We start from the raw sequence: 144179 nt of genomic DNA, 5'->3' as shown, positions 1-144179 counted from the left end.
ACCACGAACACACAGGAAGTGACAAAGAACCCAGAAGGTGGAAATGATTCTGTCCGACGGAATCTTGCTTTTTCATTGATATCAACGATTCTACTGATAGTAGTCACCGTTGTGGTCGTTGTGGATCTTATCTTTCTCATCAAGCAGAGAAACTGTGGTCATCGGGCCAACAAGACTACAACAACCCAGAACATAAACACCCATGAAACGTCTCAAGAAACACAGGAAACGGGTTTTTAAAAGAAAATGAGAGATAAATTAAAACAACTACTTGTTTCTGACTCACGAATATTCATCACCTGGGGAATAATATCCAGCGTCCAGGAATCAAACGAGGCAACTGAGATTCCCAGAGAATGGAATTGAAAAATTTAGGAAATATCGAATGCATGGCACTTGTGAAAGACATTTTTAATGACATATATATCATTGTGATTTTTGAAGCATTTACACTTTAAAGGAAATTTATACTTTCATCACATGTAATCAGCACAATGGCTATGTGAATTTATGCAAAACAATTACCCGAGCAAATTTCTTTTGATACGCGATATAATGCTATTTTATGTGATTTATGGCACATTTTCACAAAAAGAACAAATTGTTTAGTTCAGATCTAACCTAGTTCAGTATAGTATACGTACGTATTTAAAGTATACATGATTATGTCTGTTGTTATATAATGTTAACTTGATTTCAGTAATTATTATAATCATGTAAATTTTCAACATGAGTTTTTATCAAGGTATCAAGCCTTCCCGCGATGTAATCAGGACGCACGGAATATTCTTTGAGTCGGGAGGGAAATATACTTTGATAGGGGAGGGAAACATACCTTGATAGGGGAGGGAAACATACTTTGATAGGGGAGGGAAACATACCTTGATAGGGGAGGGAAACATACCTTGATAGGGGAGGGAAACATACCTTGACCGGGGGAGGAAACGCTATGAATTACAACCGCCTGATATATATTTCCAAGGTTCCTAAATGGACAAGGTAAAGTATTGTATCAGATTATCAGTCAGACTTGAACTCAGTGAAACATGTACTAAACCTGAAAACAATAGCGGAAATGTATAATTGTTCATTACAAGAATCAGTTAGATATGTAAATTTAGTTGCTTTGGAATGATGGACTAGATGAGAATGAGACGTTTTGATCTGTCTACTACCGCACCTTGATCATATAATTATTTAATTATTCATGTCTCTGGTGGAATAATATGTCCATACATCGATGGTAGTTGGTATCCTTGGTCCCTGTTCATGATGAGTCTCCTCTGTCTGATGTAAGATGGTCAGAGAGGTTCAATAATGCTACGATAGAGTAAGAGCAGTTTAGCATCTACATTTATCATTTTGACAGCGCGCAACCGGCGAAGCACGTGTAAGCGCTGTTGGCACTTCATTTTGACAGATTAAGTATGATATGTAAATGAGAGTTATTGTCAAGGGTCAAACCAAGATATTTGTACGACACCACCTGTTCAACAGGCTCACCATTAATCACGATGGGGCTATCAGGCACCGCGTTTCGACGAAAGTCAATAGTCATCTCTTTAGTTTTAGACACATTCACTAGACCACGATACTAGACCCACAATTTTAAAAAGAGGAAAGACAAAGAAGTTACAAAAATATTATGCTCTTTAGACTATAAGTTTGTTACATAGAAAAGATTTGACATGGCTTTTAAAACTATGCTTTGTATGGTATTGCTTCACCGAGAGTGGGAGACTAATACCACATACAACCATCACGAATTACATTGTACAAATACATACGACAATAAAGTGGCATTATGAACTCAATTCTGAGCTCTCTGTGACTTCCAAAATAAAATGATCTAATTCAGTATATCTAATGACCATTGGGTTTGAGGACATGGTCACAAATTAGCGAGTAATGTGAGCAACAGACCAGTGATTGGCCAAGCCATTTTATCCACGTGACATTTATGGAACACATATTTACATAAATGTTACATTTCCCTTTGAGAGCGTGTTGGTAGTGTACCGTCGTACATTCAGTTGTCCCTGGCTTCTCGATGACTTTGGAGATAGACTGGTGAGAAAAATTGAAACCTTGTGATCTCTAAAATTGTATACATGTACCTTGAACTTGTAAAATAATTGTATTCGTCCACAAGGCAAGTCTACTTTGCGTGGCTCTAAAGCCTACGCGATTTCACTGACCATTGAGTTGTCGCTATCGTTTCTCTGTTTTGAATTCGAAGTGAGTTTGTTAGCCAGTTATTTCTTTAAGCAGTTTTAGTACATTTGCATACTACATGTAATACGTGTTCCAAAATCTGTATCGTACTCGCCTTTTTTTGGTAGACCGTTATCTCAATTTACTGACTTCTCCAATTGTCAATACTGACGAAAATTAACTGCATGTGTTTAGGGGCATCATTTAATAACCGCTTTATTCTGACGCACCTGTTTTGGTGCACAGCCATCTGTATGATGAACAAGTCAATTCGAGTTCACTTGATCGGTACATATTCTTTGTATAACTTTACTGCATGGCGGCCATATTTGTAGTAACGAATTGAATTGAATTGAAATTTAGTCCACCAGAAAATTAAGAACAAAAACAAAACATACATTCTACATGCTATGAAAGTAAAACAGAATTCTGGTGAGGGTCATGGGAAATAGTTCGCGAGGAACTAATCAAAGTCCACATGGCCCAAAAATAAACTAAAATTTAAGGCAGATTAGGGGTATGAGATATAACAACAAAAATACAGAATTGTGATGGAGATTTATGTCGGTGGCAAAATTATATTATTACCGTAATATACAGAATGTTCTCTCTTGTAGCATTGAAATGAAATGAATAGAAAAAAATAAAAAGCATACGTACAAAACTGAAATTATAGAGGCAAGTTAAAGAGTCAGGAAGATGTAGTCATCTCCTCCAAAAATACTGCTTTAGGTTCATCTTAAATATATTTTTTATGGGTCTTTCTTATTGAATTCAGGTGTGGGTAGCTGCTTACTATATTGACAAGTTTACTGTTGGAATCGGTAGGTTGTAATTGATTTTAGCTCGGGTCGGATAGCTATAGAACAACTGGTTAGTAATGTAATGGTCGAGAGTGTGTATACAGCGATCGTATTTTAGCTATTAGGTCAAAAGATGAACATGCAAGTTTGAAGTTTACAACGTTTATGGATATCAAAGATGTTGATTCTCTGATGTATTAAGCAAGGTGGGGACTTGCTGTCTACTTTTGAATAGAAGTTGTGAGAGCATGCGCAGTTACAATAATTGGAGCGTTGATTTAGGGGTTTATTTAATGTTCCGGGGTTTGTACTAAATTTAGTTTTGCGTGCAAACCCCAACACCCCAAACGTTCAAAAATGAAAAAAAAATAACATTGCTTGCAACTATTGTATCAACGTTTGAGACGTACGGTGTAAAAGTAATTATCTTGAGAATATTGTGTGCTTTATACATTGTCATTTAGGTTTTCAATAGAAATGAATACATTTTAGTGAACATGTGTTGCAGAGCAATGATATTGTATTCGAATAACGCAATCTCTGGATCTTGCACACATATATATTACACAATCGATGCACACACGTGTAAATAATGTACTCGTGAAATAAAGGGTTTGGACACACGGAGTGGTGTAATTATGACGATTGATATGGAACAGGAATTGTCCTGAAACGACATTTATCGAGGCAAAATGGGGCTAATTTATACAGGCTAGGATTTTCCACTACCAGTTGAAATTAAAGTGAAACATCTTTACGAGAGAAGTAGCCTTGGATAGTTGTCTTCTTTACCGGGTGAATGTGACTCCGTAAAATTCAACTTGCAGACGATCCTGCCATCCGAATCCATTGTCTCAAACCGTTATATGTATGCCAGATGTTAATACCTTTAATGTGAATTGCCACGGAAATTTAAGGGGTGAAAGTTCACGACACTTCGCCCTGGTTTTTTTCACCTCTTAATTACTCGCACAATATGCATAGTGAACCCACAAATAGTATTGTGACCGGTGGTGAATCGCCACCCACAATGCAGATGGAGCCAGTCCCATTCAGCCTCACTACCAGACTCGTGACGATCCTCCCTTAACTTTGTAAGGCGCACGAATGCCCTGAGCGGCGAAGCCGCGAGAAGCGAGGGACAAGTCCCTCTATTCTCACGGCTAAGCCGCTCGGTATACATAAAAAGATTAGGAATGATAGCCAAGAGTCTGGCAGCGAGACTAGTCCTCATTCAGATAAACTATGTTTCGCAATCATGCAAGATTTCGCAGTCTCGCGAGATTTCAGTTTTTATTGGCAAACCGATAAGAAAACGTCACAAATAAATAAATAAATAAATAAATATAAATACATCGGAACGAGGACTGTGCCAGACTACAATTGACACTAAGTTAATACTTGAGATAATTTGAATCAACATATATTGCTGCGCATGTCCGTAATACACGTTTGTCAATAACGTCCAAAATATAGAAACCCAGTGTCCATAGCTAGCTGACTAAGTTACGGTCGAATAACCCTACACGTTGTCTTTCTCGAACGTCTAAATGTATAGAATAATGTAGGAAACAATTATGTCAAAATTGAAATTTTTCACTCTACACAATCAATGAATGTGACACATGTATATGACATTATCCTACTTATTTTTTTTGTGTACGATTGACATAAAATTTTGCCAAACTACCATGACACAAGACGAGCTATAGTATGACCCAATAATAAAGTCAAAGACGACACGCGCCTAAATACAGTTTTTCACAGGCGAAGTCGAGGAAGTTCCCTTTGTCTGATGAAAAATAATACGGTGACCATATGGTTGTTTTTTTCTATTTGTTGGAGAAATATAGATAAAATTATCCTTCACAACGAGTTTGGCTAAAAATCCATGGTTAATGCTAGTAGATTTCGTCCAATTCTTTCTTTATAGATACAGGATTTTGAACGAAAAATTCAATTTATATACCCTCAAAATAACTTGAAACCAATAATGATGAAATTGTTTAAGTCTATCAGTGCAGGACAACAAAATGGAATGGAAAAAGTAAGAATAAACTGTGAATATAGTGAGAAAAAATATGCATGGTTTCAGAATGAAACATTTTATCAAATTTTAGATTTGGGTGATTTTTCTTTTCACATAATGAATGTCCTATAGACATGCAATATTTTCATTGGAATCTATTATTAGAATGAACCTAGCTGACCACCTGAAACTGGCAAACCATTCAGGATTGGCTCCAGGCTTCACCAATACTCGTTTATAACACCATTTTTAATATGGTTTATGGTTTGCCTCGCGCTTCATGCTCAATATTACACTCGCGACTTTGATTCAAGGGCGGTTTGTCGTCTGCTTTCTTCTTGCCTCTTCTCCGTCTTTCTATCGCTAGGAAATAACAATCTAAAACAACCACGACAGTTGCAATCAACAGTAAAAAAATGGACACTACCAAAAAAGGTAAATTGCGATACACTTGATTGACACTGCTGGAATCTTCCTCGCCATTTGTTTCTAAATCAAAAGTTGTCAAAGACGGCGATACTGCAGTGTACATAGAATTCGAAGGTGTATTCAGTATTGTGCTCGATGGTGGGGCATTTGGTGTTGATCCTTGCAACGTTGTTGAGGGTTGTCCTACGTTGGTTGTCGTTTCCGCCTGCGTTGTTTGTAAACGGTCTGTTCGTGTTGAATGACTTCCCACGTATGCGTCGATGGTTGATGTTAACTCCGTGGTCGTCACAGTGTTTGGTTGTGGCGATGTTGTTCCCGCAGTGGTGCTTGGTTCAACTCTTGTGGTCGTAGTGTGGGCGTTTGTAATCGTCGGACTGGCTAATCCAGGTTGTGATGTTATCTGTGACGTCATTTGAGGTATTACTGTAGTTTCCGGTGTTGTGGCAGTTTTATCTATATCAATGAGATCACAAATGGAGTTAGGTGTTTGTATTGACATGCTCAAAACAGTAAATACCATTTTCTAAAAGATAAAAACAACAACAACAAATGTACACAAAATGGAATTATCTGAGCAATCAAAATGCCAACATATTAGAATATATCATATTGCTGTTAAATAGTTAGAAGTTATTGCTAATGTTAGTCTGTCAGCTCTGCTGTTGCTCAAACATCATGAAGATTAAAATCTCACTGTTCGATTACTGTACTGGATCACTGTGTTGACGTACTTAGTTGACTCGTTGATACTATTCCCCATTTTTCTTTGGTCAGCCAAGGAAAATATGAATGGCCTAGTTGGCCTTGTCACTACGAGTCGTAAGGCGAGTAATGACAAGACCAGTAGGACAGGAGCATTTTCCCTGCTGAATGAAGAAAAAATATCGGGGAATGATATAATTATACCTCCGCGAGCATAACTTATGAACAATCGGGAAAAAATGTCGATTTTGAATATTTTGAACATTTTGTTTTGTAGAACGACAGTCATCTGAGAGTATAAATCCATATTTTATTTGAAGGTGTTCAACTTGGCTTGCGTAAGGTATACAACGCATTTTTGTTTTGTTTTCAACGATGGGGTAAAATGTCTTTATCTCAAGTTTGGAGTGAGTGAGTGCTGACAAAAATCTTGCCATCTCTCTAAGTTCTAATAAAAAAATTGCTTGGTTCCAGTTACCCAACCCATCTAGTTTTTCACGCCTACCCTTAACTTTTTTTTACGTATTCGTGAAAAAATAATAAAATCGCGAAAATAGTGAAGAAATAGTGGATGTGGAAACTGACATAAACTTAAAAAGACAATATAAAACTGTTCTTCCAATCTGTAATGGTTGTACATCTGATGAGAAGAAACCAATAACACAGAGACCATATGAAAAACAATGGAAAACATAACTACCTGAATTAGACACTCACATACGAAAAAATAATATAAAAACATAAAATAAAAACTCAACCTATTCTAAAATTGGGCGTAATCGGAAACACACAATTTTTTTTCGTTAGGCCTAATAAGTATATAAGATATATCCCATAATAATCTACCCGTTCGTATTATTGGGAGACCTCCTTATGCTTGTATAGTTTTCATGGCTCGGTGTGATAGGTCATGGGTAACGAGTCTGTACTTACCAGGAATTTTGCATATGTATGACATTGTCCCGAGGCAATCCGTAGCGACCCAGTCGAAGTCCTGTGTGTTATCCATAAGTGCACATCTCTCTGCTGTTGGTTCGGAAGGTGCCCAGCTTGTATAACCTGTGCTGCTTAAAAGTTGGTCATCAACCCATGTATAATTTCGTCCACCGGTACCTAAAGAATCATATAGTCCAACCCAAAAGTTATTCCCTGCAGTAGCGATGCTGGCCAGGAATGCTTGGTGACCAGCGTCCTCTATAACCGGAAAGTCACCGCCATCAGCCAGCTGCAGGCACATGATCCGAGACATGAAATAATCAAACACGCCTGGAGTGACAACCTCATAGCAGTGGGCACTGTATGCATACTGCCCTGCAGGACAGGAAGCTGGAAAAGTAGAATGTATGTGAAAGACAGCATGAGACGGGTAGGTAGGCGAGGCGAAATTAGCAGGCAGAGGTACAGATAAGCTTTAATAGTTATGATGAGATTAAAAATTATTCAGAGAGGCACGCATAAACAAACTGTCATATACGCAGATGAAAGACAACATTCTTCAAAAATCAAAGTTTCGATATCATATTTCAGCTGCTATCATTACAATTTTGCCCTCACTGTGGCTGTTTAAAAGTTTTTTCTGTATGAGGTATCTTGAACCAATAGTGAAGAAAAAGCGTATCCATAGATACATTGATTTGAGTATTTACAACATTTACAACAAAATTCTCAAACGGATGCCAGAAATCAATAAATGTAGCCCTTCAAATGACTTGATCTATATATAATTATATACAAGTTTTAACGTTGATTTGCAAAGTGCTGTGTACACATTTGCATAACAGAGTGGTTTGTTTCCTCCAGTGCCTCAGTAGTCTTTCGGGAGTATTCAAGCCAATTAAATACATGTATTGATTCATTTTGTGTATTTGACTAGTGATCAAGGAATGTATGTCCTAAACCAGTTACAAATAACAAAACTACCAAAGTCGTTCCATTCTTGCATAATTTATAGAAAAGTGTAGATTTCACAGATCATAAATGCGTAATTAATGCGTGTAATTTTAGTAATCCTCTTGTTAATTTAAGAGACCATATGGATGCCAATCAGCATTGATTTTTGATTTTTTTTCATTCACAAAACAACGAGACACTCAAACCAAAATTCAAAATATCCTATTTTTGGATCGTAACATAATAATAATGTTATATTGATAATGTTGATATTTATATATCGCTTCCCACTTTGTGCTCAAAGTACTTTACAATTATTACCCCTGGTATGGATCTATAGCGGCACACGGCAGCCCTTTACCCTGGAGAGCATACAGTCCATTCCAGCCTTTATAAGCGCATAGGATTTAATCATTCACATTGCAACCTCTATCCTACCAGGTCCTCAATTATACAGTCCCCCGACCCCAACTACTTTTTTACTGCCGACCTTTAACTTTTTTATGTATTTGAGAAGAAACACAACAAAATCGCGAAAACGTTGAAGTCCAACGAGAAATAGTGGATGCGGACACTGACATCACCTTAAAAAGACAATTATAAAACTGTTCATCCAATCTGTAATGGCTGTACATCTATCTGATGAGAAAAAACCAATAACACAGAGACCATATGGAAAACAACGGAAAACATAACTACCTGAAGTAGACACTCACACGTGACAATTTTTTTTTAAAATCTACCTACCCCACCTATTCTGAAATAGAGCTCAATCGGAACGACTTACTGGTTTTTTATTAGGCCTAAACAGGAATGCTTATTCAATAAGAAATGATGTTCTGGCATAATAGTCGGGTATACGTAAATTTGTGGGGGAAAAAACAACAAAAATTCAGTTTGCACGCTTTTTGTGTGTAGTTACGCACTTTGTTGCCTCAGATTATATGCTATGTAAATGCCAGAGTGTGTATTGCTTACTTGCATTTGAGGGGTTGTTACCAAAAGCGCCTAACGCTATTTCTATGATTCTTAAATTAAAAAAAATTATAATTTTGTTTATGTGTGACTTCTAATCTTACAAAGACCAAACCGTATTCTTAAACATAACAAAGCAATTGCAGAAAACGTGAATGGATCATGGTCAAAAGGGCCTAGTGAAAGAAGATGGACGAGGAGGTGTTTGTTTGTATGATTTTCAAAACAAATGACATATTTCTCAAAAGTTCCGACTATCATTTTCCGATAGTTTACTGTTTCTTCTTCGATCTCACCAAACATTGTCCTGGGTGAAGGCAGACAATGGAGGTATTTGATTTATTCATAAGGGCGTACTGACGAAATTCTTTTGGCCTTTTTCTCAAAATAGCATTTTCGTAGAACTTTAACCCCTTTAATTCAGTACACTGCGTCTGACTATACATCTGACCTTAATACGATACGATACGATACGATATCTCTCTTATTACCCGATCAAAAAGAAAAGAAAATGACATCACAAACGTAAATACAAAAGAAGTAAATCAATCAGCTCAGCTAACAGGAGTCAGAATATAGCGATGCTAATCGTGTCTGGAAACAGTAAAAAATGGTACAAGTTTAAGGTGTAAATAAATGAATATACGAAATGTAGCTCTACCCTCGATCCCCTCCTCTCGCCCCTTACACATCTCTGAGCAGCAAAATGAAAGCAAGACATATATTACATTAAAACTTTACACTGTTATACGGTTTACTCTTTCAATAAATCTTTACGTAATAATATGCTATGAACAGCTGTCTTCTCGGTTCATTTCGGTACACAGAGCCTCTTTTCAATCTTGTCAAGAAGCACTTAATTCATCATCATGCTTTTGCTGATGATAACCAACTTTATAAAGACACTAATCCGCATAAGATAAACCAAACTATTGAAGATATGTGGATGTGGATGACTGCAAATAAGCTTCAATTAAATGACTGTAAGACGGAAGTCATATTAATCTCATCTCCTAGACTTTCCACTAAACTTGCTCTTCCCCCTTCCATGCATGTCGGAAACTCAGACATACTTTTCAGTCCAAGTGTAAAAAATCTTGGAGTCACACTTGATTGCAATCTCAATATGGCCGAGCATGTGCAACGCACATGCAAGGCCGCCTACATTCAACTAAGACAAATCAGCTCTATTCGTCACTTTCTCACTTCTAGTGCCACTCAAACACTTGTCTCCACACTCATCCTGTCTCGCTTAGACTATTGTAATGCTCTTAACTTCTCTCTGGTTGTCCTAAACACCTCACTGACAGACTACAGCATGTACAAAATGCTGCAGCTCGGCTTGTCTTCAAAGCTAAAAAGTTCGATCATGTACAACCTCTTCTTCGAAAACTTCATTGGCTGCCTATCACTTCACGTATTCAATACAAAATTTCATCCATTTGTTTCAAGTCAGTTGTAGGTATTGGCCCACAATATCTCACGGATCTTCTACATCAATACATTCCTCGAAGACCACTTCGCTCGTCTTCTGATTCTCGTCTTCTCTGTGTTCCAAGGGTGTCAACCAAAACATTTGGTGAAAGATCCTTCTCTTACATTGGCCCTACTTCATGGAACCACCTCCCTTTTGATCTCCGCCATTCCAAATCTTTGTCAACCTTCAGACATTCTCTCAAAACTCACCTCTTCAACTGCTAATGACTGTTTTTCTTTCTCATTTTATTTAATACACATTGTACCTTGAATTCACATTTCCATTAACTATTTCTGTATCCACTCTTCCTCTGCGCTTCGAGCCGGCGGAGATGAGGCGCATTACAAATCATCTTATTATTATTATTTCTGGTGCCGTGTTGTATTGAATTCCATGTGCTTGCACCCATGTATGTCATTGATTGTTTACCATAATATGTTTTCCCAGAAGGTAAACATAAATTATCCTGTTCTTTTTGTTGTGTATTGTAGTCATAGTTTAACACATTGCAGTATTCATCAATAGAGTGTGGTAAATTAATGTGCAGCAAATCATGGACAAAGGTACTGACCAAAAACCTATACAGCTTATATACATCGAGAATTTCTAGCTTACTGAAAAGTGGTGAAGAGTGAGTACTAAACTGACTATGTGAGATTGCACAGTCATTTTTTTAGATAAGAAAATGCAACCCAAATAGGAATGAAAATTGTTTCCCAAAACTTCTAATCACAGACTTTCTAGATTTGACCATGGATGTATCACTATAATACATCCATGATTTTAACACAGTGAAAGGTAAACTTACCTCTAACAATTGGCGAAACCTGACACAGTAACAAGAGTAATCGAAGACATGACAGTTTCCCGTCAAATTCACAAATTCTTAGTAGACAGTGCATGATTCACTGAATCAGACCAACGCTTAGTTCTTCAACCAAAATGACTTCTGCTTCCACGCGACTAGGCGTATCACTGTAAATGACATTCTTAAAAATCGAATTAAACTTTAAAATTCAAATTATGATGCCATTTATCGACATTACTCTTTACATTTCCAATAAATGGTATTGACATTAATCTAGACGATTCCATTGTCATAAAGGGAGTGTCGACGGTCTCAATATCACTACTGGGGTAGCTATTTTGCATGTTAACCAGGGACGTCCGTGTACGGGTTTGTTTGTGCTGACACCTTTTAAATTTTACTTTCATTGTTTGACTTCATAAATCGTTCTGTACACAGTCTGTCATTCACTGAAGACTCAAATTTATATATGAAAAAAAACACCTGTAACTATAATTTTATCGTACCCACACAATTTCTTGAAGAGATCGATTAGTTGAAATGTAAGTTAGGAAATAATATCCTTAAGACAACATTATTGGGAAATTCGAGCCTCCAAAGTTATGTTACAACAATCAAACTAGCGGTAAAAAAAAAAAATTTGAGTGAATTAAATTTTAGTTCTTAAGGATAGGATCACTCAAAATGTCGCACAACTAAACATGCGCCTTGTATAAACACATCTGATTTACACAGAGAAATGGGGTAAAGATGACGGTGTGCAATAAAGGAAATTACATTTTTAAATACACAAGGCCTAAAAAATAGTTTGGTTCCGGTTACCAGACCCCACCAAGTTTTCACTGCCGAACCTTAACTCTTTTTTTTTACGTATTCGAGAAAAAGAAAAAAAAACGCGAAAATTGTGTGTAGTCGCGCGAGAATTTGTGGATGAGGAAACTGACATCGACTCTTAAAAAAAATATATATAGCTTTGCTTCCAATCAGTAATAGCTGTACATCTGATGAGAAGAAAACAGTAACACATAGACCATAATTGAAAACAATGGAAACATAACTATCTGGACAAGACATATACACATAAAAAAAAATTAAAAATATACCTACCCTACCTATTGGAACCTAATGAGGAAATGGAGAAGATTTTTTTCATATTTTCAATGAACATTTGTTCTTGTGCATTGAATTGAAAAGCTGCACATGCTGTCAAGATGGTGGTATACTTGTAGAATGTCTAAGATTCCATCGTGTCACAGTTACGATTTACCGTTAAGTGTTTTGTTATTCAGTGTTAGGTTTTTGTTTTAGTTATGTAACTTTCTGTCCTTGTACTTATGTAAATTTCTTTACCTTCATGAATTTCATTAGATAGTCAAATAGTTTTAGACAGGTGTACCGTGTCAGGTATAAAAAGCCCAACGTACAGGTCACCGGTACATTTATTTTTTGTGTAGCCAGCAAGGCAACAACCTACCTGTATCATTTCACTTCGTACTTCAGGTTAGTTATATTCTCTTTTCCCTTGTTTCCTAGTTTTGTGACATTCATTTTTTGTGTAGCCAGCAAGGCAACAACCTACCTGTATCATTTCACTTCGTACTTCAGCTCCTGTCCTTTTCGTTATGTGTACATGTGTTGTAATAAAGTTTATTTGAGTTTACACCTGCATCAACTGGTATGATATTTGGAGTGTGAGGCGGCAACCGTGACAATCGCTTACATTTCGTTTTTGATTATCAACCGTTGATGGCGCTTGTATTTGATAAGTCACTCAGGCTCACAGCGATAGCAATTTCGTCGTTACCTTCCGTGTCACGTATTCAGTTCACTTTTTGATAAGGCCTACAAAAAATAATTGTTTGGTTCCGGTTACCCGACCCCACCTAGTTTTTCACTGCCGGCCCTAAACTCTTTTTTTTTTTACTTTTCCGAGAAAAAAAAATAAAAATCGCAAAATTTTTTTTAGAATTGTCACGGGAAAAAGTGGATGGGGAAACTGACATCAACTTAAAAAGACACTCTAAAACAGTTCTTCCAATCTGTAATGGCTGTACATCTGATAGGAAGAAATAAATAACAAAGATAACATTTGGAAAAGAATGGAAAACCTGAACTAGACACTCACACATAAAAAAATATAATAAAATAAAATTTAAAAAAATCTACCTACCCCACCTATTCTAAAATTGAACGTAATCGGAACCACACAATTTCTTTTATTAGGCAACTACGTCATAAACTACTTCTCATATTAAGGGACACAATTTGAAGTTATTAGCTTTTTGCTCGCGTAAAAATATTTACACATAGTTAAATTTCGATTAATACAGACAAGTACAATGTTCATGTCCATGCCACATTATAAAGGTCTTCTGGCATTGTTAGAACAATTGATTGCATATAGCTTGGAAGTAGAGGGCGTAAGTTTCCAATACCTCTGTTTATACATCCCTGCATATAGTAAGGCTGGACACGAATATATGGCAGTACATTACGCCATCATGTAGTTTTTAAGTTATATATTTATACTAGGTTTGAGTTCTGTCAAGTGCGAGTGACTGTTTAGTGTGCTTCAGTAGATAGACTACTGCGAGTATCTTTTAAATATTGCATCAACAATTATGTCCAACAAAACGTATTAATGTAGCTGGTCCACCTTAAGATAGATTATTATTGAAATTGAAATTGAAATTTATTCCCACAAGAAATAAACATGCAGAAAAGAAATAAATGATAACATCCAAAAGGAAAACGATTTCAAGTTGTGGGTGAGAGACTAGAAAATAGTTTTCGGAAAACTAATCGAGTCTAGCCACTCAATTTCAAAAGCATCGAATTGCATATCATAAAAAAATGTTGTGACTGTAGTTGCTCAAATTAACACTGATTACAGAGTCAGAAAACAACTAACAACAATTGTTTGCATTAATAAGAAAATAGATAAACACACTACGGTGATACGAAATGTACATATCAACTGGAGCATAATGAAAACCCAAATAACTAATAATCTTAATATATACTTAGAATCCAGTGCTTATATTTTGATTTAAACCTAGCCCTGTTGGGGATATTTCTGATATCGATCGTTGGGTATTTTGTTCCACTAATATCATTCTTTTGTTATACTAATATGATTGTAAATATTTTGATGTGGAGAAGCAGTACTATATGCGTTTTCTTCTAATTCCTTGCATCCGTGCTTCCATATTAATTTGCGCATGCTCACAATCGTACAATCGCAAAGAACTGGAAAAAATGACTACGATACGCAAATTGACAACCAAGATAACGCCCACAACAGGAGTTAAGAGTAATCAGAAGCAGACTGTGCCACATTAAAGAAAAATGTATGGTATAATACTACGAGTTCGTATCGTTTCTATACATTGGAATATGATCAATAAATTTGTTTAAGTTTGACGGCAAAGAACGTTGACAAACTCCCTGCATCACTCTCGTTTTACAGACACACAAAAGAATCTTTTCTGGACAATGATATAATGATACTTGCGTAAGCATAACGTATGAACTATCGGTAAAAATAATAATGGCGGTTTTCAACATTTTCAATCCTGATTTCGAGTACTAATGCATACTACGAGGGAGGACGAACGGGGTATTAATCCTGCAATTGTTGTTCGAAGGCGTTCAATTTGTCTTGAGTGTGATAGAATGGTTATTGTAAGCATTCTGATTCACAGTTACATCATTCTGAAAAAAAATATGTTATCACTAAACGAGTAAGGACTCTTCCTACAAGTAGTTCGTGTTGTGTTTAATAATCTACAATATGACAATAGTCAATACCATCAGCTTGACGTATACGATGACTCGTTTACGTCACTTTGTAGGTCAACCTCATTTAATTTCCTCCATGAGTAATCCAAATCATCATGCTCACACAAAAACATGAAGTTATGTAATAACATTATCCTGGTTGGTAAAGTATCAAATACGTCGATTCTAATTGCTATACAGCGCACTGTGTAATTCGCTTTATAAGAAATAAAGATTGAGATTAAAATTTAAAAAAAAAAATTTTGAACCAAATATTTCCATCTGCATTACTATTCCCCTTGAAATATTTTGTAAGTTTTAGATTAAATGTTGACTTTTACTCGTATTCAGTCAGATTGGTAAACTTGAAGGAAAAATTATTTTACTTTGCAATGGCTGTACATCCAGGTTTCTCTTTTTATTTCTTTTTAATATGTTTACGTCTTTCCTTGGCAAGATAAACAAGTCCAAAATAACCACAGTTACAATGGTTATCAAACACAAAAGACCCATGAAGGCAAACTGCAACAAACGTCATCGAAATAGTTTTGAGGTCATTCTAATTATATCAGTTGGTAGCTTATTTGTATTGTAGGTAGGTATGGTCATAGATTGCTTTGTTGTCACAGTCGTCGTCGTCGTCGTTGAATGAAATAATGTAACTAACTGAAAACATATTTTAAAATATGCATTTCAGAATGTATGCATTTTATGAAACCTTAGATTGTTGGCGAGTTTACCCATTTTTGGCGATATTTAGCTTTTTAGGAAATACGATGACCCCCTTTTTTCATTTCACATTTAAATTAATTGTTATATATTCTATAGAGACGCAAATTTTTGTTTGGAATATGTGATTAGAATGAAACTATAACCTTAAAAGTTTCCGAATGTGACTCTCATTCTGATAACTTGATTTTTTTTCACACACCATAAACAATATTGCTTCACCTGTGGGTAAGTGTTTTTTCTGCTTCTGTACACACGATAAATCAAATTATGAATTATTGTTGTGTCCGTACCCAAAAATCAGCGCCCTCAACGGCGATCATGAGTTCAATCTGTTTCTGTACTGTTTATGGTTAATGTCGCCCACTGGTTAACATATACAATGTCTAAATATTGGTATTTTGAACAATTTTCAGGGAATATATTGTGGTTGTGTGATCGAAAAATTATACTCCTGTTACTACTAGTGCAGTTTCAATATGGTGACAGATTTCTTTCAGAAAAAATAAAGGTAAGTCTGATTTCCAACCTTTATCTGGTGTAATTATGCAGCACACAATATATTTGACATTATGGCTGTCTTGTGGCCATCGCTTCAAAGATTGATTGATTGATTGATTGATTGATTGATTGATTGATTGATTGATTGATTGATTGATTGATTGATTGATTGATTGATTGATTGATTGATTGATTGATTGATTGATTGATTGATTGATTGATTGATTGATTGATTGATTGATTGATTGATTGATTGATTGATTGATTGATTGATTGATTGATTGATTGATTGGTTGGTTGGTTGGTTGGTTGGTTGGTTGGTTGGTTGGTTGGTTGGTTGGTTGGTTGGTTGGTTGGTTGGTTGGTTGGTTGGTTGGTTGGTTGGTTGGTTGGTTGGTTGGTTGGTTGGTTGATTGGGAGAGAACAGACTATGTCATGTGATGCCACACTCTAGTGTGCCTCTCAGTAAAATACTACAGGGACCTTTTAAATGCACGAAAATATACATAAAAACTTGTATATGCACTCAGCTTACTTACTTGGTTGTGCTCTGAAATGCCTTCAGTCCGTGCCATGTGATAACGCCCTCTAGTGCTTACTTTAGTCCAAAGGTGACATTAGCAGGACCAATTAAATGTTGACAAATTGCATTTTCCTTCTATATGTGTAATTTGAAAATATTTTACTATACGATATGACGTGGTACTATATTCATTGTCATCATATGAAAAGAATTACATCTAGAATGTCATTCAGAAAATAAAGCTTGAAAATACCGTCTTTTTAATTAAGTGATAGCAAAGCTACTTATAACATATAATTTCACTTATACACGCACACACTCGTGCATTTCTTTGATAACAGAGAAGCTTTAAAAACGGATATATTTTGTATGAACTAACGAGGTTGAAGGATGCCTTCCATTGTACACGTGGAAAATGTAAAGTAGCACCTGACTTGTTGTCATGGCAACCGTACCGATCGAGTAACGTTCAACAGGTGGTTGTCGCGACATTGCCGCTCTGTGAGATTATCTAGAAAGCGGCGAATATATAAAAACTGGGATTTTGTAATAACTTGTGATAGAAGATAATCGACTGTTTCCCATGACAGCAAATAGTCCTCGGTTTTTATGTTTAGTGATTTTGTGACGAGTTTCAACTAGGACTTTATAGCGACACGCCCCTCTTTTCAAAACTTACTATCGACAATGAATATGTGAATAGTATTAGTGTAGACTAGCGCCGTGTGTGAGGGTAGTAGCTCGAGATTATCAGATGACACTGTCTCGTCTTGAGTAATTCTTGACGCTGATGGCGCACTCCGTCTCATGTGATGTGATGCTCGCTGAATGCATATGCATGAGTACGCATATCTATAGCTGGATGAAGTGCTTTCAGTTTGTGGGCTCTTAATACCCACCCAAAATTCCAACCACTATATTGAATGTTACTTATTCGCATGGCGTCAGCTTTCACTTCGGGAAAAGCCTGTTGTGAATCGTGGTGGTTAGAAAACAACGTTATGTAATATGCCTGGATAGCGTTTGATGAATTAAGTATGCCTCTCAGTAAAATATTACATCGACATTTTTAATATACACGAAAATATCGGCGCAGTTGGTTTAATTCTGTGTCTCATCGTAAAATCATGAAAACGATGGGTTGGTTTTTTTTTTTAAAAAACTTTAAAAAGTGAAAAAACAACGTGTTGATGTACATGTTGATGATACTTTAAATTCACAATTGTACTTTAACAGTCTGAATGAAATATAAATGACAATTAAAATTTAGAAGGAAACTTTTTTCTATGATCCTACCGTAGAGGGCGATTTTTATTTTTTGAATTTCGCCAGAATGAAGAAACGTTGGGTTGGGCGGGTCATAAACAACATATAATTAAGTAAGGCAGCCCCTATACCTCTTACAAAAATAGTAAGTAATCGTGTTAGGGAAACAAAGAAGAAGGGAAATTAACATTTATTTTGTTACACGCTACCTATATACCGATTATTTTCCATGGACTACAGTTTCCTATGTTTCTATTGTATCTGAACAGTAAACATCACGTTTTTGAATAACTTTAAATATGGTCGTTTTTATTACTGTAATGCGATATTTACATTGGAGAAAGGAAATAAGCATATATGCTGCGAGTTTCTACGCAGTTAACAATATTTTAATTAAATTCTGTTTTCTAATAACTTTCCAGAGTAACATATCCCCACCCAATCTGATTAAAATCTGATGTGGTGAAAGAAGCGGCTAGTCTAAGATTTCTTTACGTAAATCGTTTTAGTGTCGTTTTTATTTCTGGAACAAAAACAAACCACACAAAGCGATGGAACTAGGAGGTAAATAAAGACATCTAGCCGCTTTCACAATATCAGATTTTAATCGGATTGCATGTATCCCCAAGAACGTATCACGTAGCACGGTTTTCATCGTGAATGTTAATTAAAAGGCACTCTCCTATAGGTTTGCCGAGACTTGCGCCAGTTAGATGACTTACACAAGTGCTGCTGAAAGTAGTAGTTCATAAGATTTGATATTTCGCATAATTATTAATACGTTGTTTAATCTACATACATGGAACCAATAAGTGTAAGATATTTGATAGCTTATTAACATGTAAAACCAGACATGACATTACTTAAGGCACTCCTTGGATACAGATAACCCTAAATTGGTGTAATTATGCTGAAAATATTATTTGCAGTATATTCTTGTAAACTTTTATTTACGCGTCATACAGTCTACCACCCCTCTCCAGTCGACCCTCCCCCCCCCCCCTTCACAAAGTTGGCATGTACGGATGTTCTGTAAGTAAAGTAGTAACTAGTTAATTTATCAAATCACTTGCCTTAAAGTGACCATTTGGATGAATAATTACGTATTTATTTTGGATTTTTAATTTATGAAACGACTCTGCCATGTTTTCAACCTGAAAAAAACTATATGAAAAAGAATCGCCTAAGTCTGCGTTTGTATATCAATACATTTTTTTTTAATTAAAAAATTCACACCTTAAAAGTGAGTGAAATACTTGTTATTGTACGTACAATGACAAACATTTTACACATTTCAAAATCTTTTGCAACTGATTGAGTTACTAACAAGGACTTGGCCTATGTTGCTTCATTAGTTTTTCGAACAGAGATAAAGAATGAACTTCAAGTTACTTTGGTAATAAAATAATCCCAAAATAGATACATATTTTTCATACACTGGCAGAATAACTATCATGAAGCTTTACCCAGACACAAACTAAAAAATTGTTACATTTTGAATAGCGATCGATATTTTGCCATACACGCGTGACCGAAATCGACACTCACAGTAAGGCGACCTTTCTTACAGCAAAGTTTCCAACAAAAGTCATGAAAGTGGCGACACCTATAACTCCATTCAGTGTTTACACTATCTCGATAAGGCCAAATAGAAATGTGTGTTTCCGATAACCCGACCGACTCTAGTTAAAACCTCGAACCCCTTAACATCGGACCCTAAACATGTTTTTAAATATTTAAAACACACACACACACACACACACACACACACACACACACACACACACACACACACACACACACACACACACACACAAATATATATATATATTCTTTGCCTTCTTGACTTGAATGCACATCTGTTTTCCTTCCCCAGCGATGTCTGTACATATTTTCATCAACCCTTGGTGTATTCTGACTGAATTGTTATGTGTTTGGGTCGAAGTAACAGTTTTCAAAAATAAAAACGATAAAATAAAATACGATCCCGTCCTGCCTACCCTATGTTATCAAAAACAGACAATTATTGGTTTCGCTTTAGAGGCTGATCATATCCACATAAGTAAGGCACGCCCACGTGTATAAATCTACCTTATACAACGGCAACCATTTTTAGTTTTTGTCTATCTTATAGTGACGATAGAACGTTTTCTTAATATCAGTGTTTTAAAAACTGTCTCGAAGTTATGACTTCGGTTGTGCAGCTCTAGAACGTTCTTCCCTCTTTTTCTTCCTCTTTCTATCTCTTTTTCGTTTTTCGGCGACAATAATAATGCAGTCCAAAATCATAACGACTGTTGCTATGGAAACCAAAATACTTGTCAGTATCCAGGAAGGCAAGTTGCGACGAATTTGGGCGAAATTACTTGAATCTATACTGGCTGTTGATGATGGTGATGATGATGATGATGATAATGATGATGATGTTGTTGTTATTGTTGTTGTTGTTGTTGTTGTTGTTGATGTGGTTGAATCTTGAGTTTGAGTTAATGACGGTGTTGTAGTGCCGAGGTTCTCTGTGTCCGGTGAAGCTACACTTATCCCTGCGGTTGGAGAGACGTTTAATGTTGTTCCTCCTGCTTCCTGCGTTGAAACTTCTGTGGTCATTGTACTTGTTGATTTTTCTGTAGTTGTCACTCTAGTTGTTGGGTGTTCCGTGGTTGTTACTGAAGTCGTGGGTTGTTCTGTGGCTATGACTGCAGTTGTTTGCTGTTCTGTGGTTGCTACTGGGGTAGTTGAGAGATGTGTGGTCGTCTCCATGTTGGTTTGTGGTTGTACGGTTGTCATAATCGTTGTTGTTGGTCGCTGTGTAGTTGCCGATGTCGTCGTTGTTGGATGTGAAGTTGTCGCAGGAGCGATTGTTGTTGGCGAATATGTGGTTGTCGACACTGTTGTTGATTGAGCTTTTGTAGTTTTGGCAGCTGTTGCCACTGCTGTAGTTGTCCCAGCCCCTACACGTAATAAATATAGACATGCACTTAGTTTAACAAATGTACTCTACTGGCACAATGAAAACTTGAAGCTGACACATTAACAAATGAATCGAGAAAGTATGTAATCATCACTGTTCTTGTGGGGGAGTTTTAGACTTTCAACCAAAAACAAGTATCAGCAATCAAGAATGGTCATAAGAGATGTTCTTACCGGAGTCTGGGGTTCTGCAAATATAGGACTTACTAATGGTGCAGTCCGTGGTAACCCAGTCGAAGCCCTGTGTATTATCCATAAATGCGCAATCCTCTGGTCCAGGTTGAGAAGGTGCCCAGCTTGTATACCCGGTGTCTGCCAAAAGCTGCTCATCGACCCATGTGTATGGTGATGAACCGTCGGAATCAAAAAATCCAAGCCAAAAGTCATACTCTACAGTAGCTATACTGGCCAGGAAGGCTTGGTGATCAGGATCCTCAATAACTGGAAAATCACCTCCACCAGACACACACATCATTCGGGACATCATAAAATTATTCACCCCTTGTGTAACAACATTGTAGCAGTACCCACCGTACGCATGTTGCTCGACGGGACATTCTGAAATTTGACAAGCCACTTGAACTGTCAGTCGGTTGTACAGTAAAGCGTAAAGTTATAGTGCCGATATGATTTCAAACAAGTTGTTATATTTACATATAACGTTCTTTGTAACGGTCTCTGTATATTTTACAGTCAATTTCAAAATACCGTGCAGCTTTTCGGTTTTGATATAACCACGCAGAAACCAACAAGAGACTGCATATGCCACACTGCAATAGCAAAATCACACTTTTTGCTATAGTCTAAATGAAATAAACCATTGAAATGTATTGTAACTCCATGTAGACAATCGGGCGCCCATGTTTTCCTTAGTATCAAACACTCCATGAAGGGCGCCTAAAATGTCCTTTGCGGTGTTCATTTGATGTCTGTGTGTTGGCATGCCTATAGTTCATTTCACTTAGACAAAATATAACAAGAAACTGTACTCATTCAATCTTGCTATCTTAAAATGTAGCATGTCTAGTTTCTTATCGGTTTCTGCATGGTTGTATCGAACAGAAAAGCTGAACGGTATTGAGAAATTTGCTGTATATTATATTTGTCACAGCAGAGTTAAACACAATGCAAGAGTCTTGATAGCCACAACACCAGTACATCCGTCACCCAATGACTGTTTGATGCGTATGTTAAGTGTACAGTGTCACGTATTAAAGTGACCATACGGATGAGAATTGTGGATTTATTGTGGATTTTTAATTCATAAAACAACTCAACTATGTTTTCCTACTTTACAAGAACAACATGAATTAACACGTCACGTTCTTGTAACTCAATAAATTGCAGACAGTTACAGAAATGTGTAAAATGTTTGTTATTGTACGTATAATAACAAACATTTTTTTACACAATTTTTTTTTCAGCGTTTAGCAATTTATAGAGTTACAAACATAGACTTGGCCTCGGCTGTTTCAAAACATAGTAAACTTGTTTTATAAATTAAAAATACAAATTTAAAACCCACTAGTTATCCATATGGCCATATCAAGTGTATGTCTCTGACTATGTGTATTGTACACCTGCATATTCGTTTCCAATCATATTCAAGATTAGTTTCTGCCAATCAGAATTTCAATCACTTTCAATTACTACCAATCAGATCGTCTCCATATATTTTCTTATCACATGATCCACACAGTGAATTTCACAATACCGTTCAGCTTTTCTGTTTGATACAACCACACAGAAACCAACAAGAAACTGGATATGCTAAACTTTAAGATAGCAAGATCGAATGAGTACAGTTTCTTGCTACATTTTGTCTAAATGAAGTGAACTACACATACCACCATACAGACATCAAATGAACACCGTCCGTATGGAGTTGCAATACATTTGAATGGTTTATTTCATTTGACGAAATGTAGCAAAAAATGTGATCTTGCTATTGAAATGTGGCATATGCATTTTCTTGTTGGTTTCTGCGTGGTTGTATCCGGCAATCAGAAAAGCTGCACGCTTTGAAATTGACTGAAGGTAGGTTTTGGTAAAAATCCGATTTGTATAAATACTGTATTTTTTTTGGTGTTTTTGACATTTAGTTGAAAACATTTAATATATGCATGGCATTTCAGTGGATCGATATTGAAATATTGACATCTGTAGCAAATACTAAGGAAGGCACATATACCACAATATCTTTAAAAATGAAATGTAATTAAAGTCTCGATCATTAGAGACCGTTGAACATACATCTTGTGATTTTGATTGTCGGATTGAACAGATGCTGACTTCTATGCATTGTGAAATGAACATAGTATATGAATCGATATCAGTCAATGTAACACTACACAAAATCAATATTTAATTGGTAATGAAATGTACTAAATAATAAATACAGATCGATACATTTAATTTACATCGCGTGTAACGTTTGTGAAGCAAAACCTGTTAAAAATTAGACCATATGTAAATTACGAGAATATATTGATTTGTTAATACAGTATATGGACATGTATATTTAGTATGGACTTAGACAGAGCATATAAAGCCTGCCGCGTATCACTCTATACGTATATAATGATCCAACTATTCAATTTACAAGACAGAAATATAATAACTTCCAACGTCATTTTTCCATATTCACAAAAGATGGGCGATATTTGCAGTTGTTCACTCCGTAGTTAGATTTTGACTATTTCAATCGATGTGGTGTTTAGAAAATCACTGTTAAGATCAATATCCGTATGTTTGCCATTAAACTTGAAATTATGGTGTATTTAGTATATCGTTAAAATTTGACACAGAAATGACGATGGTCGTTATGGTACATGTTCTCGTGAACGTCAAAGATTTATGATAAATTATATTTAAACGTCGATCAATCAAAATATTCGAACGTCATTACTTGGTATACGTATAACCGAATTGCCTTGTCGCACGCACACGCCTTCCTCTTTAAAAATGACCTGATAGACTTTGATTGAAATATTCAACTTGATCCTGAGGCTAAATTTGTTTGAAAAATGACGAAATTTATATAAACAGCTAAATGTCAAATCGAAGTTTGGTATGATGAAATTGACTAAAAATCCCCACATCCAGCTAAAACTAACTAAATTTTAGCTACAAACATGTTTATCTTAAAATAATGAAAATTCTCTGGATCAGCATCATTTGACAGTTATGTTCTTAAATGATTTTTATATGTAATTAATGTAGCGTACATCATTTTCCACAGCAGAACTATTTTTTACGAAACTCGTGTAATAAAATTAATTTAAAAAATAGGTTGCAAATATTTTCTTTTTGAAAAAAGGCAGAATGAAAGGATAAGGAAAGGCAGAAAAGTAAATAAAGTGTACTTACCGCCGATGACATGTGAATATTGATAAAATAAAAGGCACAGTTGGAAATAAAATGAATTGCCACCGGGATTGAAAATTGACATGATGTCAACCACGAAGATGCTTCAGGTTGTGTGTTACGGTCTCCGTTAAAAAAATGACTTCTGTTCGCTGAGAAGGCTCCCTTTGAGTACCTTAAACCGGAACTTACTTGAATGTATGTTAGATTTAGACAAGGTTCTTTTCGCCAACGTTAACCGTTCTACATGTTTTGTCAAAACGTGATCTTCATCTTTAACACTCGGAATGTTATTTCCAACTGAACAAAAACTAAACATAACGAAACAACTTCGCAGAATATCACTGGAAGATTCCATTAGATGAAGAGGGGTGGCCGATTATGGCATTCCTCTGAACTATGCTTGCAGAGGATCGGCCTTGTCATTCTTTTTTACGATTCCTCGGATAGCCTTAAATTTGTTACAACTATTAATTGTATGTCTTGTACATATAAATTCATTGTATTGTCAATAAAAAAAATCCTCAATTATTGCAAGTTTTGAGATTTTACACAACAGTGCGAGAAATCGACTAGTAACATTTGCAGTGGCAATATGAGAAACTATATGATACAGTGCATTGCACGTTACCGTTCACTGACTGTTTGATACAACCATGCAGAAACCAATAAGCAAGATTTTTTGCTACATTTTAGTCCAAATGAAATAAACCATTTAGACGTACTGCAACAAGTACACGCAAACACGCTAGAGCCAATGTTTTTGGTGTTTTCCTTTTATGTTTGCATTGTGGTACAGTTCAACACATTTAGACAAAATGTAGCAAGAAACTGTATTCATTCAATCTTGCTATCCTAAAGTGTAGCATGTGCAGTTTTTCATCGGTTTCTGCATGGATGTGAGCCTTTTAACAGTGACCGGTAACGTTCTGTATTTTTAGCAACAGATCCTACAGTCCAATTCAACAAATTGCTATCGTCATGTTCAACGGTGATAGGTATTATTTTTGTCAGAAAAATAAGGTTCTTAATAATATTTCAGACATCTAACCGCAAGGGTGGAGGACAACGAAGTAAGCCACCTGCTAGCATTAGGATAATTGGTTAGCCTAGGATTAGAATTTAACTTCAACCTTTGTTACCACAGATCTAGACAGACAAACAGTGCTGCTACTGTCAAGCTGAAATCCTAAACAAGAAGTAAAGCCGGTATGTTACCATTCACTGGCTTTGTTTAATATACTAGTAACAACTGTGAAACCAACAAGAAAGTAGACATGCTACACTTTAAAAGCAAGATGGTAAATTAAATTTCTTGCTACATTTTGTTGAAATAATCTAAATTGTTTAAACTCAGATCACTCTGAGTTTAAAGATACTACAACTAGATACAGACACGCGGACACCAATGTTTTGATGGCTGCGCGCGTCTGATGTCTGCAAGGTGACACTGTTAGTACATTTTATTCAGACAAAATGTAGCCAGTAAACTGTATTCATCTAGGCTTGCTATCTTGAAGTGTGGCATGTGTAGTTTCGCTGTATCAAAACAAAGCAAGGGAGCGCTGACCTGAAACGCACGGTACTCGAATTTCTTATGTACACTACTCATTTATGTACCACATTGTAGTCGACGTTGAAAATACAATTCAAGTAAATGCGTTGTACCCTAAAGAATAACCATAAAGAAACAGGACAAACACTGGAAATTATTGGTGAATTGACGAAGTGGCAGCACATTAATTTGAATTCATGTATTTTGATTACTTCCTGTGTTACTATGGTAACAGATTAAGCGTATCATATGTTATAAAATTAGCTATTCATCTTAGACAAAATGAGAAACGGGGGAGAAAGAAACGGGGAAGGAAAAGATGAAAGAATCAAAATAATACGGAACTACATGTACTTAAATCTACGTCTATACGTTATTATGAGGTGTAATGTACGGTGAATACCGTTATTAACGTGAATGAAGCCTAGAAAGTTACTTGAACTCTCCAGATGAAGACACTGTATTGTGGTTTTTATCTTCTACCTGCTATACCTACCGTTTTATAGTACTACCGTTGCCTCGGTCTCTGTGTTTTATCGCTGCTGTGAATTGTGTTTTGCAGACGACTCTCTCGAGCCCCCACCAATTTTTAGATTAACAAAACTAAATGTCTAGCATTTACGAACAAATTGAAATTGAAATAAAAACTATATCTACATACACATTTACCGTGCATGTATGCAACTATCTAGATAGGTAGGTAGGTGGGTGGGTGGGTAGGTAGGTAGGTAGGTAGGTAGGTAGGTAGGTAGGTAGGTAGGTAGGTAGGTAGGTAGGGTGGATAGGCAGGTAAGTAGCTATAGGTAGGTGGATAGATAGGTAGGTATGTAGGAAGGAAGGTGGGAAGGTGTATTACAGTATGTAAAGGATCATATTAGCTAAGCAATTTATACTTATATTAGATGAAAATTCTTAAATAAAACCTCTATCAAATATTCTAGTGCACAATATTGATGTCGAAAAATACCCTTGATATATGTGTGGGGGGGGGGAGTTAGGTAAGTAAAGTGTTCACACGTATTTTTCTTTGTATTTTCGCTTTTCTTGTTTTCAAATTTAAGTGAGACATTTCCAATAAATGCTTAAGTGCAAAAGAAAGATGTATATTTGTTTTGTGCGACGACAGAAAGAATATACCCTTCTTGCATAAATGCTAAGAGAAATGATTGGCTTGCTAAAAGCCAGGTTAAGTGAAACAGTTTGTTTCTATTCTCTTCTATACGACCCCCTCTCCATGGAAGACGGATAGATATTTCTACAACGCTCTTGTTGACAACACGAATTCTGTGATTATTATTGTAACTAAGTTTATTACATTTTTTTCCATAAAACGACCATCTTTTATGATCAAGCCTGTGCTCGAATTTTAATAAAAGATGCTTTGCAAAATGCTCGGTGACTGTACAACATAATATAAAACCGTATATAATAGTATATTGATGATAAAAGTGGGTGAGGTAGACCTTCCTTTTGCTGCATTCATCTATGCAACAGATGAATAAATACGAATTCGCTAAGTCGATGCTATAATCAAACAAATCTCGAGCAGAATTGGGCCCTAGTGCAGATTACCTTGGGAAATGCCGCTCCCTGAAATAAAGTCATGATCATTTCCTGATTTTGCATCACTTGCATTACACACGATAGCCGAGAAAAACTAGGGTTAACGTTGAATCTGTTCCTTATTAATTGCTCACTGCCAATTCTTTATAGTGTACACACATTGCTTCATGGTAGATAAGCATATTCAACAGGTACATTAATATTCATGATCGTGTTATTTGAAGATAATAGATACTTAGGGACCGGACAGAATTTACGGCAGAGGGGGGGCCTGGGGAGAAATTGGGGGGGCCATGAAAAAAACGGGAGGCTTGAAGGGGGGGCCATGAAAATTCTCATGGTTTGAAAGGGGGGGCCGCGAAATATTTTGTCATTGAAAAAAATTAATATGTTAGAAAATTTAGCATTGCATGAGATAGCACTTGATATATATATATATATATATATATATATATATATATATATATATATATATATATATATATATATATATATATATATATATAGTTTTGGTAGTACTGGAACTCTTTCTTGGGTGTAACTCGGAGTTTCACGCATATTGCGATCATCAGACACTCATCATCATCAGAGTGTCTGATGATCGCAATATGCGTGAAACTCCGAGTTACACCCAAGAAAGAGTTCCAGTACTACCAAAACTATTACGCTCTGCCACTGCGGTATAGAGCACTGTCTTAGCAGATTGATACTCACCGAGTTATATATATATATATATATATATATATATATATATATATATATATATATATATATATATATATATATATATATATATATATATATATATATATATATATATATATATATATATATATATATATATATATATATATATATATATATATATATATACAGGTTTTGAAAATTTGAACCAAATTATATGCTATAGACCCTACAGAACTGTTTCGTGAGGTGCGTAGTCCTCACTCATCAGGGGTAGAATGGAATAACATAAAATTATTCCATTCTACCCCAATCTGATTAAAATCCGATGTAGATGTCGGCTAATCGTGCATTGCTATCTTACCATCGTTATTTAGCTTGAATTGACCTTCGTAGTAGATGTTTACGTTTTTAGCCTGATCGCCTCCTCTAAATAGAGGAGGCGATCAGGCTAAAAACGTAAACATCTACTACGAAGGTCAATTCAAGCTAAATAACGATGGTAAGATAGCAATGCACGATTAGCCGACATCTACATCGGATTTTAATCAGATTGATTCTACCCCTGATGAGTGAGGACTACGCACCTCACGAAACAGTTCTGTAGGGTCTATAGCATATAATTTGGTTCAAATTTTCAAAACCTGTATATAATTCGCTCTACTACCCGTATTGAGCACTTTTATGTGGTTTTATCTACATCCAGTCAATTATATATATATATATATATATATATATATATATATATATATATATATATATATATATATATATATATATATATATATATATATATAGGAAGTCAGTGGTAAGATTTGTCCGTAGTACAGTGCTCGATACGTCTGCACGCAGAGCGGATATATATATATATATATATATACTAGCATAGGACCTGATTTAGATAGGTGTTTTATTTCTTTCCTTGACACTATTCTTGAGTTTCACTCTCAGACTCACTAGAGTCTGAAGATGTGAGGCAAGACTTGTCTTTCTTTCTATCTAAAACCAGTGAAATTAAACTATTTCCCTCCTCAGAATCATCAAATGCATCTATCTGTACTAAATATTGTAAAGCATTTAGATGTCTGCGTGGTGTTAAGTGTTTTTTCATCAGTGACTTTGCACTAACTTTGGTAGTTGCCTTCTGGCCGTATATACTCATCTGATCACTGTACAGTGTATTGAATACAATTCTGAATTTGCTGTCCCCATCATGAAGTCACAAATGCCTGACACTATAGGTTTAAATATGTATGGTTTTGGAACTGAAAGCATATTGATTACATCTAAGTATTCCACAACATTCTGAATTTCTTTGCACTTTCATGAAGTCACAAATGTCTTACATTTACATGTGTATTGGTAATGCATTTGGTGTAGGAAAGTGAAAGCTATATTTGTCAGACCTCAGTGTGCATAAAATCCTTAGTTTGCTAGCACTTCATGACATCACAAATGTCTGACATTAGATAGTTATTGTGTTATGAGTATAAATAGATATTTGAATACACTATGTAGGTGATGTGATGTCCTTAGATACTCCCCACAAATGTCCCCACTACAGTTTTTCAGAAATCACGCATGTGAATGTGTGTTTACTCTGTGTCTGTGTTTCTGTGTATGTATCAGTGAATGACGGTTAAAACCACCACATCAAATGCCTAGGTATTAAGTGATGACTACGTATGGTGTCTAGTTGGGAAATAAACAAGATTATACCACATGTGTATGATTACATGTATGGTCAAAATGTTTTATTTTGTTTTGTTTTCTAAAAAACTTCCTCTACAACTACTAAGTTGTTTGGGCTGAAATAGTAACATAATAGTAGTACCAAAAGAAATATTACAGTTGTGCTACAGTAACAAAAAAAATTGTACTCTTTTTAGTTATTGTAGGGGGCAGGATATTGTGCACTTTTTTTCTTTTTTTTTTTTTTCTTTTTTTTTTTGGGGGGGGGGGGGCCATGAAATTTTTATACTTTTGAAAGGGGGGGCTGTGAAATTTTGGTCACAGTGGATGGGGGGGCCAGGAAAAAAAACAAGTCAGAGATAATTTCTCCCCAGGCCCCCCCCCCTGCCGTAAATTCTGTCCGGTCCCTTAGCCACAAGCGTGATGTAAAAAGATGTGATGATATAAAATCAACTCCAAAACCCATAGTTTACAAATATGGATACTACTAAATTTTTCCTGGGAGAAGCCGCGTTTTCCTCTAAAACGCATAACATACTCAGTGTCACCATGACAATATACCTCTATGGTGGCGCACAGACTGACAAGAATAGTGAAATAAAACTATGGTGTGTTATCTTACAGCCCTTTCATGTTAGTGTTCGCTGCCTCTGTTTGATACAACCACGCAGAAACCAATGAGTAACTGCAAAATGCTACACTTTAAGATATCAAGATTGAATGATGCAGTGGTCACAGTACTGGTATCGTACATAGTTGGAATGACTCCACAATCTAGTTCGTTATCGTTCTAGTGACCTATCTCTGATCTTTGGGTTTTGTTTCTCACATTGTGTCAGTAACTTGAAAAATCAACAACACAGACAACACTTTGAACTCTCTCACGTTGCCGACAGTTACTATACTGTCATTGTCATGACGACAAAATCTACACAAATCATCAGCTACTAGATCGCGATCGCTAACAACTCGTGTTGACTTTTTCATTCATACTAGTTTGTCGAGGATAACGTACATGTAATACGATATTGTGTGTATGTGTATGTGCGTGTGTGTCTGTGTCTGTCTGTTTGCGTGCGCGTGTCTGTGTCTGTGTATGTCTGTGTAAACTTTCATAAATTGTCATTGAGAACACTAGTCACATAAAATATTTGTTTGATTACCAGGGCTCTTGCTTTTTCTCTATCTATTTTTTGATTTCTTCTAATTCGGGGGGGGGGGGGAGTTATTACAAGGTTTGCAAGTCCGGTATTTTTTCATTTTTGCATCTTTTATGTCTTTCACCGATGAGAACAAAACAATCCACAATCATTACAACAGTTGCTATGGAAATCAAAACAGTCATCATTACCCAGGAAGGCAAACTACGTTTAACTTGACTGAAATATTGTGATTCTATTGCAGAATATGTGACTGGACTTTGTGTCGTGGTTGTAAGTGTTGCCTTTGTTGCTGGGCGTGTTGTTATTGGCCGTTGTGTCGCTGTTACTGTTTTAACATAATCTGTTGGTAATAGCGTACTTGTGGTCGATTGTTGAATGTTTTTCGAATTCAATGTCGTGTGTAGTTTTGAGACAGTTGGAGTTGATGTTTGCTCTGCCACGATTGTTGGTTCTATTTCATATAATGTCTCGGTTGTTTTTAGTAGACTAAGTATAGAAGTTACCAAGGTTGTTGGTGGTGGTAATCTGGAGGTTGTCTCTGTTATTGTTGGTAGTTCATCAGTGGTTGTCCCAGTTTTTGTTGGTAGTCCTGAGGTTGTCTCAGTTGTTGGTCTTCCAAAGGTTGTCCCAGGTATTGCTGGTAGTTCATCAGTGGTTGTCCCAGTTGTAATTAGTAGTTGAGAGGTTGTCTCACTTGTTGACAGTAGTTCAGTGGTTGTCCCAGTTGATGGTGGTAGTCCAGATGTCGTCTCAATTGTTGACGAATGTTTAGTGGTTGTACCAATTGGTAGCGCAGTGGTTGTCCCCGTACGCGTTGTAATTGGTAGTTGAGAGGTTGTCTCACTTGTTGACAGTAATTCAGTGGTTGTCCCAGTTGATGGTGGTAGTCCTGGTGTCGTCTCACTTGTTGACGATTGTTTATGTTTATACTCAGATGTTCTAGCAAGTGTTCTTGGATAATTTATCCATGTTGGATCCGATACCCTTATTATTTCCTGGGTTGGCAAACCACTTTCTATAATTATATGCATCAAAATATAAAAACGGTTTAACAAAATATATTTGAATAAATACACGGGCACGCAAACAGACACTGTTACAGAAGCACAGACAGAAACCGAGACAAGGGAAAGTAGACAGACAGACAGACAGACAGACAGACAGACAGACAGACAGACAGACAGACAGACAGACAGACAGACAGACAGACAGACAGACAGACAGACAGACAGACAGACAGACAGACCGCCCATCTTAAAAACAACAGATGAGGCATAATGGACGTACATGGGGTTGCTCATACTTTACAATGTAAGCTATAATTAATTCTTATAAGCAGCGGGTACTGAAATGGTACATACTGAATTCCGTTATCGTTTTGGATGGATAAATTAATGAAGGATACATTTTAAGACGTGATTTTAATGAGTTGGTCATTCTTACCTCGAAGAGGAAAGCTGCAAATGCTCCTCATTTTGACCGTACACTGCGTAGTAGCCCAGTTGTAGTTCTGTGAATGGTCCATGAAAGTGCATGGTAAATCTGCTGGTTCTTGGGGTGCCCAGCTTGTATAACGAGAGTCAGTAAGTAACTGATCGTCAACCCATATATACGAGCCAGCATATGCATACAAGCCAAGCCAATAGTTGTTCCCCTCTAGATCTGACGTTGTGCTTGCTATGTGTACAAGAAAGGCTTGGTGGTTGGCGTCTTCGATAACTGGGAAATCGCCACCGGCAGATGTACATTTCAATCGGGAAGAGAAATAATCAGCGCTGGAATTGACAACAATGTAGCAGGCCTCATCGTATTTGTGATTATTGCCATCGCATGCTGAAATGTTGTGGGAAAAAAAAGCAGTCTGTTAGCTCAGTCGTTAACGCAATTACAGGGAGTTTCTAGAATAAGCTAATAATAGTATAGACTCACTATATCTTTTTTCAAAGGTTGCATATTCACTACTTTTGGATCTCCACGTCTTAACCACATATCACCGATTTAGAAAATCACAAACCATTTCGGTAATAGCGCCCTCAGTTGATAAATATTGTTATTACTTTTGTTTTTATCTTATTGTGTTGATGGAACTTTCTAACAGCAGGTGTCTCTCTTCAGTTTCTGGCAACATAAACTAAAAGTAAATAGGTAGATAAAATATGTCTGGAGATGTGAATACACATTTACTGACAATAAAGGGGTTATTTCCTTTGACACGAAGTCTTTCTAAAATACCATCTAAATGCCATGGCCGTATAGCACGCAATGTTAACGTTTTTCTTATGAAATTAAGAAGAACCACCCTCTTGGAGAAGAGAATAGGGAACTTGCAAACCCGCCATATTGAATGTTGTATCATGGGAAATGTGATAATAAATACTAATGAATTAGTATTGTAAACGATACTTTTACATTGTTTGCAATCACGAATGATCAAGTCATAGTTGCCCTGACCATTGCGGGAGGTTAATTTTATCGGTAGCTCCAGATTATTAGGTATTACGATTACCACAGATAATCCCATAGTCCTTTGTGTCTGAGCATGCGCAGTCTGGATTGCAAGTTCAATATTGAATCACCCTTTTAATATAGATATGGATTCATTGTGTGTGTGTGTGTGTGTGTGTGTGTGTGTGTGTGTGTGTGTGTGTGTGTGTGTGTGTGTGTGTGTGTGTGTGTGTGTGAGTGAGTGTAAGCAAGCAAGCGCGTATGCGCATAACATTAAATCTATACTGGTATGTACTTAGGCTACCAGTTACAATCATTGAACATGCCCTATAGCTATACAACTAGAAAATCTTTTGCTTTGGTCGATATAATGACTTACTCGTAATATCATACATCCTGAATAGTATTGAATCACCTATAGGTAAATGTATTTGTGCAGCTTTATACATAACATGGTACAATAAACCAAATCAACAGTCCCTCGGGGTGGGGGTGGGGTGGGGTGGGGGTATATGCGATCATGTCACGTTTTCAACCAGTCCCTGTACTAATTATGGATACAATCGACCCCTAGTAACATGTACAGTGTCATTTATTGGTACAGTCATGTATTTTAACCATTACATTGTCTAATCGAAACAATAACAAGCCAGTGACACAACGAGGGCAGATTTAATAATTAGTTACACTAGGACACAGCGAAGCAGTTATACGTTAGCAGGCATCACTAGTATATAAACTATATTGACTTGTAATTAAGTTATATTCACTTTCTGCACAAAGCTGGCGTAATAATTCAACTGGTGTATGAGGTAGCGATTGATTTTTGCAGGAACAATTGGTTATAAGATAAAGTAATGCATGCGTTTACATACATACATACATACATACATACATACATACATACATACATACATACATCCGTCAATATTGTAATAGCCAAACATTATCAAATTTGACGTTCAAAAGTGCAGAATAATATATTGCATTATTGATGTTACGTCTCCGTAAATATGGTAAACGCAAACAGACGAGTCAATGTCGAATACAATTTCTTTAAGGATAATTACTAGAAATGACCAAAATGCACGAAAATCAATAAATCATCAACGCTTTTAAAATTAAGCAATTCCTAATGATACGAAGTTATCGATCAATTGATACACGTCGCTGAATAAGAATACATCACTGTTGCTTGGCAACATGGCGTGTATTGACATTTCCCTATAAGCTTATTGCTGTAGCCTACAACGTGACGAAGATATAATCCCCGGATGCAACCATTTCTACATCAGCTTTCATTTCTCCGTCTTGGATGGATAGACGTGATGTGATTTTCCAAACGATAAATAACTTGAAACATTATGTAAATTGATTGATATGACCAATGTAATCTTCATGTAATCTTTCCGATGCACATCCTTACTTATTTTGAAATCCATTACCATTTCGCAGCAGACATACTGTTGACATCAAGGTCTTGAACGGAAAACGATTTGCCAATTTTCAGAATGCATTATGTGCCGCACTGTTATCGGGTTCATTAACGTCCATTCACGTTGAAAGTTTGGCATTCTCGATGGTATATTATCTTGATATTGTAAACTCCGTTTAAATGAAATTCCGAATTACTATAGTATGTTGTGTGATTTTCAAAATCAGAACTACTGTAAACATTATGTGGTACCTGTTGTCAAAACTAATTCTCCGTGGAATTACTTCTTCACAATTTATTTCACTTGTTCAAGCCAGTAGTTGAGATCTGATTACCACTACCAATTTTCACATGGTATTATTTTTGTTATTTTTAGATAGTAAAGGTAATTGTAAGTAATAAATACTCTTTATACTGAATGTGAAATGTTTGATATGGTGCTATCATTACAGACGACACCTACATTTTTACCATCAGAAATTGGCCATCAAACATAAAATATGTCTGCGCCTGTCTGCCTCTGTGTCTGTCTCTTCCTCTGTCTGTCTGTCTGTCTGTCTGTCTGTCTGTCAGTGTCTGTCTGTCTCTCTCTCTCTCTCTATCTCTGTCTCATTCTCTGTCTGTCTCTGTTTCTGTCTGTCTGTCTGCCTGTCTGTCTGTCTGTCTGTCTCTTTCTCTCTCTCTGTCTCTGTCTCTCTGTTTCTGTCTGTCTGTCTGTCTGTCTGTCTGTCTGTCTGTCTGTCTGTCTGTCTGTCTGTCTCTCTCTCTCTCTCTCTCTCTCTCTCTCTCTCTCTCTCTCTCTCTCTCTCTCTCTCTCTCTCTCTCTCTCTCTCTCTCTCTCTCTCCATCCATTCATCCATCCCCCACCAGCAACAAACTGGTCAGTTTGTCATCTTGTTATGCGATTTTCGATAAAAAATCCAAAATGTACAATGTATACTGTTCGAATTTGTGACATACATTCAAAATATTAGATACAAACTGTTGGCTTAACAAACGTAGAAATAGTATCTTAGACTTTTTTTAAAATAACAAAGTCGGGAAATGAAAAAGAATCATATTTATACACTACTTACTACTGATGACAAATGAACGTTGCTGAAAACATATCAGAAAATATAACAGTCTTCGGACGGCGAAATAAATTAACGCTGTATTGTTCATTCTGACTTGGTCTTCTTGGCACAGATTTTTCATCCAAATAAGAACACGCTATACTGCGGTCTAGCTACGGAGTTCACTCTGACGAATCATCATTTGAACAATTGCTTCCGATTAAAATCTCTTGCAGTATTATTTCAAACAGCGATCCTTATTCTGAAAACTGGCATGTCCATATTTCAAACGGTGAAAAAACACTAAACAGGTGCGAAAGAACTTGGACTAACGAAGCTAGGTTATTCCATGCGACTAGGAGGGGTGTATTATCAATAGTTCAATTAGAACTGAAGTTGAAAATGTACTGAAAATGTAATTTGATTGACGAGGCTCTTCCACCTAATGACTTTTTAAACGTGGTCACCGCTACATTCAAGAATGAAATGTGAAATGGAATACTTCACGAACCTCTGCACCACCGCGAACCATATCTGGATTTACACTATTGCTACAGACTGTTAACGTGCTATATTTATTATATTCAAAACAAACCTGTTTCAGAGTCACGAGAATCATTAGTATAATTTCCTGTTCGTGAACGCGTATGAATAATTTTGTTATGAGGTTGAATTTTAAAATGTATTGGTTTGACTGAGACTAGACAAGTTTGATCGGTAGGAAAATGTTATGCTCTTATTTGCCAAATATGATCTCCCTTTACAGTTGAATAATAAAAAAATATCGACCTTATTTAATTAAAGAGTTGGTAAAAAGTCATCCACTTTTAAATTCGATAGCGATGACGGAGACTTCTAATGTTGAAATTTGTTTCATAGACAGCCTTAAGGTTATCCTGTTTGTATTCTCTTGCAGATGTACCCCTCTCTATGTATTTGTGATTCAGAAAATTGTGATACAAAGTTCTAAAAAAAATTCCAAGTGTGAAAAAACAGCTGTCTGGCAGAGCTAAAGCAAAAGTTGGTCCACATCACAAGAATAATCTTATGTAGTTCTTATGGCTCCACTAATAAGACACCACGAATGGAAGACCCTGGGATTGAATCTTCAGCCTTTAAATATGCAAATTCTAATTGATAACAAATGATACGTTTGTTACCAGTTAAGTTGGGGATTCAATCACACATTTTTGTTATTCGTTGAAAGGTGAATTTACACAACAAAGTGAAAGTACAACCTCCAATATTGAAACCGACAACACTTGGGGTTGTGACGTTCAAGTTCAATGGATCTATTTTTGGACTGTTTTTTGTTTTTGTTTGTTTTTGTTTTTTTAAGCAACAAACCAATTTATTGTGCCATTGTTAAGTTTCAAATGAAGCAGTACCAAACCGAACAAGAATTTACCGTAAAACGTATCCTTCCTTTCCTATGTCATTGCATATACGACGCACCAATTGTGAAAAATAAGGTGGTCTGCATATTACCAAACGAAAATAAAATATCCATCTGTTTAGAAATTATTTCTTCAACGATCGCAAGTTCATATGTAGGTTAAAGAGACCGTATACCTTTCCGGTTGTCAAGGTAACGAATATAGTGTGTCATTTGTTATGAAATTAATGAGCGAAAGACAAACATAGAATAGCCAGAGATGAAATGTAGGAGGTCGATATACTAAATTAACTTGATTAATTCTTCACTACCTACACTTACAACCATATCAATTTACATCGTAACGAGTTAATATATATATATTTACAGTACTTTTATTAAATGTGAATCTAGAACAGTCGTTGCCTTGGAATGTGTCAAAGAATATTCCTACGTCATAATTTGCTGCATTAGTCACAATGGTGTAATTGAAACTGTAGTTTTCATGCCTGGCGTTTAAAAGTTGGTACAATTGACTTGTGTTTACATTTTGTTTTAGTGCAGATGAATAGTAGTTCCTGGAATATAGCAAACAATAATTTCTTATCTCAAGTTGCATTCTAGCCCGAATGATTCGATAGTTGTTTCCGCTTATGTAATATGCCAGGGATTACATTAGCACTAGCAGGCCCTTCAGACTAGTGGTATCAAGCAAACACGTCATGCATTCGATTTGGCATAGGGCACTGTTTTGTAGTCAGCCTTCGGAAGGATGTCCATTTATTTTACTCTTTTAAAAATCTTTATTTGTCTTGAATGATAATTGTTGTTGTTGTTGTTGTTGTTGTTGTTGTTGTTGATGATGATGATGATGTTTTTGTTGTGTTGTGCTGTGCTGTGTTGTGTTGTGTTGTGTTGTGTTGTGTTGTGTTGTGTTGTGTTGTGTTGTGTTGTGTTGTTTCGTTTCGTTTCGTTTCGTTTCGTTTCGTTTCATTTCTTTTCCTTTACTTAAGTTTCATCTTGAAAATGAGTTCCTGTAGTAGGCCTAATGGGTTACGCCACCATTTTTAAATTACCGACTTAGGATTCAATTTGATTTAATAACAAGACGATATATATCACATGTAATAAAATATCAAAAAAATGTGCGAATATATTGGTCAGGGTTTATACTCGGGACGAACACAGCATAGTTTTTTTAACATTAAAAATAGTGACATCAAATGATGATTTACAATGGCAAAAGCGTTAGTGGCTACTGATGATTGAATAGTATGCGTATTAAAAAATAAATCAACTTGATAAAATACAACTGATCATGAGACCCCCAATTCCCCCTCCCAAGCCCCATCCCCCACACAACATCAGAAAGCTATCACACTTTCTGCATATCGTATCAAACAACCATTTAATTCAATATCCTACAGTACAGATATTTGGGTATTCTATTCACTTCAAGTACCACAGTTAACTCTAAAATGGAGACATGGCTTAGAACGCATACAAACAGTTGTCACTATGTAACGAAACCATATCCGGCTGACATTTAGTTATTTCTATCAGGTGTTGATTTATCTTGGCCCAGCGTCAGACAAATTTGAATGCTGTGCTGACTAAGTGATTTCGACAGACAATATGCATTGATTAGTAATAGCTACCTGTTTATTCTTTGAAGACAGAATTTTCAACATACACAGCGAATTTCGCAATACCGTTCAGCTTTTCTGTTTGATACAACCACGCAAGAAACTTGACATGCTACACTTTAAGATAACCAGATTGAATGAGTACAGTTCTTGCTACATTTTGTGTAAATGAAATGAACTACACATGACACCATACAGACATCAAATGAACACCGCAAAGGACATTTTACGCGCCCGTCATCGGGTGTTTGATACTAGGAAAAACATTGGCGCCCGACGTCTGCAAGGCATTGCAAAATACATTTAAATGGTTTATTTTATTTAAATTAAATGTAGCGATCGTGCTATTGAAGTGTGGTATATGCAGTTTCTTGTTGGTTTCTGCATGGTTGTATTAAACAGAAAAGCTGAACGGTATTGTGAAATTCACTGTATATCGTGTAGTGAGCGTACTGTAACTGAAGCTATTTTGTCACCATAGCTTTTTTCCTACTTTCGACTTAATGACGTTGTTTGTACTTGTGCTGAAGCAAACATCACCTAGTGATTGATCAAACTCAATCAGTGTCCTGCAAATACCTAAACTGTTGACAAATTTGTGCATAGTTAATAAGACTATTTATGGTTTGTATTGTTTACAGACGGGTATCATGTCTCAGCTTCTTAAGGATTGGACGGTTTCCTGGCAGTGAAGGTATTGTATATCTCTACATAGTAACATAGTTCCATTCTGACAGTTAGGCCCTCCCGGACCTCTGACGTCAGATCTGAATAGATTCCAGGTTGGGTGCACACACACAAACACACACACAATAATCCCAATATGAAGTACATGTATCAGCTTCTGGGCTGTATTTGATTCCTTTCCCTCCAAGTAAGTGTTTAAGTCTTCTTTCAAATGTTTAGATGGTTCCTGCAGTAACAATACTAGGTGGAAGTTCGTTCCAGGTGTTGTCTGATCAAAATGGGCAAAATAAATGAAAAGTAGTGAAATATTACACCTATAGGGGCTTTCATAGAGTTATCATTTTATTGCTGCATTCTCATGATCAAGAACACATTTCCCTTTTTCTCAAGTGACACCGAGTAAATGGCGGAGAATGTTTTTTCCCCAATTAGACAAGATCCATCATATAGTTTCCATAGTACTTCAATTACCATATCCATATATATTAAAAACACACATCAAAGTGTGCGGAAATATTGTAATTATAAAATTGCCAAGATATTTTGATTTTGACACATAGCAAGACATCCCGCATGGGCCATAAATAGACCATTGGGGATTCATTTTAAACCGATCATTGGTCAACAATGGTATTATTAATGTCAACAATAATGATTCGGTAAATTCATCTTTTTAATATCACTTTAATGAATAGAATAAAGGATAAAATCAGGATATTGTTCCATATTTTTTTAAATTTTGATAAACAGCTCATTTGAACATATGAAATTTATATTAAACATCTGATACCTATAATTGCATATATCTGCAACTCTAGAATTTATCAATATACATACTTTCGTAAGATTTCGCTATGATGTGATGCAAACATTCTCACAAGCTAGCGTTTTTTTGTGCTCTCACGGCCACAGAAACAGTACTCCTAGCAATACTTGTTATATCTATGGCATAAAAAGGCCTAGGATGTGAATAGGGAATTGTGGGTTATAGATTTCCATAACAGAGTAATTATTAAATTAAGCATTATATAGAATTGAATATATGTTATTATAATCAAAATTCCAACCTATTGTTTGTTAATTTGCTGTGGTTTTTATCCTCCTCCCCTCCCCCTCCTCTCTTGACATTTCACCCCTTCCTGATTTCTTCAACCCTCTCCTCTGAAAAACGTCGTCTTAAGTTTGTTTGCTGAACATGTTCTTTATGAAAAAATATAGTCATGGTGAAATTGACAGGTACTGAAATATCTCTCTCTCTCTCTCTCTCTCTCTCTCTCTCTCTCTCTCTCTCTCTCTCTCTCTCTCTCTCTCTCATAAGGCTTCATCAGTTGTGTTATGAATACAGTCGGTACTTGTGCTTAAGGCTGTATATAAAGTTGGTCTCAGAATCAGACAGTCTTGAATTCAGCCTCATATTCGAAAAATCACGATTACACCAGACGAAAGCAGTGAAACAAGAAATGATAATGTTGAAGAAATGTTCCCATCACACTCACTAGATCAGTAAGGGTATGTCTCAGTTTGGATGTGGAAAAAATACTTGAAAATCAAATAAAAGCTTGTCACCAATACATTTGAGAGAGGTCAAAGCTCAGCTGATGTGTTTGTTGGTAGGCACACTATAATTCTAATGAAATGATGCATCTTTATTGTGGCTGTTTAAAAAGATTTTAATCTTATTTTAAAAGTCTATGTAGAAGTAATATTTTACGATGGGTGAAAAGTGCAACATTTCCTGTAGTCTCTATGGTATTATTTCTTGTTTGACAGCTTTTGCTGGGTTAGACTGTAAGATACGTCGTGACGTTTCGCCCTCACCGGCCTCCTCTCTCACAGCCGATGTTTGAGGGCGCCCCGTCACAGCGTACCTTACAGACTATTGCTGGGTGACAACCTGATTTTCCGTATACGAGACTAGCTTCATCTTGGCCCCCAATGTGAATCTGATTCTGAAACTAACTTTATATATGTGTGCTAAGGGTTGCCCAAGTTGGGAAACAGGAACCGGAGACAGTTATCAACGATACTCAACTTTATTGACAAGCTAATATTTCATATTTCAAAAGTGTACCATAAAATGCACTAAATTATACACTCCACAGATGGGTGGATTCATAAATTAATTGTTAATAAGTATTTAAAATGATTACAAAACTATAATTTACAACAAAATTTGTTAATTTAAAATCAACAAATATATGTGTAATTTACATATTAGATTACCATGCATGCATTCATTCAATCCAGCATAGCTTTGGGTTTGTTTGTTTGGTTTTTCTTTACACTTACAGCATTTACACAAAAATAATAGTACGAACTCAAAATCTAGAAAATAAATGTTGAAATTTCAATATTTACGTTGAAAGAGAAGCACAGTTGCCATGACAATCCTATCGATTGACGACAAATGAGTGCCGATTCGGTATCAATCTTATCAAAATATGATGTGGAAGAGTTTCATCAGGGTTGTTATGTCACGATGTCTACATTTTCACTTGCAACAGTCCTCATCTTCTCTTCCCAACATCAGCCAAAACATGACTACACGTTTGACTGTCAATGATTCAGAATTCAAGAGTGAGGTGGTTGCCATGGAGATCTCACATCATAGATGGATCATGATATAGCACTCAAAATTTTAATAAGATTGTTACAGTGTCTGGAAGAAAGTAAATTTTATGTAAAAGATAAAACAAAGACCTTAGTAGTCTGTAAGGTACGCCATGAAGGGGAGCCCTCACACATCGCCCAAGGGCGGAACAACATGACATATTTTACAGACTAAGACTTTAGCCCTCTAAGTATATTCAATACCATTTAAGCAGATATTTTTTTTAAAGTATTTTTTTTTTATCTTTCAAGATGTGACGTTTTACTAGGAGGAGTCTTGCAACTGGGCAAAAACAGGTCACATGACCTAAGAGAAATGATGAGTATTGACAGATTGTTGGCAAAATGCCAATGATCATAGTACCATATGTTAACCAATCGAAATGTATTTTGTGATAAAGTGGGTGAGTATGAAACAATAGAGTATTCCATTTCATTTTTATCACCCTTCACAATTCTCACTCTACCTTGAGTTGTGCTGAACAAATTTAACATTTGAACTATTTCTTTGAATTTGTAAAGTAAATACTCTCATCAGTTCTCAAGTTATCATGGACATTCAAATATCCTTATGTGGTCACAGTGTTTCCAGAGCTTGGGTTGCCATGAAAACTGACACGTTTGCTTCCGTGCTACTACCAGTCACTGCATATATATATATACAAGAACTCCAAACAACTACTACATGGGCAAAAAGTCGTATTTTTTGGTAACTTGGTAGTTTTGAAAACCCAGAATTTCAGTGAACAGCAAAATGAGGTACCGGGTAGTATTATTCTAGGTGATAGACAAAGCTATTGTCAGTACTATACAATGGTCTATGTACAAAATCAAAAAAAAAATCAAATCAAAAAACACACAAAAATAGTATAACTGTGTACACTAAAAACTTCAGGATGTTTGGCAGTTAGAATATACTATATACAAAATTTGTTTGACGTCATGTGCTGTGACTTAAAAGATTTTCACACGATTTCAACTATTCAAAAGTCTACAAATTACATTGTACAATGCATACAATGCGACATTTCTATTTGTACATTTGAATAATTCTAAGAATAATTTAGAGTAAATGACTAAAATTGTAAGAACTTTTTCACTTTTTTTTCCTTCTTTTTGAAAAGCTTCATAGCACCAGGTTGAATAGTTCCACTAAAACTGACTTCAATTGAAGTAAACAGTTTGGTGTTTCGCTGAAAGTTGTGAGTATTAATTTCAAAATTTCACTGACAAGATTCCTTCATTCTAATTATAAGTGTCATGTTGTTTGAACTGTTTGTCCTCTTCGTATCACTTTCATAATTCAATTAGTATTGTATACATTGCAGTAAAATTTTGTCATTCCCTTTACATTCTCAAAAAAAGATTCAGTATGAACTGTCTATTCTTGCATGCTATGGCAATACACACACATACTGAATCAGTTCTGAGTCACTCAGTTATGGCAGCCATTTTGTTCACAATTATGGAGGCGACCATCTTGGATATTTGTGTAAACTGTTATCACCATGTCAAGCTCTAGATTCTTCAAATTCAAGCTCACAGGCTCAGCTGATGACAATATTGCAACATTTCGACTAAAAAAAGTCATCTGGCTAATCAGTTTCAGAATGACTGAATTTGTAAATACTAAAAATTATAGATATTTAATATTAATTCTAAAAATCGATCATTGAAGATGTCAACCTGCTCACAAGCTTTTGTTCAACTCACTGTTGCCGCACAAGGCCATCTACATGCTTAGTGTCCAGAAGATGAATTCCCACATTTCAAATTATCCAAAAAAGATAATATAGCGAATTTAAAGTATGTAAATATTTAGAAATGTATCCACAATTATTGCTAAATGATGAGGGGACAAATGATGAAATAGCATGTTCGACTTCGATGGTGTGAAGGTCATATGTAGAAAAAAATACAATACTTCCAAAGAACCAAATAAATTCAAGTTTATAGATGTGCAGGCTAAACTTTCACTTTCAATTGATCAGCAAGGGATCCTCTACATTTAAATAATGACCTGACCTGACCTATTTCTGTTCTCAACCAATCAGATTTCACACAAGTTTGTAATCTGCATACTGCAGTCTTTTAGTAAAGCCGTAACAGTCTTAGCACGAGATTGAAAGATATCGGAAGCTAAACAACAGCTTGCGAGCAGGTTATACTCAAACCTCCAAGTAAAATTTCATTTATCCTTATCAGTGTGTGCCAACAAACAACCCCAAGCTGAAGTTAAACTTGACATTCATTTGCACCAGAATCTTTCAAAAATTGACAGATTTTTCAACAATCCTGAGTGTCAAATAGATAAAGCTTATGATGTTTTGAAGTTGAGGAAAAGGTCATCACCATGGTGACAAAAATGTTTTAATTTGTTTTGTTTTTTCATTCACTAGTAAATTTCATATTTTCCTATTTATATAATATTGCACTGAACTACACAATAAAAATTGGAGAAACAAACATGGCAAGCACTCAGTTAGTAAATTCTTAATACCTTACTGATATCTTAAATTAGTTGTTCAAAACTGAGGCGTTTCATTTACCAACCAGATCACTATTTTGCATAAATATCTTTGTAATAAACATGCCAATGTATTATTGTCAATGACTGCATACAATAGACTGCATAGTTTCTTAAGAAAAACTTGTCACTTAGTAAATCAAGACTTCAGAAGAGAAAAAGATGTTGGGTGAAAACAACTAAAACTATACCTACGCTCATATTCTCCATTATCACAAATGCCATGAACATCTTTCACGGCTTCAGAACCCTCTAATTTGCTGACTTTGCACATGAAGTGTTCCTTATCCAAGGTTTGGAAGAGTCGGTTAAAAAGGAGAGTGAAAAATAAGTAGTAATATAGCTGTAAGACCATAAATTAAGAACTAGCGCCCTCTCACAAGACTACACAGCTTTTCAAGGAAATATTAAATTTTCCAACTTCAAGAAGTATATGAAGACCATCAGCTACATTACTGAACTGAGCTGTTGATGTTTTGATAAGATTTATGATCAACCACAGAGGGCACTGTTTATCCAAATGATAAAAATCCTTAATGCCACAGAGGGCGCTATTTATCAAAGGTCAAGATTCCTGACCACCACAGAGGGCGCTGTTCACCAAAAGGTCTATTTACCTTAAGTATCATAATTTGAATGCTTTAAGTTTACAAAAGGTACTGTTCACAAGTACAAGTGACTACTGCAAACGATTAAAATCTGTAATAATAAAAGTAAGAAGAGAGTTGCATATACACTGCAAAATTGAGAGATTTAGATAAGTATAAAGAACAGGCATCAAAAATCGATAAAATTAAATCAGTCTTGTTTGCTTAAATGTCTGTATAAACTCTGTACATAGCAGAAGACACACTTCCAATCTGGTTTGTTGCCCATCAGTAACATGTCCTCGGTATCTAGCAATGGCATAATGTCGGCTTCTTTTCTGAAAAATACACATAAATCGTTCCAGAGAAATTAAACATCTGACTAAAAAGTTCATTGGCTTTTGAATAACATCAATGCAACAAACTCCTCATATATACTAGGTATCTTCTGAATGGCTATTATTTGGCTTAGCAGTCAATATTCATCTTATGGGTCAATATCATACATATCTGATAATGTGAACACATCACAATACCATGCTATCCAGTGATTGGTTAAGGATAGGTCACATGGAAAAAAAATTAAAGTATAGTTTTCCATATATGGAATACGTTTTGCAAACTAGTGACATTTCCCCTCTCTCTCAATATATTCTCCCTCTCTCACAGTCACGCACTAATTACATATTTGATGACTTCTACTTACTCAGCTGTACGGAATGCCAGGTCAAAGTTGAATTTCTTATTTCTGGGATTCAGTTTGTTGTAGTCAAAGGAATCTGGGTAGTAATGATGAATGAGTGCACAGAAAGCCATACCATCTGACCAACTTCTGGAAAAATTTTCAACACTGCAATTCTGTAGGACAGAAAGATATTAATTTTTTAGCTAATAACGAAGCAATGTGGACAACAACCATATCCATACTGTCATTAATGTTGAGCATGGCATGTACATGGCATGTACATACAGATATACATGGACGAAGATGGAGATACGTACACACAGATAAATGTGAAGACAAGTGTAAACAGACAAACATACATGTCATGACTGAATAACCCCTTTCCATTTATAACCAGTGAGAGAATAGCATGAACAAGTAGAACTCGTTAGAAACATGGACAGTAAACAACTGAACTGGATTTACTAAACACTTGGTACAGCATGTTGGCCGTACAGAGACATGTAATTTATACTTTTAAAGCCATTTTTAGTTTATACATAACAGTTCACCTTAACAATCACATTTTAAGTTCCCCTCACATTTTATGAACACATATAAAGAAGTCATAAAACTATTCTTGTCAGACCATGAATTGTAATACACATCTCCGAGTTCCAACAAGCTGTACCAAACCAAACCAAACCAAACTGTTGCTGTTGTATCTCCTTACAATGGTTTTGGAAAAAAATGATCCTAAAGTGTATTGTTCTTAAACAATGCATACATTGTGTTATACATAAAAACCCACCTTTCATTTTCTTTTCCCCGACATGTGCACCCAAAGAAATAAATAGTAATTTCTTAATATCATGCTTGAGATTTCTCAACTACAATGGACAAAACACAACTTTCTTCTTTTGAAAATGTTAAGTTTCAAAAATGTTTCAAATTCGGCATAAAGTGTAAAATTTTTGGAAAACTTCGATACACACAAGTAATGGTAATGACAGGATAATGAACTTTGACCTAGCTTACCGTGTAACCTGCTGTTTTAATTTTAGCCCACTCCAATAACTGAGCTTTAATAGTATTTGCATTCTGTACCATCATGCGTCCACCACCACCCCGTCCAACACCGCCACCAAACGAAGGGCCTGTCTTTGCTTGGCCACCAAATTTATCCATGATTGCCGATCTTTTGTTTCTGGACGACATAGCATCCATCTTCTTCCTCTCAAACATGGCTTGTTGCCTAAAAAGTGGTATATCAACAAAGTATTTCCATTGAATTCAAAGAAATAACCAAGTGGTGAAGTAAAGAGTAGTTCCATATCCTGGTGAGTGATTCAATGACCTTTGACCTCTGCAACACTAAAAGTCTTAAAGTTCAAATACGCCCCAAATCATATACACCAAACACTTCAGCAATAATCCTTGCAAATATCAATCATTCTGCTGTGTTTACATGGCGCACACCATCTAATAAACCTTGCACAAATATCAATCAAACTGCTGTATTTACATGCAGTACAAAGCTGTGTTGACATGATGCACACCTTCAAAAAAAACTTTGCACACAGCTCAGTCACACTGTTGTTTACACAATGCACACATTCTAATAAACGTTGCACAAAGGTGTATCATTATCACACTGTTGTGTTTAAATGCTGCAAGCCTTCTCATATAATAAACCTTGCACAAAGATCCATCACACTTGCTGTATTTTCACGCAACATATCCATGCAGTGTTCTCATTCAGTCTCCTACCTTTTGGCAGCTTCATCTTTAAATGATTGAAGATCTGTACCACGTTTGGCTTCTCTGGCTCTCTTTTTGGCTTCCAATTCTTCCTCAAACTTTGACACTGAATTATAAAATATATGAAAAAGTTGCTTTCTGTCAGATGTAATTTCTGTTATGAGATGATAATGAAGTTTTCTGGTATCCTTTACACACGTATAATCACCCTGCGTAATAATAACCAGTTTTAATATAATGTTTATACATGTGCTTTGCATAATTTTTAATTTCATACCATTTTTTTTAAAGTTCCTTCATTAGGTCTTGATCTTGAATGATGTTAATACTGTTATAATGCCAGGAAAAACCCTCACACATGAGCTAAGTGAACACTGCTATCTGAATTAAATTAACTGGGCTAAAATTTGTTGTAGAAACCTTCCTGCCTTGCCTACGGTAAGTTTCTGAATACCACCTAGTACTGTACATGTAGTAAGACATTGGATCTGTGATTTGGGGAGGTTGCTCAATAAAGCCAAAAGGTTATGACAGTACCTCTGGACGAGTGTGCAGCCCATCCTGAGGTTTGGGCTAACACCCTCAGTGACAACCTTCAGTCACTTTAAAAGTAAGCAGCATAGCCCATGGCTCTAGCAACTAGACTAAATTTCCCCCTGGAAATGTTCTGAACCTGTGCTGTATGTGAGTTGACATAATTCAGTAGCCTTTACTTTGCAATTTTCTGTATACATATACGCACATTACAAGCAGTACTTAGATCACCTCACATCGGGCGTTTACATATATATGGGACTCTTGAAACAATTGACGTCATTTCAGGATAAAACACACAGATTAACACTTATTTTACTAACACCTTGCTAATAACAACCAAAAGTAAGATGTGTACATGTATATAAGTTGAGGCCATCTCTAGAGGGCTACTATTTGCACTACGCCATCGTCGTTGTTTCACTTTAGGAATAATCACAAAATTTTGATTGGTCAGAATTGTTATGGCCTTGGATTGTCACCGTTCTCTTTTTATGTTGTTCTTTGTTAATGTCTGTTTTGTCCTTGTCTTTTCCTTTACACAGGTCACTGTGGTTCTCCAGATAGTGGAGGAAATTCAGTTAACTGAACTGAACTGAACTACGGCTCTTGATGAGAAAAAAATATAACAAACTGCCTTTCACACAGAAGGACTTTTACTCTCTCTATTCTTTACTGTCTCAAAGATTTACAATGGTACTCACTTCTTCTGCCACTTCCTCCAGTGGTGGATGATGAGCTGCTCGATGAACTGACAGTTTTCACCGACATTAAACCACCACCACCATCTATCAACAAATAATAATATATACAGTTTTCTAAGCAAAAGTGACAAGTTTTTACTCTTTGAAACTGTTTTTATGATTGGAGGACAGGGCATGGATGATAAGTTTTACAATAAGAGTGAATCTAAAATATTTAGAAAAGTATTTACAAAAACTTGTTTTTCTTTCAAAAGTTTGTACTTGTAAATCTATATCAGAGCAATCTCTGGACTGTGATTTGGTGATGTATTATGAAAATTAATTCATTTTGAGGGGGTCAAATAAATTACCATACTTATCTGCAATAGCGCCCTTGTGCAAGCAAGGGCCAATTACTTTTGTTTTAGCTACCATTTTTACTTAATTTAAAGGTGCACAAACAATTTAGTAGCTTGTTTTGAAAACATTAGGTGTCAAAACTTAAAGTAGCAATAAAACATTTATTGAGAAAGCTTATACATAAAGAGGTAATTAAGTAATCAAATCACGTTTTCACAAGTGTTAGTTTTTAAATAAAGAAACCACCACAAATAAATACTGAAACAACACCAAAGTCTACCATTTCATTTTGGCATCCATTTTTGATTAAAACACAACAACTCAAAATAAAACATGTCACCAAAGATCGAATGATTATTAACAAAAAAATGTAAACTTTGTACTGCACTAAAATACTGAATGGATAAATCCTAGATTTCAACAACCTGAGTCCTCAGTTCCTCTTCAGGGGTGTGAAGCCGTGCGTTGTTTACGCATGCGTGACTTCAAAATATTGCCCCAAAAATGTGGTAAAGTGTTATCAGCCCGTGTCTTTGAATTATAGAAGTATTTTGGTGCAGTACAAAAGTTTATATTTATCTGTAACTATTAATCTGCACACATGAATCTGCACCATAATTGTATTTGTACAAGTTTTGTCAGGCAAGACACCCAATCATAAAATAGGAACACAATATCCGAGCCAATCGATAATCAGCAATTGATCCACAGCAAAGAACTTGTCAAGTCCAAATTCAACACATAATAGTGAATTATTTTTAAGTTATCATATTATTCTATACACGAACCCTTGATGACACTGGTCTGTTTTTTTGTGTATGTAGTCTGCCCTCACATGATCGCAAAATGCCATTATCCTACAACTCATCGATCAATCAGAATGGTCCAAATTGAGGCAGCCATTTTGAAATGGAAGGCCATTTAATGAATATTTCTATTATAGGCAATATGAAGTGAATTTCCATTTCAAGGTTAGCTATGTGGGGGTTTGCTACATACATTAAAATCAAGCCCATGTCTTTCCAGAATTTGCACAGAAATAAAATGTACATCCATTGATAATTCAAGATGCAATTAGCAATCTTTATAATACAACTCACCACACCAGAGTACAAGTGAATCAAACCACGTACTTTCAAATCTATGATTGAGTGAATTTTTTTTGTATGCGATTTTTTCACTCTCTTTTTAAAGTAATATTACCTGAGGAACTTATAACAGTCTTCTCTTCAACCATCCTAGATCTGGATCCGCTGTCTATGGATGAATCATGCATTACATGAACTTTTTTAGACTATCATGCACATCCACGTCAGTACATTAATACTATGAAACTCTCTCCTTGAGCTGGCATGTGGGGGTGGGGGTTGGGGGGAAGGAGGGAATGATTTGTATTAGGGTAGGAGTAAAATACACTGAAAGATTTGGATCATCCAAATGTACACATGCCTATGCTATATGATTAACACATTTCCAAAGTCACCATGAAAGTTCATTTCCAAAGTCACCATGAACTTCTTAAATTAAAAATTTTTGAGACAATTTTTCTGAAGGCATGCATTCTTGTGGAAAGGATATTCGGGCTCATCTCAAAAACAAAGTTAGCTACATGCAATATCAACATTAACAATATATACACAATATCCAATAAAACTTATGCAAACCTATTTTTATGAAAATGTGCTTAGGATTGAAATGAAATTACAGCTAAAACAGACAGTGTTTGCCAAAAAGACTTAACAAAACATTTATACATTATTTTATGAATCTTTGATCAAAGTTGATCATTTTGCAAGAATAGGTTGTTGTGTTACTCGATAGATGTGCCATGACAACACAACATTGATTGTTACTGATGGACATTTCAAAAGGTGAATGAATGTATAACCAGACCCTCTTCAGTCCCAATCCTGCTGTGGTCAGCAATACAAATATTCTTGTCTAGCCAACTTGCAAAAAGATCAACGTTGAACATTAAATGTATATGTTATGTTCTGTCATCCAGTCCCTGTATTAGCTGTAAAAGTATCGCTTGTTCTTTCAAAATAAAATGAAGAGCAATCCATGGTCACAATACGACAAAATTTTGTCCAACAAATTTGAGGAGCATACTGAAGGGTGAAATTGTTGAATTTCTTCCAGTCAGTTACTATTTATTGCATACACATTACCCATTCTACCTCAGGAACTACATGACGGGGTGGATAAATGCATGCCTGAAAAACAATCCACCTGGGGGAAAAAAAATTATTGACACAGACATAGAGGGCTCACATCTTAACTTCACAGAGTTAACGGGTACATACCTTTGCTTTCTGTAACAGTTGTTGTCTTCTGCATGGTAGTTCCTCCGTCCGTCTTCTTCTCTGTTGTCGTGGTAACTGATTTGGATGGAGTTGAATCTTTGGTGGTGCTTACTGTGGTGTTAGCATTCTTGTCTGTGTTGGCGGTGATGGTCTTATTGGTTGTGTTGTCATTTTTGTTTGTAGAGGACGTAGAAGTCGTAGTCGAAGAAGTCAGTGATGCTTTATTCGCAAGACCAGCACCCAATTTCTCTATGCGTCTCTTGTCTGCAGCTGCCATTCTCTCTTTTTTTTCAATCTCTCTTGCTCTCTCCCTTTCTGCCATTTTTCTGTCTCTTTCCTCTGTGAAAAAATGTAATAGTCAAACATAAACCATGTACACTTGTGAAATATTTGATGTCAGCTGTTTGTCCTCCAGGCATTGTTGTATTGACAGCAATGTGGTGTGTGCCTACAACTCATGAATCTATCGGTCTATACATTACTCAAATTTTGAACTTGTGCATTCAAGTCCTGGGTGCATGTTCCAGACTCGAAAAAAACAAAATTTTCAAAATATTTCAAAGCAGAACTTTGTTTGCCTTATCATAATGCCTATTTTTATTGTAAGGTTAATGGTCACTTCAAAAATTCTGTAAAAAGCTCTTTCAATAACATATTTTTATAAAAAAAAACCACAAATTTTAATTTCACGTAACATTCTCAGATGACGTTCAACGTATTTCATCGGTGACATTCTTCTGAAGACTGTGATAAGTACTATGTACCTGAAGAGCGCCCTCAGCAGTTACATTTGATGTATTTATTTTCTGGTGCTTTTTATACATGACAGACAACGTCTTTGGTCATTTCTTTGTAGTCGTGGGTCTGCTTCAAATTGAAGAGCGCCACCACTGTTCAATTCTGTCATACTTTTGCACCGTTTTTTGCAGGGAAAAGCAAGAATTCAAGCAGATCAACAGTTACTTATTTTATAAACATTACAGACCAAAATAAATATTACACCATAATTTTGGGTGTAAGTGCTTGAAATTCTTCAAGAGCTCCTTCCTGTCATAAAAAAAGTGTTCATTGGTGAATCACCAGCTTCAGAAATGTCACCAATGTGTCTCTAAATTTTATCAGTAATTCCTCCCCAGGGTGTTGAATATTGTACAGTTGTTGTCTGTGTTGTGTTGGGTTCTTCACTATTATTTGATATATCAGAGAATTTCTTGTTATTCACACAGTCCGAAAATTGTTGAGAAAACTTCCAATTTTTTTTTTTTGTTTCTTCAATTTCCTTTGAATATGAAAAGCAGGGTACATAGTTCCACTTTGAAAAGAGGGCCAATTTTATGGTGCAATTAACGTATCACTTTTAGCAAACTATTTTTTTTAGCATGTTCAACAGTTCACAGCCTGACACACTATCACACAGTCAGAAAATTATCAAGAAAATTTCCACTTATTTAGTTTCTTAAAATTTCTGTGAATATGACAGACAGGGTACACAGTTCCACTTTGACAAGAGGGACAATTTTATAGCACAATTTCTTTGTCAGTTTTAGGAAATAGGTTTTATATTGTTCAACAGTTCAACGCCTGATGCACTATTTCTAGGGTATACACACTTAACTAATTAGTTAAGACTAATTATTGAAAGAATTTGTATACGTTTTTTATATAAAAGTCAAAATGCAAACTGCTTACAGAAGTGTACAATTTGCCAAAGAATCAATCAATTTTCAAGTTGCACTCTTTGACTGCTGGTAAACTGTTTGCTGACATTTAGATTGACACTCGCCACAAAATATTCCTCAGATTGTTTATTAAAACAAAATGATATTCGTGGTATTTATATGCAGAACAAAAATCTTTATTAATATAATTTGGTCAAAGGTCAGATTTCAGTGGGTGAAAATATTTGCTACATAACAAAAACATCAACGGTCTGTAGTCAGAATAAATCGTAGTCTGGTTCTATTTGAACAAAAAAATTAATATTTTGAAATATTCTGAAATCTGACAACAGATTTTGATAATAGAAGACTGAAAACATTAATTTCAAGTCCTCTTCCAGATTCTGGCAAAGTTAACGAGATATTAGGAAACATGGACCAACTTCAGCCATCATTTTTTAAGTAGCATCAAATTTATATTGACTTATGCCTTGAATTAAGTGCAAAATCTCCTATCTATAGAGTTGACAGGTTTACATACGTGCCTTTTTTCTGAAATTCTGCCGTACCAAAAAATCATAATTATCGAATCATTCACGTTGGCACTATTAGCATATTACTAAGTTTCAACGACTGATAAGATAACACTTATGGTGAGAACCTGGGATTGAATCCCAGGCCTTTAACACACTAAATGAATATTCTATTCTAATAGGGATATCTGGCAATACATGATAAGAATCAATCCAACAAATAACAGTAGTGTTGAACTGAGCACTGATGTAAATAACACATAGTAAGACCTACCTCTCCGTTTCCTTCTCACATCTCTGAGTTGTGTTCTAATTTTCCTTCTCTCATCAAAATCTGTTGCTGCATCAAGCTGCCAAAATAAACCAAATATATTCCAACAAATCAGCCACAATGTTATAGACACAACTCACCAAAACATTTACAAACTTAACAACAACATTTCTATAATAAGGTGGGGGAAAATATAATTGTGTGTTTCCGATAACAAGACTCCAGAAAATAGGGTAGGTAGGTAGGTTGGAATTTTATTTTATTTTATTTTATTTTATTTTATTTTATTTCATTTTATTTTATGTTTACTTTTTTAATTGCTTCGCCCCAAAAATAAATGAAATATTGATCAGAATACTTTCTGTGACGCACTTTGATGAAATATGTACATACATCACTGGGTAAAGAAAACAAACATGCATGAAGGACAAGAAGACAAAGAATTTTGTATCTTTTTGTTTTAAATGTTTTAAAAAATGTTTAGCATTGGAAAGGCTTAAACTAGGGTCAGTCGGGTTATCGGAAACAAACACTATTTTTTATTTGAACTAATCTGTCAATATTTTGTGATTTTAACCAGTGAGGTCAGATTTAAAGGAGTTACTTTTGATAATATTGATGCCTTTCTGAGTGCTAAAATATCTGGTTTATAACTTCTTAAAAGCAAGAAATCACAACAATGCAAATATTTTTATTAACTTTCCTGACAATTTGAGTCCATTTTTTGATGTGTTAATGAAAATATTTTAAAAACAATTGAATTAAAATTTTTAGCAAAATTTGGAAATATTGTGTGGAATGCGCAAGTGAGTTTGTTGTGTCATGGGAGCTATATAGGAGATGTTTATATCACTAGAGTTATGCTGCAGTTTTTCATGATCACAAGGACTGGGCAACTTGACTTCTGGCGAAAATGAACACATTCAAGGCTTTGGAGAGATGGGGGGGGGGGGGGCTATTATGGTACTTTAGGACAAATTCATGATAAGCAATTGTTGTCTGCAAGGGAAAAGAACAATTTTTGGGGATTAAAAATCCAGTGAGTACTTTTAAAAATTATCTTCCATCTCATTTAATTTTTAGAGGTGTCTAGCATTGGGCATTGTAAGATAATATCTAGAGAGACCACAGACTGAAGGAATGTCCCTGGTAGTGCAGTCCACACACATACACACACACAAAACTCAAAGACCATTACAGATTCACATTCTTTACTGCCTACCATTTTCTCCAACTCTCCCTCATCTTCGATCTCTTCAATGGGTGTCGGTGCCATGTCACTGCTAGAGTCGCTGCTATTTACTTCCTTGTGCGGTTCCCCCTGGGACTGCTCCTTGGTTTCCCCTTGTCCTTGCCTTTGTTGCCTGTGTCTCTCGGTCTGTTCCAGAAAAAAATATGGACACACATTATTCAGCAGGAACTCAGAGAGAGAGAGAGAAAAAAACAACACAAGTCTGTCTCTTGATGCGTGAAGGCCTGCTTGAAATAGGCTGTGTGATAGAAGACCCATATGACACACGCAAAAATGTTATCAGGAATTTCTGCTATGAACGGGTCAGACTTATAAAGGGACAGTGACTTCCAGATATGTCTTTCTATGTTAATACGATGGCCTAGAAACTCAAACCATTCCAACATCATCAATTTTCAATAATTCTTTACTTTGAACCACTTCAATTAACTATTCATACACACATCAAAAAATTTCGGATTATCAATTTTTAGATATTTTGATCACAAAATATCTTGGCATTGAAGTCCTTGCAAATGAGGCTGAGATATCATGGTGGCCTCATTTCATTTTCAAACAACACCAGCACAGTCAGTCCAAACTGATTATAAATTTCAAATTTAAAAGAAATCAAAATATCTCCACACAAAACATCTGTTGTAAACAACGCCTGCCTGACATGAGTAGAAAATACATATCCAAATTGTTATCAAACATAAATTTATGTACATTTAACTTTTGTTTAGAATATTTACATGAAAAATCCATATTTTAAAGATAGAAAAATTCATCACTAAAATAAATGAATTGTTGAAAAACTTTAAGCAATTTGAAAAACATGTTTCAGATCCGACGAAGGAATTTCAAAAATGAAACTTTGATGGACTACACTTGGAGAGAGGCGGACTACTGATGAAATTCACTAACATAGAATAATCTAGGACAGTGTAGTATTCTATTCCATAGTTTCTGTTTTTCTTTGTTTTTACTTTGTTTTCATGAATTCAACAATTTAATATATTCTCTCAACTTCATTCTTATATGAAAATTATTGGTATTGATCTAGGAACTACTGAAAACTAACAAATTTGGGAGAAAAAATACAATGTTTTGAAACTTCAAGATGATTTGGATTTATACACTGTGATGTTCTCATTTTCACCAAATGCACAAAATACAATATTGCTGTTTTTCAATGGAGATTTTTACAACTTCAAATTTTACTTCAAACTAACATTCTTCAAAACGATGCACAAGTTGACATGAGACAAGCAAATGTCTGTAGGTAAGCAACAGAGTATGTTAATGTTTACTATTGCTAAGAGTACTGAGAGGTAAAATTTTATACTTTTGGTAGAAAAGCCAAAAATGAAGGAAAGAGATGCACTTTTATGAGTCATATACCAAAACATACAAAATCGTTGCCAAATGTTTCTGTGAAAATCATTGGAAACATTCTACTTTTTAACAAATAAATGCCACATAAAAGAAACTCTGGTGAAAGATATGAAGTGACAAAGACGAAAATACCTGAATGGGTATAGATAAAAAAAACTTACAGCGAACATGACAATTATTCAAATTACCTTGTTGTACTATAGGATAAGTATATGTTGCATACAACATGTACAAAATACATGTACAACTGACCCAACTGCCGACGCGACTCAAGCCACAATTCAAGTCTCAGTACAGTGATATAAATCTGTGTGCCCAAGTATTGCTGTCATGATCTTGAGTTACAAACTGACGGAAAAAACAAGACCTCAGTTTGGCAGACGACACCAATCCTTCGACCCCAACTCTTTACACCAAACTCAAACCAGTGAGCCAACCGTACCTCAACCAAACTTAGAGAACCATAGACACACACCACTATAACCCGAAAGTCGACCAACACAGCAGTGTAAAAAATTTCTTTGTGTGTTTACAATATAATACAACTAATTTTGGGAGGAGTGTTGGTTTATTCAATAGTTCACTAAACAAAGGTTAATGAATGACAGCAAGGAGTTTATGAGCACAAACAATTGAACATAGAAACCAAACAATAAAAGCAATCTGTACAGAATCCATTTACAGGTTAAAAGGGGAAACGCGCTAGATTCTTTACACGTTCTTATTTTCCCATCCAAACAAATTTATTTTTCTGAAATGATTGTATACATGACCGAGCATATGAAATTTCGTGATTTCCATGCAATGAAGTTTCCCACCATTGTTTTGCTATGCAGCGGAGCATGAAAATGCTAATGGGAAAATTGTTCTGCTAGAAGTTAAATTAATCTGCATACAGATTCATTTTTTTTCCGATTCCTTGCCCTTTTAAAACAATTTAGGGGACCGAAATCTGGGATTTGAAGTGCAAGTATATTATGTTTTTGTTCACTCAGAAGTATGAATACAGTGTAGATGCACGTTTGAAGCACTATCATTAAACTAACAACCGTGTTTGGTTTTTGCATGGCAGTTAAAAGCAAAGATGTCAAACTGGGACATGGCAATATTTAAAGAAATAACAGGTGACATCCATATACTGTAAATCGAGATATTTTCACCACGAGAAACTTTTGCAATTTCTCAGTCTTCAACTAGTTCTCAAAGACTAATTTTTTTACAAATTTCAGAGCCCGGTACACTGTTCATATACAACGAGATATTTTAGTCACAACTTAAGAGTTTCACATTTTTGTTTTTCAGCGAAAAAAAAAGTGAAAATAAATATTCAGCTAAAATTTCCAGTAATACATTTACTTGTAAAAACATCAAGTAACCTAAACGCTAGGTCGGTGACATCACTTCCTGTCCTGGTTGTCTCTGATTTGCACCACAACTGCATTGTTCTTTTACCAGACAGTCAGACCAAATAAGTGAAAGTGAACGTAATTTATTATCATTTTTTTAATGACCAGGACTTAAAATCTCGGACATGGTTCCCTTTAAAGATGTCCCCAAGCAGGTGCCAACATTTTGATTTGTGTGCACATTTCCCACAATACTTTGCAGTATTTTTGTCTGTGGGTGTCTGTCTTATATCAATTTTATGATATGATTTCAACAATCATCTTTAATTAAAATGATCAAAATATAAACAAAGAAGGTATTTCCTTCACATAGAAAACTATTCCACAGTAAAATTATCGGAAAAAACAGATACACCATTCCCACAAATAAAATTGAAATTCTCTACCGTTTATTGCCCACTGTCTACATTAATTTGTCAGACAAGATGTTTCTTTCGAATACATTTATATTCTGTCCCGTAAGATGCCAAACATTTTTGCATATTATACCACAAATTTTTCAGTCAATCAGAAATGTATCTAGTTTGTTTTACATCATTTGTACAAGTGGCACTACAACTTAATTTCATATCACAATTAACTGTTCAAATCTGTAAAATACAACATGTCAATATATCCGAGATACCAATTTACAAAGAGAAGCCTGAGTTGGGCTGAATAACGCGATGTATGGGCCTGAACAACACTCTAAAACTGATCAAGATCAGAAAGTTTGTAATTTCGAAAACTACAATGTGGTAAAAGATCGTCTTTATTGTATACAAGTTTTGAACACATCACATGGAATCACAGAATGGTCCTTTAATAAAGAAATTCATAACTAGCAAGGCTGCAGTATACTAATGTGGATCCCTTATTTCAATTATTTTGTTTACATTTAGGTTTAGCCTGGAAACCATTTCATCTCCTTTCCTAACATGATAGCATGAATTCCAGGATAATGTGGTTTTTGTTTATGTGATTAGGAAAACACTCCAGCGTAACTAAGCAAAGTGTGGTGTTATTTTCCCATGGATATGAGATTCTAGTCACACCTATAATAAACAGGTGTGAATTGACATCTAAGGGAGGTAGTTACGCTATAATTAAAGTTTACACAAAATTGTAGAATAATTTCTGGGCAGTAACTTCATAACCTACTTGCATATCATTTTCACTGTATTTTCCTCATTGCCATGCACTATTCTATGGTTATGAGTTACATTAAATTCAAACGATAGAATAGAAATTGATATTTTGTGGCGAGTAGCTACAAAGTTGCTTCAAAAAATAGATTCCAATATAATAAGGCCTAAAAAAATTGTTTAGTTCTACCTAGTTTTTCACAGCAACCCTAAACTTTTTTTTAACGTATTCAAGAAAAAAATAATAAAATCACAAAAAATTGTGAAGTATCGCTAGAAACAGTGAATGTGAAAACTGACATAAACTTAAAAAGACAATATAAAACTGTTCTTCCAATCTGTAATGGCTGTACATCTGTTGAAAAGAAACCAATAACACAGAGACCATATGGAAAACAATGGAAAACATAACTATCTGAACTAGACACTCAAAAATGAAAAAAAAAATATATATAAATATAAAATAAAAAATCTACCTACCCCATCTATTCTAAAATCATGATATATTATTAATCAAGTCCAAGGCACATACAAACAAAAAATAATATTCATAAATGAAGAAATTTCAGATTGCATTATTTTTTCCCAATATTTGAGAAGTGATAATTGGAATCTGCGAAGTGCTGCACGCTAGCTTGGAATAATTTGGTTCAAGTAAACCGATTGGTAATGATGATATCGTTTCACAAACTTATCAAATTGACTTTCTCATGAATGTAGATTTTAAGTTTCATAAACAGTTGTGGAGAGTTACATAATAAAGACTGTCTTGCTATGAATTTTTCTGTTGGAGGAAAGGGTGAATAATTCACCCGTGAATTGTACTCATGGAAAATGTTTGTATGTTTAAGCATTTGAATTTCAGTAATCATAGTGAAGTTACCTTTAATAGGCCTAACAAAAAGAATTGTGTGGTTCCGATAACGCTCATACAAATTACAATATCTGAAGCAGATTAAAGTTCAGTTCCCTTCTCTCTGATACCAAATCTGGTTTGTACATGTACCATATAGTAAACATAATCAAATATTAATAATAATAATAATAATGTTGGTTTTTATATATCACTTTCCCACTCTGTGCTCAAAGTGCTTTACAATTATTACCCCTGGCATGAATCTATAGTGGCACAGAAGCCCTTTACTTCATCAACTCCCTGGGGAGCATAGAATTCATTGCAGCTTCTATAGGATTAAATCATTCACACTGCAACCTCTATCCTACCAGGTCCCAAATTATACAGCTGGGTTGGCTAAGGCACAATCGTGGTTCAAATCTTGCCCAAGGAATTTTAGCCATTCAGAAACAAACAGGAGCGACGAGGCTCGAACCTGCAACCTGCAGATTCAAAGCCGGTACACTCTAACCATTCCAAGTTTTCACACTTTTTCTGTTTTATACATTGATGTATGTAAAGTTTACTAATAGCATCACATTAAAGGGGCACAGTCTGTAACTTTGGGATTCTTGAGGTTACTTTTGTTGTATCAAAATATCCAAACATAGATTATACATTGATGTATAGACAGTTTACTAATAGCAACACATTAAAGGGGCACCGTCTGTAACTTTTGGGATTCTTGAAGTTACATTTTTTTTGTATCAAAATATTCATACATAGATTATAAATTGATGTATGTAAAGTTTACTAATAGCAACACCATTAAAGTCTGTAACTTTGTAAATCTTGAGGTTACTTTTTTTGTATCAAAATATCCATACATACCGGTAGATTATATATTGATGTACAGATAGTTTACTAATAGCAAAACATTAAAGGGGCACAGTCTGTAACTTTTGTGATTCATGAGGTTACTGTTATTTCATATCAAAATAGATTATTCCATGTTCAATCATGTTTAGCAAGAGACAAGAGTTCTCACCAGGATTTGGATGTAATGTTATAATAATGACATTATGACATAATTTTTTGGTTACTAAAAATTCTGAAACACCATAATTCCAGATACTACTAAAGCATCTTTGTGCCGATTGAACCACTTATGTCAAACTGTGTCAATGTCAGTTTTCTCTTGAAGAAGTTTTAATAGTACATGTATGTACACTGTGTGTGTATGTATGTATGTATGTGTGTGTGTGTGTGTGTGTGTGTGTGTGTGTGTGTGTGCGTGTGCATGTGTGTGTGTGTGTGTGTATTTTGAACAACCACAGTACCCAAGTTATAGACTAAGCATTCTCGCAAGTCCAACAGTACATCATTATTTGCACTTGAAAACAAAAACATTGGACCAGTCTGAGCCAAGCTCAAATTCCCACCTTCCTCTCATACACAGCATTTCTGCATTCCTTGCTGTTTATCTCCGAATAACAGATATTTAGATGAAGGTCTTGCATCTTGAAAAGTGATTTGAAAATTAATATGTCACTTTATGAGATTGATATGTCCAATCCTTTACGTGGGTGCCTTGACCCTTAAGTCCCATTTCAGTGTCGCTAAATAAGCGTTGACAAACGCTAACAACAGGTGTCGTATATGATATGATTAATTCAGAACCTATCATAAAACATTACTTGATATGTTTTTTGTGTTGCAGGATTCCAGAATGGAGGACACATACTTTGGGAGACAGATTATTAGCTTGTTACAGATGTTCTTGTGTGACACACTATGTACAAACAATTCACATCTCCATTTATCAAGGGGCCCACCTAAACACTTCTTAACTGTTTTAATAGATTCCCTTGTGGCAGATCATACTGGTTTAGAAAACTTCCCTTCACAGTCCATAAAAATCCCAGTACTGATGTAAATAAAAGTTCACTTTTCATAGCAAATTACACCCTTATGCACTTCAACTTCTACTTATTCCTCAAACCTGATAAGAAAATTCTGCTTAAAATTGTTTCTTTTTTCAGAGTAAGTTGAGGACAGAGCTCTTGAGACTAGGACACACAAAGAAACCTGATCTAGAATTCTTATAGTTACATAATACTTTTGTCAACAATTCAAACTGAACAGAACCTTCCCAGAGGGACTACAGACTAAATACATTGACAAGAAGTAACAAACCACATGTAAATAAACAAACATGTCAATCAGCCGGGCCTTGATTTCACTGGCCACAAAATGTTGTCAAAATAAACACAAGATATATTATTACTTTAATTAATAAATCAAAATTACAGATATCATGCTTTTGTTCAATCTTCACAACTTGATGATGTCATGGTTTTTAAACAAAATGGTGATGACAGTGGTGGTGTTTGTGTTAGTGGTGGTGGGGATGATGATGATGGTGATGACGATGACGATGATGATGATGACACAAAATGGAAAATGATGACAAACTGGTGATGATGACGGCGACGGTGATAATGACGATGACAATGATCATGATGACTAAATGGTGATGATGACACAACAGTGAAAAGACGATGATGATGATGATGATGATGATGATGATGATGATGATGATGATGATGATGATGATGATGATGATGATGATGATGATGATGATGATGATGAGGAGGAGGAGGAGGAGGAGGAGGAGGAGGAGGAGGAGGAGAAGGAGGAGGACAATAAAGATGATAATACAATCATTATCAAAATTTGACTTGCCAGGCACAACATCCTAAAATTTAGCCATAGCCAATGAAGGAAGAAGTTTTACAAAATAAACATCATTAGAAAATAACTCATCTCAAACAATGACCAATACATCAACAAAAGTTTTGATGAAAAAAATAACTACTCAAGAGAATGTATAAAATGACCAACATTTCTCAATATAGTACAGCTGTTGAGGATTTTTTATATCTATGGAATTACAAATACTTAGAAGGACTTATACCACATCAACAGTATGTGTAATTGATGTACGAGAAGTGAGGATGAATATCATTAGTTACAATATTAATCAGGATCTTGATCGTCAGCCAAGTAAAACAACACAATGCTGTCAACCTCAAGCACAGTTTGTCCTTGCCTGAAGTAACCACATTTCAGATTTGTTTGTAGAGGAGGGTGATTTCGTTAGGAATTAATTGCCTTGAGTGATGATCTATCTGCTGAATGAGTTTAATTCTCTTGTTTCAGTGATTGTTGACAGATTTTTGTAATGATTAACTGTCGGCAGCTGCTGTGAGAGATAACTACATCAGATATGATACCTGATTTTCTACTTAACCCTCTTCCTGATCATCATCATCATCATCATCATCATCCATATTTCATCATTACCATGGCGACTACCAACATCACCTACCCCCTCCTCTTGCTCATTACCACCACCACCCCCACCATCTCCTCCTCCTCCTCATCATCATCATCATCATCATCATCATCATCACCACCACCACCACCACCACCACCACCAAATCATTAAATCATCATTCCCAATGTCACATCATTATCACCATCAGAGTTCTCATTGACATTAAAGTACCAGACAGAATTATGATTTTATTGTACTCATAAATTTAGAAGTCCTACAAAGATGATAGATCAATAAATCATAAAACAAATGTCTTGGTGCGCTGTGTCATGTCTGTAAGTCTATACAATGGTCGGCACGTTGTCAATGATCCGATGCCGATGATTTCTTTTTTGACAACAGTTGTACTGTAGGGAGTGATATTCGATAGACACATATTCTTGGCATTTTTTACAGTCTAAGACTCTATGAGTTACACAAAGCTAATACCCCTATCACTCATCTAGCCACTGTTACCAAACACCTAGCCACTGTTACCAAGCACAGACACACTCCCAGTGACCTCAAAACTAAGGAGACCTATACCCTACTGCAGTCTGGATACCAAGGTTGTCTCTAACTAAACCACTGTGAGTGGAGGTGTCAATCAAAATCATACCGGTATAGGAACTAGACTAATTCTACTGATAAACATACAGATTTATCATTCAAATACCTGACGAAAGAAATTATCGTTTAACAACACATGATGATATTTTGTAATCGATATACATTCTGGAAATGATTTGGTACTTTTTGATACACATATACTTAATATGTCTTACTGATGTGATATGCACTATTCTTACAGACCAGTGATTCATTCCCAGGTTCTCACATTAGTGTTATCTAGCCACGAGGATTACATAGGATTATTCTTTCATTCTGGACCAACTTTTGTATAACACTGCCAGATACATGTAACTGTTTTTCATACCTTTCTAATCCAAACTTGGCAAATAAGTTAAAACACAAGTTATACATGATACGACACGCATACATCTTTGTGTTCATGGACAGAAGTTAAAAAAAAAAAAAAAGGTGAAAATATTCGTCTAAGTTTACAAAACCTAAAACCATGGGCAAATATAAAAGTTCAATTGTCGGCTGGCTGTGTACATGACGGCGATATCTAGCTACATCAACCGTGCAACAAACTAGGCAATTAACTATGTATATATTGAGAAACTGGTAAGATTCTTTGCCTAAGGTCAAGCGTGTTAGTGACTTCTCTCAAAATAACTCAATGGTTGAGTAGAGTTGTCTTACAAAATCTTGTAAGTTATCACCGCAAAAGACTTCAAAACATGGAATGCGAGATTTCCCACTTTGTGAGGAGGAGACACAAGTTCTTCATACTTTAACCATGTCTGCCTGCCTGCCTTTTTTTTTATGATCGTGAGTTATTTTTCCAACTAAACACCAGACAGACATAAATTTAACTGTCAATTTTTTGTTTGAAACCACTTTTACTTGTAGATATCAAAACTCAAAGACATCCTCCTTTAAAACATAGTGCCAACTGTCTAAACAGAAAAATGGGGGAGGCAGCAGTTAATGAATTCTGGTTGGTAACCATGGAGTTATGTTTACGAAATTTAATGACCCTGAAAACAAATGCCACACATCAATTTGTGTAAAGTGAAATGGACACCGTCCCTAATCTTTAAGATACAGGGTGCTTGATATTAGCGAAATGGACATGATGTCATGGGTTTCCGTGGTGACCGCATACACCCTGATGATAGGATGGCTGATGTAAGCTGTTGCCATGGGTACTGATGTTACGGATAGACATGTGTATGATATGACAGAGTGCTAGTTCAACTACTGAATTAGGTCAGATCTAAATGTCGTCTGTTTGCAGGATTACATATTTGATATGAAATATAAGTATCACACATTTCACACTGGAGAAATTTCAGCAGTAGAATTCTGTATTTTTTTAATTTTTGCTTTTACTTTTTAAAATTATATAGACTTCTGATTTGGAACTTTTAATTTCCAAAAGTTAAAGTCTTTAGCTTTGTATTCATCAAGTGAATAAATTTTTAACACCTAATAAAGTTTTTAAAGAAAAAAAATCTAGTCGGACTTATTTCTACCTTTAGTAAACTTGTACTGATTTCTGTTATAGACTTAAATAGGACTTTGAGTGATGAAAAAGAATGTCTGCCACACTTGATGTGTTCAGCCATTTTCAAGATTTCCTTCAAAGGTATACAGGAAAATCTCTGTTGAGACATCATAAATAACTAAATTCACTTTTTTTGACAACAGAGTGTCAAGACAAATGATTGGTGTATTTGTGATGACATCACAATGTTTTCCCATATACCCTTGCAAGAAATGCCTAAAATGGCTGAACACATGACAAGTGCAGAAGATCTTCTTTACAAGATTTCAAAGTTGAGGAAGTTACCAAGGTCCTATTTTACCACCACCAAATACACACAAGTTGACAGCAGTAATCAAAACAAGTGTACTCAAGGCAGAAATAAGCCTGGCCGCCTGGACTTTTCCATTAAGTTGATAGCAGTAATCAATACAAGTGACAGCGTACTAAAGGTAGAAATAAGTCTGACTGGACTTTTCCTATAAGTTGATAGCAGTAATCAATACAAGTGTACTGAAGGCAGAAATAAGTCTGACGACTTTAAGTTGATGGCAGTAATCAATACAACAAGTGTACTAAAGACAGAAATACGTCTGACTGGACTTTTCCTTCATAATAAACAAATGATGGATGATGCAGAAGCAAAGAAATATTTTGAATTGATTGTGAGGCAAAATGAGATGACAATGTCAGACTACCGGGACAATAGATACCATGTAAATGAAAGATGAATACATATAGAGTTGAGAAGGGTAACCAATGATCTGTCATGTCAATCATGTTGGTAAAACTGTTTATGACATATCAGATACATTACATACAAATGGCAAGGTATCGCTATATTGTCATTAGTTTGAAACGTACATACATTCTATGTATCCAGCGTGAAAAGTGTACCAAATGACTCGAGCCAATAGTGCATCCAAAGACTCGTATCAACCATGCATCAAACCGTTCACACCATCGGTTGCCGGTTGCAAACGTTTCGCATCAACAGTATGTAAACGGCTCTTGCCAATGAGCAAACAGTTTGACACCAATGGTTACGAATGGCTCGTGCCAATGGTTGCAAAAAGTTTACAACAAATGGTCGCAAAGGGTTCACATCAACGGTTGCAAACAACTCATGCGAACAGTACATCATACGTCTCGCATCAACTGTACATCACACATCAAATGACTGACTTCAACAGTGCATTCACTTGTTTTGATTGGAATTTAGGAATTGACGGAACTCCACTAGTGGAATATATATCAAACTACCTTTTAACCTTTCTGGTACTGTATGATTCATATCAAAGAAATGTACGCTATTGAAATACCCTAGATAGCAACTGGCTGACATTTCAACACAGCATCTCCAATCTAACAAAATAAATAGACATCAACGAACGATAAATTTCATCACATTGAAGAAGTACTTCCTGGTGACAATTGCTCATAATTCGGGGTCAAAATTGTCTTATAAACTTTGAACTAACAACTTAGAATAGTGATATCTAGTTTTGCTGAGAGGCAATTCCATTTGTTACTGTTGTATAACAAACAAAGTAGTCTGAACAAACAAAGAAATCAAGGAAAGTGATTTCCGTGTGCGGATAATGTAAACCCTCGAGGGTACAGCTGAAATTGTTGATGTTTTACTGTTTTCACAATGTCTGTATGGACCCCTCCTCCTCCTCCTCTTATAACACCTCCTCTTGATTTCTCCACCCCTTTCTCTAACATCTCCATCCCTTAATTCCCTTTCTGATTGCTCAACCCATTCCGTAACATCTTCCTTTTCTTTTCTGATTGCTTCATCCCTTCTTCTGCTTTCTCCTTCCCTTCCCCTAACTTCTCCATCCCGTCCTCCTAACATCTCCATCCCTCCCCTCTCTGATTGTTTCACCCCCATCTTCTAACATCTCAACCCCTCACATCTCCATCCCATCACCTGACATTCCCACCCCTTCCCTTCCCTTCCTGATTTTTCCACTGCTTGATATTTCCATCTTTCTCCTCATACAAATATTATCTTGGCTTTGTAAACTGGGTATCTTTATAAAAATATAGCGGTAATGAAACAGTCCCATAACAGGGAGAAAATTGGAATGTTTTTCAACAGATCTGAAAGATATGGTACACACACATGCAAACAACATATTTTTCTTTCTTTCTAGATTTGCTAACGTTATACTTGGTATTGCATCCCAAATAAGCAATGACTTCGAATGTTTGGTTTCAAACGTCCTTCTTAGCTTGTCACGTACACGATTGCACAATGGTCCATACATTGACTTCATAAATAAATGCAAATTAATCCTTGCATACCTCTGCCTACAGGTCAGAACTCATATTGTCTAATTGCTGAAGTCGAATCTCACTATGCAGCCTTCGTGTGTTTACTTCAGAATCATACCTAACATTGCATCACACTGCAGCAACACAGCAGTTTAAATATAAGGATGATTCTTTGCATGACCGAAGGATAAAACGGAGTTAACTTACAGACAACCGCCATGATTTTGTCAAGGTAATCTACTCCAATATAGGAATTAGAAGTTATGCAGAACAAAATCTGACTAGATTTGTTCAATGCTACTTCACACAAACAAAGACATTTTTGTATATTTTGCATTCCAAACCATTAGAAACAACAGCCTTTGACCTCAGATATTGACCTTTGACCTGACTTCAAATGAACTTTTGACATTTCAGTCCTTTTTATCTATAAAATCTTCAGTAAGAGGATCATGCAGTCTTGCTGTATGTTTTCAAACCACATCAAATGCAATGGTGAGTTGGTCCGTGATGGTATGTCAGCATCACAGCAGATCTGCATGCAAATAATACGTCTGTACTGACATGACCATATTTATACTCTGCCTATCATTATATACACAACCACTTGCAATAACAATAAATCTCTGGTGACCCTGCAAATTGATAAGTGTGGCTCTTGATTAAAGGAGAGCTTCTCCTCTTCCACATAATCTTACCGATAAGAAGGACGTCAATAAACAAAAAAAGATTATGATACTACAGTCTCTTTCTGTCTGATTTCATTGGCATAGCCTTGAATTTGGTAATCTATATGACACCTTACACATGCGTATGATCATCTCCATCCACGTATAGGAAAAGTCATTATTCTAGCACAAAAATATGTGCTACCGCCAACTGTGTTCTTATAAACGTGATGGCTTTATCGTGTCCCCATGTGATTTTCGTTTCAGACTGGAGAGGTGGAGTTTGGTTCAATTAATGAACTAAACAATTGCAACTGCCTGTCAATTTGTGGTAGATTACCACTGACATGCATTGTTTACCCTTTGCCCAGTGGGAGTAGCACAGATTTTTGTGCTACAATAACGACTTTCCCTATACGTGAGTGGAAATGATCATAATAATTGTAATGCACTATATAGGAACTAGACTAGCAAGTGACATACATGTCAAAATGGGGAGAAAGGTGATATACATTTTGGCTATCCATTTCAAAATGGAGAGAAAGTTTCAAGTTTGCTATTACTCTGGGATACTATGAAATGCGATAGTTTAATTTTGAGATTATTTTCATTATTTTCACTGGTTTATATTTTGGCAACTCAGCACAAAATCTGGTAAACTTTTTCAAAGGGGGCTGTTTACTCCAATATCCTTATTCAGAGACCTGTATTAATTTCTAAACTTGGGTCTCCCTGTCACGTCTTCCAAAATATTTGGTTCCTAACTCTTCTATCCCTACATACGAATAGAAAGTCTATCAATCTAATTTACATAATAGGGTATAACAGAGCATAGTCTTACAAGTCCAAAAGTCACACTTAATTAGGTGTATAAAAGTTTAATTTGATATTTTACCCCATACCTATCATTTCACCAAGAAGTATCAGGTTGCAGCAACAGCAACTCTACTTGCGTTAATTGGTTGAGTTTAATTGGTTGAGTAATGTCACGTAATTGGACCAATTGCTGTCCAAATAATAGAACCCCATATGACATTGAAGGGTATATCACAATATATTATTGCTCAAAACTGGTTCAATTTGATGTCCTTTTTTTCACTTTTGAGCCAGTGAAATCAACCAAAATAAAACAAGCAAATATCCATTATTCTTTCTCCTTTTTCATATTTGACAAGCCTTCAGTCGAAGACATAGCCCCCTAACTTGTGTGTTGTATTGTGTAAGATGATTAGCGTTTTGGCAATTTTAAACACAGGGAAATGCTTTGTTGGACTTTCTAGGGCTGCAAATGTTTGTGGTGTTGGGTTTTCAGTGTAATTAGCAATAATATTTGGTCATCTCAAGTGCACAGCTGGAATGTAACCCTTTCTCCCTCTCCACCTTGAAAATGTTTAAGGTCAAAGGTCACAGTCTCATTAGCAAGCTCACCATTGATAATGTGAGGGTAGACACTTGAATGGTGTCCATAAGGTATCAGACGTTTGGAGATAACAGGCAAAATGTGCTTCTTATCACAAATATGGCTGCCATTTTGGTATACAGGTCAAGGTCATGAAATTAAGTGACTTACATATGCCTCACATGGCCAACCCAAGTAATGATTAAAAATATTATCACTTGAAATGCTTTATTCCGAAAGTTATGAAGAGAACCAAAATTTGGCTACTGAAGAAGACTTTCAGGGGTCAAAGGTCAATGTCTTAAAAGAAAGCTCATATTTGATAATATTAGTATTAAGTCTATAAAGTTATGATCCATATTGTGACATGTAACAACAAATATGGCCGACAGTTGGCAGACAAAATGTCCAAAAACACAACCACAGTCGAGTATACAGTCTGTTGCTCATAAAAATGTAAAGTAACAACACTTTCCAAGAGAAACTTTGCAGAAGATCCCTGACACTGACCAAATAGCCGATACCACCCTATTAAAGTATAATGCAATACAGAGCTTAATGCAATGAACAGTTTAGTCTAACTATATACAACCTCCTTCTAATGTTAAACAGAAGTGGACAGCACTTTTCAAGAGAAATATTCGAGACGGCTGTATATTTTCTTGAGTAGCGCAAGCACACAAATCATACCACACCACATAATGAGATACTGAACCTAAACACAGCCTGCTACTGCATGAACATCAAACACATAAATTGACTAAAAGTTCCTTCAGAAACTTTGGAGAACGTCCCTATATTGTCTTGAGTTGTCCAAACAGAGCATACTGCACCAAGCAATGAGGTAACTAGATACATAACAGCACAACAAGGTTGGTGGGTTACCTAATCTAAATAGCTGATAAAAACGTCACAAGCTAATCAAGATAGCATGCCATGGAATGGACAGACTGTTGTGGGGCGGCCTTCAAGGAAGTAACAGTAGAACCTAAGTAACTATGATACCCTTACTGACGGCCCTCACAGCTGTTTTCCTCTAATGGTTTTATATCAACACTATCTTTCATTTGGTGAAAGCTCTGTGGTTTGCTCTCTCGTATACATCCTACTCACATACAAAGAAGCATTTCCTGGAAGAGTCACAAATTTCCTCAATTCTAGGTAATTTTTGTCACTTTTAGTTAAAAGTTGGGTTTTGGCGCTTTGCTTGATCTGAACAATCAGACATATAAATCTTACTCTGAATCGCAGATCGAGAGTCATCATCAGTTTGTTTAGACAACATCTTCCACACGCATACTGTTGGTACAAGTGAGCTGTTTAAATATTCAATATAAATATTTACTTCATATGTTTCGAAAATAATTTCTTAGAAAATCAATATTGAAGATGCCTCTATCAATATCAACATCTGTGAAATGTCCTACAAATATCAGAAAGTGAAAAAACAAAATACCTACACATTAAGAAAAATATTTCTAAAATAGTTAGATAAGATAGTTTGGAAATAGAAACCATTTTGGGCAACGATCTTGACTCATACTGCCGTCAGGATCTGATCTGATTTCCTGTTGACGAATATCATAGCCTTGAAGAATACTGGATGACCAGCTGATATCTGAAACAAACAAACCCATCGTTGTACGTAGTCTGTGACGTCTATCCAAGCTGTCATTGACATTTATTATCATCTGGGTCCATGCTATTCTTCAAAGTTCACCCACCTAACAGGTTCCTCAAAAGTGAATTCATATTCAGCACCCATGTAGAACAACTATTGCTACTAATATGCTGAAAACCGATTTTTGAAACAAGAAAATTTTGCAATTTCAACATGTTCTAGTGCTGAGAGACGGTCACATTTATTGAGCCTGGTATATGGTGTTACATATATACAACAGATATTTTATACCAACAACAGAATTTTGCATATTTCATTCTCTACATTTACAATACTACGCTACACTCAAACAGCCCGTAGTCTGCAGAAAATGCAGTGACTTTGCGTGTCAGAAAATAAAGATGCTATCTGCGTGTAGACATTATGAAACAAGATCTAACCTACCTGCATTTCACCATTCATCACTCTTTTTCAGTGTAAACTTGTGCAATGTATCATAAATGTCTATAACCTAGAGCTGACCTCTCAGCAAAGTTAATCCTATGACTTTCTGAGTCCTTCTGTGCACCTCAACCACTACCTTAGTCTGCAAAATCTCACACCTTTACTACACCGCTAACTTAGCATGTCCTTGAAAAATTCATGACATCATCAAACTTTTTATTAGCCATTCATTAGAGTGGAAATGACTTTCAAGTCACCCATATCACACTGGTGTAATATTTGACAACAATGGCCTGGTAGGCAGCATCAAATGAAGTGTGGTAGATCTCCAAGTTTATTATTTTGTGTTTTATCCATTGTTTTGACTTCCCTGTCTATAAATACCCCCAATTGACTCCATAATGGTTTCCTGTTCTAAAACAACTATGGCTTTTTACAACCTTTATAATTGTAAACTAACTTTATAATGATGAAGGGTCGTGAAACAGTGGTCAGAAGTGAACTTTTAGAAAACAGATATTATTTGAATGAAAAACAAGGCATATGGAGAAGGTCTGCAAACTATAATCATGCGCTATAGTCGACAAGAAGCAGACTATAAGTTACCAGTTTCTGTACATTTTAATTTTCATGGCAGTAGCATTTTCTGATTTTTCTATTTCAGGTTTTTGTAAAGTTTCCAGAGATAAAGATCTTCTCAGGCAGAAGGAGGAACAAATCATCTTCTACCTTGGAACATCGGAACCAAAGGTTCCATTCATTTCCTATCATTTTATTTAGGGGGTTTTGTTCTGATCCGAATTACAGCTATATTGTTCTTTTTTCTACAATCCATTCTAATTCAAAATATCTATCACACACAGTTTTAGCAATGTGAGGATAGACTCTCTAAAGGTGTTAAAGTAGCCATATGGATGAAGACTGGGGTGTTTATTTTGGATTTTTAATTTATAAAACAATTTTGTCATGGCTTCCTACTTGAAAAATCAACCCTAAAACATATTTAAAGTCTTTGTTTGTAACTCAATACATTGCAAAAGATTAATAAATGTGTATAATAGTTTTCATTGTACTACATAATATATACTTATACACATTTTTCAGTTTTTTGCAATGTATTGAGTTACAAACACAGACATGGTCAATTTTCTTTCACATTGATTTTTCAAGTAGGAAGCCATGAGAAATTATAATTAAAAATCCAAAATAAATACCAAATCCTCATCCATATGGCCACTTTATTGATGAAATGTCAGCTATTTTTAAAGACATTTTCTTTGAATAAATGAGAATATATTGCTCATGGTTCCAAGAATCAATATGACAGTACAATATAGTTACTTTGGAACGATAAATTGGAAACGAATGCAACGTTTCGATCAGTCTATTACGGACCTTTATCACGCAATGATTTAATTATTCAGCGTTGATGTCTCTCTGGATTGGCAAAGTAAAGGAAGCAATCCACATCAGACAAAGGAGACCCATCATGAACAGGCACCTACGATACCAACTACCAGCAATTTATGGTCATATTATTTAATTCCGCCAGTCCAGAGTGAGAGACATCAATGGCTGAATAATTTAATCATTGCGTGATCAAGGTTAGTAGTAGATGAATCGAAATATCGCATTCGTTTTCCAATTTACCGTTCCAAAGTAACTATATTTGTACTGTCCTATTTTCTCTGTAAGTTTTTAGGACATACTCATTACAGCTGGTGACTCTCTACATATGTATTAAGAAGTTGGTGTAAAATAACAATTAAACAATGGAGTATTTTTGGTATATATGCAAATTGAGTACAGAGCAAAAATAGATTGGTTGAAAAACTTACAGGTATAGATATCACAAACAGACAATGGTGATGACTTTGATGACAAGTAATTACACATACAGATGTTTGGTCATGATACATTTGTATCTTTCATAGCTTGGTTTGTTTTTTTATTTATTTATTTATTCATTTATTTATTTATATATTTATCATTTAATGGATGACCAACAGGAGAAAGTCTCATTTACAGGCTCCTACAAAATGAAAAACTTGGTCACTGAATAAAATGCATCATATATATTTGCTCTTTTATGTGTTGACAATTTATCAGTACTTCCGGGTTAATAAAAATTGTTGCATTTTTATCTACCAATCAAAATTATGTCTTCAATTTTCAAAACATATCAAATTAAACTTGCCAAAAAACACTTTGAAGTCTTCAATTAGCAAATCATAAAAAAAAGTCCATGTCAAACGCAGTATTCATAGCCATGAGATTTGGCTATCTGGCTTGAAATTGTCTTTCATCAGTATGTCAAGTCAGATATCCAAGTCTACACGCAAACTTTTTCAGAAAGTTATTTCACAGGAAGACTTACTGAACACTGTAAAAAGTACTTGAGCAAGATGGTCATGTGACCTCATAAGGGTAGGAATGAACTGTTTATAAAACACAAAACAATGTACATGGCACAAAATATAATATTCACTTGTAAGGCCTTGGGAAAATGTTTACATCAGGAAAGATTTGCAAACCATACTAAAACAGTATGTGTATACTCTATCAGTGATCATATTATGATCTTTGTGATCTTCGTCATCCCAACCTCCAACCTCCGTTATAACTACACAAATGTTCAGAATGTCAATTTAATTCAAGCCTACATCTACCACACCATATTTGTATCTCCGGGCTCACCTTTCCTGATCCTGCTAATTTCCATGTCCACGTGATGGAATGCCAGACCTGAGAAATATGTTACCTTTCACGTTGTAGAATTAACACTGGGGACAAGAAACTGACAACTCTGTGTGAAAGTTATGACTAAGGTGTGTGTGTGTGAGTGGGTGAAATCTACATCACCCTACCTAAGAGTTGGCACAATGCCAATTTATTGATCTGTTCCATCTGAGTGATGGTCACCTTTATACAGCTACTAGCAATGCTTCCATATCTGACTTGGATATTTCAAAGACTCCATAAAACGCCGTAAAAAGATGGAAATGTACCAGCATGTGACATGACTCCCACACAGTGGGTACAGACATTGCTCTTGTATCTAACTATCTCTCTAATTTACAGTCTTGGATAAGGAATAATAAATGAGTTACTTTTTTGTCCCCGAGACTTCTTAGTTCCTGTTGATCTAAGAAAGTTTTTTTTTTTTTTTTTTTTTTTTTTTTGAATTTGAGAATTTTTCTTTAGAAACAGGTTTATCATTCTCATATTAAAGAGAAAAGTGTTATGTTAAAATGAATGAGCAGTGAAAACACCACCACCACCACCACCACCACCAACAACAACAACAACAACAACAACAACAACAAATTAGATGTAAACAAACGCGATATACATAAAACAAAAGATAATAAAACAACACAGTCAAATACTGACACAGTGGGAGATAAAACCTATGATATTAAAAGAGCAAATGGAGCACTTTGTGATCGAGGTTTTCCCAACATGCTTTTCCATGTAGTTTTCTAGGCTATCATATTTACATTATAATAAACTATAGCAATAACCTCCAGGTTACCATTAACAGACCCCCCTCCCACCCATCCCCTCCCCTCTTGGTTTGAAGAAGCTATAGCACAATCAGCAATAAATAAAACATGGCTAAGAAAATCCCTAGTAACAAAGACATATTGGATTGTGATGCCTGACGATGACCACCCAGACAGAACTTGTACAGGATTATAGATGTCACTATTATTTACTCTTCCAGTGTTTTTGCTCAGTAGGTACAACCTCCTCAGTTCCTGACCTTTCCAGGAATTCCACCAACAATCATGGATAAAGTTAAAGTTTGTTAATTTTAATACCAGGGTTCAAAAACCTTGAAAAAAAAGAGTTGCATTCTTAACTATTTCCTGGCACATCAACAAGACAATATTAGCACCATTTTATTAGCTTGATTAGTTTTTAACTACTTTCCTGGAGCTTTAACTTGATTTTAAGGACATCCCTTTATTAGCCTAATTAGTTTAACGACTTTCCCCATCATGAACTTTAAGGCCACTACACAGTTGAACACAGCAAGGGCTGTACATTTACACTTTACTGCAAATACCATAACTTCAAGTTGACTCAGTTCAAAAAAAAAAACATCTATGGTTTGCTGAATTTTGTGAAAATTCCACGGCAAAATTCCTTGCCTTATCCTTTGCTATAACTGTTTGTATAAACAGGGACGTACTGTGATCTTAGAAACCTAATGGGGATACATACATAGTCAGGATTTCAATTGACGTCTAATGACCCACCAAGGAACACTGGACTGAAATGATTACACTACCATTTCATCCGAGGATGGGTATTATAACTAATTTGCTTTGACATGTGTTACTAACAGGGCACAGATTTTGTGACGCAAAAAAACATAAATCCATCACTTTTGGCGTCTTGTTGTTAATTCCAGAAGCTGTTCCCTGAGTGAGAATGTTTATTGTTATTATTTTACATACAGGGAGAAAAAAGCATGGATGTTTAAAATGCTAGACACGGCTGTTCAAAAGTATGCTTAGAATTCAGTCATTTCTATCTACTGACCTTCACGATAGATGCTTTAAAAAGGCTGCAGGTCTCAAATCCACAAATGCTGATGTGTCTACAACCTCGGTGTGCAGATTTAAGATTGGAAAAATGTCCCGTTGAAAATATACTTGGGGGCACAGAACCGCACACAAATATAGCTGCTTCGAACCTTTCAGCTGATGGATAGTCCGAGCTCAGATAGAATTTCGGAACAGTTATGGAGAAGTGAAGCCTGCCGAGCGAACTGGAAGACAATGCAATCTGCCGACTGTGTGAGTTCAACCAACTGGTGAACACTTTTAACACCAATGCCTCGTTGACTAAAAGGCTAAGCTGGCCTCTCAATTCTTGACTAAAGCTGAGTTGTAGAACTGCTCAATATGTTGTTGTTATTGATAGTATATGACATATGGAGATCCAGGGGGATACACTCCTAGTTCTGTACATCTGATCAAACATAATCTCTGGCAATTAAATGTAATTATAGTATCCTCTTGATTTAGTGTCCCTGCATGGAAAATTGGGTCTATGTGGTGATTTCATCATCTTCAAAATTTAAAACATTTGTTGAGAGCATGAACACATCAAAATTGGAAAAAAATTATGAAAACATTTACTTTAAAAAAAATGTTTTCCTAAACAGGCAAAAGACTGATCAACATCACCTTGTTTGATAAATAATCCATTTTCCTTTATCAAAATAGTATCAAAGCTTCCACTTTGAAGGCCCCTCCCCTCCCCTAATAAAAAAATATTTATTAGTAGACAGAAAAATTAGGAATCTCAAGTCCATGTCTCCTAATTGGTTTATCATTACAAGTTCATTCTCATGACAAGTTCAGAAAAGTCTTATCATTTGAAATTATAGTGGGAATAAAAAGTCACATAGGAGTGCACCCCCTGGCTGTCACAATACAGATAATTTGCAATCCACTTGATGAGGGTAGGCCTCAGGACACAACACCATGACGTCAATCACAGATGATAGCTTTACTAAGTATCTATCGTGACAGTGGTTGATATCTGATCAGTTTGCACATCAGTACTGGGTCTAATATCCTTCAGTAGGGAATGTTCATCATCACAAGGCCACAAACCTTTAGAACGACACTGACATTTCTTACTGTCCTCAAGGACCTGTTTAAGAATCACTCAAAACTTGGCAAAAACAGAAAAATAAGAAGGTGCGATGTGAAAAGTTATTTCATTTTTGTTGTACATGTAGTTGGATGATGTGTATTCAACTTTGAATGTTAGCGTCATCTTGGTTACTTCCTATGATTTACCACAGTGCAGCTTTCAGAAAAGTAACAGCTCCCCCCCCCCCCCCCTCCTCCGCCGCCACCACTTTCCAAGATTCTAGACAGGGGTCATTATGTCCCCCTCCTGAAGAAGAAGCATTACGATTCAGAAAACAAAATGGTGGTATCTGTTGCTATGGTGACTGCCATTTTGATTTTAAAATCAGAAAAGTTGTTGGGGAAATTCAATTTATTACAACAGTATTGAGAAATCAAATGAGGACTTTAAATCGCGACATAAATGAAAACATTTATGACGACTGAACCTACTAGAAAAATTTTCAAATATTTTCCGACTTCTACAAATCTGCACATACATACATTCTACAGAATAGCTATGAATCCAAGCACACAGGTTAAGTCGTAATATATAGCATTTCTACATCAGCTGTTTGGTCGTCACTCAGAGCGCAACCCATTAATCTACCTTTTGTTGAGTTTATAATCCTGAACAACTGTGCCCATTAAAATATATTTTATGAATTATTTGTTATCCGAACTGGCGAACTTTTTTACTTTTCAAGAGCTGCGTCATGTCCTTTCACTTATTACTAAACTCTTAAGCCAAAATTTGCAGTGCTTTCCCACATCTAAGGAAAGTTTTACACACTTAAAACCAGATAACTACATTACGGGTGCTGACATTTCATAGAACAGCCCCCTCCAGTGGGAATGACGACAGTATTTGGAACCGGACTTGCATGTCAGGCTTGCAGGCCAACTGTCCAATTATGGTTACATAAAACATTATGGAAATTTTTCCATAATTCTTATGATCTTTGCCACCTCTGTGTGGATTTCACGTCTTGCATACCTGGCATTTGCATGTATCATCACGAAACACACGACATATTTTGAACGTTCACGCCATTCTTGCGACAATAGTGACACTTTGTTAAATATTACTCATCATGCCAAACACAGCTGAAAGATTGACACGATGGCATGGCGGTCTTTTTATGTTTTGTTTTGAGGGACTTTTGAAAATTACAGATCACCTCAGCTGGGCCTTTTAAACTTTCACTTTTAAACGTCAGCTACATGACATACATTATCTAAATGGCGACCTGCTATCTACAGTTATGCAGAGAATGCTCATCTTGTAGCAAACACTTTACCAGCCTCCCGTCAGATCAAGGGCCTGTTTTGACATTCGCAAAGAGCTAAGTCACTTGAGTGTGTAAAGATGTATCAAGTTCTGGTTGCTATATGATGACGCAATGTGTTAAGCTTGGCAATGTATTTGCATGATGACTTTGTTGGTCAGCTGGAATTTTTGGAAGCAAGAACTTCAAGCTGTACTTACAACTCCTACACTTCTCCAAGTAAGTCATTTTTTTTTGGCTTCATTCTGAATGCACTGACGATGTTAACATGAAAATTTTCTTTTTTCTTCACGAGTGTGAACAATTTGTTAGTATGTTCATAGTAGTAGAAATCGTCTTATTAGTTGTAAAAATCAACACTGTGCTTCCCTATGAACCATTTTTTTCCTTCATACAATTCTATCCTCATGAAATAATTTTTCCTTAAAATACTTTTATGCAATTCTGCAACTGCACACTATCGGAGTTTAGAGTGCTAAAAACTTCATGTCTAATAAGTAATATGCAGAAAGTGTTGATACAAGAGATGTAAAAAAAAATTAAGGTTGTGAGAAATTTTGTCTGAAATTGCAACCTGCTGGTTATTTTTACCTAATAGTTTTATCAAGGGACCACACTTGTTCAAAGCTCAAAAGAACAACAATTTATCATAAAAAGAATCCATAAACTTTATTGACGATTTAATATTCAGAAATACGATCCTCATAGTAAATTTAATGCCATCAAATACAAATGACTTTATGGAACTTTGAAGAAATATAAAATAAATTTTGTGTTTTTTACGCATAGTAAAATTTATAAATACTAAAGGTCGTTCACTAAAATGGCTTCTGTACAACTTTTCATTTAGGGTGGTGAGTAGTTAGTATCCAGGGTTCCCCACCAAAATGTTTGAACAAGGTAATTACGCTATGCAAGTTTTAGCAGATTTTCTCCTCTCTGCAGTGTTGCAAAGTCTCGGTAAACGCACAGCTATATACATCTCTTAACTGGAGTACTTGAGACTCTCTCAGACAACATACTTGTGAACAGCAAATATAAACCGATTTGCGCAAATTCACCTCTTAAAATGTTTTGACTAGATAATCATTTCAAAGCATTTTTAGCTGTGTGGTATGAAGGCATGTCCATATCAGCATATCACTCATGCATGAAATGTACAAGTTGGAAGGTCATGACCAAAAATACCACCTTGTTGCTAAATTTAGAATAGTAGAAAGCTAGAAAATAATTTAGTTAGATAAATTAAAGGAAGGCCTGAGGCCAGTCATTGAACTTTGCAATGTCGAGTTTGTTTCGAGAACTAAATTGAGCATTTAAAGTCCCAGTCACATCACAACATCACATGGAAATAGAATATCTCCAAAAACCAGCAAAATTACTAAACTTCCAAATAATATTTAACTTCTTACTTTTGTCCCCTTTTTCCTCTCAAATATATTCGTTTTAACTATTTTTAGACGCATGTACAAACAACACAGGTGTCACACATCAGAAAATCTATACCAACATTACAGAATATTATTCTATTTCGTGGTAAACCACAGAATAATTGTGGGTTTATGTTAACACATGGTTTTGAAATATAACTAAACACAGTTCGTGTACTGAATTTCTTCCCCTTTAACCTTTGGGTATAGTGGTGAAAGATAATAAATATATAACTAAATGATATTTTAATTACGATTTTGATAAGTTATTAAATTTATAGAGATCATTTTCAAATCAGTAATTTGATCTCATTTCATGACGCTATCATGTACGATATATAACCAACCCTATAAGAGTAACTAAACAATGTTTTGAGGTACTTTTGTTGTCTTTTTAAAAGAAATAAATGATTACCATGGAAATAAGAAAACAAGCAGGAATGACTAAATCAATACTCTACATGTGAACCAACCAACCAACCAACCAACTGATCAACTGACCAACAGACGAATTCCCACCTGACTGACTGACTGACTGACTGGCTGACTGACTGACTGACTGACTGACTGACTGGCTGGCTGACTGGCTGACTGACTGACTGACTGACTGACTGACTGACTGACTGGCTGACTAACTGACTGACTGACTGACTGACTGACTGACTGACTGACTGACTGACTGACTGACTGACTGACTGACTGACTGACTGACTGACCTACCGACCGACCGACAGACACACTGACCAAGTGCCAGACTAAAAGCCCAACTAACTAATTGACAGACCAACTGACTGACAAACTGTTCATCCATCCATCAAACCAACCAACCAACCAACCAACCAACCAACCAGTCAGTCATTCAGCTAACCAGTTGACCAACAAATCTACTCATTTAGCATTTCACATCTGTCCAATCCAAGTTACATTGCTCAAATGGGGTATGAACATTTTAAAAGTAGTTCACAAAAACAAATTTTCTATGAAAGCTCTTGTATATTATACAATCTGTATTTTCTAACACAAGTCTGGTATACAGTAATGTAATAAACTCTTAAATTAGAAGTATCAGTCCACATAGGACAAATTGCATCACTTGTCAGATGAGACAATAAACAAATTCTTCCACTGGAACGACAAACATGACAAATATACAGCAGTAAAAAACAAAACATGTTATCGCAATGTGTTAAGGCCATTCTGCAAGGCTACAGCAAAGGCAATGAACTGTTATCAGCAGTAGGTACTGCCACTCAAGGCATAGATACTGTAACAAACAAATTAGTCTGATAAAACAACTCCAACAAGTCAACAAATTAAAAATTGAGGAACTTGAAACCCAATTTGTAAACCTGAGATACTTAATACAAGTCAGTAGTGATACTGGCCATAATGATACTCCCGTTGCCATGGCTACAAAATGAAACAGGATACAATCTATCTTGATTGGTTGCAGAAGGGAAGTCCTTCCTGATGGAACTGGAGAAGTTTGTTTTCAAACACAGATCGAAAAACGCACGATGTTTTCAAAAATCCTAGAAGAACTGTTTTTGATTTTCAACTCAATTCACAGCTTTTTTCAGTGAAGAACTTTTTCTAATTTCTGATGACTTGGGGTCATTCACATTTGCTAAATCAAAGTTAACTTTAACTTTATACTGGGCACCAAAAAGGTCTTTGAGTTCCAATTTCCATCCATACACCAGCCTTTCTCAAAAAATAACGTATGGAAAACTTCTTTTTTTACTTGCAATTTAGTAGGAATACTCACTAACAAAAGTGCATAACGTGTTCAAGATCTACAGAAAATTATGAAAAATCTTGAGTATTTGGTTGAACTTTTATGCAAGAAAAAAAGGTAGAAAATGACTCATCTACTGTAACCTTTATTAACAGATGTGAGCACATTTGAAGTACACAAGATCTTAAACAAACAACAGCAAATCATTGCTGGTTTTGGGAGACAATTTTCCATCATTTCCACTACTGCATAGTCTGTTTACAAACTACAACTTCGTCGATTTCCCTACATGCGTCAATTTCATACCATTCATTCCAAATGTCTCTTATTAACTAATGACCATGAATATTGAAAAATAATCTCCACTTTCATTTTATGTTATGGGTTCCTACCGAGTTAATAGCCGACGATAACTATCAACCCAAATACTTGTTATGGCGGTACACAAAAAAAAATCCTTACTTCCTTTCTGGTTTTCCACACAATTAGAGACATCTTACTAATATTTTTTTCCCTAACTTTGTGGACTTTTATCATTCCACAGTTCTGATTTTGAAAAACTTCGCTAAAAATCCAATGTTGGTGCTAAGAGAAATCTTGTTTCTTGGTCAAGCTTGGACACTTCATTACTTCTTATCTTATGCCTGAGACTTGTAAATGTCAACACATTTTAATAGCATTTCATCATGGTGTGATCGAGTATGATGACAGGAGAAAACCTTGGCCAAGAATTTGAACGGCATAGAGTAAAGTAGTATTTGGAGTCAAGCTATTCACAGCTGGTACACAAATGACTATAGAAAATATGTCTATATCTCATGGGACTACTACATTGAATCATACAGACAGACTAAACATTGACCTCAGATTCAGGTCATTCTGTAGACTTAACCCATAGAGATGGTATAACATAGTGCAGAGTACAAATCCCTTTCTGATTTTGCTAGCCAGGTGTCAGGCTGATGTTAGAATGGAGCTAGCCTGGTGTTAACGTTGGACTAATACAGGCAGTAATTTACCAGTTGCTAACACATACTGGTGAGGTAGTAGAGCCAGCCTGGTGTTAGAAAGTAGCTCGCTTCATGTTAACAGAGCGCTGGTACGTCAAGGTATTAACCCTTCCAGTTGCTAACACATACTGGTGAGGTGTTAGCGCCAGCCTGGTGTTAGCACTGAACTAGCCTGGTCAAGACATTAACCCTTCTAGTTGCTAACACATAATGGTGAGGTGCTAGCGCCAGCCCACTGCTAAGGCTAAGCCAGCCAAATGCTAGCTTGGTACAAAACTCAGGCAGAAGTTATTCTACTGCTACACTGTGCTTGCATTTAGAAGATAACACACACCTATGTTTATACAGAATGTGACATGTATAAAAATAAGTGTGACACTGAACAACACCCTTTCAGTTGTCAAAAAGATGTAGCGACACAAATTTTCGAACTCGTGTCTGTGATACGTCATATGACACCAACAAATTTTTGATCAATTTTTTGATGCCTGGATTTCACAAATAGTTGAGAAAACAGAAAGATAAAATCGGTGTCTCTTACCTGTTTCTCTTCAACTTTCCCTAGATTGGTCTTATCTATCAACACCTCCACTTTCTTGTTCACTATCGCCTCCACTTTCTTATCAACTGTAACTCCCGCTTTCTTATTTGCCGTCCACTCCACCTTCTTGTTGACTGCAACATCTTCTTTCTTACTTATCTTGTCCTCCTTCTTCGGCAGGTCCTTCTCAGCTGGTTTAGTGTCTGGTTTGTCCTTGGCAGTGTTGACACCTAGAATGGAGGTTAGTAGTTACCTAATATACCATGCATGAGCCACTTAGAACCAAAAATATGGAATATATACTCTGGTCGTTCTACGTCACGACAACGTGCATCTATGTCACAACAACGTGTGGTACATTACTGGTTCTGTGTTCAAAGTGTTCAAAATTGATATTATCAAATTACCTAATTTTTCTTTGATAATACTGGCGCTGATATAATTATGTCATTCTACAATATTTTTCTTCACTCAGCTAAAATACTTGTGACCCAAGGGTTGTCACTACTCATCTAGCAACTCACAGTGACAAAGACCCCTTAAGTCACTCATAATTTTCTTGGCTGAAGGAAGACAAATATTGGGAATAACATATCATCAAAGTCCAGAAAGTTTTGTAGCAAGACATATTTTTCATTTTTTATGTGGGGGCCAGAAAAATTAATAAATATGTAATCATTATTATAATATCTTTATAACCATTATAAATATAAATATAAATACAATGTACCTGATTCAACAGCGCATGAATTTTGGTGTCAAAGAATAAGCTGTCGACCAAAACAATTTGTAAAAATGTTCCAGTATACAAAATATAATAAGGTTTTAAGTACCTTGCACAAGATAAACTTCAAATATTTGGCATATAATTTTTTACTGTCTCATGATATGACATGACAAAATAGAAATGACAAGCAGTGTTGGGAATGATGATTTTTTTTGCATTTTGTAGTATTTTGATAAGACTGTAAAATATGTCGTGTTGTTATGCCCTCACTGGCAACCGATGTGTGAGGGCGCCCTGTCACAGCGTACCTTACAGACTATTTTGATGTAGTGTGTTGATATTTAGATGAAAATAAGGATTGAGTCATAAACATCTACTTGATACAGTTACTTTTTACACCGTACCTTTCTTTGGCTGCTGTCCTCGAATACTTCTCTTTGATCCGGCAGCGCCATCCACGTCATCCTCACTATCACTAGAATCAGAAAACTCAACATCCCTACTAGAGGGCGCTCTTCTCCTTTGTCCAGCAGAGGAAATTGCTACAGTACTGTGACCAGGTTTACCATTGTCTTTAAAGTCAATTCCTGTTTTATTGTCTGTTGTTTCAAATTTCTTTGTGATGACACGCGTCTTGGTAGTGTAGGTATTTTGACCATGAGTCTTGACGACGGTTTCCTCCTCTTCCTCAGAAGTATAACACGAGGAGTAATCGTCAGTCATCTCCTTGGCAACAAGCGTCCGGGATAAATATGTCTTCTTTGGAATCAGCGGCACATCATCACTTGCACTGATTTGTGAGTTGTTACCATTTTTGGGTGTTGTTGCCAAGGTGATCATTGTTTTTGTGGTTTTCTTTACTCCAGTGTCTGTCTTCTGTTCATTCACTATCTCCTTTTCCACTCTCTCGCCTTCCATGGTTGGTTTTGAAAGCTTCATCACTGTTGTCGTTATCTTCGTGTTAGGATCAGGTCGGATTTCAACTACGTCTTCTCTCCACGTCTTAGGGATTACTTTTCTAGCTTCTACAAGAATGCATAATTAGTTTTAAAACATTTAATATCTTTTACATTGGTTTATTTCTTAAAGTGGCCATATGGATGAGAATAAGGTATCTATTTTGGATTTTTAATTTATAAAATAATTTTATCAATGCTGCCCATTTGAAAAAATCAATGTGAAAATAACATATACCAAGTCCTTATGCATATTGTTTACATACAGACATCAAGCTTGTGTTTACACATTACATCAATAGCTGGTAGACAGGTAATTCAACTTATTCAAAAATCTTACAATCAAATCACAAAATCAAATCATTTGTAAAAAAAGGTTGATTACTGCATGTAGCGAAAATAAATAGCCTTGGTATTTTCAAAGTAAATGATAAAGCTACATAGCAGGCGACAAGTACAAGTAAGTAACTACATATTACTCTGGTAATCAAGGTTTCATTTTACTACGATAGACACAAACTAAAAGTATTGCCACAACATGTTGATACAACAGTGATAAGCTATTGGATGGATGTTGGTTTAATTATAGTCTCAGTAGGGCAGCACCTCTGAAAACTAGTTTATTTAGAGTTCCATGAACTTGCAGTGTACTGTTTTGGGACTTCCAATGTTTACACTATCTTGATCACAGGGTGATTAGAATCACACAACAGAAGAACTGCTATCACCCACTAGTTTAAATCTACAACATTGAACAACAATAGTTTTAGTTTGTGTCTACCTTTAAGTAAACCAAACCCTCAATTACCAGAGGAATAGGACAGCAAGAAACGGGATACAAATAAAATGAAGCATTATACATTGCTACAAAGAAAAAAGATACTGTTGATAAAAAGCTGCATACCAGATAAGACAACTGAAATAAGAAACATGCACACAGAATATATACAGGGCAGACTGAAACTTATTAAAAGCAAATAAAAAAAGATACTAAATTTTCATCCAACCAAATAATTAATGGATGAAAACAACCGACATTTTGCGCCTTCAGTATTTGTGCAACATGCTTTTGTCAGAACAGCTTAAAGTTGACATTTTCAAGCATGTCTGTAGGCTGCAGGCATTTGGTGGGTAGCATACACATTACAGAGAGGTATGTGTGATACCTTTGCTGTCAACAGGAACAACTTCCAGACATCCTTCCTTAACTTTGTTGTCACATTTGCTGTCACATGTGTTGTCACATTTGCTGTCACGTGTGTTGTCACATTTGCTGTCACATTTGTTGTCACATTTGCTGTCACATTGAGGTTGATTATTTTGCATGTCCATGGTACGATTAGAAGTTTCCACTTCATCACTACACATGGATTGCTGCTCTGTAAATCACAATCACATACATGATAGAGGCAACTATTGAAAACAAGAGTTAATGTCTATCTTGACACTAGAGGGCAGTAGATAGCCTGAAAATGATGACCTACAGAGGGCAGTATATAGAAAAAATTCCTGTTTGATGGTGGTATTATGTGGGTCATGATAGACTGTAGGATTTGTTGTTGTCGTCTCTGTGTGCACAACAACAAATATTTCAGTTTAGGGACATGTGAGCAAGGTCATCTTGTCTACAACTATTATTTCTGCTTTCTGTTCCACATTTCTTTCCCGTTATGAGTTCCAACTCCAACTCATGACAAGTGTTCAATGTAAAAGAAATACTGTCTGAAATGTTAGTATTTTTCTGCACAATGAAATTACCACACGGTTTAAAATCTAAATACACGAAATTTCACCTACCTAATTCTTTTTTCTTCAACTCTCTTATCTTGGTTCGGATCTTCAGTCTCTCAACTGGATCTGGAGTTACCATCACCTGAAAGTTGAAATCAAATGATCTGATACTAAAGAAGGACATTTTGACACAAACGAAAACATGATATTTAATAAAACATCAGTGAAAGGTATACATGCATGTGGTCATCATAAAATATCATGTCTGACAGAATTTCATCATCTACTACCATACTATACATGTTAAACTATTTTGAATTTTTTGTACTTCATCTTCATGTTTCTCCGCCTCTCCTTTTCCTCCTCTCAATCCTCTTTTTATTGGATTCCTGGTAGCAAGCCCTTTCCCAGCTTCTCTACACAATTGGCATGTTCTCATACCCCCTCCCCCTAACTCCCGAATAACTTCCATCATGAAAGAAATGTGAACAAGTGATGTCAACAGTGCAGAAACTTGCTTATTCTTGTCAAAGAGGGCGCTGTTCCACAAAATATTAAGGGCGGGCAAAAAAATATTATTTTGATGTTAGAGCTGAAAATTTGGGTCGGTTGGGTTACTGAGAAACAGCAAAAAAGATAAGAGTTACCCACAGAATGAAAAGATAATAAATATCTTACGAAGTTTTCTAAGATTCCAATGTCGCTTATGTCTTCCCATGATCCTTCCATGGACACATCCTCATCATCGTCATCTTCTAGACTTGCAAGCCTTCGATTTTTATCTCCCTGCGTCAGCTGAACTTTAATGGCAGTTTTATTTGAGCTTTCAGTCTTTGGTTCTACTTTGGCGGCAGTAAGGTTCATCTTTACATTCTTAGACGCGGTGTCCACATTTTTACTCGCATCCCGGGAGAGATTCATAGTAATTGTCTTTCCCTTTTGAACAGTCACTCGTTCAGTGTCTGATTTTGTTGCAGCTTTACCAACATTACTGACAACAGTCCTGTTAGAAGCTGCATCACTTGGTTGCCTGGCAACCATTGTTGGCACATCAAACTTTTCCAATTTTGTCTTAGAATGTGTCTGTAGAATCACTTTTGGCACGGTCACTGGAGACTTAGCTACTCCCTGACCACTGCTGTCAAAATTTATCTCCATGGCAACCTGTCCATTTCTTTTCTCCAGTTCCTTGTTTTCGATTTGTACAGATGTTCCGGATGTATGGTTAGCACCTTTGGCAGATTCTTTGGTATCATCTTCCTGAGATGGTTTCTCTGTGAATTACAAGACAGAGTTGTTTCTCATATAGACTGTCTTTGTCTGTCTGTCTGTCTGTCTGTCTGTCTGTCTGTCTGGCTGTCTGTCTGTCTGTCTGGCTGTCTATCTCTCCTCTCTCTCTCTCTCTCTCTCTCTCTCTCTCGTCTGTCTGTCTGTCTGTCTGTCTGTCTGTCTGTCTGTGTCTGTCTGTCTGTCTGTCTGTCTGTCTGTCTGTCTGTGTGCGCCTCTCTCTCTCACTCCCTCCCTCCCTCCCTCCCACCCACCCTTACCCTTTCCTTACCTCCCTCCCCATTTTCACCCCACCTCTCTGTAAAATCACAATTTACCTCTATTCTTCTTTCTGATCTCTCTTAAGGCAGTTCTGATTTTCTTCCTCTGATCATAGTCTTCTGTTTCTTTCAGCTGTTTACCAAAGAAATCTTATAATTAGCATTTAACAAATCATTATACATGTATTGTATCATTGCACTGTATCCAGAAACTGTTTGCTTTTTACAATGCTGGATTTTTACTGGCTTCGCCAACACAATCACACAGTAGACAGGCTACCAGCACTGAATTGAAACCTGTGCTAAAGCAAAAACACAAACAAAAAGAATTGTTCCTGGTCACAACATTTTGTCTAAATTGGTGTGACGGCGCAAATTTTTTTTAATTATTATTTTATTCTCAACAAACCTGTCACTCAATCTACTATTTATGGCAGTTACTGTCCTTATTTTTCTTTTTTCTTTTTCTACATACTTTAGAGCAAGTATGTATGTGGGGCAGATGTCATTTTTTTGTTCATGATTGCTTCTGCAGTTGTCTTCATTGAAGTTAGGAGGGTTATTTTTGTGTCCCCCCCCCCCCCAGGTCTGCTGACTGTATGGGCTGAACAAACATGAAAAAAATGAGACCGACGCGAGGGTATTTAAGTGATGCACATGTTGACCAGAAAGAACTCTCTTTTTTTTGCCTAATGCTAAATCTACTGTTTATCTACTGATCAAGTACCCATGAATAACCGATATGAACCAGACAGTTGCAATCCACAGAGTCTACTATTTTTTGAGAACATCATTTTCGCAATGATGCAAAGTTTCATGGCCCACAGGCCACCCATGATTTCATTTTTATATTTAAAAATTGGTTTCAAAGACCACTGAAATTTTAAATTCTAAATAGATCAGCAAATTAAATATACCAGTCTACATTTTTTACTGACGAGTAAAGTCATGTTCTTGTCAAAAGTCATACTTACCATCTGCTTCAAGACTTCCTCATCGTTAATGTCCTCTATCTTAACTGTTTTTGTCGACGTTGTCTGTTTGATCTCGTCTTTTCCACTTTCCTTTTCCAGTGTCTTTTCAGTCTTTTTCTGAAAGTCGGTGCTGGAAGTGGATTCACTTTTGACTATCGTTGTCTTTGGTTCTCTCGGTGTAGACATTTCAGTTGTCGTTTGTTGAGTTGTGATTTGTGTCCGTGTTCTGCTGGACACTGGCAAATCCTGGTAGGATTCTGTGGCTTTGGCATTCTCTGAAATCACACCCCCCAAAAAAAAAGGACAAAAAATTTTTGATGATGAACACCCGAGACAGATTTCAATGCAGGCAAGTCTACAATTATCAAAGTATCCTGCTACTAGTTGTGGGAGTCTGAAAAATAACTAACATTTTCTGTCGTTTTTACTCCAAAATGTTTATCTAAATACATGACAAAGAGTGACCATATATGTCGCTTGTGTCTTAATTTGGTCTATAAATTTATATTGTGATGGCGCCCTCTCCAGGCCAAAGTGTGACAACTGTTTTCATGGCGATGTCCTTGGAACAAAACACACAAATCTGATCAAGTACTTTGGCAAACTACTTGACTTTACATGAATTGTCTTGATTCAGATTAATGGTACGATAATACGCTAAGCTAAGGACGATTCCTTCAAATATGAAGAGAGTTCTGTGTAAGATTACAGCATGAGTGACTACTTCAGTGGTTTTGAGTCTGATATCACAGATGCTCTCTGTTCTCCATTACTCTCTGCCACCCCCACCCCCCATTCAATCAATTATCATTATTTCCTAAAGACACACACACCTTCTTTTTTCCTTCTGAGCTCCCTGATGGCAGCCCTGATCTTCTTTCTTTCTTCGTAGACAGTGGTGTCTTTCAGCTGTGAAACAATTAAAAGACAACAAAACAAAAGAGCTACGTCATTTCATTGCTGTGTCTCATTTACAGCACAAAAGTTCACCATCACGAAGTGAATAGAAATTGATAATTACACTTCACCGTTAATGAACACTCGTGGGGATTTTCTCTTTTCAAGTTGGATTTACAGACTTTCACAGGTGCTGTACTTGGAATACTAATGAGCTAGCCGTAGCTGTCACTTCTGTCTGTGTGTGTGTGTGCTGAGTAAGGGAGTTTTGATTCGATTGTGTAGATGTGTGTGCTTTTCAGCAGACATTGTTGTACCTGGTACCACTCAAAAAGTGTACTATTTAAAATTGACATGAATCAGACAGCTCTCTTGACAGCTAACTTCAAGGTCAAATTATGGTCTTTAACAGGTGTGACTGAATCAAAAGCAGACAAGTTCATATGAAAAAGTTCAGTTTTTCAAAAAATTTCAAAATTTTGGCCTTCGACATGAATTACAAGTTAAGTCAGAAAGCTAGAAGTTAGCTTGAAAAAGTTCAAATTTTTCGAAGGGGAATAAAATTTGAGGTCAAATTTTGGTCTTGAAAAGGTACGACTGAATCAGACGTCAAACAGATTCAAATTTAGCTCCAAAAATGTTTAGATTTTCTATCAAATAATGAGATATTTTGGTCTTCCACAAATCTGACTGAGTCAGAAGTCAGATGCATACAAATTAGCTTCAAAAAGTTTAGATTTTTCTGTACAAAATAGAGGTCATATTTTATGACTGAAATTAGAAATCAGACTGACAAATGATCTTAAAAAACTTTGTAATTTTACTATATTAAAAGTTAACAAAATTTGATTCCATGAAAACAGTTCTCCAAACTTTTGGAGTATGAGTATACATGTAAATGAGTATATCAAGCTATTTATCCTTATTTTCATCTCCATATATCGGTTTAAAATCATAAAATCTGGCTCCATTTTTTATACAAAATGAGTTTTTTAATGTAATCCTTGGAAACAGAGGAAGATGGACCAGTGTTAGCTGAGAGACTTGGCTATCTGACTCGACACACTGGGGAGACAGTGAATAACATTTTCACATCAGTTAAGTCTTTGGGTTAAACCAGTGTTGGACTTCACTGGTCGTGATTTTCCCGTCAAGTTGGCGACTTGCCAGACCACACCGACCTGTTTTGTACAGAGTAGTGGAAATTCAATAAATGCATGGTTGTCAAAGGCATCATAAAACAGTTCTATAAAGTAATGGCTCTCATGTCCTAAATAGCGACTTGAAGAGACATTGATTTTTTGTTGTGGCAAGTAGGTAAAATACATTTACCATTTCATAGCTATTGTGTAGTGGGGTATGGTATGACTGGTAAAATATATGCCTAGCTCATACACACTGTGGTAGTCATAGTTTCTATGTTGTAGTAAGCACAAAATAAAGGCCTGCAGATCTTTATTTTATTTTTTTTTAATATATTTTTTTTCATATGTGAGTGTCTAGTTCAAGTAGTTAAAGTTTATCGTTCGTTTCCATACGGTCTCTGTGTTATTGGTTTCTTTTCATCAGATGTACAGCCATTACAGATTGGAAGAACAGTTTTATATTGTCTTTTAAAGTTGACATCAGTTTTCACATCCACTATTCCTTGCGAGACTTCACAATTTTCATGATTTTATTATTTTATTCTCAAATACGTACTAAAGGTTTAGGGTCGGCAGTGAAAAACTAGGCGGGGGTCGAGTAACCAGAACGAAACAATTTTTTTTACGCCTAATGGGTATTTATTTGGTGAAAGAACTCTCCTGTGTTTTTATACCTGACAAAAAATATTATGAAACGACATCGATTAATTTCATAGTTGTGATTGGATAAACTGTGAAAAGCTACAAAATGAGTGAAAAGTTTGTTATTGTACGTACATACAAACTTTTCACGCTTTCTTTTAATTGTTGCAATTTACAGAGTTACAAACACAGACTCTGTACATGTACATGTTGTGTCACATCAGTTTTTCAAGTATAAAAACATAGTAGAGTTCTTTCATCAATTAAAAATCCACAATAAATACCCATTCGTCATCCATATGGCCATTTTAAAGAATAAACAGTACATGTAGTTGTAAAGACAAGAAACATCTTGCTATACCCCCACCCCCACCCCCCGGTACTCCTTTCTAGAATTATTTGAATCATAAATAGAATCATCTCGAACATTTTGCAATGGAAGAATATCATGTCCTAAACTATTCAGTTAGGATTCAAAATGTCTCTCCATAAAAGTTACAAAATGAAGTATGGTCAATTTTCTGAAAACCAAAAAAAAATTGCTAAATGTTGTGATCTTTTCACTTTTTTTGTCATTATATAAATGGCATGGTTACAGCTCAAAACCCTACATGTTTGATTCCCAAGGTCATGTTCTGTTCACAATCAAAGGGGTTCTTTTAAAAGAGTAGAATTAGCCTATCTACATGTACAGTGACTCTGTTAGTTTGTTCTCTATTTCCTCTATCCATAGATAAAGAGCCAGTGTAATTCAGTTAGCAATCCAGAGAAAAAAACAGCCTGCAGCAGAATATACATGGTGAAAGACTATTAAACCTCGATTCAAAAATCACACACAAATTTTCACACCATCTGTATTTGCAGCACACGACACTGTATTGACACATTTACAGTATTGGTGTTACTACTAAGTGTGTACATGTACTTGTACATCTAACATTAAAGCTCTCCTGTGGTTCACAAAACAATCCGGCCATAAATTTTTACAGATTTGGCCTCCAGAAAGCACTCTAGTAAATCACTGACTGAGAAAGTCAGACATCTTTGACTTGCAATTCAAGATGTTACCCCATATAGGGGAACAATACATCATGTCATGTCATTAGAGTACTTAGATAAGTATGCGATACATCATAACATGTCATAAAAAGTTACAAAGATGGAAACTTCTCAAATGACAAAAATGAACAGGAAGAAGATTTGAAAAAGTTGAAAGCAGATGTTATCAGTACTCCTACTTGTTTGGTGGTGTTTCCAGTGTTTGCGGTAGATTGTTAATATAATTTTGACTTTCTATATAAGTCTACATGTCCATGTATGTTTGTTACCATGACTACGCTACCATTCAAACAATTACAATCATTTCCCCATGTATATCAGCTATATTTTACTACACTACCAGTTCTTGTATGCCTGAGAAATTTTCCGTATATCAAACTTGTGGTGATCGACTTCTCCTGGGTGTCAATTAAGAGTTATTATCATGTGATCGTTTTGTCTGTTTATGATGATGTATAATTTCAACGCACTGAGAACACACATTAGTAAAACAGTTTATCATTACTCAAAAACTCCTCTTTGTCCGCCATCTTGTTTATGTTATTTGTTGTGAGTTGCGCACATGTCCAGATTTTTCGTATCATTTCTACACCAGTATCTTACATATATCTTGTAAATGAGATCAATTTGTGAAATCTTGATTATTTTGGTCTTGTTATCTTTTGTTTATTTCTTAATCTCACCAACTTTGAGTTCAAAGTAGAGAGTACGATACGACATTGTCTTAGTTACCACTTTGAGGACCGCTCGGGGCTTGGTTTATTACAGGTTAAGTTCAATGTAATGACAAACTATTTCCACAATTTGTTGGCTGGTAAATAGTCAACATGGCCAACCACCTGATACAGACTGATAAAAAAACTTCCCCAACATATTTTGTTGGTAAACAGTCAACTTAGCCAACTACATGTACGTGTAGTTTGTACAGTCACCTGTTCAATATGAAATGTTATGTCAGCATATCAGTCAGAAAACTTGTTACAACTGTCGACATCAGACTGTTGAACAACCGGAAGAGAACGTTTTACAAACAGGGAAAGTAAACAAATGAACTTGGCACAGCATGTTGGAACAGCAGAGACTTGTGTTACAGACCATGGTTTGATAAGAACAGTTTTCAATGGCCTCTTTATGTGTACATGAAATGCCAGGGGAAATGGAAATTTGAAGTGAACTATTATGTAAAGAGGCCATACAACTAATCTTATCAAATGATGAAATGTAATACAAGTCTCTGTACTTCCAAAATACTGTGCCAAATGTTACTAATGCAATTCATTTGTTTACCTTCCCTGTTTGTAACAGGTTCCAGTCGTCCAAGTTCTGATGTCGGCAGGTGTAGAATAGAACTGAATAACACAATGCGTCTTACATGTAGTCTAATTGAAGAACGGCCATGACAGAACATACAACATTTTATCATTTAACTGTAACCTAATTTTAATTCTAAATCTGTTTAATCTCACCTATCTGACATCTAATCTTGTATCTTGTATCTCTCTAATCTATTGTCCACGTCTTTGTTGGTCCCTCTTTCATTAATTTCCAGAGAGTTAATTAACATTGTTGTAATTAAAAGCTTTGTTGTCCTAAAACAAGACACCCTCCGAATAAAATGGTGACATCACCAAGTACAGTTTTTTTCAACATCGGGTGTTTTACCCTGAAGCTGGACACTTTAAAAGTCATGCAAACAGCTTATTACTTTCACCAATTATTGAGTCATGCATCAAAGTGGCTTAGCAAGTTCTGTTGCTTATATAACTGACCGCAATAAATCTGATTAAGTCTTTCTACAGTCATGTAGATTTTGTGGCAACCCTTTACTATCGCAGCAAAGTGTGGAACGCTCCTAATTACATCCACGCGATTGAGTTCTCATTGTCAACACTCACAGTGACAAAATCGACAAAGCCAAGAAGAGTGTACACTTTTATAACCATACATGTAAATGTCGTACGTTCTATGTGCATTTTGAAGCATTTTACCTTGCACAGACAGGTAGATACGACTTTTTGTCTGTGCAACCTGATGTGGTGATTTCCCCTCGAAATAAATCACTGTCAACCCTCCCTTTAAACTTTTAAAGGCCGTCCATGGAAACATACCCATTTTGGTTTTCAGGCGGCCTATAATCGTACATTTTACAGATGACTGGTTTTGAATGCACGGTGTCTGTCTGTTTGCGACAACAATGGGTTGGGTTTGGGTCAATGAAGTGGAAACTATCATCTAGAGTGACCTTAGTTCGAAAACTCTTTTTACAGGTGTGTGTACTAACTGATTACCAGTACTTGTATCTGTAACTCAGGACACTTTGTTCCTCGTCAACTTTGCTGCCCGCCACTATAAATATCGCTGCTACTGGAACACTTTCTTGTGTTTGGTTTTCACACAATACACAATGGTTTCTCATGGCACACAATGCTTTTTAAAGACCAGAGTCTCAATCCCAGATTCTCAGATTAATTTAATCTTATCAATGGAGCCAGATGACCATTCTATTTGCTGTGGCCTTACTCTTTTCAACATGTCTGCCAGACAACTGTTCTTCACACCTAACATTAATCCACAGCAGTAGAGGGACTTTATTTAAAGGCCAAGCTTCAATCCCCGGCTCTCACATTACTGTTATCACATAAACAACAAACTTTATCTACTACGTAAAGCTCTGGTAGGCGACTATTTTTCACACTTTAATTATAATCCTAACCTAAACTTAACCTGAAATGGACATTTAAAGGGTAAGGTTTCAATCCCAGGTTCTCACATTAGTGTTATCTTATCAATGAAGCATTAAGGGGGATTACACAGGATAATACTATTGTTTTGACCTACTTTTAGTTAACGCCGCCAGACACCTTTTTTTTTACACCTAACTTCTAACGCTAACTTGAACCGGGCCTTTAAAAGTGCATGTGCACTCTGGGTCCACTGATCTGTAATCATTAGCTTGATCAGTATCTGACCTTCAATTTGTCAGATTAATATCACCAGAATAACAATAAAAGATTAGAGAGATACCAATAAAATACACAATCACCTGTACTCTTAACAAGTTTAGATAAGTTTGAAGTCATATCTTCAACAATCTGATAAGCTCAGTGTAAATAAATAAACATTTGCTTTTGAGGCCACTGCCTATCAACTTTGAATCGCTCAAACAATGATCTACATAAATTTGAACATGTATATAAAGTGAACATTTTCTACGTATAAATTGCACTAATACATGTCTTTGCCTTATACAAGTTATAGTCTGTCAGACTCAGAAATTGTCAAAACTTGTGTACGAATGTGCAAAATACATTCAAATTCAACTGTTATTTCATATTACTTTGTATCTTTGTGCAAAGTTTGAATGAAATTTAACACTCACATATCAACAGAAATGCTGGCAGTCTAATTGTTGGAGGTTGTATACCCCACTGCAAAACTACCGATCATGATGCCTCCCCCCCCCCCCTCTAATAACTAGTAAACCAAGAATTGATTAAGTCAAAAGAGGAGACATTTTTTGAGGGCTCTCTTTCCCCTTTAAACACAATGAACTATATACACAGTGTGATATTAAAGTGCATGTAGGTACAAAATCTACCTACCCAGGCATTTTACTAGGGTTCAATACCAAAATATAATGCAAGGTAAGGCAATTAACCTGTTCAAATTTTACCAGACCCCCCCCCCCCCCCTTCCCTTCATATTACACAGTTTCTAAACTCCAGTATAGTATTTAAATCATGCTGGTAATGATGCAACAATAACTATACCTTTACACATTTGAATCAAAGAATATTAAACTGATGCCAAATCCATACAACAAACAGAAAACTCGCTCCCATGTTGGTCTACATACATTGTAAACTAATCTATCTTCAGTCATCTTCACACATGTAACTTTATTCAAGACGGCCGATTACAAATTATATCACCATCTCATCGCAGTAAATTTGTCTACTAATTTTGGTGATGGTAGACAGCTTATTGACAGTTTAACAGACTCAGTATGTGCCAGCTTGTTAACAAAGTTGAAGGAATGTCGTAATTTTTCCATCTGCCCCTGTGATCAAAATACATCTAATAATATCAACCAAACCATAACTCATTGACCAATACTCCGAGTTGATGACATGTCCAAGCTAGTGTTTCTACGATTGTTTATGCAGATGTAGATATAGCCTACTTCGAATTTCTTCTCTGATTACATGTTATACCAGGCACTTTTGGTCTCCGTTGTCAACAATTTCATCGATAAATCTGGTGTAATTTTCTCTAAATACTTCTATGACTGTTATATGGATATGAACATAATACATACATATAGTCTAGATACTTTGGAGTTCGTCTCTGATTACACTAATACCAGGCACTTTCTGAATACAGTTTCCATTGTCAACAACTTCCTTATAATCCTACCCAAAATAGTCTGCATAAATGTTGTAATTTTCTCTAAATAATTCTATGATTCTTTTGGCATATGTACATATAAATATAGCCTAGATACTTTGTAGCTCCTCTCTGATTACACGTTGTACCAGGCACTTTCTAATACAGTTTCCATTATGAACAACTTCCACTATGTTATCACAAATAACTAATCTGCGTAAATTTTCTCTAAGTACCTGATACTGTTTCTATGATTGTTTTATGCATAATGTACATACATGTATACATAATAGCCTACTTTCTAGTTCTTCTCTGTTACATTTTATAACCAGGCACCAATGGTTTCCAGTGTTTACTATGATGTACTTCCTCTATCATATACCATAATATGTGAATAGTTTTAGCTTTATATGCATAAAATGATATGCATTTATGGCTTTGAACTGCCAGTATCTGATTGGTCAACATTGCATTTTTTTTAACATTATCACTCTGTGGAAGATTTTCAGCACACAACTGAACCTCAATTGAATTTGATTGAAGATTAATTTGGAACCATTTTCGTGCCTCACTGACAAGCCCTGGTGTCAACTCATAAAGCCTGTCCATACTACAATATCTGATCCGGATCCAATCTGACTTACCTGTCCATACTTGTGATTAATTTGTATCTAATTTGAATTAACTGATCCGGATCGAAGCCTACTCTGGGTGGTCATTTCAATCCGCATCGAATCAGATCGCGATCAGTTAGGCCTGGTGTGGACAGGCACGTACTCGAGTGAATTAGTTTTTGATATTAAGTCATCCAAATCAAAGCTAGTACATATGTACAGGTATGCTAATTCAAATCGAATCCATCTTTCAATTTTTTAGTGTGGATGGAAAGTGGCTTCGATGCAGATTTAAGTGATCGGGATCAGTTTAATTTGGATTAGATCTGGATCAAATGTGGACAGGGCTATTTTCAGTGTGTCAGAAGTATAGTTTGGACTGATCCTAGTTCATTTCCATTGAACAACCTTGTATATATATGTGGGTTAATTTTCTCTATGTAATACATAAAGCAATGACAGTTTGACCAAGCCTGCCTACAGGGGAAACATTTACTGACAGATATACACATACAAGTATAACCATTGGTCATGTCATTGTATGAAGATATCAGTTGTGTTACTTGGCCCAGAGACTTGTCTTGATTTCTCTACCTCAAGAAGTTTGGTGCAGTGGACTCCTTGAGATATTGAGAACAAGACAAGTCTGTGTCGGCTTTGTGATATTACTCTATTAACACTAATGTGCTGAATTTTAAGACAAAACTGGAAATTTTTTATATTATTTATCAAAAGTCATTATTAATATCAATATTATCAAAAATACCATGCAAAATCAGTGTACCAGTAAGTGTCACAGGTTGAAAGTTATCTTTTGTAATTAGTTCAATTGGAGGTGAAGTTATCAGTAAACATGTGGCTCATCGATCAACCTCCCATGAACCTACTTGAAAAATGTCACAGACAGGACTTACATAAGCAACTCTAGGAGACAGGTTGTGTTCGGTATCCAAAGACTTGGCTCATGGCTGTGACACAGTGACATTGATAAAGTAGCAGACGACAAAAGCTACCTTCTTCTTTTCAAATCCCAAGAAGTTTAATTTTTTTTTAACTTTCATAACTTCATTTTGAACTCTGTACTTGTATGGTCATTCTCAGGCTTGTTCAGAATCTTCAACAAATACAAAACGTTTGCTAAATCATCATAAATGAGTGTAATGCGGTTAAACTAAGCATACAGCCACCAACCACAAAGCACACACACACTGTCTACTAAAAACCACTGAAGGTCAGTTAGCTATTCAGAAACAAGCTGTCATGGGCTCAAAATTGAGGTCACAAAACTGATAAATCGCTTCAAAGGACAATGTTTACTTGGGGGGGATATAAATTTAAGCTCAGGACTTTTGAGTTGCATACACAAATTTGTAACCTTGGAACTTAGCTAAATGGTCAGTGGGACCATGAAATTCTCTTTTGTGGACGATACAGGTGATCTACAACTTTTGGAAATGACATGCCCTTGACTCCAGTTAAAGTACCCTATCAATTCAAGTAAATCCATCATTCTGACAAATTTACAATGTCGTGTTGGGGAAGTGTTTAAGTCCAAAAACACATCAAGGGTATTGATGTTCATCTTGCTACTACTACCTAGGCTGAGCTGGTGTGATTGTTTTGATGTAAAGAATTTATCACAGTAATGTCGTATTTAAATACTACCGGACATTCTATGACCTGTGTATCCTGTAATGAATTTCAAAATGTAAATAGATTCTAATCATGTGTAGTTTATGGTTGGCAAATAGTTGGAGTGAACGGCTCGTAATCTGCACACTGTTGATTGTGGTGGAAGCAATGATTACAAAAGTAGAGGTACTGGCTAATGAACAGTCTGGATACCAACGTGGTGGAGGTGTAAATCATAACAATACTGTATAGGAACTAGACTAGCTAATGAACTGCACATTTCTGGTTTGAGCGTATCCACCAGTGTGCCCTCTATGCCAATGTGCTACTGATGCACACAATTTCTAGTGACGCGATAAATTTAGTGTCTCCGTAGTATCTCTTACTATGTGGAGACTCACAAGAAATGCCAGTGTTTATCATTTTGACTCACAGCAACAAAATTTGACTATCATTAGAAGGCACACTACTATTAGTTTCGAATTGGCTGGTGTCCTATTGAAGCAAGATCTGAACCATATTCATGGCCTCGGTTAACCCAGCTGTATAAATGGGGACCTGGTAGGACAGAGATTGTTACTTCAAGGACCCAATACACTAATACTTACAGTACAATGTATGGTTGTATGCTCCTAATGGGGTTAAATCAAGTCTTCACGGTTGTGGCACTACAGGTCTGTTCCAGGTTTAATAATTGAAGTGCTTTGAGCACTTGTGGGAAAATACTACATAAAAAACGTACATTGTATCATTATCGTACAACACACAGGCAACTGTTTATCTTGGATTGATAAATCAAGGCAACATGTGGCCAACAGAGATTTTGGTCAAGTGAACCTACATCTATAGTGTGAACCTCAGTATGCCAATGTACATATTCCCACCACCCTGTGATCTCCATTCTATTCACTCACTTTACAATGTACCCACATCCTGTTATCATCAGTACTCAGTACTTGAACAATAAAAATTTGCAGCTAACCATCATTGAACACTTACAGGTCAAAACTAAGTGTCCTTTGAACGATAATGTATGAGAAAATAGACACAGATAATTCATGCTAACCACTGCCACCATACAAGCCTTCTCCTGTACTATAATCTGACCCTACATGTACTACATATGAACTCTACTATAAACATACACTACTTGGAAATCAGGTCAGATGGGGTTAAATTATTGACTATAAAAAATAGCTAATTCTGAACAACTTCTTCCAAAGTGTCTTCTTTTTTACCTGAATAAGAACCCACATTTGTATGTTAGCTTTGACATCTGAATTCAATATTTGACTTTATATCAATGAAGCCAGACAGATAATGGGATCAAAGTCTTACTGCCTGCTGTGTCATTACCATTGGGCAAATGGCTGGCATGAACTTACAAAGTCAAAGTAAACGTTACCAAGCACAGATCCTAAACTAGTACATTACATTACCCACTTTTTTATTTAGTTTGTTTGTTTGTGTTTTGTTTCTTACCAGTTTATAAACATTCAGCCAGGAAGTATTAGAATCTGATATCAGAATGTGACCACAGTTTTATTGTAGTGGTCCGAAGAATTACACGGTGCTAATCTTGGACATCAAAAAACACGACAACACCTACCAGTTTTGTAAGTACGTCTTCATCATTTATATCTTCTAATTTCGTCTTTGGGTGCTCCTCTTTTTCTTCTTCCAAGGCTTTTTGTCTCTCTTCCTCCGCTTGCATTCGCCTCCTGTATCTAGTCTTGTGTACCCTATCATCATCACCCCCGCCTTCTCCATCATTGTCAATGTTGCCATGGTGATGGGATCTGGATACTGTGGTTTCAACATGGAGGTGTCTGGACCCTCCGTCGATAGTTGAGCTAAAGGTAGCTTTGGGTTTCTCATATTCTGTTAGATTGTTGTTGTTGTTGTTATTGGTTCTTGTATTTTTCAACCCTCGGATTGCCGATCGGATTTTTCTTCTTTCACTGTAATCAGTGGTATTATCAAGCTGTGGACAGAACAAAAAAGAAGAAAGTAATCAATCGTGAAAAATTCACAAAATCCAATAATTATGAATGTCAACGAATAATTTAAAATGATATTTTCACATTTTATACTCAATTCTAGATGTGGTGAGCAAATGTTAAGAATCCAAACAGTTTTGGGGAATATGGGGTTTATGGTGATGGACAGGTGGGCAAAAGGGGAGGGGGAAGGGGAGGGGAGGAGGAAAGAGGAGGAGGAGAAGCTTTAACCTGTCAGTCTGTCTGTCTGTCTGTCTGTCTGTCTGTCTGCACACATGCATGAATGCATACATTGTACATGTATGTACGTGACTGGTAGATGTACATGTATGTGTCTCCACCGCATTGTTGTTTTCCCAACCTACATCTGTGCACCATTTTATTACATTTTTTATGACCTTAATATTATATCAATTCACTGGCATTAATATTAATCCCTTTTATTAGATATCAATTTTTTTATTAATTCATATTTTGATGACATCAATGCAAGGTTCACTGAGTTCCTCCACACTACATATAAATGTAAATTGTATCAAAATGACTCACAACTGTCTAAATATTCATTGTTTCCGCTTACATAATATGTATGCTTCAACCCTTGAGTACCCAGTGGTTTACATAATACGCTTCAACCCTTGAGTACCCAGTGGTTTACATAATACGCTTCAACCCTTGAGTACCCAGTGGTTTACATAATACGCTTCAACCCTTGAGTACCCAGTGGTTTACACAATACGCTTCAACCCTTGAGTACCCAGTGGTTTACATAATACGCTTCAACCCTTGAGTACCCAGTGGTTTACATAATACGCTTCAACCCTTGAGTACCCAGTGGTTTACATAATACGCTTCAACCCTGGAGTACCCAGTGGTTTACATAATATGCTTCAACCCTTGAGTACCCAGCAGTTATTACATAGACTTCAAAACAACTGGAGCTTTCAGCCTAGAGACTAGTTCAAAGGTGAAATTCAAAAATCATTTCTCTGTCAAAATAATCGACAATTATCATTGTGAAAGTCATAAAAACTGTTACCACAAAATGGTATGTGTTTTTCTTTTAATGAACACGATTCTGAACACTGATACATAGAATGATGTCCCTAAACTTCCTGTATCCAACCACAGACCTTCAGCCACCATCCATAAACAGCAGCCAGGCCCTTTGCTGTGGTTATAATATGTTTAGACTAGCTTCAGCTGGTTCTAATTATGAAGTGACCTCAAATGCCACCTAAGTACACACCAGTAGTATACAGTATAGATCTGTCTGTTTGTAGTATACAGTGAATCCTATTACAAAACCATGTTAATATAATAATCTATACATGTATATTAAATGGAAGTGGTGAGCAGACATATCTTTATTATTATATGCTTGATAACACAATTGATGTATAGCTACATGGGGCTAGGTCACTATAGTTGCCATGGTAACCACACGATGCAAATTCCATTGCGCTATTATTAAAAACATCATATTGGGTTCTGTAGATATTTTTACAAAGAGCTGGCTGGTATCAGCTTTATAAGGCTTTTCAGTTACTATCCATTGTAATTTGTTATCATAACAATTAGGGTGCATGTATAGTTACTGCCATTAATACATAATTTTATAGATGCAACTGGTTGCTTGAACGTTAACTGCACACCTTTAGAAGCAAGAAATGTGGTCATTTACTTTTTTTCTATTCTGACAGAATTTAGTATACAAATTATACAGCAAATATACAATTATTGCATGTGCCTAGGTATCTGGTAATAACACTGAAGCTGGAGTAAACTTAAAACCAAAAATTCAAAACTAGGAAATTTTGGCTTCAAAAATGGATGAGGTCACTAGAAAAGCATTTAAAAAAATGACAGTTATTATATTAATCTTGTAATAAAACTGAAATTTGAATGCGAGTAACTCAGTTTGAAATTTAATAATAAAAATTTATGTATTTAATTCTTTTCTTTTTTATTAAAATTGAATGACACACATTTCTCTTATAATTGTAATAATTTTCTGAAATTCTAGTAAAACATGAAGCTAAGACTACTACACAAATATACAATACCCTGCCATGTAATTATACAAATTGACACATTCACCCCACCATATGTTTGAATTTATTTTATTTTTTTAAATATTTACAAATCACACATTGTACACATACATGTACAGGGCATAAGGTTTAATTGATATTGGATGAGAACGTATTACAAATATTAGCTGTGTTGCCATGGTAATCAGGGTATTATTTGTCGGACTACGTGATGCCCTGTCACCTGTTTCACACAGCTGGACAAAATGTTGATGTACACACATTAGATGGTAGTAGTACATGTACATGTATGACGATATTTTGTAACACTGATGTAGCCTTCAAAAACTTGCAGGTACCAGTTCCTTACCAACCATTGTTTTAATTAACTAATTAAAAACCTGATTCATAAATATATTAATTATTCAGTGGCAAATACTAGTCTGTATGATATACCTGTATTTTTATAAATTGTTCTATAAATTCGTTCCATTTTGAGCAAACAGAGACAATTGAGATTTTCGTGCATAATTTTAGATGGTATCCAAAAAATGGACCTATTTATATAATGTTAACAGATACCTACAAAAATGATTTTAGTTTGAATGGATCTGTTTTGTACCCCTAAATACAATTATTTCAAAAAAAAGTCAAATTGAGAAATGGAAGAATTTTTGCTATTATAGTAAATGTATGGCATTAAAAATTAGTAAATAAAGTAAAGTGTCGGCAAAGAACTATTTTTTACTCACTACATACTGGTTTTGTATGCATAGCACTACATACTACTACTACATACAGATTTGAAATTGGTTGTGCTGTTTGAAACATTGTTAATTTTGGCCGATGTAGTTAGAAGGAGGGGGGGGGGGGGGGGTCTGAGGCCTACAATATGTACATTTATAACTTTTTATAAGAATTTAGTTTTTATCCTATATTGAACTGTTGATCTCACCCCTAAACACTCATAATATTCCACTTTCAACATAACCTTGAAAATTTCAAGGTTATAGTAATCACTTTCCATCCTTATCATTAATTCAACACTTTATTAATAATAAATTGTAAGTAGCACATCACACTTGTACACCTGTATTTTCACAAAATTGCTTTTACAGAATTCTTTCCACAAACATTTGATCAGAATTACAAAGTCACAAATTAGGTTTTGTTGTTTTCATATTCATCGGTCTGATGGAAAAACAAACATACAGTAATAAACTATACAGAATAAATCAATCAGTTTTACACTCATGTCACTACAGAAAATATCGTTTTCTTACCCCTACATTTGTACTTCCCCCATTCTTACTCTTTCTTGTATCTGGTTTACCTTTCCGATGAAAGTTGAAAGTTTACAACCGCAAAAATTTGTTGGTTTTTTTTTTACAAAAAAAAGTCCCGGTTTGGTTTACAAATGTTTACAATATTTGTTTTCAGAGTTGAGTTGTCGTAAGGTCGTTGAACCTATTACAACTCTTGAAGTGTCTGGCTGCAGAACATGACCAGACTACTAATTCCTAAATCCTTGAAATCTGATCCAGAAAATCCACAGTGTAAAGTTTGTATCACAGTAAATCCCCTCTACACTTTAGTGTGTCATGGACACATTTTCTATTCTTTACTGACCCTGTAAGATGTAGAAAAAATGTCAAAAGCCTAGCCTCTTATTGTGTTTGACGCCCGTAAGTATATCCTGCAAACAGAGCCCCTATTTCAATGCTACTTTTATCTAAGAAACCCTTTATTGCACGCTCTGTCATAGCATTACATTAGATTTGATTGTTAAGAGCTACCGACAGCTCAGAGCACAGTGCTTTTACGTAGTTCAATGTACAATGGGGAAGTACGCCTTTGCTGAACATGTCAGCGGGTGTCAGCATAAATGGGCGAGAGAGGTAACTGTCCATTAAATGAAAGTAAATTTAATTTGACGCTGGAATGAATGAACGAACCAGAGATGTTTTTTCTCAGTGCCTATAATGTGAGCAATGAAATATGAGCAAAGACAATTTCAGAGCTCTAACAGATTCACATATATCAAAAGTATTTTTGAACAGTCTAGTCCTACATGTAGTTGTGGATGTTACACTAATTGGCACCAATATTTCGGAACGCACATTTTCAAAATTTGTCAATTGTCCACAAAAAAGACATTTCTAAAAGTAATTAATTTCTTACTTAGACTGTACCCAATGTTTATATACATGTACATGTATGTACATCGTTCACTATTATTAAAATTCACAACTCTATTTTGAGTGCACTGACCCGTAACATGTCAATATGGGATCTAGGCCGGGTTCACAGCACAAATACTACAAAGTACAAAATGTACAAAGGGAGTTACTTGGCCTGGTTCATTGCACGTACACCATTGTATGTATAAATGTCAATCTAGATGTGTGATGTATGCAGGAGCTGCTGCTACAGGTTCACAGTATACATCATGTATTATACATACTGTATGTACACTAGTGGGTTTGTTTGACCGACATGTACATGTAGATGTCTCTAGCTCATACATTTTTGTACATGTATACAGCTCACACATGTACATGTAGTGCTATTATAAGGGGTTTATGGGATCTAGTCCTGGTTCATGATGGTATGGGGGTTCATGCAATCTGGACCTGGTCATGGTACTTTAGAGGGTTTGTGGGATCTGGACCTGGTTCGATTAGGGAGTTTAATGGATCTGGACCAGATTCATGGCACTATGGGAGGTTTATGGGTTCTGGACCTGGTTCATGGTATTTTGGTGGGTTGATGGAAGCTCAGCCCGTCTCATGGCTCTACAATAATAACTGCAGGACCTATCATATTTACCACATGCACTGCAGTATGTGTGTGTGTGTGGCATTTTGGTCAGGTTGAAGGGGTCATTACAGTACAAGTGGTTTGTTGAAGGAATCTACTACGTGTTGGCTAATTCTTCCTTACCCCACAAAACAAAAAGGTCTTTATTGGGACACTGATCCAGATCTTTGCCAATACTAAAACTAATATCAAAATCTCTGAACTCAAAATTTTTTAATTCTTAATAGTGCTTCTTTTGAAAAGAAACAATATCCTGAATTTGTGTTTTGACAAATGTGATGGTGATGTTGTACAATGTACTACACACTTAGACCTGCTGAAGACAGAGTGTAATTTTGGGGGCTCAATTACGACACACAGTCCATAATAGGAGGAGGAATGAGACAAATTGCAGAATAGAGTCATATGACTTTACATGTACATGTATGCCATTCTGTAAGCTGGACTTTAAAACCCTTTTCCTGCAATGGCTCCCATTCACCAAGTGGCCGACCAAGGTGGTAATATTCATATCTATTTTCATACCCTTCAGATAGTCCCACTCAAATGCCGTTACGCAGGCCCAAGAGTTTTCAATGAACACTTAGTTAAAATTTTGTTCTCTTTCTTTTCATTCTAAATACTATACATGAAAATGAGCCCATCAATGTGTAAGTTTTCATTTACAATGTACTCCACTGACTAAACTTTCAAAACAGATTGCCATAAAAACAAGGAGAGGATGGATTATAAGAAAAAAATATTTTATTAATTTACAGCCGATTTCAAAATACCATTCACCGACTCTGTTTGATTCAATCACGCAAACATCAATAAGAAACTACACATGCTACACTTTAAGATAGCAAGATTGAATGAATACCGAGTTTCTTGCAACATTTTGTCTAAATGAAATGAACTTATGTGCCACATACCATGCAGAAATCAAATGTAGGCATCAAAACATTGGTGCCCATGTGTCTACGTCTTGTTGCAGTAAGTTGGTCTAAATCGTTGATTTCATTTCATTCAGACTAAATGTAACAATAAATTGCAACCTTGCTACATTGTATTTAAAAATCAATGTAAGTGTAGCATGATCTCTGTATGGCTGTTATCAAACAGAGAAGCTGAATGGTATTTTGAAATCCACTGTACATGTATGTCTTTTATCTAAACCAAAAGATGATGTTACATGTACAGATATTGTTTCAAAGAAAAGGCAGAGTTTCATTCTATTCTAATGATAGATATATATTCTTATTTACTGTGGGAAAGTGTTGAGTTCAAGGTGACAAACTCTTTATCAGTTTCATGATATTTGATACAGAAATTTTGAAATACTTGTGTGTGTAGGGGGAGATAAAGAATCAGAAAATGCTTTTCTTGCGCAAATTTTCTTGAAATATTTGGACTAGTCTAGGAACTGGTCATAACATGTCACATAAACAACACATATACACAACTTTTAGGGTAGGGCAAATGAAATAAGGCAAAGTAACGGACTACACATTTTCAAAATGCCATGAATTTTGCACAAATGGTTTGAATCCATCAACCAAACAAATAGCCTGACAGGAAAGTAGAACGACCTAGCCTTCATTTCCTTTGTATAACTATACATAATACAACATTTCTATACTTTTCTCATGGGACAACTCTCATGCTGTGTATTTGTACATTAATACTGGTAATCATTGCAATCACTCCCACATCAAAAGAGATGTGTACACTGCACTGAATGGCTTATGAAAACTGTACACTCTACAACATGGAGGTTGTGATGACAAACATGAGTTTGGTGATAGACAGGTCCTTTCTCATTGTATGTCTCTAGACTATATTTGTACTTGACAAATACATGATGATCATAGCAAAGTACATTGGTCTGGTCTACATTTTACATGCATGTACTGCAAGTTGGGTATTACAACAACTGACATCAGACCCTTGATGAACAGAACCAGTTACAAACAGTGAAAGTAAACAACTGAATATATTGGGTTATACTAACACTTGACACAACATCTTGGATGTACAGCGACTTGTATTACATTCCATCATCTGACAAGAACAGTTGTATGGCCTCTTTAATACATAATAGTTCAAGTTCACAAACAAATTTCCAGTTCCCCTGGCATTTCATGTACACATAAAGAGGCCATTAAATGTTCTTATCAAACCATGAATTGTAATACAAGTCTCTGCTGTTCAAACATGCTGTGCCAAGTGTTATTAATCCAATTTATTTGTTTACTTTCCTTGTTTGTAACACTGATTCCGTTCATGAATGGTCTGATGTCTGCAGTTGTAACTTGTCAGCCTGTGGTTGGGTTGAATCTGTAACTCAAATCTGTGTATACTACTGAAATAGCGGCTCAATAATTACCTATTTCAAGTCACAGATTCAGCCAATAAATAGTCAAATTATTATATATTATACGGGTAATCTAGCTATTAATCCAAGCACAGAAATTTGTAATGAAATTATCAAATCTTAGAGATGATTAATTTCCACTGTGATTGTGAATGCCATATATTGTGCTTTATTTACTTGCAGCTGACTATATACACGCCAGTGAAGAAGTAATATGTCTGTGTGTGGAGGGTGTGGGTGTGGGGTGGGGGTGGGGATGCTGGGGGTCAGGGGCACTTGTTCTACTTTAAGTAACACAATTGTACTGCTATAATCTCACAGAACAGCATGGATATGATGCTGATATCTTGAAGTTCTGCTCCAGGTCACTCAGTATATACATGTATTTATGACAGGATGGCATTGATTGACATGACCTACATGTACTGCTTTTACTATTTTTTTTTTGATCTCTGTTTTCCTTTTAAGTTCAATGATTTGTACATGGCCATCTGTTAAAGAATTGGCTGCAATCAGCATTTAGCTTCTAATATCGCATATACAAGTCTTCAGGGGCAAACTTATCCGGCTTGAATCAGCCAAACAAGGCAATACACACAGGCTGTTTTACAACCAAAGTTATAGACCTCATGATAACCTTTGGAAATAAACAAAGGAAATCGACGAGGTTTGAAAATTGCGTAGAAATCAATAATCAGGTTGTTGACCATTAACCAAAGGAAATGAAAAACTTTGGCAGGAAACACTTACATCAAATATTAAAACGTTGAAGAGAAACTAAAGGTCTTTCAACTCTAAAGATCTTAATCAACGTTACAAGAAACACGACAGAGGTTTTTAGCATCTGCAGATTCATGCTCGATGGTGTCAGGAACAAATATTTCATCTCCAAGACAAATACCATACTTCCTTGATACTTCCTTGACGCGTACAAATTACGTTTCTCTAATTATCGACATATTTCCGCTATTATCCATTTCTTGATATCAAATTGGCGTATTCTCGTTAATTATCATCATCAATCTGAAACACTGAACACAAAATGAACTCAATGCCAGAATGCATTACCTGTATGCAATTAACTTGGCAAAACGTACATTGCAAACCTGTGTATTAATACAATGATAAATCGACCTAGAAATATTTTAATTGAATAAATGAACTTTCATGTGCAAATTACACACATGATTTACAGGGTCCATTATACTTGATACAGTCTAGACGATGAATTCCATTACTAATTTTACAAAGTAATCATATTATATTTCCAAACGAATCCGCAATTTGAAATACAAATAATAATTTATTATCAAATAACGAAGCTTGAGTCACATTCCAACACGTACATTAATGATAACTGATGAAACATAGAAAGTTTACATCTGTATTACTGGCATCGGTTTAATGGATAGATTTGACACCCACATGTGAATTGCATTTTGAAAGAGCAGTTGAAGAGATGGAAGGCAAAAAGAGGAATTTAAGAGAGCTGGCGTTCTCATTAAAAGGTACTGACAAGTTATTTACACGCCGTAAGGTTATGTTAACTTCATACTTTACTATTTTATGTTGCCATTCAACAGATGGACTTCAAATTTTTTGTAACTAAAGAAGTGACATTCCGTTGCTACTTGGATACCTGTCTACATTAGATTGTCTCACAGATACGTGGATCGGTTACAGATATATTTCCCATCAACTTACTGTGTGGCAAAGCCTTGTGTACTTTTATATTTACATTTGTATTCTCCAAAAGGTGAAAGATTCTCTAAATGCCAGGTGTACTTTCAGGCTCATGTCACTTTTGAGTTCAGATTTAGGTGTGAAAATCAGTTGTTTAGCAGAGTTATGTATTAGAAAAAGTTGGTTCTGAACTAAAGAATGATCCTATCAACCATTATGGCTCCACTGATAACACAGCAGGATGTGAGAGTCTGGGAATGAATTCTGGGCCTTTAAGAATCATTGCATGTTAATGTACATGTACATGTATAAAATGATGACAAAATTCACACTGCTTTGAATAATTACAAGTTGGGTAATGATGGACTCTCCATTTAGAATCACATAAATGTACATCTTTTCATGACTGTTATGCAGCATTAAAACTTAAAACTGATTCTCACATATTTATGTCCATAATTTTTTCAGTAAACTGAATAAACACAAAGGTTTTTTTTTATGACCATGTTTGTGTTTTTCATCCACAATACTACTGGCTTTATTGCAAGGATGTCAACAGTAATGATTATTTTTACATTGTTTACCAGTTTTCTTTAAAATCCAGAAACATTTCAGATATGAAGATCAAAGACTGAAATCAAATATAACTTAAAACTAAATGTATACATGTACATGTAGATGTATGATGCTTACAAATTACAATGTTAAATATTTAGTGTAAGTTTGGCAAAAAGGAAGTGCTCTATAACTTGGTTCATGGCCACGTTTTTAACACTTTACTTGATGCCATTTAACACTTGGCATTTACTTTCCCCAGTTGACTTTGCAGCATACTTGGCTATACAAAATGTAGGTATTGGAACGGAATCAGAATTCACCTCGAGGGGAAATACAAAGTACATAGCCAATAATCATACATACACACCTGGCGTATATGCATACGTGTTCAACCTCACGAAATATACAAATTCTTGTCTCCCATTCTGGATTCAGAGACAAACATATGGTTCATAAACAATGCATTTGTCATCTTCAGTACCCACAGCTGATCTGACCCGATAATCCAAATGTAATCATAAAATCAAGAGGTGTAGAACAAAATGGACTCAGGTGTGAATAAAGTTGCGACACTCCAGGGCAAGCCTCAACTAAAGTTTATCTCAGTCTTCAGTGACATCAAAGTCCATAGCTATTTGATTTATTGTTAAATCAACAACTGGCTCAAAGTCATTTACTAACAGATAGAGTAAAGACCTCCACAATGGACTCTGACAAGGTAAACATGACTACAGTCTGATTTCATGTGTGAATTCCTCTATGGATGGATGGATGGATGGATGGATGGATGGATGGATGGACTGAGGTACGTGTATTAGGAAACGAATAAATGAAGTGATGGATTGATTGAGTTCACGATGTGACATCTCTAGTACTGGTTGAATGGATTGAAGGTTTATATGGATGAATGCTACCACCACCACGACTAACCCATGCATGACAATAACATCAATATTACTAAAAATTATATCAATGGTGTAAAAATTAGAATATAATGATACAGAAAATTTGTTAGTAATTCTATAACTTATAGTATAATTTTATGTGCATCATTTTTTCACCAATTTGTAAGTTTGGGAGCAGGTGGTTTAGTGGAGTGATTTTATTAAAGTACAGGGTAAACAACATTTCACAGTTGATGTTACCAGCCCAGGGCACATTATACAATCATTGGTGTGTGAACTTGTAGCCTACAACCATGTCAATTTCAAGACATTGTAGGCCCATTTAAAAGACACTTGTAGCCTGGAACTATGCCTATTTCAAGACACTTGTAGCCTGGGACCAGGTCCATTTCAAGGCACTTGTATGTGTAGCCTGAAACTGTGTCCATTTCAAGACATTTGTGTAGCTTGTAACCAGGTCCATTTCAACACACTTGTAGCATAGAACTGTGTCCATTTCAACACTTGTAGCATGGAACCAGGTCCATTTCAAGACACTTGTAGCATGGAACCAGGTTCATCTCAAGACTCTTAGGAACTGTGTCCATTTCAAGACACTTGTATCCTTAACCAGGTCCATTTCAAGACACTTCAAGTCTTTCCAGTAAAGCATGGCTAGATAACAAGTACATGTATACGCCATGAACAATTAACAAACATTGTCAGTACCAATCATCCACACACACTACACGACAGAAGTGATATATCCCACATTTCACGGTAGAACCATTCCAATACCCCTATTAAAGGATCTTCCACCTACATTTTGTACTTTGATTAAACTGTTATTTTCATCAGCCCCCCCCCCTTCTCTCTCTCTCCACACTACTCTATAACCTTAACACTGTATTCTAAACTGGTGTATGCAGAAATCACCAGACTGTACTTCTCCAACACAATCAAGAAGTCAAATTACAATCGTAGTATTTCTGATCCAATTCAACTTTACCACTGGACGTGTGACTCATCCGATTCTAATCCCCAACACAGAGTGATTTATTTTACAACTTAATACATGTACTTAAGGAAATGGCTCAACTTTATATAATGTATGACTTGCATGTAATTGTCATATTCTCGTCCTGAACAGCGTGTTATTCATAATAATCAATATACAGTTTGTCTGATTCTTGTCTTCAATAGAGTACGTACTGTCAGTTCTCTTGACTCCTAGCTGTTTTCAATAGGGTTATACAACGGTTAAGAATTTAAAGTACAGTGACTTGACACGGAAATTCGGTGAAAAGTACAATAGTCCCCAACACAAAACACGTATTCCTGACTTCATCCTGACAGCATGAGTGTAGTGAAACTAGACGACATCACAAACTCTAAATTCAAATGTTATTCTTAGGCTTTACTGACCTGGCCACCCTGCCAGGCACTGCAACCTGATGCTACTCAAAGCCTTAATCAAGAATATCTCATTCTCTCTTTACAACCTCTTAAAATAAATCCCATGATATTTTTTTTTTTTTTTAAATTTAAGGTCATATTTAAGGGTTAAGTACCGACAGTAGACTTGGTTTCCATAGCAACAGACATCACCCTTGAGATGAAGATGTAGTAACCGATGGGACAGATGTAGACTTGGATTCTATAGCAACAGACATAACTATTGAGGTGAAGATGTAACTGATATGACAGTTGATACATGTAGACATGGTTTCCATAGCAACATTATCATAGGGATGATGAAAGGGATGACATAGATGGAGACATGGTTTCCATAGCAACAGACATCATGAAGATTTCCATGCAAGTGCATGTAAGCACTCTTATTTTCTACTTTTTTTGACTCAATGGTAACCATGACAACTTAGAACTTGATAAATTGAGTTTTGCATTTTAAGAAGCTTGAATTGGTTATTTTCAAAACATGTTATTTTCTATTATTATTATTATTATTATTATTATTTTGACTATTCCCTTTTATTTAGAATCTCGTAAATTCAGTCCGTAAATGTCATACGGCAGCACATTTGCTCTTTGATCATGACTGAATATTGTCTCTGTTTTTCTATGAAATGAACATGACTATAGTCAACATATTTTTTCTTTGATCATGGCCGGATATCATCATTTTTTTTCTGTGAAATCACAATGAGTAGAAAATTGACCACGGAAAAACCTGCCCATTGAGCAGTGGATCGTCAACAACAGCATCTCGAGTACGGTATGTGATGACAGTTTCATACTGAAGAACCCCTTGATGATGTGTATTTAAAATATGTGGTGTAAACCGAACTGGCTAATCTGTTCACATTCCATGCCCTAGTCACTGACAAAGCCTGGCTCATTTTGTATAAAAGTGAACCCATGCATGTATACAAACATGGAAACATTCCCAAGAATTTTAATGCATGGATTACTTTGTATGCCAACTTTCCAGAGACTACAAAACTTTGCTGGTTCTAAACTCACATTGTGGTGTGTGTGTGTGTCTTTGTGTGTACTTTGTTCCCATCTAAAAATGTGTCACCTCCCTCAATTCTGGACCTATTAACAGACAAAAGAGTATGTGGCACAGAGACGTGGATATGTGGCTTGACAGTGTCGATCACCAGTATGTTGAGTCAGCTGATAGCAAACCAAAGTCTAGAGCCATGCAGGGGTTTCTGAAGTCTCTATATAAATGGAGAGATTCCAATTACTTTATTAAACACTTTCAAGAACCTATTGATATTTGTATCCCCTTAGTATTATGACTATCATGCAGTTGGGTTGTATGGATTAAATCAGTTTCACTAGCGACAATGCTATCCATGGCATCAAATCTCAAGATCTCTCTTTAGTCTAGTGCTATCCATGGCATCAAATCTCAAGATCTCTCTTTAGTCTAGTGCTATCCATGGCATCAAATCTCAAGATCTCTCTTTAGTCTAGCGCTATCTGTGGTATCAAATCTCAAGATCTCTCTTTAGTCTAGTGCTATCCATGGCATCAAATCTCTGTAGTCGAGTGCTATCCATGGCATCAAATCTCAAGATCTCTCTTTAGTCTAGTGCTATCCTGGCATCAAATCTCAAGATCTCTCTCTAGTCTAGTGCTATCCTGGCATCAAATCTCAAGATCTCTCTCTAGTCTAGTGCTATCCTGGCATCAAATCTCAAGATCTCTCTCTAGTCTAGTGCTATCCATGGCATCAAATCTCAAGATCTCTCTTTAGTCTAGTGCTATCCTGGCATCAAATCTCAAGATCTCTCTTTAGTCTAGTGCTATCCTGGCATCAAATCTCAAGATCTCTCTTTAGTCTAGTGCTATCCTGGCATCAAATCTCAAGATCTCTCTTTAGTCTAGTGCTATCCTGGCATCAAATCTCAAGATCTCTCTTTAGTCTAGTGCTATCCTGGCATCAAATCTCAAGATCTCTCTTTAGTCTAGTGCTATCCATGGCATCAAATCTCAAGATCTTTCTTTAGTCTAGTGCTATCCATGGCATCAAATCTCAAGATCTCTCTTTAGTCTAGTGCTAACTGTGGTATCAAATCTCAAGATCTCTCTTTAGTCTAGTGCTATCTGTGGTATCAAATCTCAAGATCTCTCTTTAGTCTAGTGCTATCTGTGGCATCAAATCTCAAGCTCTCTCTCTTTAGTCTAGTGCTATCCATGGCATCAAATCTCAAGATCTCTCTTTAGTCTAGTGCTATCTGTGTCATCAAATCTCAAGATCTCTGAGTTAAAGAGATAACTTGATACCAAGATTAGATCTAGACTACATGTAGGTCTTTCGTTCAGGACCAACTTTTTCTATTCATCTGTAGCTTTGCCAGACAGTTTATATTCATACCCAAATCCTAACCCTAATCTTAACTTAAATAATTGGGCTGTATGTAAACACCATACACTTTTACTTTTAGGGTCAGTGTACTATTACAAAAAATTCACTGGTTCTGAGTTACATCACCACGCAACTATACAGCACAACAACTGTGCCAATTTAGGTGACACTGTGTCCCTAGCAGGACACAATATCAAATAGGACATACATGTCCCTTGTTTTTGAATCGGTTTGGGTTTTATAATACAACAGCACGCACATCCTCTTCAGTCAGTCCCCAGCAACTAAGCATAACATGCGATATCTATACTTTCAGACTTACATCACAAGTTTATTGATGACTGACATAGTATGGCACACTGCTGGAAAGTAAATTTCACTTTTCAAACATCAGTTGTTTGAGGCTGGGTAATTTCAAAATTCTCTTTCAAGAGTAGATAGCTACATAATTCATTGTGACTCCCCTCTAGCTAGCCCAGGGATATGTTTGGTTTTATTATCTCAAGAAACACAGAGTACATGTAACACCAAGATTGTAAGTCTCAGCACTGACAATCCTCTATCTTATTTTACACCTCAGCTTATTCAAAATATTTCCCGTTTCCATTTCCCCTTTTCCCTCTGACCAGACAAGTTGTGCTAAAATTGCAAGTGGCAAGACCACTCTTATATAAATGTATTACAATCAAAACCTTCTCCAATAGTAACATACAGCTGTGGACATCCAAGTGTGTGAATACCCTGGTGTAACTAGTCAGACTAAAATTGACTGTATAAGGTACATGTTTATTTCAGTCAGTACATGAGACAAGTGATATTCTTAAAATCATAAACATACTAAGTCTGTTCAGTCCGCACCCAACTGGGTCACAACGGTTACACTTGTAATCAAATCTGAGTCAACTAGCTTTTTTTTTGTAGATGTTCAATGTACCAGACTTAACACATACAAATGTACTCAGCACAGCACCTTGCAGTCAGTCAGTCACAAAAGGGGAGAATCACATCTTTGCATCTTCTTTCGACGCAAAGTGAATAGTCATATATACGAACAATATAGACAAATAAGAGTGTAGACAGAAGGTGGATTTTATATACATAGATTCGTAGACCGATCATTTCCCATGAGACATCGCCTACAATGTAGTTGCGTATGTAGCTGTCATGACGATCTAATGGAGACTGAGGTGCTTTCACTAGCCATTCATCCTCATGAGACTTGTGCATACACAGATCTTTCATCAACAACCACATCAAAAGATACTTCACACCCACAACACTACTCAATCCACAGGAGATTAACAACAACCTTACTTCTTAATCAAAATACTATTAAAGATTTTTGGCTCACTAAGCAACCATGACACTACTGTACATGACATATATGGGACCCCTATTTGTACTTGGGTAACACATTTCTTTATGCACTTGACTCTTGTCCTTGGCATCACGAGACCATTCAAGCCTTCTGAGAAGGATAGGAAGTAGCACATTTCATAATCTTAACCCATAATGCAATGCATTCCTTGCCACATTTTGACAACAGGAACACATCACAATTCTGAATACACAAGTGGGAATATTCTCAATAATTTTTCACTTTCTGGGCAAAAACATTTTGTAATATGAACCCTAGTCCAGACACTTGTCTTGGTTACTATCTCAAGAAGCTCTTGGTGGATAGGGAGCTTCTTGAAACAGTAACAATCTAACACCATGACAAGTCTCGAGGCAAATATGAATCCACAATCCACACATATTCATTCTAAAGACTTGAAATATTTTATAATATTACACCACTTATTTGATCAAATTTTGTTTATAAATGAAATGATGACTTGCATCACTTACTATATAGCTTCTACATAGGTATATCATCTGAGCTATAATATGAAAAGGTAAATTGAATAACAAAACAGCTCATTTGCATATATTACCTGAGCTGTAATATCATGAATATGACAATGTAAATAGTATAACAAGACAGCTCATTTGCATATATTATCTGAGTGGTAATATGACAATGTAAATTGAATAACAAAACAGCTCATTTGCATATACTATGAGCTGTAATATGACAATGTACACTGAATAACAAAACAGCTCATTTGCATATACTGAGCTGTAATATGACTGTAAATTGAATAACAAAACAGTTCATTTGCATATACTATCTGAGCTGTAATATGACAATGTAAATTGAATAACAAAACAGCTCATTTGCATTTGAAATTAATTTCTACAAATGAATATACTGCACACTTTTAACAAGTTGCAAACATTGACCTACAGTTTGCAAGAAGCCCCTGAAATTGAAAATCTGAAGTTCATTTATTTCAGGGGCTTCTTTAAGCAAACTGCAGGTCGATGTTTGCAAGATAAAATATCATGCAACTCTTAAATCCATCATAATTAGTGAAGAATCATTCTAAACACCCAAAGAAAAGTATGAAGTTTGTCAAACTTGCAAATAAAGGATCATTCAAAGCTACATAGGTGACCTCCCAATCTTGTAAAAGAAAACACACAATGCAAAGCTCTAAAAAATACGATGTATCTTATCTTGAAATGGATTCGTGTAATTTACTTCATGAAATTGATATTCACCCTGATTCTAGGTACAGTACTTAAATTATGATTGATATCAAAATTGAGACATGAAGTGGTGATAAATATCAGAAATAAATCAATATAAATCCTATCTTGTCTGATTATCCCATAACACCAGGATGGGGCCAATTAATAAAATTGATAAAATCAATCTAAGCATCAGAAAATGTATCCAGTGTCACATGAGATTCCCAAAAGAGAAAAATCTTTATTTTGTTGTTAGTGTTTCCAATAGTAACAGTATGTATAAGTGTGTATACGCGCATATATATATATATATATATATATATATATATATATATATATATATATATATATATATATATATATATATATATATATATATATATATATATATATATATATATATATATATATATATATATATATATATATATATATATATATATATAGTTTTGGTAGTACTGGAACTCTTTCTTGGGTGTAACTCGGAGTTTCACGCATATTGCGATCATCAGACACTCGAGTGTCTGATGATCGCAATATGCGTGAAACTCCGAGTTATACCCAAGAAAGAGTTCCAGTACTACCAAAACTATTACGCTCTGCCACTGCGGTATAGAGCACTGTCTTAGCAGATTGATACTCACCGAGTTATATATATATATATATATATATATATATATATATATATATATATATATATATATATAAAGGTAGACGATCTGCAAGATATAGAATTACTAAAATTATACATCATACATGTACATATTCATATATAAATATTTACAATTCCACCAAGAATAGTTCTCAACAAAACAGCCCCTATCCATTACCTTAATTGTATACTTTGCTTGCACACATAACACCAGACAAAAACAAACTGATTTCTTTGCAAAAGGACTGTATTGTTGTCCCATATCGGTAACGTTGTACAGGACAAAAAAAAATAAGGACATCTTCATTGATCGCTCAAACTAAACATTTCAATTCAGATTGCTCAACAGGCGTGAAGGTATATCTATTGATACGTACGAATACCGAGCATTCTTCCTGTGTATGTGCGCTTCAAACTTCAAAGATATAAGGTGTAAAACCATACAGGTGATTTATCACTACAAATATTTACTTACATTGAATCAATGAAACTATCCATGCAATTGTCTTTTTTTTTTATACGTGCACATATTCCGATAATTTGTCCAGGAACCAAAATATAATGCAAATATAGGGGGGTATTCATACACATTTGTACATGCAGATTGAATACTTCTTTTGCAGAGTGGTACAGTGTATGCTAATATTTAAAAGGCCAGCAGGGAAACGTCGCAAGTACAAAGCATAATTATTGCAAGATCACGCTTTGTTGTGTAATTATGTGTTTTAACAGCAGCATAAATACATAAAACGTACCAAAGTTCCCCTGGCACGTTTACATTGGGATTCCCCTATGAAGCCATCATTAGATGCATCAGAAAACCATACCTGTATAGCCTTGAATCAAGGAGAAGGGGGATTTTTTTTTTTTTTTTTTTTTATTTTGATGGGGAAAATACCGAATTCAAAACTTTCATTCGCATGGATTCCTGGTTAGAAACCATAAAATTTATCAATTTTAACCTCTACATTTCAGAGTTTCTGAAGTACAATTCACCTTACAACTTTTCCACAGTTTAAATCCAATGTTTGAATCACACAGTATCATATTACAACTGTGTTATCAGTGGACCCATTCTTTTCTTCAGGACAAAATTTTCTATAGCTCTCTCAGACAACTGACAAAATTTTAATCTTGATTTGACATTGAAGCAGTATATAGCTTAAAAAATTTATGGTGACTAGATAATTAGTCTAGTGGTATATATCCTTTATCAAATCTAAAGATCTCTCTGTTTTTTTATAAGATGATTTGATATCACGTTGCCATCCAGACTACAACTAGATATTTATTCAATAATGGCTGACATCAAAAGTTATCAACACTGTCCTTGGTACTAACTAACATACAGAAATGTCCCTGAAATAAATTGTAATTTTGCCGAATACAGATTTTACTTGACCTGGCCTATTAAACCAGAGGGCCTACCCGTATTAAGTCATTGTTATCGATGAAAAGCATCAGTTCAAACCATCCAGCAGTCCACTCTATAATGGTCTATTCTGTGCTTTTGTAGGACTATTTGCCTACTTCACTTTGAAGTGGGGGAAAAGCATGTACATAATGAATTAGCACAGAGAGGGCACAGTAATTATAACCTCACACTAAGATGGGGGGTTAATTGTTGGCATTTAGATTTTCACTAAAAATTAAAATTTGTTATCATTTCCAATTCCTTACATTATGTCATGCATATAACTGATTTGAGTAAAATTAGGTGTTCATGTAGAATGTATAAACACTAAATGTTTGAAATAGGAAAGGGTCTGGAGAGATGGAGACATTAAATTGTCACTCATATATAACAACACAGCTCAGGCCAAGTATGATTGCACAAGTTGAGGGATCACTGCACTCTGTGTTTTGTTTATCATGTCACTTCTCAGTGACAGTACATGTATCATCCCCCTAGATAGTTCTGGTGTTTTTATGCTGAAGTCAGTGTCTGTGACAACATAGTTACAATGTTGACTTGACAATGCCCTCTTTCTCCTGACCTTTGACCTTTGACCTAAAAACCTTTACTATTGGACTTATATGTGTATGTCTATCCCATACATTTACAAAACGTACATCAAACATGGAGTGCTTACAGTATATTTGTTTTGAAAAGTACATGGGGTACCAGATATACAAATATGTTTAGTTGAAAATTAACTTCACTATTTGTGTGGAAACACCTTAGTTCTACATTTGAAATGTATCTCAGTGTCACTGTGATTAAAGTCTCAATACTGATTGAAGAATAATCATGTTGCCATGACAACAAGTTGGGTATATAAACGTGCAATTAACATTACCTTGAATCATAGTTTTGGATATTACGTTAAATGTCACAGACAATGAACATGTTTCACATGAGGCATATTTGAAAACTAGACAACGGATGAAAACTATTTTTTGTTTTTTGACTCGTAGGATGCAGTTTATTGAGAATGAAGCCGGCCACTAAATGCATGGATGAAAGGTGAAATATTGAAAGTGGACTATATGTAAGATGTGACAGTAAGCCTTCACTGTTTTCTTTATTTGTGCTTGTTTTGCACTTTATACATTTATATAAAATGTATTTATTTTTTGGACTATATATATATATATCTGTGTGTGTGTGTGTGTGTGTGTGTGTGTGTGTGTGTGTTTATTGATCTACTTTTTTTTGTCACATTTCAGTAAAATGTATATTTCATGCTTTGAAAATTACATACACGTACAGTACAGTAGTATAGAGAACTTAAATAACGAATGCATGTGATATAAATAGTCACGTCCCTATGGATTGCATGGGTCTGATGAAAACTAAAACGATTCATCACTTACTTTCACTGTACAAATGTATGTACAAAATATACAAATGTACTTTGTCCTAAATCTAATAAAGTAAACATTATTCTCAGGACCTTTTTACGGAGAGTGGCAACAGAAATGAAATTTACGATGAAACTGACAGCACTGCACAATGTTTGGAAAGATGGATGTATAATACACAAGTACAGGGAATAAATTAGAGAGTTGATAGTCTGGACTTTAAACAGCTCTAAGCTCTTACATTTCGACGTATATTTCAATATGTTTTTATTTACCGTGTACATTACATATACTATTACACTACTTCACTAACAGTCTGTATGTTAGTAATAACACAAAAAGTAAATTTATAATCATATTTGGAGTGTGTTGTCAGTATTTATTGTAATTATTTTCATCATTCATCTTTTGATTTTGATTTTTTTTAAATTTGCATGCTTTCCTTAATTATTAGCAATTATATATATTATCAATACATGTCTGTCTGTCTGTCTGTCTATCTGTCTGTCTGTCTATGCATGCATGCATATATTATATCATATGTATGACTGGACATTACAGCTAATTAGTATGATGGATTGGGCGTACTGAGGCAGCTCAGCAAAGCCTGAGTGAACGTTTTGGCCAGAAACACTTAACTGTTTATTCTATACATTTATATATATATATATATATATAGTCTTAGTCTGGGATGCCAGAGTGGAGATGTAAATTGTAACAATATCGTATAGGAACTAGACTACATGTAATATAGTCTGTGTAAAGTTCATGTTAACACTATTCATTCCTGTAATTTTTTTCCAAATAATACAAAATTATTTAAAATATATATTTTAAATCTATAAAATCTATAAAATATAAAATCAGATGCACTTGGGTGGGTGCTGACCCTGTCTTTTGAGATAGTTTTAAAAATTGTCAAAATAATTTTTTAACTGCACTTAGGAACATGGTGATGAAGCAGACAATATAATTATACTGGGAGACAGGCACCACATACATGTATCATAAGAGACTCAGCCAGTGTGTTTACAATCATTGTGTGTTAAATATACAGGCACAACACATGATCCTGTTTTTATGCAGACAGGCACAGTTATAAATAACTTGTAAAATTACCACTATTGTTATGAGCCTTCACCAGCTGGTTTCCAATAACAACATTAATCACATGACAGTTTTAATAATTTCAGATCTTTTGTTGTTTTCTTAATTATAATATCACATGCTAAAATTGCATCATATTACGTACGTTACCTAGATTGTTGAAGTTGGGGTACTTTTACATTTTTGATTAAACTGCTGGTAAAATAATGAGAAATATTGCTCTCATTACACTGAAAAGTAGATGACAATAACAATGAGCAGTTTGAACCAGTTTCACCTTGCACTGGAAATATTAAGCTGAGTCAGCTGTTTGTTGACAATCATGGTGTGCATTGTGTGTGTGTGTGTGTGTGTGTGTGTGTGTGTGTGTGTGTGGGTGTGTGTGTGTGTGTGTGTGTGTGTGTGTGTGTGTGTGTGTGTGTGTGTGTGTGTGTGTGTGTGTTTGTTTGTCAGTGGTCAGGCAAAGGTCTATACTGAGAATGATCTATGCATTGCTGCAGGCATATTAACAACACCTGCTAGGCAATTTAGAACTACTTAGGATATTGAGTCCTCTAAGAGGATTTCTGGTATCACTATATCAGCAGAGATCTCAACTAGAGATTACAAACAATACTTTACCTCAGTATATCTCAAACCACAACAGTATTGTAGAATTTGTAGTGGTCAGAGCCTAAACCTGGGTTTGCCACTTTATAACAAACTTGAAGATTATCAGTCCCACCACCCCTCAACCTTGATGCATTCTTCCCAGTATACATTTCCTCATTCCTGTTTAAGAGCGCCAGGGTTTCCGATTTTTCCACAAGGCCAGACAAAACTTTTGATTACAGAAACTTGCAAAAAAAATGTCTTCATACCCCAAATACTATCTGATATGAACATATGAAACATGCAATCCGTAGAGATTAAAGCGGAATTTGTGAAAGTTCTAAATTTACATTTTGGTAGCTTACCAAAGATTTGATAAATCTGGTAAAACGATTAGCAGTGTTTCGCAAATCATAATTCATCTGAAACTGGAGAAAACTAATGGCAAAGTTGATATTTGTTTCCTGTCACTGGTGCCTGCCAAAAATGACTGTCTAAGCTATTCCACATGTCTTCAAATATCCTGAGCATGTGTATCAGATAAACTTTTATAACCTACAACATGCTTACAAGTTACAGTAACTTCGCTCGGTTTTTGTACTTTTTTTCCAGATGCCACAGACACTGTATCATTCAGTCTGGTATCAACAGTACATACACATACATGTATGGTAAGTATGGATAGAACTTATTGTAATATCCCCCACCCCCTACCCCACCCCCACTCCGCACTTCCGAGAGGCTGAAAACACAGGCCTTGTATGAGTGCAGTCAACTACCAATTCTTGCTGTATCAGACCATTTTGTACAGTTAGACTTACAATGGGGTTTAATATACTGTTTTAAATATGAAATATGCACCAACTTTTTTTTCTGGAAATGCAACTTCCTTGAAAGCATGCCACAACTGGGTTTAATATACTGTTTTAAATATGAAATATGCACCAACTTTTTTTTCTGGAAATGCAACTTCCTTGAAAGCATGCCACAACTTGTGATGGGAACAACTTTACGCAATATATTTACGTAATGAGTTACTAGACTGTTCACTTCACATTTGAGATAAATAGTGTAGTAACTTGTCTTGATCTTACTACATGTATCTCAAGAAGCTCTCTAGATAAACACCAAGACAAGTCTCGGGGATAAAATGTGATATCCACTCTACTTTGGGGAGGGGGGAGGCGAGACAAATACAAAATTTGAGCCTTACAGGCTTGTACATGTAAAACTGTCAATCACATTGCATCTTTCTGACAACTTTCGAAACGGATATACTGCACAGATAAAATATATGAAATTTGAAGAAAACGGCCTTGGTGGGCTACATTTAAAGATAGGCGAGACGACTCCATTGTTCACCTCAATAACCTCCAAGGCATAGTACACAGCCTAGCAAAGATACACATACTGGTGATAGGGTCCAATAACTCTATCCTCCATCCCAGCAAACCATGGACCCTGGGGAGCTGGCAAACTAACTCATACGACAATACGTCACAAAAATAAATCATACTCAAACAATCGGCCTTGATAAATAAACCTGACTTTTTACAATTTCAAACCCTGAGATATCAGTAACTCACCCAGCAATGTAAATACATTGGGTCAACTGGGTGACAGTTAAAATATACTTTGGCTGTTATCATCAACTCTGTCAACATTCATTACTAATGTGTTCTTTTGATAAAGATCCTTCCATCATTCCACAGTTGTTACACCTGTGTATTTGGACTTTATGAAAGGTGACCCTTGGTCTAAAAAACAAACACAAAATCCTTTTAAAATGGTCAAGGCACTGACATTGGGGGTGTCAATAAAACTATAAATCCAGAGAGTCAACTCTGCACCTTTTCAGTGTACTAGATACTCTTAGCATTTTTGCATTCTTGCGACTTGCTCCTTCATTTGCCCTAAGAAATTCCTCAAATACATCCTTAGAAAGTAACAACACTGGTGTCAGTAAGTCTTTCAAAATAAATAAATACAAAATGTATAATGTCAAGCTCTGGAATTTTCTTGTCATGGGAAGATTGTAGGGGGAGTATCAAAAATCTAGAACTATTTTTGATAATTGATGGGCTGAAGACATCTTTACAATTGACAAGTATGTAACCTGTGTAACAACGAATCTCAGGTTTACTCTGGATAATGTCTTATCAAATTATATTTTGAGATTTATGTTCATCTAAAAATTCCAACAATTTTGAAAATGCAATTGACAGTTTTTTATCATTCAGTGAGTTACATGCTAAAGAGTTTATCCAATATTATTTTTGAAAGACGAGTTTCATGCCTGATATATCATCTCAACGGATGGTTGAAGACGAGTCATTCAAACAATTCAATAAAGTCGTCTGCGCACAAAACAATTGATAAACACAGACAAGCATTACTATGTTCTTCTATAACTGTTAGACTATTGTTCCTCCCCCTTCAGCGTGCAAATGGTAACAATACTGTATAGGAACTAGACGGGGACTGTCTTTAACTGCATTGCATCCATCGGAAAAATCAACAAATCATACATGCATAAAACCAGACTTGTACCAAGGTACTTTTACTAAAAAATTGACAATGTGGTGAGTTATTTCTTCACTTTTTTAACAGCAGTGGGGAAAGTCAAGGCTCAGCCATTGACAGATCATGGAATCTCACTCTATTCATCCGTCTCCCCTTCAGGCATGTTGAGTCAAAAAATGGTCAGCAGTGCAAGTAAAAATTGATAAAAAAATAGGTAACTTCTGATCAGAAATGGTCTACACTGAAAACTTTATATTTCTCATGCGAATAAAAAATTGTTTAGCAGATTGCTGCAATACAAGTAAAAAAAATTCAAAAGGGATAATTTATTGTCCGAAACAATCTCCACTGAAAATGTTACATTTTCTATCTTTTTATTCTTTCTCTTGAACAGGTACATGTTGGGTTCATAGACTTGTACAGGATGGTGACAACATGTAATGTGTGTACCCTCCACAATAGGAGTATAAACAACTGCTGTGTGTGCTGTGTCTACAAGGACAGGGTTTCGGAGTGATTTACTCTGCAGCTGAACTCAGCATGTATAGGATGTATTTAGTTCTTTCACCTTGACTTGATATGTTGACTATCACCGCTACAAAAAAAACAACCTCCTTGACAAATGGTGTAGATGAATCACAGGAACACTCATTGATGCAGTGCAGTCTTACAAATCACCTGTACTTGTATTCACCAACATACATGTGTAAATTGCTTTTATATATATATATATTGGGTCTCAGACTCCAACACCGCCCCTGGAGCAAAGGGTCTCTGTTGCTGCATAAAAGTAAACATTGCTATAAAAAAACTGACAACCCACTCTAGAGTGATTGAATGACTTCTCTGCCTAAAGGGCACGAAATAATTATCCTACAACCAACCTATTGAGGTAAAAACCAGTCTTTCGTAGACAGCAATACTTAGAGACTACAATGTATAAAGACCTTATAAATGTTCAGACCATATTAATCAAATGTATCTAACATAAATAGGTTTTCAAATATTAGTTTCTTCTGTAATTCAAAAGTCTTTAAAGAAGTGAAAAGGCCATTAATTCGTTTTTTATAGGTTGCTTGTAAAAAGACACCATGAGATTAACAACAATAAAAGTTTATGTTTTTTGACACAAACACACTCATTCTTTTTTCCCCTTTTTTTTGAAAGCCATGCTACAAATGCCTGTAACTTTGGTCGTAAGTTAAACTACCTATTCATACGAGTATCAATAACTTTTTCAATAAAAGTTGCAATGGATGGTAAAATTGTGAAATTACTATTATCATCGAAACTGCACCCTGCCTAAAAATTGCAGTACATGATTGGTCAGATTTCTTTAGAAAGTGTGGAAAACAAGAGGACTTTGTTTGTGGGTTATTGGAAATTGATCAGTGGCTTGAACCGTACATTTTAATTGAAAGGTAAATATACTGGCACTGCTTTCCCTTGAATTGTAATGCAGCGTCATATCACTTTGGAGCTTTAATAGCGTAATCTCTTTACGTTTTCAACGACAGTATAACGATTTTTTCACCTTTATTGTTATTATTATTGCGGAGTTCTAATAAAATCAATCTTCGTAAAACATGCGTTGGTGATAAATTACTGGAAAAGAGATGTAAACGGGGCTAAGGCAACATTTGTAATTCTGTGTCAGAGCTCTCAGTTCTGTGTCTTCCCTCCTAAACTTCTGTGATCATTCCATCATTACACCGTCAAAATGTGCGTTTTTCCCGCGATATGAAAATTTCCTTCAGTCACATCAACTCCTGATTGGTGCATAACTCGTTGTTATTATACATGGGGAAATGTGTCCAAATTCACGATATCGGCGAATATTTTTCATCGCAAACACGACCTGCACGCTCGTGTAATACTCTATACATAATACAGCAAGATGTCGAACGGGACGACATGGTCTCTTGTATATAGTGTCTTGTCTTGTCAGATTGGACGGACGTACCGTACGTACTTACACGCATACGTTCAACACTACACTTTGCTGCTGCCTGGTGGTGTAATGTTGTTGTCCCGAGTACGTCGACAATACTATCCCTTCTCATTCACACTAATAACTACCTAAACTTGTCGCTTATTATGTTTGTCCGTGTTAACATGAGCGAATTGGAGGAGTGGTTCATTCACACGCAAGTGTCCGTGAACATTTCGCTCATGAAGTTACGTTTACGTTGTTTGCAAAGCCTATCATTACAACTCGGAACAACGTGCACAGCCGGACTAGCCGCGCTGCTTGCAATGACAACTAAAAACAACCGTTGAAACTCACCAGTTTTCGGAGCGTCTGCTCGTCCTTTCCAGCATACACATCCATACTGTACAAGACAGATGCAAGACGGGGTCTTCAAGTATGATATCACGGACAACTTCACCGGCATTTGATCCAGAGACTTCACTGTAGAATGAACACAACCACTAGCACGATGGCCCTTCTAGTCTAAACACTCACTGCTGTGCATGATAGTACAATCCAGTCAGCCGACAGGAAGTTATAAGGGGCGGGACTTCACGCTAAATGGTTTGTTGTATTCTGGTCAATGGGGGCGATCGATTCAATGCACGTATTCGTGAAAACAGGAAAATACCTGACCCCTTTCCTTCGATTTTCTCATTAACAGTCTTGACATGTAAACGGTATTCACACGTTGGAAATGCAGGTGTTTGCTCCTGCTCACAAGGCCAATTGACGCAATCCCTCCTTATATTGTCCGAGACGCGATTATCTCTCAAGCATGTAACTCTCCCTCCACTCCAATAGTTTAATCTTTAAGAAGTCAATCAAAACTTTCGCCCTCTTGAAAAACGGATAAGATCCGATATACCACCACCTTTTTGACCTTCTAACTTTTAGGACTTTTTCCAAATATCGATAAAAACGTAAACTATTCGTCTACACACGAATTATAAATCAAGCCGTGTTGTCACGTATACAGAAGTATCATACACACAGTAGTCGGACGATGGCAAAATTTGGCCCAAATATGATCTTGATCGCGTACAAGTTTGCGTTAACCCCATGACCCCAAAGTCGTCTGACACATGTATTTTCTTCACGAAAGTGGATGTTGTAACTTGTAGGGGGAGTATGAGGTGACACACGGGGGAATGACACGAGAATTTAATAACACAAACCAAAGGAAATCCATGTTATAATTATGATGATGGTTTTGTGTCAGAATCTAGAATGTAAAGTCATCACATCATGGATTTTCACTGAAAAGTTGTGAAATTACTGTATGAAATTTAACCCGAAAAACACATATCTGATGCTCAACATTTAAGCTGAATAAAAAAGGTCAGAAGGTATACAAACTGACAAGATTATGAGTGAACTTGAGAAAATAGATGTACACATTAAACAAATTACTATTACAGTCATGTACATTTTTAAATACTAGCATTTAAATAAACACTTTTACATATATTCACATCATATAAATTATCACAGGCATGTTCAGTTCACTATTTGTAAACAAGTTTCCGATATAGGCCCTATATAGATGTGTATTTGTGTGTGGATGTGTGTGTGTGGGGTGTCTGTCTGTCTGTCTGTCTGTCTGTCTGTGTGTGTGTGTGTATGTGTGTGTGTGTGTGTGTGTATGTCTCTGTGTATGTCTTTCAGACTTCTCTCAGTACCGTTTTACAATATAAGCTTGGACTCCCTCTTCCTCATTTTAGCTTTTACAGCAGACTCGTTTGAAACTTTACGATGAAAAAACAGTTGAAATTGTACAAGAGAGCTTACACATTGTATTAATTAACAAAATTTAGAAACATCAATTTATTGCATTTATGAAGTTTTCATCAGTGTATTTGACAATGATGTACAGTAACTTCTCATATCCGTCGGAAAGAAGATGAACCGAACCCTGGACATTTAAAAGATACTGAGTCCTGATACGTGATAGTGACAGGAAACCTGTACTGTAATCACTAGGGATGTCCGTATCCTTTTTATTCCTATGTCATCATGTCATTGTAGGGTTGGTCTTGAAGATTTACATCGTAGTTTCTGAGAAACATGACTACTTTTGCGTCTATATTTTGAAGTAAGAGTTGTTGTTCACGCCAAATGAAAATTGTACATACATGTAACTTTACAGATACAATTCATAGTACACAGTTTAGCTTTTGTTTATGCTACATGTATTAGTATTAAAGGCCCACGTTTCAGTCCAAGGTTCTCTCATTAGTTCATGGATTAAATAGTGCAAATCCCATCTATTCTACCAGATGTGTTTAATAACCACAGACAAGTACAACTAAAACATTGAACCCTATCTAGTTCTATATAATTGAACTGTGTCATTTACAAGTTGTTATAAGTTTTGGGTTGTTTCCATACTTTCATTTTTGCAGGCATTTCATTATCTGGTATTTTGTCTCATCTCCAATCTTATCTGTAATAAAGCATTGAAGATCGCTAATTGGTTGAAGAAAGTGTCAGGTGTTCTGACTCAACCTATCGGAAAGCGTGTACGCTTAGTCTTATTCCTTGCAGTTGTGATGCTCTGTATATTTCTTATTTCAGCGTTTTACGACTTAGCCCCCCGAGATTTGTCTTCGTGTTACTATCTCTCTCAGATCCCGAGAAGAAAGCTTGTTGAGATAGTAACTACCAAGACAAGTCTCTGGGCTATGTTTCGCTCTGAATGCTGTGGGTACTTCATAGAGATGACGCCAGGTTAAACAGTCGTATAAGTCATCACAGTTGAACAACCAGGCACAACATCAGTACATGACGAGGTTGAATTCACCTGGCCCAGGGATATTTAGTAATATCTTGGCTTCACTTCATTGAACCGTGGTGTATGTGGTGTATCATTCCGATTCCGATGTTGTGAATGAAATGTCGATTGAACTAGTCATCTTTGCTACAAACGTTCAGCATTGATATATACGAATTGTAATAGCTATCAGATTAAGTTACTTCATACACACACATGCAACATTCCATGTAAAGCCGAGACTGAATCAATGGCGACTGCTTTGTAAATTCTTGGACGAATCCTAGTGGGAGACGTATACCATTTTAGTCCTTGGGTGACCTCAATACGACCTTGTGTCGTTGTGGCAGTGATGGAATTTATAATAGCAATCAAAGACAACTAAACGATTTTGACTATGCAAATATTATTGACTGATCAATGTGTCCAAAATATTTTTGGCCTGAAATCAATAGAAGTTGTTTATTTACTTCAATAAAATGTTATTAGAAAAATTATATCCCAAATTTATGAGCGTATGTATGTATGTATGTATGTATGTATGTATGTATGTATGTATGTATGTATGTATGTATGTATGTATGTATGTATGTATGTATGTATGTATGTATGTATGTATGTATGTATGTATGTATGTATGTATGTATGTATGTATGTATGTATGTATGTATGTATGTATGTATGTATGTATGTAATACATGTATGTATGTATGTATGTATGTGTTTTAAGTATTGCAACCAAAGAAGTAAATTCTCCTAATACACGAAACCCGAAATGCAAATATCCCGGGCAAATAAATGGTTGCTAACATCCCCTCTCTGATAAAATTAATTCATGAAAGTACACGAAAGAATTGTCATTTATTCTTTTATCCTCATCAGAATTCACGTCACAGCTATCACATTATTTTTCAAGTTGATTTACTAAAGTTTCTGACGCTGTATACGGGAGGGATTACGCCGACCCTTTCCACTTCTGTGTCGTTCTACATTGTGTGCAATACACCATAGAAACGAATACGTGATGATTTACCCCAAAGACATGGCAATCTTTAACATTACACACGTCGCCAACAGCAATACTATGATTCTCCATCCATTAATTAATATTTGGGCGAAAGGTCCTCTTTCTCGATCCCTGGCATAACAATGGACAATCAAGGGTGTTATCTGTCCTTTGACACCAGCTAGCACGAGTTGTTAATTTTGCTCACTTGCGGGTAGAGTTCTATAACCGCAGATCTAAATATTTTGTTCAGCACCTTATTTCCTTAACAATACACGCCTATATTAATTTCCAAATGAGTCTATTGAGGGAGAAATGAGAAAGAGAGGAGGGGGAAAGAGGGGGTGGGGCAGGAGGCGGCAACGGTACGTAGATGAAAGGGAAGACAAGGTTGGGGAGTAGTTGAAAGATGAAATAAGAGGTGATGATGGTAGTGTTGATGATGCCGATGGTGATGATGTTGATGATGCCGATGATGGTGGTGGTGGTGGTGGTGATAATGATGATGGTGATAATGACGATGACAACGATGATAATATGATGAAATATATTATAAAGATAATGATGATAAAAACTATTTCACCAGAAAGACGGGGGGGGGGGGGGTTGCCTATGCATGATAAATCACAACAAACCCACATTAGCATTCTAATGGTTTATGGTTCAACGGTTGAATGAACTACCATGTTATTTAATTTGGTGCGTGACGTACGTAAAGGTAGATTTGGCATGATTAGTGATACCACACACTGCCAACCCTCAAGCTATAGAGTACTGGGTAACTCTTAGTTTATTTTATGAGTGGTATATACACGTTCTTAATACCTTAGTCATGTACTGAGTAATCTGTTGGACAGCCGAGTTGTGCCACATTCTTGGCTGTTCTATAGAAACTTTCCAGCAGTCACTGGTAACTCAAAACGCGAAAATACATAACAACATAGCAGTAAAGTTGCATTTTTTTGGTTGGCTCCAAGTGTAGCATTGTGAGGTATTTGTTTGTTTTGCTTTTAACCACACTTCTTATTTCATCAGCATGTTTTGAATCGTCCTCTTGTTCCCCCTTTTCACTGCGAACATACAAATATCCGCCCGTCCGCTCTCTCTCTCTCTCTCTCTCTCTCTCTCTCTCTCTCTCTCTCTCTCTCTCTCTCTCTCTCTCTCTCTCTCTCTCTCTCTCTCTCTCTCTCTCTCTCTCTCTCTCTCTCTCTCTCTCTCTCTCTCTCTCCTCTTACTGTTGAGAGGAAATAGCCACAAAAATATATAAAACTGAAAGACAAGGTTTTAAATGGCCTTGATCCTTTGGAGATTTGTAGGGTTTTTAAATACATATACAGGTATATGGTTACTCAGTGTGCCATTAGCCTCTGCTTCAAGCCCTAAAGAAAGTATTATCACCTGCCATTCTCAACGCAACATTGATGAGTATACTGTAATATTATTACTTTTTTTCTCTGGCATGTACCAACGGAAAGCAATAAATTCATATCAAAAAAGTGAAAAAATGTTGATCTTTTATACAGCGCCGGAAGAGATTATTGAAAAATGTATTTAGGTATTTTAGATATATTTTTGTACTGTATATATGTATTTTCCATATGGAATTAGAATTGCTTCTAATCCTGGTAAACTGTTTACAGTCTGCTAATGGAGAAAAGTACTCGCAAAAACAACTGTTGAAAACGGAAGAAAATTTAAGCAAAAAAATACACTATCGCTTTACCAATTACATGGTGGCTGAGGGCAAAAGTCGTCAAACCACTGTGATCTCATTACCTTGTTATGACAGTATTTACTGAAATGAATGGTGTGTGACGGTACAAGTACCCCTGACAAAAATTGCTTTACTATTTCACCCCATTGATTGTTTATAGTTTCCAGCAATGATCCCATAGGGTTAGTGTCTGTGGCCAGCTCTGTTGATGGCTTGTTTGCTGAGATGAAATGTACTCTATGACATTTACAGAGCATGTTTCTATCAACAGGTTCCAACAACTGGATAGCTTGCCACTTTATGATAAACTCTAGAAAAATGTATACGTCCTTCAAATTTGGCAAATATAAATAAAAATGAGAGAAAATAATAAACTGAATGAATATTGTATGAATAATTCCTGACGTCGAAGTTTTGTTGTCTTTCATTTAATTTATTGCCTTTCAGAACCTAAACATTTGCAACTTACCAGGTAAGGAAACTTAAACAATTGCGATGCATATTGTTACAATTCTACCAAAGATTACTTGCATTGGGCTTGCATATACTATTGTATTTGCACTGTAGTGCTGCAATAGATCCATGCCAGGGGTAATAATTGTAAAGCACTTTGAACACAAAGTGGGAAAGAGCTACATAAAAAACCAACATTATTATTATTAATACCGAAAAAAAGGACTGCATACAGTACCAGTATGCAATGAGTATGCGATCATTTATGAACAGTGTGATTGCTTCTAAGGGCTTTTGTTGTTTTGGATAAACCAGACATTGAAGAAAGAGTCTTTTTTCTAACATCTGTGCATGGATAAGCATAATTAACAATGACAGAACCCCAATAAATGCCACTGTGGGACACACTTGTGCTTGTGGTGTTTTCTGCTGCACTTTCACTCATCACGCTCACATGAAAATACAACCAGAGCAGAGGACACTGCAAGCACTTGTACTCATACCTCATGGGGTTCTGTCATATCATTTCACAATATATTACTTTGTCTGGAAATGGGAAATATGAAGAAACATTTCCAATGATTATAAAGGGCTTAGAACGGAATCTATGGGTCATGGATGTTTTCTTACTCTGGATGAAAATTAAGGAATACTAGAATCCACCCTTTGATTAAAAGTTTTTAAAGTTGCCATACGGATGAGGACTGGGTTTTTATTTTTTATTTTTGATATATAAAACTATTTTTATCATGGCTTTCTACTTGAAAACTCGATGTGAAACAACATATGCCAAGTCCTTGTTTAAACTCAATACACTGTAAAAGATTATATAAATAAACTGTAGATTGTTTGTTATTATTAAGCTTTTTTGTATTGCGTTACAAACTTATACATTTGCAAATATTGTTTCATATTGATTTGTCAAGTAAGATGCTGTAGTAAAATTGTTTTATAAATCAAAAATCAAAATTCAATACCTAATCCTCATCCAAATGGCCATTTTAATATTGGAAGAAAACTTTTACACAATTTAATATTTTGGACCACAGTTCTGAGTGTTACACAGATGGATGTAAAGGCATGTCATTTTGAAAAAGTGCATTCTGCAAACAAATAATGATATACATTTCATTAAATCTACAATGCGTAATAGTATTACGTGACATACATCATGCATTATACAGCCTTCAACTTCAGGCTGATACACTCACAGCTGGGGTACCATAATGGTATTCAGATTCCAAGTACAATGAGTACAATGTGGATTTCAAGCTCAGCAGTAAAGAATGTTAATAGCAGGTTCTCAACATGAACTACGTGGGGTAATCCAGGAATATATAACATTCATTTATGATGAGTCAATATTCTGCAAAAATTTGTTACAAGTCCCTATATCATAGAGAGACTGTGGTTCATATTCAAGGCTACGGTAGGAGTGACTATCATAGCAAGAACTTTATGTAGTCAATAACTTCTACTACTGTCACTAGAGGGCGCTATCATATACCTCTTTGCAAAATTCCTTTTCCTTCAATTTTTCACCATTTAAAACACTTTACTATCATTATTCTAATTCTTCATAAAGTTCTGTTTTACAAGTTATATTTCCTTGGGTAAATTAATTGTGTAGTAAGAAACAATCAAACATTTTCTATGTGCCTTCCATCTGTCAAATACAAATAAATGTATTGCGAAAAAGTGAAAGTTGATCTGTGTTGATGCGGTATTGGAGAAAAATAAGCTTTAATTCCAAACACAAAAGAGAACATCACCAGTAGTACCTGTGCAGACACCTTTGATCTTTAATTAGGCTCACATGTCTGTAAGGTCATATACCTTGAAACATTGACAAAATCAGCAATGTTCATTGTTCTGTCAACAAATAATTTGATTAGGTATACATACATATCAAATACAGAAATATTCTTGAACTGAAAAATTCTCTCAACTGTATATTAGCAAAGAGATGAATTCTCTACATTCAATCAAGTCAAATATCTTATAAATTCTCGAATGCCCAATGGTAAACAAAAAAATCAAGTCCTGTTCACTATAGCATATGCCAATAACAACATTCAAAATATTGTTATATATATATTACATAAATTATCTGTTATCCATATAGAATACTTAATCTCAAAAAATGATTAAGATAAATTATTTCAAATTCATTAAATTTATGAAATTTTCAATCTTTACTAACCTATAAATATGAATATATTACAGTATTATTCTTGTTCTTCAAATATTCAATTAACATTTTCGTTTTCTTGGGGTCTTCAATTCTTCTGATTCACTTGTCAAATGTTGTTCCATCTTTAAGGTCATTTTCTATTACATCAACAAGCTCATCAATAATGACGTTCCACATCATCTTACCTATCACATTAGATATGTTAACTTTTCCACCAAATATGTTTCTCTCATGGCGTACAGGAGTACTAATCTTGCCAATTATCTGTGCCAGTACCTGCTCTCTTGATGGACTGGAAACTGAATCGTCACAACACAATTTCACATGTTTATTCTTCTCATATTCAATTTCTACTGGTCTTTTATTTCCTGGGTCTTTTCCAGCTTTAGTACAACTACAAACTGTACTATTGCAGACAGAATGATTGTCATCACATGCTTTCTTTGTCACCACAACAGATTTCACATGTGATGGCAACTGAGGAGCAGTAATTACAGTATGCTTTTCTTGTCCTATTTTCCTTTTTCTGCATTTGTCTTCTGCATCTGCAGCTGCAATGAGTTGTGCATCAAAGGATGATATACTACTAGGTGTAGTACAATATTTTCCACTATCATCTTCATTCTCATCTCCCTCCTCCTCATCATTGTCATCACCTTCATTCTCATCTCCCTCCTCCTCATCATTGTCATCACCTTCATTCTCATCTCCCTCCTCCTCATCATTGTCATCATCTTCATTCTCTTCCTCCTCCTCATCATTGTCATCACCTTCATTCTCATCTTCCTCCTCATCATTGTCATCATTTTCTGCGATATGGTTATTGTTCTTATTCTCATTATCCTCCTCATCATTTTTATCAATACAGTTGCTGTCATTTTCCTTCTCATTATCATTATGTACATCAGGCACACACACTTCTTTATATCTCTTCTTCACAATCACTTGTGGACTACTGTCACAAATATTCTCCACTAAATTTCCTACAGAACAGAGCAGCAAAACAGAAATACAGCTTTCAGTTTATAGAATGTTCATACTATTATCATTTGCATCTGTATGACACAAAACAAAGTTCCATACAACACATTCTAATTATGGTATAATCTTTCACTTTAGACAACAATAGAAAGCTAAGTGTATCATATCAAGTGTGATCAACAGACTTAAAATACAATATCACATGTAATCATACATTATAGTTTTCTAATACATCAAAGTGATGGAAAATGACAAAAAAAAAATCTATATTCTTTACATTTATCTTCTGCTTGGATACAGTCCAACTCAATCTGATTGTGGCTATTCCATTACAAACAGACATTATTACACATGCGATATGGTCTAAGCATGGATGTATCACTCAGAAAAACATATCATCCATGGGTTTCCAATTCTCTACTTTGTAAATTTGTGACAGGAGTTTTGTTGAAACTGATTTACATAAGCTTGGCTATACCAGCTGTGTATCAACATACAATGATACAAAGGAATTTGTCAAAGTTGCTAATTATTCACTCCTGATGGCTTTACTTCAGCTGATGTTGGTTTATAGTAAAACAACTTGTTTGTTTCCTGTTAGTATACAGTTTTTCAACTTTACCTTCATCTTTCTCTCTTTCTGTAAATGGATCATTTGGATTTTTTACACTGAGATTTTGATTGACTTTTAATTTCTTTCTCTTTGGACTGGGAGATTTTATACTGGAATTCTGCTTAACTTTTGATTTCTGTCTCTGTAGCCAATCCAAGTACAGCTCAAACTGGGGTTGAAGTCTCTTTAAAAACCGATCCCTCATTGACTGCCATGGGTGTTTTGTAATCTGCAAAAAATTTGAAAAGAACGTCATCTTAGAAGGTCAAAATGTGAACCTCATACAACCAAGTGCAGTCAACAAAGCTGTCCTTGCAAATACTAGTAGCTGTTCATTTTTCAGTTGGTGGGATCAAGAAAAAATTGCACTGGCAGTGTGGAAGTCCTGATTTGGATACAGTGGGAGTGTAAAACATGATGATGTCTGCAAAGTAACACTCATTGTGTATGTCAAAATGAACTTAAATTTGGTTAAGTGGAAAGCAAAAACATTTTCCTGATGGAGAATGGGTGAATCATGCACAACTTGAACATTGAGTAGGCATTTGGCTAGCAGGCAAATAGAAACTCAGTGGAAGGGAGGGCAGATATCCTTCACCACCAGTGGAAGGGCATATAACAACAGCTAATTCCCCCCTCCACAATGCTGTTGTTGTTGTTGTTGTTTGTTTGTTTGTTTGTTTATGTGTTGTTGTTGTTGTTGTTGTTTTTTTTGGGGGGAAGGGGGGCGATTCCATTAAAAACATAATTTTTTGTCTAAAACAACATTATGTAATTGTTGAAAACCCCAAATCTGTCTATAATTTAAACACATGTATTGACATTTTATGAAACAGATATCTTTAAGTCTTAACTTACTTGTAATAGTTCCATAGTTTTCCAAACCTTGTTCCCTCCAAATGATTCATAACGATGTTTAGCAAGATAATTAAAAATAGCATCATCTTCGTCTTCAGTGTATTTTAAACGCCTGGCATGGAAGAAAATAATCAAATAATAAAAAATAAAAAATCCAGTTTTTATCTACGTATTTGCAGAAGAAACTCTGCTAACTGCTCAATAATTTGTCCACATATCGAACGCTTTAAATTACTTTTGTTAACTTTCCATATCTTTTTTAAAAATAAATACTTTAACTTCTAAATAAAGGTTATTTTTATCACAAGCAGAAAATGTTATCTTGTCCCTTGTCCAAATATTTCATCTACACTTGGTAGACTTCTTCAGTAAATGTTTTTGCCAGGTGTCAATGGCATTACTTAGTTATTGACAGGTGCTTTGGAATTGAGGACCAGACTGATGGCCCTGATTGTTTGGGTGTGAAAGCTGCAATATAATCTTTGTTTTTATTAGAAAACCAAATTGACGAATCTCTTTGGATCTACTTTAAAGTACTTATCAAAATCCATTCTCTGAGTTAGTTTGTCTTTACTTGTTGCTCATGGCTCAACAATATCACACAAATTAATAAGAGTAACCTTTCAACCTTTTTCTTCTTCAATAGAATATTGGAGCAACCATTTTGTCCAAGTGGTGTGATAATGTATTGATAAATCAAAGAGTACATGGTTTTTGACATATTACAATACTTACCCCATCATGCTGTAGACAGATTTTGACACTGACAACAATGGTGAAGATGACCTCAACTTCTTTTCTTTTCTGAAACAATAGTGTTTGCATGATTTAGAAGTATAGATTACAATAATAACATTTTGTAAAATAATTCTGGAATAAAATCAAACATATTGTTTTCCCCTTCACCCTTGAGATGGACATATCACAATAATGTAATGTATAACCATTCCCAGTGACAATGAAAATAAAGATATAGCTAAGTAAATATTCATCCATTCATTTATTAATAAATGGAGTCAGTTTGTCATTGTATAAAGTGTCATTTCATGTAATGTTAGGTGTTTCTTTTATCTTGTACTGTAACTTTAGTTTTTGCTAAATAAATGTCTTTTATTTCGATGCATATTTGTTTTGGGGTCCATGTTTTTAGGTGTCCGTCACCTGTGTGCCTATTGTTCAAGTTAAATAAATAAATAAAAAATAAAAAATCTGGTGATGGTGTTTGGAGTTTCATTTGATTGCAACATACAATGAACACATACCTGTACACCGTTGAATCAATTCTATGTTTGACACAGTCATCAATATATCTAGACATCAAGTAATCTTTGTCCATTTTGTTGACCTCTCTGGCAGCCAGTCTACAGGTAGGCAAGTTTGATAAAATATTCATTTGGGAACACCTGTTGATCTGAGCAACCAGCTTTCAAAAAGTTTACATTCAAGTAAGAATTCAAGTAAAAATCAGTTTATCTTTTACACGTTCTTTTAGTTTCAGTAACACATAGTTTCCGGCATATCCTTTGAGTCGAAACTTTGACTTTCAAAATGGGCCTGGGGAAACGACATATTGAGTACAGTGTGTTCTCAAGTCTCAGCCCTGCCTTTTATCTCCACATTCACATACTGATTTTATAATCTGTAAATTTATGAGTATGACTTTTGTGAAATACTGGAAAATGGAAAATAGTCTGGTGGTCTTCAAGAATGTAGTTGGCTGTTAAAACTCAAGAAAAATAATAATTGATCATATCTCTGACACAGAGATCAATAAAAAATCTATATTATAATAATTTCACAAAAAACTTTTGTACTCACGTGGAAAAATGTGCGAGTTCACTGCTTCTTCTCGTAAACATTCTATGCTGGGGAGGAAGAGCATTGAGAATTATTTTCTGTGAAATTTGGCGAGGAGACATACGAGCGATAATTCGGCACATGGCAGTGGATGAACGGTAATGCTATAGTATTGCCGTAATGCCGAACGGTCAAGGAACAGCAGAAAACAGCAAATGCTGTGTGATACGATGAACAAATTTTAAAACCCGCAAAAAATGAACATAATTTATACTATAAGTAAAAGCCATAAACAAAGTGACATGATGTCACACGACACCATTAATTTCAAGTTACTCTATTTCATGATTGAAACTACGAACACAACTAAACTCACTTGAACTGTTGGGCATATATCCGGTTTGGCTTTGTACGTACGCAGAGTCGATGAACGAGTGAAATGACCACCTCTTGACGAAGACGCCATCCTTTCTTTCTTGTTTCTTAAATAATTGTCCGACTTTTATGACATTGTACAAAGACTTGAAGTTGACATTGAAATGGTGTATTTTACAGTATAACTCAGCAAACAATATTGAATAAAGGTAACCTCGAAGCGGGCTAACAGCCTTCGTCAGCACAAATATAACTTATCGGATATATCGAAACGTCCAGTCGAATCTCAAACCTTCAAATAAAGGGTGAAAATAATAAATTCCGTCGACAAAATACACATCCGATCCAGCTATGGTAGATTCCACAAATTTTGCAGACGATATTTAGCGAACTGCATGTTGGGCAATGTGTTGTGCTGGCACAAGAGGGCGCCCTAAATTGTCATCCGTTCTCGATCTCACCTGAGGCCGGCTGTGCCAGCTCAAGGTGTCGTCAACTATTCTCAGTATACAACTTTAATTACTTACAAGCCACATCATGTACATGGTGCATTTTACAGATGAATCCACAGAATCCACACATCCAATAATTTATAACCATACATCAAAAAATGATAAAAATCAATCTCATGATCTCTTTATTTATAATATTACATACATAAATAAAAGAAAATAAAACGTCAATCAAATCATTTCGTCTTTTTCTTTTTCTTTCTGTCTTTCTTCAAATCTGGAGCTGGGTGACTTAGATGAAATGGTTTAGGCTCCACCACATTAGCTCTAGCTGTAATCTCTGCTTCAATACTCATACCAATTGTTTTCTGTATGCCCTGAGATGAAAGGAGAATAATACACAATTTTCAATAACAAATGCTGTTCACGTGTACACACACACACACACACACACACACACACACACACACACACACACACACACACACACATACACACACGCACACACACACACAGAGGCACATACACACAGACAGACAGATACACACACATACATACATACATACATACATACATACATACATACATACATACATAAACACATAATATGCATAATATGTAGAAAATGTATGTATGGCAATCTAAATTTGCCAAATTATCTCTTCCCTGTTACAACAGTGTAAAAGCAAATGATTACAAACATTTATCCAACCACTTAAATCTTTAATCTGCCATTGGAAGATTAAATATAACGTCAATTTTACTGCCAAGATTGCAGAAGGCCGAGAGATAAATAACTATATGTAGAAGATTGCATGTTCTTATGCCCTGAAATCCCATCCAAGGGAAGTTTTTGAAATCAGAAATTAAGAGGATGAGTGTCACTGCATTAAGAATTTCACATGAATTCCTAGTTAACAAGGAGAGACAATAAAGGGCCAACACTATGCCACTTTCAGGTTTTCAAAAATAGAAAATTGCATGGTTTGGCCACTAGGGGTGCTATACAGAAGCACATTTCAGTGCGAGATGTTTCATTACTGGAGCATAGGTTACATGTCATTATCAATCCCACCCCCTGGTGACTGTTAAAATTTCATTATGAAATTTATGCTATTCTCAGTTACACTTTTTGATTTTCTGTGATGGACCTGTGAAGTTATTTTACACTCATTATGCAGACTAATGCACGTCTTTATGATTCTAAATCCTAATTAAGTATGCCATCCTGTCACTGTGATTCTTATTTTGGAAATGGTTGCAAAATGGGAAACAGAAATGTGATATATTGGAGTTACTGATATTTCCAGAAATGACCATTCTTAATGTTGCAATAAAGTAACAAAGAAGATACAAACCCTTTTCAGTTTTGATAATTCAACATGTCTTGCCTTCTTTGGCTTACATACTCTTGCTGCAATATCAAAACAGATACATTTTTAAGTTATAGAAAACAAGTGGAGAGGTTGCAAAATGATTCAACATTAACTGCTGCAGCATAAAAAGGGTACCACTACTCCACTGGCCTTCAAAAACAAAGACTATTTATTGTGTTCCATCCTAAAGTTTCCTACAGCATAACAATACAAATAACTTAACATAAACACATCCTGGAACCACATATCTTTTGTTATATACATGTATATCGATTCTACCATTATTTTGAGCATGGAATGTATCAGTTACAGATCTATGTTTTGAGCTGAGATTTTGAAGGAGAGCTCTGATGGTCTTAGTCTGAAGACGCTCTGACTCGAATACGGAGTCAGAAATAATTGGTTGTGGTTTAACTCCGTTCTCAGTCTCAAAGATCCAAGTGGTTCCAAACTTGTAAATATGCATTTGATTACATAAAGAGATAGTGCAGTGAGCCCTCGTTCACTGACTAGCCCACACACACCAATAGGACATGGTCACGTACCATAACAGACGCTTACTGTTCTAATTACACATAGTAACTAGTGAACGAGGACGCTACAGCTCATTATCATTCACGATCTGGAAGTCAACTTTTGGAGAGAAAAGCCGTCTTTCTTGAGCTGTGCAAAGAAATGACTGGAATCATTTGACAAGCTGCCTTTGAAGGATGGGAGAGAAGTGTATATTGGTGTAAAACTTAAAAATTTCAGCATCGGCGTTTCATCGCAAGTTTGAGAGTACGTGGATCTTGATGCTCTGACTGAGAACGGAGTCATACCGACCACATTATCCGACTCCGTCCGCAAGTCTGCGAGAATATTACACACACGTGTTGTATGTTGTAGTCGCAACGGAAATGATGGCGTCATGCGTCAGTTCCGCATTGCACAATGAACTACAATGAGAGTCGTGTACAACTTACTTCGTATACCCTAAATATCAACTCCCTTCAACTTACCTCCTTTCTTGGGACCAAGAGCCTTCCTTTGATGGCTTTGTTTTTGTTTATT

General features: G+C 35.7%; 2 protein-coding genes and 1 long non-coding RNA gene across 4 annotated transcripts in view; 1 reads left to right on the top strand and 2 right to left on the bottom strand.

Annotated features, from left to right (window-relative positions):
• Nucleotides 1–41776: 41776 nt before the first annotated feature.
• Nucleotides 41777–129006, bottom strand: LOC144448788 (uncharacterized). 2 transcript variants are annotated; one of them, XM_078139077.1, is made up of 19 exons: nucleotides 128850–129006; nucleotides 101742–102116; nucleotides 90591–90666; nucleotides 89758–90032; nucleotides 88841–88916; nucleotides 87915–88510; nucleotides 87303–87378; nucleotides 86672–86884; nucleotides 84954–85574; nucleotides 83823–84052; nucleotides 55479–55634; nucleotides 54260–54335; nucleotides 51795–52133; nucleotides 50692–50745; nucleotides 49150–49233; nucleotides 47921–48017; nucleotides 47189–47405; nucleotides 46193–46344; nucleotides 41777–45824 (listed from the first exon to the last, which is right to left on the bottom strand). In XM_078139077.1, exons 1-19 carry the CDS (start codon nucleotides 128892–128894, stop codon nucleotides 45698–45700), a joined length of 3885 nt encoding a protein of 1294 aa, XP_077995203.1. In that variant the 5' UTR covers nucleotides 128895–129006; the 3' UTR covers nucleotides 41777–45697. The 2 variants fall into 2 exon arrangements, with proteins under 2 accessions (XP_077995203.1, XP_077995204.1); XM_078139078.1 differs by lacking the exon at nucleotides 50692–50745.
• Nucleotides 79146–122022, top strand: LOC144448789 (uncharacterized). Its single transcript, XR_013482133.1, has 5 exons — nucleotides 79146–79322; nucleotides 84003–84063; nucleotides 101618–101748; nucleotides 114016–114294; nucleotides 121955–122022. It is a non-coding gene; the product is annotated as an uncharacterized LOC144448789 (long non-coding RNA).
• A 12922-nt stretch (nucleotides 129007–141928) lies between the features above and the next one.
• LOC144449569 (UPF0390 protein zgc136864-like) overlaps nucleotides 141929–144179 on the bottom strand; it is a 2306-nt gene continuing 55 nt past the window's right edge. The window contains exons 1-3 of the mRNA XM_078140131.1: nucleotides 144128–144179; nucleotides 143109–143164; nucleotides 141929–142127 (exon numbers count right to left, since the gene is read on the bottom strand). The exon at nucleotides 144128–144179 is cut by the window's right edge and continues 55 nt beyond it. Of these exons, the coding sequence (XP_077996257.1) occupies nucleotides 141987–142127; nucleotides 143109–143164; nucleotides 144128–144179 (249 nt within the window). The 3' untranslated portion in view covers nucleotides 141929–141986. The remainder of the gene's footprint in view (nucleotides 142128–143108; nucleotides 143165–144127) is intronic.

The sequence above is a fragment of the Glandiceps talaboti genome, chromosome 18, assembly GCF_964340395.1.
Source record: "Glandiceps talaboti chromosome 18, keGlaTala1.1, whole genome shotgun sequence".
Taxonomy (NCBI): domain Eukaryota; kingdom Metazoa; phylum Hemichordata; class Enteropneusta; family Spengelidae; genus Glandiceps; species Glandiceps talaboti.
This window is presented reverse-complemented; position numbering and strand designations above follow the sequence as displayed.

Bases quoted from the DNA above. Each gene is read 5' to 3' on its own strand.
- LOC144448788 (XM_078139077.1), bottom strand. From the start codon at position 128,894: ATGGATGTGTATGCTGGAAAGGACGAGCAGACGCTCCGAAAACTG. The intron at 90,667-101,741 runs GTAGGTGTTGTC...ATTGTTTCACAG, and splicing joins AAGACGTACTTACAAAACTG to CTGAAAGACACCACTGTCTA. The intron at 46,345-47,188 runs GTAAGCTAGGTC...TCTGTCCTACAG, and splicing joins TTAAAACAGCAGGTTACACG to AATTGCAGTGTTGAAAATTT.